Source organism: Hevea brasiliensis, unplaced genomic scaffold, assembly GCF_030052815.1.
Source record: "Hevea brasiliensis isolate MT/VB/25A 57/8 unplaced genomic scaffold, ASM3005281v1 Scaf7, whole genome shotgun sequence".
In the NCBI taxonomy this organism is placed as follows: domain Eukaryota; kingdom Viridiplantae; phylum Streptophyta; class Magnoliopsida; order Malpighiales; family Euphorbiaceae; genus Hevea; species Hevea brasiliensis.
In genome coordinates, this window is record NW_026615250.1 from 836,550 (window position 1) to 958,907 (window position 122,358).

General features: G+C 34.0%; 16 protein-coding genes, 3 non-coding genes and 1 pseudogene across 35 annotated transcripts; 10 read left to right on the forward strand and 10 right to left on the reverse strand.

The window, feature by feature from the left end:
• Positions 1-7,355: 7,355 nt before the first annotated feature.
• On the reverse strand, positions 7,356-9,869 carry LOC110660000 (F-box protein At1g55000-like; annotated as a pseudogene).
• Positions 9,870-9,932: 63 nt separating this feature from the next.
• Positions 9,933-13,076, reverse strand: LOC110659992 (protein AUXIN RESPONSE 4). Its single transcript, XM_021818125.2, has 2 exons — positions 11,826-13,076; positions 9,933-10,365 (listed from the first exon to the last, which is right to left on the reverse strand). The coding sequence occupies exons 1-2, from the start codon at positions 13,017-13,019 to the stop codon at positions 10,120-10,122; spliced, it is 1,440 nt and encodes a 479-aa protein (XP_021673817.2). The 5' UTR covers positions 13,020-13,076; the 3' UTR covers positions 9,933-10,119.
• A 155-nt stretch (positions 13,077-13,231) lies between these two features.
• LOC110660005 (aminopeptidase P2) lies at positions 13,232-19,466 on the forward strand. Its single transcript, XM_021818152.2, has 13 exons — positions 13,232-13,655; positions 14,028-14,153; positions 14,322-14,441; positions 14,807-15,082; positions 15,297-15,469; positions 15,883-16,137; positions 16,292-16,443; positions 16,563-16,753; positions 17,016-17,124; positions 17,250-17,404; positions 18,292-18,384; positions 18,610-18,690; positions 19,240-19,466. Exons 1-13 carry the CDS (start codon positions 13,338-13,340, stop codon positions 19,309-19,311), a joined length of 2,121 nt encoding a protein of 706 aa, XP_021673844.2. The 5' UTR covers positions 13,232-13,337; the 3' UTR covers positions 19,312-19,466.
• Positions 19,467-19,822: 356 nt separating this feature from the next.
• Positions 19,823-27,796, reverse strand: LOC110660028 (long chain acyl-CoA synthetase 7, peroxisomal). 2 transcript variants are annotated; one of them, XM_021818186.2, is made up of 23 exons: positions 27,505-27,796; positions 27,270-27,330; positions 27,117-27,194; positions 26,836-26,907; positions 26,658-26,739; positions 26,246-26,351; positions 26,093-26,169; positions 25,828-25,872; positions 25,642-25,728; positions 24,813-24,902; positions 24,642-24,721; positions 24,422-24,515; positions 23,892-23,980; positions 23,717-23,805; positions 23,302-23,431; positions 23,087-23,205; positions 21,901-22,045; positions 21,727-21,813; positions 21,418-21,521; positions 21,259-21,344; positions 20,744-20,830; positions 20,572-20,658; positions 19,823-20,183 (listed from the first exon to the last, which is right to left on the reverse strand). In XM_021818186.2, the coding sequence occupies exons 1-23, from the start codon at positions 27,617-27,619 to the stop codon at positions 20,097-20,099; spliced, it is 2,097 nt and encodes a 698-aa protein (XP_021673878.2). In that variant the 5' UTR covers positions 27,620-27,796; the 3' UTR covers positions 19,823-20,096. The 2 variants fall into 2 exon arrangements, with proteins under 2 accessions (XP_021673878.2, XP_021673894.2); XM_021818202.2 differs by having other exon boundaries at positions 21,901-22,024; positions 27,505-27,792.
• Positions 27,797-28,239: 443 nt separating this feature from the next.
• On the forward strand, positions 28,240-31,137 carry LOC110660056 (uncharacterized). 3 transcript variants are annotated; one of them, XM_058142778.1, is made up of 8 exons: positions 28,240-28,694; positions 28,800-28,880; positions 28,989-29,026; positions 29,184-29,266; positions 29,578-29,661; positions 29,870-29,978; positions 30,085-30,177; positions 30,295-30,431. In XM_058142778.1, the coding sequence occupies exons 1-7, from the start codon at positions 28,428-28,430 to the stop codon at positions 30,131-30,133; spliced, it is 711 nt and encodes a 236-aa protein (XP_057998761.1). In that variant the 5' UTR covers positions 28,240-28,427; the 3' UTR covers positions 30,134-30,177; positions 30,295-30,431. The 3 variants fall into 3 exon arrangements, with proteins under 3 accessions (XP_057998761.1, XP_057998758.1, XP_057998760.1); XM_058142775.1 differs by lacking the exon at positions 30,085-30,177 and adding an exon at positions 30,578-31,137 and having other exon boundaries at positions 28,244-28,694; positions 30,295-30,448; XM_058142777.1 differs by lacking the exon at positions 30,085-30,177 and having other exon boundaries at positions 28,247-28,694; positions 29,184-29,263; positions 30,295-31,137.
• LOC110660081 (U1 spliceosomal RNA) lies at positions 30,976-31,135 on the forward strand. Its single transcript, XR_009147041.1, has one exon. It is a non-coding gene; the product is annotated as a U1 spliceosomal RNA (small nuclear RNA).
• A 765-nt stretch (positions 31,138-31,902) lies between the features above and the next one.
• Positions 31,903-32,067, forward strand: LOC131177713 (U1 spliceosomal RNA). Its single transcript, XR_009147048.1, has one exon. It is a non-coding gene; the product is annotated as a U1 spliceosomal RNA (small nuclear RNA).
• A 64-nt stretch (positions 32,068-32,131) lies between these two features.
• LOC110660086 (uncharacterized) lies at positions 32,132-38,038 on the reverse strand. 3 transcript variants are annotated; one of them, XM_021818258.2, is made up of 9 exons: positions 37,693-38,031; positions 37,347-37,434; positions 34,595-34,708; positions 34,084-34,166; positions 33,797-33,911; positions 33,558-33,649; positions 32,899-32,964; positions 32,469-32,562; positions 32,132-32,385 (listed from the first exon to the last, which is right to left on the reverse strand). In XM_021818258.2, exons 1-9 carry the CDS (start codon positions 37,962-37,964, stop codon positions 32,275-32,277), a joined length of 1,035 nt encoding a protein of 344 aa, XP_021673950.2. In that variant the 5' UTR covers positions 37,965-38,031; the 3' UTR covers positions 32,132-32,274. The 3 variants fall into 3 exon arrangements, with proteins under 3 accessions (XP_021673950.2, XP_057998763.1, XP_057998762.1); XM_058142780.1 differs by lacking the exon at positions 32,132-32,385 and having other exon boundaries at positions 32,471-32,617; positions 37,693-38,037; XM_058142779.1 differs by lacking the exons at positions 32,132-32,385; positions 32,469-32,562 and adding an exon at positions 32,575-32,715 and having other exon boundaries at positions 37,693-38,038.
• Positions 38,039-38,449: 411 nt separating this feature from the next.
• On the forward strand, positions 38,450-43,346 carry LOC110660098 (kinesin-like protein KIN-14S). Of its 2 annotated transcripts, none has more exons than XM_021818279.2 (12): positions 38,450-38,610; positions 38,696-38,779; positions 39,128-39,255; positions 39,519-39,618; positions 39,710-39,973; positions 40,077-40,356; positions 40,846-41,007; positions 41,252-41,467; positions 41,581-41,618; positions 41,760-41,923; positions 42,009-42,122; positions 42,352-43,346. In XM_021818279.2, exons 1-12 carry the CDS (start codon positions 38,604-38,606, stop codon positions 43,117-43,119), a joined length of 2,325 nt encoding a protein of 774 aa, XP_021673971.2. In that variant the 5' UTR covers positions 38,450-38,603; the 3' UTR covers positions 43,120-43,346. The 2 variants fall into 2 exon arrangements, with proteins under 2 accessions (XP_021673971.2, XP_057998764.1); XM_058142781.1 differs by having other exon boundaries at positions 39,131-39,255.
• A 180-nt stretch (positions 43,347-43,526) lies between these two features.
• On the reverse strand, positions 43,527-44,448 carry LOC131177689 (putative disease resistance RPP13-like protein 1). The gene is made up of 3 exons (XM_058142796.1): positions 44,090-44,448; positions 43,793-43,977; positions 43,527-43,678 (listed from the first exon to the last, which is right to left on the reverse strand). The coding sequence occupies exons 1-3, from the start codon at positions 44,446-44,448 to the stop codon at positions 43,527-43,529; spliced, it is 696 nt and encodes a 231-aa protein (XP_057998779.1).
• LOC110660105 (40S ribosomal protein S24-1-like) lies at positions 44,344-47,571 on the forward strand. The gene is made up of 6 exons (XM_058142782.1): positions 44,344-44,480; positions 44,819-45,048; positions 45,880-45,921; positions 46,223-46,393; positions 47,133-47,219; positions 47,335-47,571. The coding sequence occupies exons 2-6, from the start codon at positions 44,977-44,979 to the stop codon at positions 47,374-47,376; spliced, it is 414 nt and encodes a 137-aa protein (XP_057998765.1). The 5' UTR covers positions 44,344-44,480; positions 44,819-44,976; the 3' UTR covers positions 47,377-47,571.
• LOC131177714 (small nucleolar RNA SNORD24) lies at positions 45,475-45,563 on the forward strand. The gene has a single exon (XR_009147049.1). It is a non-coding gene; the product is annotated as a small nucleolar RNA SNORD24 (small nucleolar RNA).
• Positions 47,572-51,219: 3,648 nt separating the features above from the next.
• Positions 51,220-53,187, forward strand: LOC110660115 (microtubule-binding protein TANGLED). The gene is made up of 4 exons (XM_021818299.2): positions 51,220-51,530; positions 51,734-51,876; positions 51,971-52,029; positions 52,187-53,187. The coding sequence occupies exons 1-4, from the start codon at positions 51,450-51,452 to the stop codon at positions 53,008-53,010; spliced, it is 1,107 nt and encodes a 368-aa protein (XP_021673991.2). The 5' UTR covers positions 51,220-51,449; the 3' UTR covers positions 53,011-53,187.
• Positions 53,188-53,446: 259 nt separating this feature from the next.
• On the reverse strand, positions 53,447-59,352 carry LOC110660122 (mitogen-activated protein kinase kinase kinase NPK1). Of its 2 annotated transcripts, none has more exons than XM_021818314.2 (17): positions 58,936-59,352; positions 58,482-58,523; positions 57,907-57,972; positions 57,708-57,818; positions 57,554-57,634; positions 57,382-57,459; positions 57,211-57,293; positions 56,443-56,524; positions 56,259-56,359; positions 56,139-56,178; positions 55,921-55,980; positions 55,780-55,829; positions 55,470-55,674; positions 55,149-55,352; positions 54,700-55,037; positions 54,527-54,594; positions 53,447-53,928 (listed from the first exon to the last, which is right to left on the reverse strand). In XM_021818314.2, exons 1-17 carry the CDS (start codon positions 59,209-59,211, stop codon positions 53,825-53,827), a joined length of 1,989 nt encoding a protein of 662 aa, XP_021674006.2. In that variant the 5' UTR covers positions 59,212-59,352; the 3' UTR covers positions 53,447-53,824. The 2 variants fall into 2 exon arrangements, with proteins under 2 accessions (XP_021674006.2, XP_021674011.2); XM_021818319.2 differs by having other exon boundaries at positions 54,504-54,594.
• Positions 59,353-60,330: 978 nt separating this feature from the next.
• On the reverse strand, positions 60,331-63,507 carry LOC110661957 (putative UDP-glucuronate:xylan alpha-glucuronosyltransferase 5). The gene is made up of 2 exons (XM_058142704.1): positions 62,684-63,507; positions 60,331-61,408 (listed from the first exon to the last, which is right to left on the reverse strand). Exons 1-2 carry the CDS (start codon positions 63,453-63,455, stop codon positions 60,480-60,482), a joined length of 1,701 nt encoding a protein of 566 aa, XP_057998687.1. The 5' UTR covers positions 63,456-63,507; the 3' UTR covers positions 60,331-60,479.
• Positions 63,508-66,353: 2,846 nt separating this feature from the next.
• Positions 66,354-74,622, reverse strand: LOC110660139 (mitochondrial Rho GTPase 1). Of its 4 annotated transcripts, none has more exons than XM_058142702.1 (15): positions 74,424-74,620; positions 73,865-74,104; positions 73,341-73,473; positions 72,869-73,018; positions 71,318-71,494; positions 70,728-70,994; positions 70,029-70,097; positions 69,808-69,863; positions 69,370-69,451; positions 68,934-69,145; positions 68,737-68,809; positions 68,319-68,431; positions 67,829-67,979; positions 67,310-67,496; positions 66,354-66,687 (listed from the first exon to the last, which is right to left on the reverse strand). In XM_058142702.1, exons 2-15 carry the CDS (start codon positions 74,080-74,082, stop codon positions 66,614-66,616), a joined length of 1,962 nt encoding a protein of 653 aa, XP_057998685.1. In that variant the 5' UTR covers positions 74,083-74,104; positions 74,424-74,620; the 3' UTR covers positions 66,354-66,613. The 4 variants fall into 4 exon arrangements, with proteins under 4 accessions (XP_057998685.1, XP_057998683.1, XP_057998684.1 ...); XM_058142700.1 differs by having other exon boundaries at positions 72,869-73,039; positions 74,424-74,619; XM_058142701.1 differs by having other exon boundaries at positions 72,869-73,039; positions 74,204-74,619.
• A 2,973-nt stretch (positions 74,623-77,595) lies between these two features.
• On the forward strand, positions 77,596-80,905 carry LOC110660163 (peroxisomal adenine nucleotide carrier 1). The gene is made up of 5 exons (XM_021818356.2): positions 77,596-77,959; positions 79,054-79,285; positions 79,825-79,971; positions 80,085-80,242; positions 80,321-80,905. The coding sequence occupies exons 1-5, from the start codon at positions 77,817-77,819 to the stop codon at positions 80,598-80,600; spliced, it is 960 nt and encodes a 319-aa protein (XP_021674048.2). The 5' UTR covers positions 77,596-77,816; the 3' UTR covers positions 80,601-80,905.
• An 898-nt stretch (positions 80,906-81,803) lies between these two features.
• LOC110660169 (uncharacterized) lies at positions 81,804-85,870 on the forward strand. 4 transcript variants are annotated; one of them, XM_021818372.2, is made up of 6 exons: positions 81,804-82,104; positions 82,190-82,214; positions 82,536-82,616; positions 83,152-83,356; positions 84,644-84,911; positions 85,604-85,870. In XM_021818372.2, the coding sequence occupies exons 1-6, from the start codon at positions 82,048-82,050 to the stop codon at positions 85,808-85,810; spliced, it is 843 nt and encodes a 280-aa protein (XP_021674064.2). In that variant the 5' UTR covers positions 81,804-82,047; the 3' UTR covers positions 85,811-85,870. The 4 variants fall into 4 exon arrangements, with proteins under 4 accessions (XP_021674064.2, XP_021674056.2, XP_021674071.2 ...); XM_021818364.2 differs by having other exon boundaries at positions 81,810-82,104; positions 82,190-82,226; XM_021818379.2 differs by having other exon boundaries at positions 81,810-82,104; positions 82,190-82,226; positions 83,170-83,356.
• Positions 85,871-107,307: 21,437 nt separating this feature from the next.
• LOC110660216 (uncharacterized) lies at positions 107,308-114,729 on the reverse strand. 4 transcript variants are annotated; one of them, XM_021818435.2, is made up of 11 exons: positions 113,587-114,726; positions 113,144-113,395; positions 112,714-112,938; positions 111,313-111,537; positions 111,179-111,241; positions 110,309-110,806; positions 110,148-110,216; positions 109,482-109,646; positions 108,625-108,841; positions 108,201-108,545; positions 107,308-107,923 (listed from the first exon to the last, which is right to left on the reverse strand). In XM_021818435.2, exons 1-11 carry the CDS (start codon positions 114,529-114,531, stop codon positions 107,808-107,810), a joined length of 3,120 nt encoding a protein of 1,039 aa, XP_021674127.2. In that variant the 5' UTR covers positions 114,532-114,726; the 3' UTR covers positions 107,308-107,807. The 4 variants fall into 4 exon arrangements, with proteins under 4 accessions (XP_021674127.2, XP_021674138.2, XP_021674147.2 ...); XM_021818446.2 differs by having other exon boundaries at positions 112,729-112,938; positions 113,587-114,725; XM_021818455.2 differs by lacking the exon at positions 113,144-113,395 and having other exon boundaries at positions 113,587-114,727.
• Positions 114,730-115,752: 1,023 nt separating this feature from the next.
• LOC110661961 (uncharacterized GPI-anchored protein At3g06035-like) lies at positions 115,753-121,433 on the reverse strand. The gene is made up of 3 exons (XM_058142797.1): positions 121,203-121,433; positions 120,930-121,070; positions 115,753-116,105 (listed from the first exon to the last, which is right to left on the reverse strand). Exons 1-3 carry the CDS (start codon positions 121,300-121,302, stop codon positions 115,753-115,755), a joined length of 594 nt encoding a protein of 197 aa, XP_057998780.1. The 5' UTR covers positions 121,303-121,433.
• Between the last annotated feature and the right edge of the window lie 925 nt (positions 121,434-122,358).

Sequence of the window (122,358 nt, forward strand, 5' to 3'; positions counted from 1 at the left end):
TAATAACTTAATAAATAAATTTTTAAAATATTTTTATAATATCATTTAAAATAATGTTTTTTAATAAATTTAAACTATAGTGCTAAATATGCTTTAAGTGAATCCCATGAAAAAATAATTCTTAAGCATATAATTCAAATTAAAAGAAATTAAACCAATAGAATTTTAATAAGTAATGCAATTTATTCTTATAAGTGGAATTAGGTTCAAGGAATTAAAAGCCTTGATTGACTCTTTCTTAACTATCAAAACTTTTATTATTATTAAAAAATTACAATATATAATATTAAATTTAAATATTTTATTATTAAAAAATTTCACCTATCAAAATAAAATTCAAGAATAATTTTAATTAGTAACATTGAAATCTTCTCCAATAATAAATAATAACAATTAAATTAAATCATAATTTCAAATCAGTTGAGTTTAATTATATAGATTATTTTTTATTATTTATCTCCGTTAAATATCAAATCTATATTAATCTTTTTTAGCACTACTTTGCTCAATATCATTTTAGATCTTTCTTTTTTTATTTTTCTGTATTTTATTTTTTATGTTATACACGATTAAATAATTTTAAACAATTTTCTTTTTATTTTATTTTTAATATGTGATATTTTTTTAATAATAAAAAATTTTAAAAATTTTCAATGGTTGAAAATCTCTAAGGTTCCAATCATAAAATTTAGAACATTAAATTTATTCATGAAGAGACAGGAGTGATGGTATCAACAGCCTTCTTCTTTCCAATCCTTAAGGGCATAGTGTTGTACAAAGTCCATTTTCATGTCACCTTCTTGGAACCCCACTTTCCACTCTTTATGCAAAGTAAAAAAATAAAAAAAAATAAAAAATAAAAAATAAAAAAAAAAAAAGAAAAGAGAGAGAGAGAATATGTGCCAATATTAGGTGTCACAGGTCTGGCACATCATTTACATTATTCTTCCACTTCCCATACAATTTCTTAATTAATCACAGCATAATATAATAACACCAATTAATTAAGAATCCTAAGAAGTGAATTTATTCTTTATTCTTTTCATTTGGTTTAATTAATATTTAAATTTAAAATCTTATAATTTTATAAACAATTTCATCAATACAAAGTTGAAACTCATTTATAAATTTATTATTTATTTTATTAATTATAATTTTTCTAAAAATTAACACTTAATCCATTAATAAATACCGTTACTATATATTTATTTTTTATATAAGAATAAATTCTACTAGTGCCAGTGTTATAATGAAAATTAAAATGAAGTGAATTGATGATGGATTTTTATTAATTATAATATTATTTTTTATAATAAAAATCAAAATAAGGGCATTAAATGTTATGTCATCGTCACTGTGGAAATCATAATGAGGGGACATTAAATTTTGCAGGAGACTTGAAGTTGACATTGCCAACAAGACCTTAAATAGTATAGCTAACAATAAATGAGACCTTAGAGTTTAGGGCTACTCGTCGACCCTTAGTTTCTCTTGTAGGGAAAAAAAATTAATATATATATATATATATTATCATTGATTAATTTTAGTAAATAATGAGATCTCCCGATGGACTACGGTAATTATATTAGAAATTTATAATAAAAAGATATTAGAATATATTAAATTATTCTAAAATCTTATAAAACAGATATTTTATAGTATTTTAAGAGATTTGTTTTATTTTACAAGGTAAAATGATACTCTTTTAATATCAATATTAATAATTATAATTTTTTGGGAGGCAGAAAAAAATAACAATCCTCATTTCTTATTCATCTATTATTTTTATCTAATAATAATAATAATAATAAATATATTTTACGTTCATGTGATATAAATAAGAATTACTTAAACGAAAGAATTAACCTTCAATATCATTAATTCCAAATAATTAGCAGCTTAATTAAGCTTGGTCAATCACGTGATTTGATATTTTACCGTGCAATTGAAAAAATTATATTTTTTTTTTTTTTTAAAGAAATGTCATTGATTCATACATTCATATTAGTTCTATTATAGCATCTCGTTACCTCTCTATAATTTTTTTTTAGAATTTCTAACTTTTAATTTAATTCAAGATTATTACTAAGATAGTTCCTATCTCACTTTTTAATTTATTTTCAATAAATTAATTAGATACATTATTAATAATTTACTTTTTGTGAAGTTTTTTTTAATTGATTTCTTATATGATTGTCTTTTTCACTTTTGTGGGTATTATTTTATAAAATGTAACACTCCAAAAATTTTAAATTTTATTATTTTATAAATAATATTGATATTTTAATTTTATTTAAATTTTAAGAAATTATTTGATATTTTTCGGATTTTAAAAATTGGATTCAATTTTTTCGAAAATATAAACTTTGATGATTTTTAAAAATTAATTTAAAGGTCACGTGGTAAAACTAAAAATATATTTGGAGTTTACGAATTTTTCTGAGTTTTTTGAAATTTTTTTAAAATTTTTGGACCTCGTTTTCGGTCCCAAGGCAGAGTGAAAATTTAAAATTTTGTATCCTGAATCGAACCGGCCTAATCGAACCAGACTGGATCAGACCGGTCGAATCAGACCGGCTTTTCTTTTTCTTCCTTCTTCTTCCCCCGCGCGTCCCGACCCTCCTCTCTTCCTCTCCCGTTTTCTCTCTCCTCCCTCCTCCCCTTGCTGCGGCGCCGCCGCCTCCTCTGCCACGCCAGCTCGCCGGCGCCCATCCCCAGTCGTCCTATCCCACCGGCCGCTGCCTACAACGCCAGAAAATGGCGCTCGAAGCGACGCGACGCGCAAGCGTGCCGCTTCGTCTTCCCGGCCGAAATCTGGTCAATCCGGCCATCAATCGGATCGGGTCTTGTGTCTAAACTCATCTACTCGTCGAGAGCTTTCCATAGACACCAAGAACATCGAAATTCATTGAGCGGTTTGTCCAATTTTTGCCCGGGAAGTTTTTAGCCCATTTTGATTTTTGAGCTAGATTTCTCGCAAACCGTGAACCCCACGAGAAAACCGAGAGTACCAGAGCGCTCCACTCGTCGAGAGCTTCGCGACGATATAAATTTCAAATTTTTCCGACATCGTTTTTCGGTGGGTCCCACGGAACTTCGCAGTGTTTTTCCGAGCATTAAATGAGCTTAGAAAATTCCGTAAAATTTATGTACTAACCCCCGTGTTGTGGGCTTCGTGTAGGTATTTTCAATTCGCGAAAATTCGACAGTTGTCCGAGTCTATGAAATTCCGGCCAGACAGACCGGTTACCGGAAAAGTCTCCGAATTGGGTTGAGGTTTTGGCTACCCTACCATTGTCAGACATTCCGAGCGCGTTACCGAAGTCGGAATCGGCAAAGGTAAACCCAAACCTCTCTTTTTCGTAATTTTCTAGTGCTTAAATAGGATTAAAAATCCATAAAATATTCGTGGTAGCTCAGAAAATTATGATTCTTTTTGCAATAGCCTAGTAATATTGCTAAGGACCGCGGGACAAAGTTTTAGAATTTTTAGAGCTTATTTGGGCAATTTTTGCAAGAATGATCAATTATAAGGACTAAATTGAAATTTTACATATTGTGATGGATGATTGATTTGATGGGCCCAGGAGGGGCTGTGTGATGTAATTGAGTTGTGGATATATGGGTTGTGAATATAGAAGTGTGTTTTGAGCCCTTTTGCAGGTTGGGTAGGTCCTAGGTATAGGGGAGACTCTGCCGGATTTTCGGCACGACTTATGACGTATTTAGTCTTTTCTTGATTTGTATTGAGTCATTTGTATTAAATAATTGTAATGTAATTGTCAGGTGAGCCGGGACAGCCTTCTTCCTCCGCCACCGCCACAAGATGACCGTTGTCAAGTCTGTGAGTAAAATATTAATTTTAATTGTAATTTCGATATTATTATATGTTCAAGCATGCCCATGCATCACTTATATGCATATATTTATGTAGTTAAACTCTAGGCACGATTTATGTTGCATTCATAACTGTTAAAGTGCCATGGATGTTGTTGTGATAATTTGGAGCAGTGTGCGTGCGTCAGCGTGCGTGTGATGTGGTGTGGACTATGGATAAGACGGGTAGTCACGGCTTGAGTTCTTTGCTGGGACCCGATCCTTCGGGAGTAGTCACGGCTTGAGTTCTTCGCTGGGACCCCGATTTGATTTATTAAGCGAAAGTCCGACTTGAGTTCTTCGCTGGCACCAGGTTGGATTTAAGAGAGCTGTATAGGGGATCAGCTCCCATATATTATGATTGATATTACAGGGTGTGTGAGTGCTCCAAATTACCTTTTTGCTGTTATGATGTGAAAATATTGTTGCTGTTGCATTTTCACTCCACATGTTGTATTAGTTATAGATAGTTATAGAGATTATGGTTAAAATTGATATTTTACTCTCTGAGTCGAACGCTCAGTCCTGTTCAATATTTTTCCAGGTCACAGGAGGATATTTTTGAGGTTAACCTGCTTTTCTCCCTCGCAGGTCATTTATTAATGTCTGTACAAACCTGTTAACTCTAGAATTTCCTCATGTGTTAGAAGTATTTATGGAATTGGGTCTGTAATATAAATTTTTACTTTGGACCTGTAAACTTATTATTGTATGCATGTTTGATGGACTGGATGAGGGAGCTGAGCTCCCATTTATTTTTATGATGATTTGTGTATGTGGAGGGTGAGCTCCCGATTGACTAAGGTAATTATATTAGAAATTTATAATAATAGAATTTCTAACTTTTAATTTAATTCAAGATTATTACTAAGATAGTTCCTATCTCACTTTTTAATTTATTTTTAATAAATTAATTAGATACATTATTAATAATTTACTTTTTGTGAAGTTTTTTTTTTAATTGATTTCTTATATGATTGTCTTTTTCACTTTTGTGGGTATTATTTTATATAATATAAGAGAAATTTTTTGTTGATTTAAAATTATTTTTGATTAATTTTGGTAAATAAATGGGATATCTTAAAAGACAATGATAATTATACTAAAAAAAAACTCTACTAAACATATATTAAAATATTGAAATAATTCGAAAATCGTATGAAATGGGTACTACATAGTATTTTAAGACGAAATGGTACTATTTGATAACAATATTAAGAAATTAACATCATTGAAAAAATCATATTTTATTTTTTTTTCTTGATAGAAAAGAATAATTCTTATTTTAACTTGGCCCACAACTACAAGTCAATATTCTCAATAAATTTAATGGGGTTAGGTTAGTGTCAATTCAAGTGAAGTATGAGACAAAACATTGAATAAGGAAATGGGATCAATTTCAAATTCTTTTTGTTTTTAATAAAGTAATCGTTTGCAAATATTAAAAATAATAAAAAAAAGGACAAGTTGTGAGTCGCAATCTCACATGCTAAGAAACATGGTACGATAGACCCAAATAGAAAAGGCTAATTTGCTAGGAGTTATGGTAGTAGGATGATCCCAGTTTTTCAAAAACAACTAGCAAACTAGCTACCAACTCAATTCAACTATAATTCAAGTCATTCTTTTCCTATCAGAAAAGCTTCATGTTACTGATAAAAATATTTTTTTAAATATATTAATTAAATGATGTTAAAAATTAATTTAAAAATAAATTTAATATATTTTAACTATAAAAACTTTAAAATAATTAAATTATTTTTTAATAAAATATATTCATAGTAGGTTCATCGAAGCCTCGGACCCTCGGGTCTTTAAATTCTTTTGAAATTATTGGACAAGCAACGCCTGCTTTTCTTTAACATAATCAGAAATGACTTAGAATCCATCTAAGTCAGTGAATTGCAAAAATAATAATAATTAACTATAACAAGTCATATTCATGCATAGAATTGGTACAAATGATGGCTACACTCTATTGAGCAATTTCCACTGCACCAGAATATAGTTCAGCTTTCTAAATCTTGACCTTAATAAGAAATTAAACAACTAAATCTACCAAACTTCACAGAAATCAAATTATTAATTGCAGTTTGCAAGAGTTCTTACCTGTTTTGCAATACAATATCAATTATATTTGCATTTCTTCGTGACAAAGAACAAGAATGTGTTGAATGTTCAAACTAAGGTCCTTAATTGAATCAATCTACAAAAATAAATTAGCTTTACAATATCATCTAATCAAATAGAGTTCATCCCTGTGAATCCAAGATCATCTCATGCTTTTGCTGGTTTCAGACGTGATTTGATGTGAAAAGTTTCAAAATCTGGAGAAAAGATCTTTTATACTTAGGTTTGATTTTTCATTCACCAAAAGTTGGGATAATGAAGTTAAATAAGAACTCAGAATGGTAATTGATTTATTTAAGAAAAAAGATAGGAAGAAGAAGAAGAAGAAGAAGAAACAATATCAAGGTTTTGTGAACTCTGGAAAGATGAGTAGCGTTGCCATAATAAGTAAATTCAGACTTCCTGTGTTCTGTTTTGGAAAGAAGAACACGGCCAACAATGTCAAACCAAAGGGGTGTGGTCCAGAATAATAGTTATTTCAATGTGCAGGTGTGTACAGTGAGTATACACAAAAATTGCAGCAAAACTAAGCATATAATAGCCCAGAGACGGAACATTCTGATCAGGATAAATTCACTTTTCACTTTATAAATATAAATTCTTACTTGCAACTGAAATTCATCCATTATGCACTTCACATATACAAGTAACAGTGTAACACATTAGCTTAAGACATTGGTAAGATAAAGCAATGGAAAATGAAGCAGTTAAAGTAGGCCAAACCAAGCGAAAAATCTATTACTTGCCCTACATTTAGGGGTGAGCATACGGTTCAAACCGAACCGAAGCGAACCGAATTAAATTATAAAAATCGAACCGTAAATTTTAGAAACTGAACCGAAATGGATGAAAAATCAAATCGAACCGAACCACTCTATTTCGGTTCGGTTCGGTTTAAACCGATCGGTTTGATTTTTTATTGATTTTTTAATTTAGACTTGATTTTCAAGTTATTTGGTATAATTTTAACTTTGGTTTGAACCTAATAACCATTAATCAATGAAATTAAACAATTAATATATACAAAATTAAATATAATTCATAAATTTTTCATAAAAATAAATCAATTCAAAAATCAATTCTGTTCGATTTAGTTTAATTTGACTATATAAATTACTATTCAGTTCAGTTCGATTTAACCGATTTTTTTCTCTTTAAAACCGAACCGAAATAACCAAAATTTTTTATAATGTAAAACCGAACCGAACCGATTTAATTTTAAAATCAAACCGATTGAACCGAATTGACTCGATTCGATTTTTCGATTTGAACCGAATTCTGCTCGGCCCTACCTACATTGCAAAAGAAAGAGACTCACAACTACTGAATCAAAGAGTAATTCCCATAGGGGACATGAATATGAATATATTAAGGCTTGCACTTTGCTTACACAACAAGATGTTCTTGAGGAGAAATGAAGTGTGAAAACTCCAAACCAGAGTGATAATTCTTTATGTTTCTCTATGTTCAATTTATCATCAACTTCAGATTTCTAACTTGCCCAACCCTGCTTGCCCCTCCCACTTAGGTCTGCAGAGAGCTCTCTGATAGCAGCCCGGGAGTCACCATTTGAATTACACTAGTATTGAGCAGTCCCATCATCAACTTGCTTGCTTCTATTTAATGAGTAAAAAACCCTTCTCTTTCCTTAATAAGAGGTTGCCCAGTTTGACAAATAACCTAGCTTTCTGTCAGGTACACCCTCAAGATACAACACTGTTACTTCCCTTTTTGCATAGGTATCCAGCTCTATGTAGCATGTGTCATTCATGAGATCGTCTGGATTGCTTATAGGGATTAGTAACCTCTCCCTTGAATACGTACCATGGTCACTCATCATAATATTAAGCTTGCCATGAATGAAATATAAAGAACTTCCATATTCTTAAAAGAAAATAAAAAAAATAAAATCGTTCAGGAAAATTAGCTTTCAGTTGAAGAAGGTTGTGGTTGGGGTGTGTGGGGAGGAAGAGAACTCTAAGATCAAACTTTCAATTTCGTCCCTGCCCAACACCCCTCATGGTAGTGCTAATTTTTCCTCTCCCAAACTCTAAATACAGCTTGGACTGGGATTTAAGCCAATCTTGAAACCTCTTTTCCTTTTTTTTTTTTTTTCAAATAACCTCTTTTCCATGTTCATCAGCTATGCAGAAAAATCTTTGAATTACTTTACAGAAAAGCAAGCAATACATCTAGAGGAGTTAATCACAAGCTACCTACTTTATGCTTCAACTGAACAAATGGTTTCAGTACTCTCACCGTAATTAGAAGGTGCGCTATAAATTCTCTGAGTCATTACACAAGCCACTATGCAGCCTAGTCCTTCCTACCCCTGGAAGCCTCATAAATCATTGAATTAACAAGGCACTAAAGCCAACAATCCAAAAGTTTAGCTAAATCTACCAAATAAGTAGCACCAAAAGGTTTCTTACCATTCTAACCTAGGTTCATCACATCTTGTTAGTTCACTGCTTCTAGAAAAAAAAAATCGACTTTGCTGCTTGATATCTATATCATCCCATTGGACACGGTTTTATCCGAACAGAGAAAACCCTGTAGAATGAGGTCCAAATTATAAATCACAATCAGTAAGGTCTCACATACCATGGACAACCTACACAACTGTTGATAGCAACTCTCATTCTGTTATTTGTGTTGGCTACCCAAGCACACCCATTAACACATTTATCCATCCTCAGCAACCCTTAGCATGGCATCCTTTGCTCTCACAAAGTATCAAAGATTTGAAGAAAAAAACAAGGTAACAGTGATGAGCTCCACCAACTAGCCAACGATTATTATCTCACCAATCACCTCTCTTAAACCAAAGCAAGAAAATGCCTTTCTAACTTCTCTTCAAGTCCTCAACTAACAGCTGTAGAAATGAGCTCCTCAAGCTTAGGGTTACTGATTTTCACATCTCACCCAACTTCACAACCCCTCATTCACCAATTTTGAGGAAGATATTAGTTTTTTCTTAACAGAAATCAATGCTTGACACCAAAGAAAATTAAAAATAAGCTAACAGCTGAAAAAACACAAATGTTAGCAATTTCAATCAACCATATGAAAGTAGCAAAAAAAGCAAAGAACTTGAAATTGTACAATGCTTGAACCGAACACTTGACTGCAAGACTAGCAACTGTATCCCCTCTTACAATCTTATGCGAAATAGCGAACTTCCAGATTCCATTATCTCTCCAGAAACTTCCAGACACGGGCTTCCCTAGTACTTCCTTCAATTTCCACGGATTCATAAACGCGCTCCTCACAATCCCACCGTCCGAAGCCACCGAGTTCCACACCCTGCAAACGCAGCTCGCCCGCGCCAAGTCTGCCACCGAAAGCTTCTCGAAGATTAGCTGGAGTGTGTCCCGGCACGTGAGCGCCGAGAAGAGATGGTGATTGCGGTCTCAACAGATATGTCGGTAGAAGATTCCGGTGGGTTGAGGTGCCGCGTGAGGATCCAGTCGTCGTCGCCAAAGCAGCCCATCGTTTTACAGAGAGAAGAGGGAGATATGGGGGATATTAAAGTAACAGGAATTGGATGGTCGTTTTAAGACTGGGCTTTATCCTTTTACCATTATATTTTGCCCATAGGGATTATTCATTTGATATCATTTCGAACTTCGCCTTCGTGATGGTGTTTGTGGCTGTGGCTATGTTAATATCAAGTGGGAAGGAGCATCCCAGTATGCCCTTGAGGCTATGAAATTATTAGGTATGTGTTGCCAGGGGAAAGTTGTAGCTTATGGGTTTTGATTTTTTTTTCTTTTCCTCTTGAGAGAGTTGAGACTTAGATGGCTCTACAAACTTAAGTGATATGCTTTTAATCCCTGAATAAACCAAATTAAGCGGCTATGGCTTTGTTAATGTTGTTTGCTTATACGCCAAAAATGTTAAAGAAAGAAATTGCACACGTAAAATCTTCAAGAGCATCTTTGGTATTATAAAATCCAGCCATAGCAAAGGAATTTGGTACAATAATGCATATTAGGGAAGTACACACAAAAGATATGGCACATAATGGGAGTAATGCCATGTTTAGATTCAACCTCTAATTGGTGACTACTAAGCACTCTCTGAGAGTCTTGGTGCAGTGAAGGCAATAGATCAAGTGCCCCATCCATGGCCAAGTCCATATGCGTCCATGTATCCCGCTGCATGAGCATGACCGTGATGGTGATCATGGCCACCATGACCATGATGATGGTGATGGTGATGGTCACCGTCTTTTGCTTCATCCAACATTTTCTGGATATGCTCTGGTATAGGTTCTTCTTCACCTTTCCTAATTGATTTTGGTAAAGAGGATACAAACTTTACAATATTCTCAGCTAGCTTATCTGCAGCATCTTCCTGAACTCATCAAGACAAGAAACATAACTGAATTGCAATTCAAATGCAGGGATTGCAATATTTCATCCATGTGGCAATCAGGAAAAACAAAGGAAACCTTATGAATAATTCAATAACATAGTTGCCTATTAAATATGCTTTAGATTTCAATTGCTGACATAAATGAATTGGTGAGAGAAGGCAGAAAATTAAGCTAAGGACAAGAGTTACTAGAATGATGCCCTCTACTTCGCTCAATGGAGAAGAAACAAATAGCCTACCTTGATCTCAAGGGGGAGGGGGCGTCAGTTTAACAAAAGATAATCTCAATTCCTTGGGAAGCTTTGATCCCCAGGAGAGCTTAATATGACCGTATATACAAACTCATGAAAAGCAACTGAGCTGATGCATGTTCTTATCTTCACACTGTTCCAGTTAAAGCAAGGCAGTTAGTTCTTTCTCTCCAACATATTGGGTCAAGTGGCTTGATTTGACTATTATTCTTCAAGATGGTTATGGTGAAGATTCAAAAGTAAAGGGGGAAAGGTGAAAGAAAACTTGTAGGTTCAGAACAAAAAGGGGCATTAAGAAGATTGGTGAGGATGAACTCCAAGAGGATAAAGAATAGGTTTCAAGGTTAGATTAGCATTTTTCTGTCATTAGTCAACAGCAAAACAGTATATGCCCCATGCACAGATACATAAACATGAATAGACTTCACTCTCTCAACCAATGACGATCTTTGACAAACAAAGCCCAGTTATATCTTTTCATGATAAATCCATTGCTTAAATCTCATGTTTCAGTTGATCCATTACATCAAGTCTATTCTTTTCATGATAAAATAGGGTAAATCTTACAGCAAGCTTTAGACCATTTTGGGACAATCTCATTATAACTCTAGAAGGTCTTCCATTGATCAAATATTTTTAGAGGCACATTCATAGTCTGCAACTGGCTATTTAGTATTGACATATAAACTGCTATGAGATCATCAACTATGGAGAAGATAATTCAAGTGAACAAGTAAATAAATAATAACACCTAGAACCTGGAACAAACTGATGCTGTCATGCATATACAACTTTTTCAATTCAGAGATAAATTTTGCCCATTAGAAGATATCAAGTAGTTTTGTCATTGAAGTTGACTTCAAATATAGGAGGTGCCATAATCCCAATACCAAACACTCTATTCCCACTTACTAATTAGTCACAGCTGATTCAAGAATCAGTTGCGCTCAACAGTTAAAATTTATGATCACAGGGTTATATGGTACATGTGCAAGTTTACAATCTGTCAAACCAGTCAAAGATCTAATTATGATCTACACTCAATCAAAATCAATTTATAAAGCATCATTCGAGAGAATCCGTAAAACAAATCCAAATGCAGCTCAGAGTTTGGAATTTGTAATCAACATACGCATTTAAAAGAAAAATTGAAAAAAGGGAGTATATATGATTATGATAAATCCTCACCTGAGGCCACCGCCCACTGGAGTGAGAAACAAATATTGCATGTGGAAGTGCCTCAGCTACCCTGCGCCCCTCCTCACTCCACTCGTTGGACCAACTGTTAGACCACATCACCTGCATTGGCATTTCCTTTATCCCGTCCAAACCACCCCATTCTGCTATACTAAAGCTAGAATTCAACTTCTTTCCCGTATCCACAACTGCTCTCCTCCCATCCCTTCCTTTCAGAATCACTCTATGTGCCTCCAAATCCAAACCACCAATCCCCCTAGAACAACACAAGTGAATCAATCTCTCATATGCAAAATTTGATCCCAAAACAATCTCTCTAATTACTGGCATTTTCAAAACCCACAAAGGCAAAGCTGGTCTTGACCCAATATCTACAAGAGTGATGCTTCTAACCAAATTTGAGTTCTCCAAAACCCAATTTGCCACCATTCCTAAGCTTGAATCATGCAAAACCAAATGCACAGGGGCTAACCCCATTGTTTCAATCACTTGTTCCAAAATTCTGCCCATTTCTTCACTGCCCAATGCAATAGGCTTAACCACACTCTTTAATTTATTATAATGAGCCACAATTTCCTGATGAGGAACCTCACCTGTTTCAACCATGTTATCAAAAACCCAAAACAGACCCTTCTCTTTAATCAAACCATACGCATCCAATAACCTCTCCAAAATCCCATTTCCTCTCTCCTCAGACACCTCTACTGACTTATCAGAGAATCCATTCCCAGGCAAATCAAACACAACTCCATGAATCTCTTTTGAGCCCAAAAAGTCAATCACTTTCCTAAACGAAAAAGAACTGAGACCCAAGCCATGAATAATCAGTACCTTCTCAGTCACATAACCCTTGCTCCTGCTTTCCACTGCGAAAATCTCGGTAGGTGGTAGGTTCTGGGCTAGCTGGACTTTAATGGTACGTCCTTTAGAGTAGTGTTGGCGCAGAGGGGTCGGAAGGGAAAGGAAAAAGGATCTGGGGTCTGAAGAGGAAGAGGCAGAAGAGAGAATGACAGTTGCGAGAGTGATTAGAGAGACTGAAAGAGTGAAGTAAAACCAGAAAATGAATGGATTATTTCGTGCTTGTGTGTGGGGTTCTGGTTTGGGTTTTGGATTTTTGGGCGGCAAAGTTGGTTCCTTTTTAACTTTTCGAGGCTGTGGCTCTGGTTCTTCAGTGATTATTGCCATTGGAGCGGAGGAACTGCAAAATACTGGGAAGATTTTCGAACAAAAGATCTATGTACTAAAAGATCTCAGTCCGCAGAGAGATGGATGACGTGTCGAAAACTTTTCAAGAGTTTCAAAACGACATCGTATGATTAAAAAAAATCCTCCTTGTCCTTGAAACGCCGTCGTTTGGAACACTTGTTTCTTTAAAAGTAGTGAACTTCATTGCTCTAGGACAGGCCTTATCACCTTCTTCTTCTTCTTCTTTTTCGTCTTCTTCTTCTTCTTGTCTCTGATATCTCTGTGGAATTCGCTGCTATACACTCGCTGGAATCGCCAATGATGCAGCCGCTCTCCTTCTCAGCGTCCCTTACTCAATCTTCTCGATCTCTCTACTATCGATTCCTCTCTAGCTCACTTCCTACGTCCTTTTTCCCGAATATCAGAACTCAACCCAAATTCTACTCTAATTTCTCCAAATGCCCTCTTTTAATAAAAGGTTGTAGTTCTATCACAGCCAAGCCTTCTTCGCAAATTCGCAGGAATATCACCCATAAATCCGAACCGGACGAGAAGCTCCGTGCCCTCCGTGAGCTGTTCTCCAAGCCTGGGGTTGGCATCGACGCGTATATTATACCTTCTCAGGATGCTCACCAGGTTCATTTCTCAGCTGGGTTTTCGCCTATTTGGTGCAATTTTGCCTGATAATGACTTGTCTGCTCCTTTGTGTGTGATAATTTGGTGCATCTTGTAGCGTTTGCTTTGGAACTATGAGCTTTATTGGTTTCTAATCCTTTAAATTTTATTTTGTTTGGTCTATCCTTATTTGAATTGAAATGGTTGGCGTTGTTTTCAAGCATTTGTTTAGAGGTTTTTTTTTTTAATTTTTTTTTATTGATGGGTTCTGAGTCGTTAATCATTGGATTGTTAGCCAATTTCATGATCTTTGCAAATGAATTTTCGTATTTAAGATTATTGGTTGGGTTTATATAGAGTTTTCAGATGTGTATTTTCCATTGTGGTTGATAGAGTGAATTCATTGCTGAGTGTTACATGCGAAGAGCCTATATATCAGGGTTTACTGGTAGCGCTGGCACTGTCGTTGTTACTAAGGAGCAGGCAGCTCTTTGGACGGATGGTCGATATTTTCTTCAGGTTCGACAAAATATACCATATCCCTCCTTTTTATGGTGTTACACTCAGGGGTCTTAGCTCTGTACTTGTTGCATAGTCAAAAATCTCTCTTCAGGGCTAAGTTCTCTTATGTTAATTGAAAGTGGGAATTGTGTTTTACTTATAATATTTCTTTATATTTGTGATTAGGCTGAGAAGCAGTTGAACTCCAGTTGGATTCTCATGCGGGCTGGTAATCTTGGAGTCCCAAATACAATTGAATGGCTGAATGATGTTTTGCCACCTGGGGCCAAAGTTGGCATTGATCCTGTGAGGAATTTCTCAATTCTCTGAATTGCTGCAGCTACCATATATTTTTCTTAGGTTTCTTGATGGAGCAGCATTTTTCATTTCCATAATAATCTTCACTACCTGAAAATGTTTTGGACTTTTACTTTGCTTTCTCTCTCTCTCTCTCTCTCTCTCTCTCTCTCTCTCTATCTATCTATCTATCCATCTATGTGTGTGTGTGTGTGTGTTTTTGAGGTGGTTTTAAATTGTTGCCAATTTTTTTACTAAAAATTTTTTTTTGTTGCATCTGAATAACAATTTATTTTTACATAAGCATTTTCGTTGTCATTCTTCATACTTCCAAGTGTATGATGCCTCTGTCTTTGACTTCCTGAAGGGAGCAGTTTCTTTTTTCTTTTGATGTTGCTGAGGAGTTGAAGGAGGCTATTGCTAAGAAGAATCACAAGTTGATTTACTTGTATGATACAAACCTTGTGGATGAAATATGGAAGGAATCAAGGCCAAAGCCTCCAAACAAACCAATTAGAGTACATGACATAAAATATGCAGGTGTGGATGCAGCATCAAAGTTGTCTTACCTCAGATCTCAGCTTCTTGATGCTGGTTCATCTGCAATTGTTATTTCCATGCTTGATGAAATTGCCTGGCTGCTGAACTTGGTAATACTTCCAGACCAAAATTTTTGGACAATTTCAGTTAATCTTTCATAAATATGAAGATAATGCTTGGAGATCTTATCAGGAGTTGGTCAATATTTTTGGAATTTTTGCTACAACAGAAGTAACTACAACAACAGGAATGCTATTGTTTCCTGGAATGTTATATAATTTACCTAACTTGTACAAGTCAGTAATATACATATATTTTTTACAGAGAGGAAGTGATGCACCTCATTCACCTGTCATGTATGCATACTTAACTGTGGAGATTGATGGAGCCAAATTATTTGTGGACAATTCTAAAGTCACACCTGAGGTGTTGAATCATTTGAAGAATGCAGGTGTTGAGTTGAGGCCTTACGATGCCATCCTTTCTGAGATAGAAAGGTAAGTTAAGTTTCACAGTATCTGTGCTTTAGTAGTGGCGGCATTTTCTAAAATTGCTGCATACTCTTAGGATATAGGAAGAGCATACAGTTCCCTTTTTCAATCATTATGAAAGGAGCATATTCTTTTGTTGTCTAGTTTCACAAGTGCACATAAACGGATGCAGCATTTTGCAATAGAGTAGTGGCTTTGGTGTCAATTTTTTTTTCATGGATAAGATATGTGAAATTGGTGCAAGTGAGAAAAATGAACTATGTCATATTTTTCAACATGCAAATTGTACAGATGTGTGGCTTGGTCTAACACAATTATATTTTGTTTCTGGAGTGGCCTTAGGCTTGTTGCTTTTCACTTCATTTGGTAAACTTGCTTTTTGTAATAATTTTACTCTAGAAGATGGTTTCATCTTTCAGTTTGGCTGCACGAGGGGTTGAACTCTGGTTGGACCCATCATCTGTTAATGCTGCTATAGTCAACACCTACAAGTCTGCCTGTGATAGACATCTTGAGAATCTTGGAAGTAAAAATGATAGTATGACTAAGATATATGATGGCTCCAATGGTCAGTCATGGGGACCATCTGGAGTTTACAAGGCATCACCTATCTCTTTGGCAAAAGCATTGAAAAATCCAGCTGAGTTACAAGGCATGCGAGATTCACATTTAAGGTATTTGCTTCCTTTCTTGGAACATGATTTTATGCGAATAATCATGTTACATTTTCATGTTTTGGTGTGTTCAAGAATATGATGATAATATTGAATAACATGATGATAATATTAAAATGTAGGATGTATGCTTATTAAGATATTTACCATGCAGGGATGCTGCTGCTCTAGCACAGTTTTGGGCCTGGCTGGAAGAGGAAATTCACAAAGATGTGAAACTAACAGAAGTGGATGTTGCAGATAAACTCCTTGAATTCCGTTCAAAGCAGGCTGGTTTCCTGGATACTAGCTTTGATTCAATAAGTGGTATATTTAGCTTCAATACTCTCTTGCTAATGGTTACTTGCTCACAACAATCACTATGAACAAGCACTATTAGTATCTGTTCTCCAACTTCAGTGTTCACTATTATGATAATCTTACAGGTTCTGGTGCAAATGGTGCTATCATACACTACAAACCTGAACCAAAAAGTTGTAGTATTGTGGATTCAAAAAAATTGTTTCTATTAGACAGTGGAGCCCAATATGTTGATGGAACAACTGACATAACCAGGACAGTGCACTTTGGTGAACCTACCGCATATGAGAAAGAATGTTTCACTCGAGTTCTACAGGTGTTGAATCTTTTTGGATCTGTCTTGTTCATAATAGGTGTCCAATGAGTCATAATATACGAAGGATTTTTGTGGAGAATGTCTTTTATGGCCTTATAGGCCATTTAATTACTTGTTCTAGACATTTATGTTTAAAAATCCCCTTTCTCATTTTGCATTTATGTGCTATTACATCTCCAATGTTTCTGCTTTTCATTATGGCCAATATTGGCATTTGAAGACAAGATTATGTTGTTTTTTCTGATGGAGTTGTGAAATGCAGGGTCATATAGCCCTGGATCAGGCTGTATTCCCTGAAAATACACCTGGTTTTGTGTTGGATGCTTTTGCCCGTTCTTTTCTGTGGAAGATAGGGCTTGACTACCGACATGGTACTTATCCTCCCTTTATGTTGACTATCACTGATTGGAAAGTTTTTCATGGACACAAAATGATGCTTTAGTGAAAGGGCAAAATGAAATTCTGACTCTGTCTTCTTTCTCCTTCAATCTTTCAGGGACTGGACATGGTGTAGGAGCTGCGTTAAATGTTCATGAAGGCCCTCAAAGTATTAGCTTTCGATTTGGAAATATGACTCCCTTGCAGAAAGGCATGATAGTGAGCAATGAACCAGGGTATTATGAAGACCATGCTTTTGGTATTCGAATTGAGGTACTGTAGTGATTTAGCTACATTGATGCACTTTTAAAAGTTTATATTAGCTATTTAGTTGAAACATTTCTGGATGCTTAATTCTGAGGATGAATTTAATTAATTGCTTCTAGTTTGGTGTTTCCAGCTTTCTTGGTTTGGACCTTAATGCAATGTTTCAAGGGCCAGGCATTTTGTAAAATTGAAGAAAATGGTGATCAAAAAGAGAGAATTTGTTTGTTTTGTGGTTGTTGATGCACGACTAAATTAATGTTTTAAGGTTGAAGGAAGCATAGTTTCTGTTGACGGCCAAACCTTGGAGATGTTATTTAGATACACAGACAGTAGTAGTTTACTTTTAATTTTCTTATTCCTTTCTTCCGTCCCACATACTTTCTTAGATAAGTAAAACGTTTTCTTAGATATAATCTGTAGTTAATGTTTGAGAAACTTGTCTCAATTCTGTTGTATTCCTTGCAATCATTGCATTGCTAGGCTCTAGGGTTATCAGTTATTGTAAAAGGGAAAAAGTTCTTGTTCTTTCTCTTTCGCTCTTTAATCCTTGCTTGGCACACTTCTGTGAAGAGGATTCATGCATCCTATCTCAACCAGTGTAGAGTTCAGACTTAATTGAGTTCTATCTATTAGCTGACATGCTTTGTATTCCACATTTCTCTGTGTGTCTAGTGTGCAGATGAGCACATGTGTGTACTTCTCTTCTTGACCATTTGTTGAGCAAATAATTTGGATCATATCAATGGTTGGCTGATCTTGCTCTGTTTATGTTCACCATTCTGCAAATGATCGAAATACGAACTTTTCCCTTTGTTATTTTAAATTGTGGCAAATGTTTCCTTTTTGACTTCTCAGATAAAGCAATTGTAGCTAATTTTCATTCTCTTGTGCAGAATCTACTTCATGTGAAAGAGATCAACACTCCAAATCGCTTTGGAGGGATGGAGTATCTGGGATTTGAAAAACTCACGTTTTTCCCCATTCAGGTAATTGATGATTGCCTGGTAAAACTAACCTTCTTTTTGTGGATTTTGATGTTGTTCAGGAAACCAAATTCTTATTCATGTATTTTGGTTTCAGTTTTTGTACTATTTTGACATCATCTTGGTTTTCGCATTTAATTTGTCATTATATTTTAGTACGTACTGTCTTCTGCCAGTCCAAATATTTACTGCTTACAAGTCAAAAACCTCTTTGTGGTTGCACTGCAGGCTAAAATGGTAGACGTATCCTTACTGTCTGCTAGTGAAGTTAATTGGCTTAATGATTACCATTCACAAGTTTGGGAGAAGGTAAGAACATAAGAAGAAATGTTACAAACATGGGTAATTTTGTGGTGTTGCAAAATGTTCATGTTCACTTCCTCTGGTTCACTTATTAGAGAGAGAGAGAGAGAGAGAGAGAGAGAGAGAGAATAGAATCATTCTGACATTCTTCTTAACAATTCAGGCACTTTTTAAATTAGAAGTTCAATGTCAATCTTTTCTCATGCTAGGAAATTTTATACAAAAAGGAAAAGCATTTTCTCATACTAGGAAATTTTATACGAAAAGTAAAAGCAACGTTTGTAACTAACTTGGGTGTTATATAAACTTTCTGGCCAAATATAAAAGTTTGCAGTGTCTTATGTGGCGACTCTTTCTATTTTGTTGCCTTTACCATTAAATGAGCCATTGGTAACATTCAATGGTTTTTTTTTTTTTTTAATTAGAAGTTGGATTCACTCTGTTTAAAATAAAGTAACCATTGGGGAAGTTCTACATTGCATCTTTAACCTCTATTTCAACCTGTTGCAGCCTCACATATTGCATCCCTGTGCATACTAACATAAGATCTCACAGGTTTCACCATTGTTGGATGGTCCTACTCATGAATGGCTTTGGAGCAACACTCGACCACTTGTGAAACAGTGATTTCCATCTCATCTTTCTATGATTGTCTCAACATTCTTAATAGTTTGCTATTTGTACATGTAAAATAGATATTCAATTTATACCCCTTAACAAAATTGTATTTTATTCAGAAATATTGATTTTTCTGAAATATGTTAATAATTTTTCTTCTAAAAGTTGTGGTTTGGCTTGTTTTAAAAATTTTTTCAACCTGACTTTTGGGAAAAACAATCCCCTGATGCTGGAATAGGAAGTAGCAATTATAACTTGCTGCTGCCTAATGTGAGGTTCTTGGCCTGAACTGATACTTTGCTTGAAGAAAGCTAGCCTTTTGCCTAGAGAAGTTGAATTTCTCACCCGTGGACAAAACTCGCAATCGGGTTGTGAAGAATTTAATTCAACATTCTCTCTTGGGGGCTAGGCAAAATTACGCTAGAATTTATTATAAAGTTATATATAAAAGAAAATTTTGTATTAAATATATTTTGATTTTTATTATTTTAAAGCCGGATTAAATGATAGGCAACACCAATTAGCAGGCAAGCATCAGCTTCTGAAATATATGTTTTAACTGTTGATCATAGTGGGGTTCACTATGATCAATAGTCATAATACAATCATCAAAACATTAAACATGTAGTGTTTATTCTCAAAATGTGCATATGAATGTAATCCAACAACAAATAGAGCCTAAAATCTTGTTCTCTAACAAGTAATTAGAAACAACAAAGAAGCACCTGTGAGCCACAACCTATGAATGAAATGGATAATGCTCTTACTGCTATAAATATAGCTGAACATTAAATCTACGATCTTGGATCCGAAGTGGAAAGCGCAGCATACATGTCTGATATGGCTTTGGCAAAGTATTCTTTTGCTTGGGGCCTCTTAATCTGCAAGATGATGAAATTAAATGCAAGTAAATGTTCCATTTTCAGTTAGTGCCCAAAGATTTGGTGCAGTTTGCTAAGACGAAATATGTCCGTCATAGTTTTGAAAACCAGACTGGCGTCTGCCTGAAAAACCATGAAACAGTCCATGACCCAGCTCAATTCATCTTCAACCCACTGTGAACTGCTCAAACTGGCCACAAAATAGTTGAACTGGTTGAGCTGGTTGAGCAGGATAAGTGGGCTGAACCAAAGGAATGTCAACTTATTAAAAAATTCCACCATTTTTTTTTTTCAGATCAGAGTCAAGCCAGAGTCCAAAGAGGTTCTTTAAGGCTGCTAAAAACATGACGAGAAATGGGGATGCGACTAATGAAACAAATAGCTTTACCTTGAATGTTGGAGTGAGCAGGCCATTCTCCAGTGTGAATGGTTCAGGCACCAAGGTTACAGCTTTTGCAAATTCAAAACCTCTCAGCTGCACGATTGTAAGCAAGCAAAGATAAATTACAAGTATCAAACCAGAGTGATAGGTTGGAGAGCACAATTCTTGAAAAAATTACCTGCGCTTCCTTTCCAACTTCATCCAGGTCAGTAAGAACTGCTGCCCTTGCTCTTGGATCATTGCACAATTGTCCTAAATCATCATACTGAAAGATGGAATTCAGAACAAACCATTCAAAATCACCTTTGTTGGTTAATGATGATCTCAAAAGAGTATGAACATAGAAAACAATTTTGGTGCAGTTTCAAAATAGAATGAGTGGAGGAAAAAAAACTTCCTGCCACATTAAGCACTCACAAGTCACAACTCACAAGAAACTTCGAATAATGACTCATTGAAACTGTGAAACCAAGGTACTGAATCTAATAGGCATATATAAGTGACATCACGTCCAAAAATTGCAGCATGACACAGGAAAAATATCTGTCATGTTAAGTTGAATTGGCAGAGAATAAGAGCATCCTGATTCCCAACTACAAAATTTACTGCAATAATAGGGCCTAAAAACATTCCCTGGACTTAAGAAGTTTCCTTAAGTCAATCCATCACCAAACTAAAAATAAATAACCTCACCTTGATCCCCTCCGATGCAGCCCAATCTCTCAACACATCTGGGTCCACTGCAACTACAGCTACTAAACAGGAGTTGAAGCTGTCACCTATTAACAAATTTAGCAGTCCATGAATAAATCACAGCTGGAACATCAGTATTGAACATAAACACGGTCTTACCATATATGAAACACTGGGAAACAAATCTGCATTTGGTATATACGTTCTCAATCTTCTCAGGTGCTATATATTCACCTTGTGCCAACTTGAAAATGTTTTTCTTCCTGCCAGAAGTTGACTATAAAGCATCAATGAGGTGCTATCATAGTACTTCAAGACTTGAAATAATATCACTGGCTTCGTCAAGGGATAGGACTTCCAGGATTAAGATATCAGAGTCAGTCAGATTGGCAAGCATTAAAAATTTGAAACCATAGTGTTAATTACTTCATATATACTTCCAAAACTTATCAAGGTAAATAGTCTGACCTATCAATAATCTTGAGGCGTCCTCCAGGTAACCACAACCCAATGTCTCCAGTATGCAGCCAACCATCATCATCCAATGCTTCTCTCCTGCCCAGTTATGCAAGTAGTTAGGAAGACTAGACATTTAAATAAATATTCAGCAACAAGATCTTGCAGTACATGAAAGTTAATTACGTTTGGACAACATCTTTGTAGTAGCCATGGAAGATGGTGGGACCCCTAACACAGATTTCTCCACGTGGATATGGCTGATCCTCAGAGGTGTAGTTCATTTCAGGAACATCTATTAGCTTTATTTCTGAGATAGGAAAACATAGATCTAAACTATCATGTCGAGACTCCCAGAAACAAGGCACACACAATAGAAAGCACTTAAAAACCAAACTCAACTATCTTATTAATATATTCCACATTTGACGAGTAACTGACCATGAATATTCATGGTTCAAGAGGTATTCTGCAACTAATATGTAATTATAATATGGAAGACTTAAAGCTGTTTAACTCGTTATTATATCCATTAGACATGGAGTGAAAAGAAAGGGCCAGAGCCAAGGCCTAACAGTTGTTTACTCTAAAAATACTTGACAGAATAATCACAATTCAAAGCTCAACAAGTATGCAAATTGTTCACTGGGACAAATGAATCAACAAAGCCTTCAGCTTCAGAATGACTAGTGACTGCTCATTGTCAGTCTCACAAATCCTACTCCCAAGTCTACTCAAAATCAAATGGTCCTATACTTACCTCAAAAAATTATCAGAAGAATTGATGTTTACATAAGCCATCATCAATTCTTCTGTTAAAGGTTCTGATAAAGCCTTTCCCTTCCCCAGTGTTCTAGGTCATTTTAACTCTCCTCAATCAAGAGGTCATTTTTTTTTAATCCACGCTAGGTTTCAGTCAGTAAAGTATAGTTCAATTGTAAGCAATCTCCAATTACACTTGCTTTCCTTTTGCTCCATAGGCAGCTCCCTTTCTTTATGCCCTTAACTACATTTATAATTGCTTACTCACTTTACCCTAAAAACTTGTGATTGATAAGAATACTCAGAAAGGTATGACACTTTTACACAACAGATTAGTGAGAAATCTACAAACATCATGGAAAATAGGCGAGTCCAAGCGCCAGGCATATTCCCCCTAGTTATTCATCGTCAAAGAACACGGTTATTTATCAGTCTAGGTGTAGAAATTCATATACTAACAAAACTACATTTACATGTTTACTACTATTTTTTATCATTGCCATAATTTGATATGCCAGCACATGCAGAAGACTAAATAATTAATTATACTATACAAACTAACAGTGCACTAAGAGATTTAATATATTCCCAAGCAAAAGTCAACACCAACCACAAGCAGAATTGGGAGACCCAACATGACCAGATGAATTGTCACTCTCATCCATGATGCTTATCACACAAGAAGTCTCAGTCATTCCATATCCCTCAACTACTGGACAGCCAAAACACCTGCAATTAAAGATATATCATATAAATCACAAATGACACAAGACACAAGCACATGACAGATTCAAATATTATGCATTAGGATAAAAATCAACTTACACCCTTAGAAAGTCCACTATCTCAGGTGATAAAGGTGAAGCACCTGATACCAAGAAACGAACTCGTCCCCCTAACTTTGCTCTTATTTTATTAAATACCAATTTGTCCCACATTGGTGATGGATTGCGGCCTGAAACAGTCAACTTGAACATAAACAACAAAGCACTAAACAGGAACGAGCATGCATTCACATATTCTTACCAACTATTTTGAGTAAACCTAGCAGTTGATGCAAGGACCTCCTTTCAAAAATTTTATAATAGATAATTAGGAATAATGTACTATAAGACTTCAATAAAAAAATAAATTGTATGTACATATTATCATTTCTGCATTCTACTGGCATTCTGAATGAGGTCCCAGTAAGAAGATTTTCATGATGTAATGCTAAGAGTCTAGTCATTGGCATGCATACCACTCATTATGGCATGCATCTTTGAGTTGTAGGCAGCTCTAAATAGCCTCTCCCTTAAAACCCCAGAAGTCTTCACAGCATTTGTAATTCTGTAATGATCAATTTAATTCAACATGCTTGAGTGGAGCATATAATTATAACCAAATAATCATGAAGCTCTTAATGGCAATCTTACCCATCATATATACGGTAATACAACCGAGGAACACTACAAAATATTGTTGGCCTTAGAGCAGCCAAATCATCCATCAATTTCAGATTGTCCTGGGACAGAGAGAAACTCAGCTTTTAAAAAAGTGCTTGTATGAAGACAATTCCCCATGATCAAACTTGTCGAGCAATTGCAAAATCAATACATGTTTTGACAGTGGACCAATCTTATTCTCCTCTCTCTCTCTCTCTCTCTCTCTCTCTCTCTCTATCTATCTATCTATCTATCTTCTTGTTTTCTCTCTCCCCCACAACAGTCTAGATTAAGCAATAGCCTCAAAAAATCATCAGTTGCTATATAGAAAGGTACCAACTGATATAATGGTAAAACCAATCAAGCATACCATGTACTTTTGATTGTTTCAGCATAATGGATTATATGGCACTGTCCTTAAAAATACTAATATCACAGCACATTCATATATTGAAGCTAACATATTGAAGATCCTCACACATAAAGAGCAACTGAAGTTCATATTAAATTGAGTAACTTACCCCTTGATAGAAGCCAATAGCAACACCATAGTATGCTGATATAATTTGGTTTGATCGTTCATAGATATGTGCCAAAGGAAGATAGGATATGTAACTGCAAAAGGCAACTATGACTCATCCTATAAAAGAACAGAAATTTCTTCTGGAGAATAACTTAATTTAAACTTCAATGAGATTTGATTTCCATTACATTGTGTGTTAAACTATATACAGAACTTACATATCTGAGGGATTGAATTTGATTGCGAGACTTAAACCAGCAACACTTGCAATCAAGTTTCCATGAGTCAGGACTACTCCCTTTTCCACAGAAGAGGAAGATCATTATGGACATAATGCTTCAGCTGCAGAAGCCAAGAAAAGTGTAATTCAAATGCTATACGAGTCGTACCTTTGGTGTCCCAGTAGTACCACTGGTGTAACATATGGTTGCAACATCCTCTGTTTTAGGAGGAATAAAAGGTTGCCGGTTGCTGTGGCCCTAAAACAAAACAATTTACAAGGTGTTGCAAAGATTCAGTTTATAACGCCTTCCTTATAAAATAGATAGTGATAAGTTTGACTGCAGTTCCCCTTTGAGAATTGACTAGTCTTGACAATGCCTTTTTAATAAAGCAAGAAGGCTTATCAATCAAATTACTGGTAACTTCAGTAATTATTGCTAAAATGTATTTGATGTGATAAGAATTTGAAAAGCACAACAAATATGAAGAAAAAAAGACTAGATTTTGCATCGAATCAATCAAGCCAGTCACTTTCTTTTTCCTTTTGAGCATAAAAGAAAATTTTATCAGTAAGAGAAAGGGAGGAATAATTACATGTGGCAAATACAGTATCCTACTGTTAAGAGAAACAAAAGACCAAGGAAAATTTTTACAAAGTCCTCCAATCTTTCAAATGGCAGCAAGAGATATGAAGCCTTTTGTCATTCAAATTATCATTTGATACACCTTTAAACTGATGATTGAGTGTGAACTTTAATTCTGACTTTTATACAATGTGAATAATTTGTCTCATTAGCTGTCCAAGCAAAAACCGTGCAAGTCCTTATCAACCATCCTTGAGAAGTCTCAAGAATTAGAAAATATAAATGCATACAAACTTAAAACAAGCATTGCATTTATATCATGCTAAACATTTTCAATTTGCTCAAATAAAATTTTTTCAACAATTTGCTATAAATCCAAATAAGATTACATAAGCTTTAGAAGAAAAATCACCTCACTAAGCAGTTTTAGATATGATATGAGCTTCACTCCAGATATTGAAGGAAGAGCTTGTAAGTGTCCATCATCACCTCCCACTACCTGTCAGGAGTAGAACAAAATTAATATGAAACCGGGAATAGAAACAAACTCTATACCTAGTTAATTAAGAATTCTTGAAACAAATTAACAAGAACAGACCACTATAAGTCGCACAGATGGCATCTTATATAGGAAGCTCAACAACTGCAAATTCACAAGAGAACATAAGATATACCAGAAAATTTGAAAAAAAAAAATATCACATAAAATATGAAATATACATATTCCATGGGATTCCAGGCTCAACTAACAATAATTTTTATTAAAGAGTTTCTGGTGACTATACTAGTAGAGAAAACATATTCCCTAGCTGACACATTATAAGTGTAAAAGGAAGCATTAAAGATGCAAAGATAACACTGACAGTGTTCAAAGTCTCTGGGACACAAAAGATTGCCTGCACACCAGCATGATTCACAACATACTCAACTGCATCAGGACCTGCGTATAAGATCAAATACTGTAAGAACAAGCCAGAATCTGGCTAGAAAGAAGCATGAACAAGTCAAATACACACCAAGAGTGTCATACAATGGAACTGAAATATACGAATATGCTGCACAAGCATGATCCACAATCAGCCACTCTGGTCTATTTATAAAATAGATTCCAATGGAAGCTCCCTGTTACACAAGAAACCAATTGAACTAACTATATATAGAAGATGAAGAAGTACACTATCATATTCAAGTAGACCCGTTCACTGGGCAAGGTGGAGGAAGTTCAGGCTGGGACATTTTACACCTGCACCCAGCACCAGCCCTGCCCGAGTGATAGGCCTATTTGGTTGCCCAAGTCTGGCCCGATTGAATAAAATTATTTTAAAAACGTAGAAAGCACATGTAATTTTTACGGGAACTATGTAGAGCTATTGTACATGCCACACATCAGAAAGGGAAAGAATCCAAATAATCTAAAAAGTGACTCACATTTTGTATCCCATGATGATAAAGCCCAGACCCTATTGCCTCTCTAGCAGTTCCTACTTCTCCATATGTCATCCATGTGTACCTTTCATTTGAACATATGGAGCAATCTCAATTTAACAATGACGTAAATTGCAAAACAAACCAGGAAAAACAAACTTGCTTAATATAAATAACTCACCCTCCAACTGTTCCATCCGGTCTAATTCGTGTGCCCAAGTACTTGTAATCTTGAAAAGTTTCAACAGCATGCCTATATATACAGAAGTTGAAGCAACAACTTTAACTCTTCTACCTCCGATAATAAAAGCAAATACACATAATCCACGCTTCATTTACCTTTCATAGACTAACCAAGCATATACATTCCTAAGTCCTAAGTAATGAGTATTCCAGTTAAAACAACAAAAACAATATCAAACAATCTTATAACCAAAAGAGTCGGAGAGAATTTTTCCTTACACAAAGTTATCGTGCAATGTCGCAATTGCAGGATGATTGGGGAACCTGGTTATAAGCTTCATCGGAGATCGCACAGACCTGCCCATAAGAGAAATAATAGAAGAAAAACTTATACGATCACAATTCATAGCCAAGTGAATGAAGCACTAATACCTGTAGACATTCCACTTCCCTGTCTGCAATTTCTCTGGAAGAACTACGCTGTACCCTTGACCTAAAATTCATCATCAAAAAAAAAATCATCGAACTCAATTTAACTCAGAGTAGCCTAAATATGATTATTGATTAGTCCAGTTTTTTTGCAGCTAAACAGTTACTAGGAACCATAAATCATGTATATGTGAGGTGTGAACTGTAGATTCTACATATAAGCATAACAAGAGATTACCGTTGAAAAACTGCGAAGCAGTGAGGTTAGCTTGGAGAGGTGAGTGATCGTTGGTGCTGGAGGATAGGAAATGGCCCTGAATAGCTTTGAGGCGTCGCTGAGCTGCTAATTCCATTGAATTTTTCTCGGGAAAATTGGTGTTAGCAAAATTTTCTAAGGAAAATGGTAGGGAAAGAAAAATAGAGAATGATTGCTTCTATCAGTAGGCACAGATGACAGAACCGCGTAAGCACAAAAGCGACTTTCTTCTTTGATTTTTCTTTTCCCATTTTCACATTTAATGGATAAAAAATGAATTGAAAATGCAATTAAAAAACTAATGAGATGATTTAATTACGAAAAATATTTATTGAACTCTTTAATTAACACTCAATTTCTTATGTTTGATACAATAAAATTTAAAATATATGATTTAATTAAATTTTACATTATTATGATTTATATTTGATACTTTATTTTTTTAAAAATACTTCAATATTAAAAAAAAATTACTTACTAAATATTATATTAACTAAAGCTTATTTTTATTTTGTAATTTAAAATTAAATAATTATTATTTTTAAAAATTATCAATATAATATTTTTTAAATGAATATCTTATTTTAACTATGTATAAATTATATTTAATGTTAAAAATATTTTTTTGACGTTGTGTGTGGAGTGGAGAATGAGAAAAAGATGAGAAGGGAGGGGAAGAAAGAAATTATGTGACAAAGATATGATATGTTTATTTTAATTTAAAAAAATATAATTATCTTCATTTAACAAACTCATTTAAAATTTTAATTTTTTTTTTTTAATAAAACTCAACGAGGTAGAGTAATAAAAAAATCCATCCGATGGCTCTAATTCTGGCAATGAGTTCGTTAAAGTAGGTACCCGACAGCAGCCACTCCTGCGACTGCGAGAGGAAAGAAAAAATAATGGAGAGCTTGTGTTTCCACAGTTATATCCCTTCAATTCTTCCATTTCAAAAGTTCGTTACTAATCCCTACAGTCACAATTCCTTCTCCAACTCCAATTCCAGAAACCCACTCCGTTTTCCTTCCAGTTCAAATTCAAAATTCACGGTTCATTGTACGGAGAGAACCAGAGAGGATACTCCTCTTTCCAGTTCTTCTGCTTACACGGTGCTCGGCGTTGATCCCGGCTGCTCAGCCGCTGAGCTTAAGGCCGCTTTCCGAGCCAAAGTACAAAAGAATCGTTCCCTTAATATACAAAAAAGTTAGTCTTTTAATGCCTGTTTCCTATGTTTTGTCCCTTTTTAGTTGATTTTTCGCTCTGTGGTTATGAAGGTGAAGCAGTTCCATCCTGATGTGAATAGAGATGGGGATGATTCTGATACCATGATTCGCCGCGTAATTCAAGCATATCAGGTACCCTTTTCTGCTTTATTCATTTTCGATTCAAAATTTTCATGTTTTAATTTCTGATTTTTAGTGAGGGAGTTAGTTGAAAATGGTGTTTGTCAACAATTTTTGTAGATGATATCTAACTGCAGCCGATTAGAGATCATCGAAAGGTGAACTTTTTGTTTCCAGTACGTTCAGAATTCAGTACCATGAAAATTGAAAAATCCTTTTCGAAATTCATTATCCTTCATCACTTAGTTCTTGATCCTCATCTGTTTGATCTGCTTGCTCTTCTTTACTTTTTCCCCATTTCCCTATAATTTGCAGGGAATGTTTAGATCCCTTTGATAAGCCAGAGTGTGAAGCATTTGACATCTTTGTTAATGAAGTTCTTTGTGTTGGCAAAGGTAGTAGTGTATTGGTTTTCTATCATGTTCCACCTCTTATACAAGAAATCCTATGTAGAGTAGGTATTTGGAGATGTAACTGCAAATTTTTTGAAATATAATGAATTAGTGTATTCTGTTGGTGGCTGAAATTCTGTTCCTGCATGCCTCAATATCATCATCTGATCCATATGTGCTGAACCTGTTATGATATTGAATGATGGTATCAGTATATCTCATGATCTTCCAAACCCCTCCATTTTGAGTCATTTGAACCAAATTAGACCGAAAACTCCATCAAATAGCAAATGAGTGTGCTTTTTCGCCTTTTGCAGGATGTCCTTATTCATGTGTACAAAGAGCTCCTCATGCCTTTGCTTATGCTTGTTTAACTGGAACTGCAAGGGCGATATCTCAAGGTTGGTCTACTTGCCCGTGAGTTCTTTGTTATCTTCTGTACTCCCTGGCGAGCTTGTGTTTGTAAGCGCTGGCAACGCAAAAAAGATGAAGTATAATTTTACAATTATCTGTCCACAAAGCATTTAAATACTGGCAAATGATTCTGGTCCAATGAAGAGGACATACTCTAATATTTTCCATTTTAAAATTGGTGATTGTTTTGATCAGGGCATGGTGAAGATTACCAAGTTCAGCTTGCCGTTGGTCAGTGCCCAAGAAGTTGTATTCATTACGTGACACCTTCGCAGAGAATCATTCTAGAGGAGTTGCTTGACAGGTATCTGTATCTCACATTTTACCTGGAGAATTTTGCTATTGCACTATATGGTCTGTGAATTGATCCAAAAAAGTAAAATGAAAAACCACTTTAACGGTAACTGCAGCTACATAATTATGAAGAAAACCACTTTAACCGTAACTGCAGCTACATAATTATGATGCTTCTGTTTCCTGCTTCTTTCTGTTTATATGTCAAGGTTCGTGACTGGCCATTCTTCCTCCATTTTCTTCTATCCCACTGCTCCTATTTTTCTCTGCCTTACAACCATATTTTTCTTCTTAATAGTTTACCATTAACTTCTACTTGCTTGCAGTATCTTGAATGCTCCGTATGATTGTTCAGCAGAGGCAGACTTGCTATATTCTCTTATAGTTAAAGCTAGATTTGAGAACAATCGGTTCCAGAAGCCGAAGAAGCAACCAAAGACTTCAACTCAACACGTGGATTGGTTTACATGAGTACTGCTGGTAAGCGGATTCATGTTCAATCACCAATAGTACCAATTTACAGAACCCGCAAAATAGCAAAGAAAGTAGAAGAAAATTCTAATTGTAGATATCAAGGGAATGATGACTTTGAATATTACTTCATCGAAGGAGCTGATGCTAGAAGCATGTAGCGAAGAGAGAAACATATTGGCTTTGCTAGGCGACATGTGATTCAAGAGAAGGCTGGGAAATTTGTATTCTGCTGAAGGCATGTGTAGTCATACACATCGTCATATTTATTCTTTTATATGGAGCAATGCCGCCGATGAAAAATCTTGTCACCAATGGATTTGAGTTCAATTAATTTATGCTTTATAAATCTTTTTTATTGTTAATGAAGTAAACATTATGAGCATTGGTTCATGATGGAAGGGAATAAGAAAAATATGTAGTTGTGGTTGTGGAGACTAGAAATGGTATTTGAAACTAATCCCACATAGGATATTTAAGAGCGGAGTTGGAAAGAGTAGTGGCTATAAATGATAAGCGGAATGCAACGGGCTTCCATACTTACCTGGACGGGGTCAATGGGTGATCTAGAAGGCCCATGGCCTAGGTCAGTGACTTCCATTGCACGTGGGAGGGGTGCTGTCCTAAGGTCTCCCTAAGCGGGAGAGCCTACGTCATAATTTGTGGTAGTGGGGGCCTGCGTTCGCGCGGCCTCTGGCTTGACCAGTTAAAACCTTGGGTCCAATTAAATTAAATAATTGTGTTTTATATTATAATTTCTATTAATGTATGAAATATGGAAGATTAAAGTACTAGGTTTTATTGTTGCACCATAAATAGAAATTTTTTTGTAGAAAATAAAATGTAAAGAAATTAATACATAAATTACTTTCATTTCTGTATTAATATACATGTATGCTATTATTATTATTATTTGGATATTTACTATCTGCCCAATTACCAATTTTTCACTAATAGTTAGTTTCAGTTATTTCTTTCATCAAAGTAGGGCATTATTTTATCCTAATATTAATAATTTTAATATTATAAATTTTAAATTATTTATAAATATCTCAAATTCAATTATTATTATTCTTTAAATACTATTTAAATCTATTAATTTTATATATTTTAATTAATAATTTACATAAACATTTTACTAATAATTTCTTTTAAAATTTATTAATCTGATAAAATATATAAATTCTATTTATTTGAGTTACAATATCTTAGAATATATATATATATATATATATATTATTTTTTTTTTCAAGTAAGTAATTATTTGCATAAACAAATTCAAATAGTAGATGCTCAATGCTATAAAATTCAGACTCAATAAACTCATTCTGTTATCATGATTAAACCAAATTGAGTGTTCAATCCGTTGCCTAGGTACAGGCAAAACATGGCTAGTGAAAGCGCCATCCTCCGATGTTAGGAGCGTCAGGCCTTAAATAACAAGTGTATTGCTACGTAACTCCATACTTTCCTCGATAGGGTCAATGGGCGATCAGGAAGGCCTATGGCCTAGGTCAGTGACCTCCATTGCACATTAGGAGGGGTGGTGGCCTAAGGTCTCCCCAAGCAGGAGAGCCTATGTCATAATTTGTGGTAGTAGTGGAAGCCTGGGTGCACGCGGCTCCTTCCAAGTTAATCTCTGAAATTTTATTTAACTTGGTAATTATGTGAAACTGGTAAAAAGTGTACATGTACTGCATAATCTGTGAACTAATTTGCTCAAGAAAAATTCAAATATTGTATGCTGAATAATGAGTTAGATATCATGGCATTGATGTCAACAAGGGAAAAAAAAAACTTGAGCAGGATGAAGGCTACTTTGAATTATAGAATAACTACTTTGATATGGCTTTCATGAATCGGTTTAGCGAAGAGAAAATGCCTGCTGCTTTGTTGAAAATAGATGGTCCCTGTTCTGATTTCTCTTCCCCATTTCCGAATATTATCTGTAGAAGATCAAACCCAAATTACCAACACTAATAAATACCACATTAATATTCTCTCTCTCACTAATATGAGGACAACTAACCTCGAGTTCTTCAGCATCTGGACGCCTTATGAATTCTTTGGCAAGAAGATACCTGTTCGGTCTATCTTTATCGTCATAAAATACCTTCCACATACTGATCAAAATCAGAATGAAAAGAGAAAAGGAATGAAGTTATCAAATAGAATCAGCTGCATCAAAAGAACAGAACAGAACATTAATTGGCTGTGTAGAGAGTTCTCAAGGTAGACTAGATTGCATTTTGCACTGTGGTAAGGGTCTCCATAGTCTGCAATAAACATGTGTGTGCATTTCTCAATCATCTGGCATAGGGTAACCCAAAATTGGGTAACAGGAGTAGTTCATATTTTAATCATAAAAGGGGTAACTGTAAGTTCAGAGCAATTAAAAGTAGATTCAAATGAGAACAAAGATGCCTAAAACTGTATGATAAATGCAGGAGGGCACTCACCCTGGATAACACCTAAAGAGAGCACCAGATGGCAGAGGTCTCATTGAGTAAACTGTGGTGAAAGTGCTGCAAAACAAATTACATATAATTCATTAGTCAGATAAACATGAGGACACCGTTATTGTTGTTAACAGAAGTGGACATAAGAAACATCGTTACCAAAATACAAATTTAGAAAACAGTAAATTGCCCAAGTAAATCAATGTTACACGACACAAACATTAACCTACAAATTTAATGAAAATGCATTATGTGCATATAAATAGAATAAATATGGAATGAGGAATGTTTGAAATTCACTAGAACACATTTTATTTCACGTCATGAGGCACAAAACATTATGAAATCATAGAAGTTGCCATACACAGATCCATGGAATATATCATTAGAAAATTAAGACACCCAAGTTTAATGGAGGAGACAAACAAATGATCAGCAAAGATAAAACATGGCCAGATTTTTAGAAAAGGGATATGCATAGGCAGTTCAGATGGAGTAGGCAAGTTTAAGTTGAATAACTTCAAAAGACTTGTTGACAAAACCCGAAACATGGCAAATAATTTATTGAGTGAGTTGAAAAGTTTGTAAGTTGATGCGTGTTGAAGAAAAGAAATAGTTAAAAAAAATTTACCCACATGCCAAAAGGAAGAAAACTTTACCTCAAAAAGAATCGCCTTAAATTGCGAACATTAATCCCAACACCAACATCTTCACTGATGAGACGAGGGTTCCACATGATGAGCGGCCTTGGCTAGCAAAATTTGGGAACTATCATCAGCACTACATTTTTATGTTTCAAGTGATTTGCATGAAAGAAGAAATTATAACTGGTTCTAAAGTCGAAGTGCGTATGATGATCATTGCCTGTTTTTAAGGAGTGACAGAGTTAGTTTAGTACCGGATCATCAGACAGACTGGACGCAATTTTCTGTACATATCCCAACATCTGGTAATCAGGAACAACCATAACCACAATCTCATCTTCACTCCCAACAGGCTTCCGGTCACTTAAGCTGGACAAAAGTGAAGCACATAGTTTCACATGTACTTGCAAGCCAAAGCACCATCAAGTAATTAAAAAGGCATACAGCCTATTCAAATAAAATACAGAATGGTGATGGCGATCTTTAACTAAAAAAATTCACCTGAAAAATTAGAAGATTTTATTAATTTGGAGGAAAATACCTTGCAAATCCAAAAGCTGCATCTTTCCACTGATATTTTAGCAGTGCAGCAGCACCAGCATCTGGAAATATGGCTTTAATTCTCTGCAGATTAAATTTCCCACTTTAGCAAAGCAAAGTTCAGAATTGAATGTGTATAAGCTAAAGTTGTAAATTGGAAGAAGCCGTATACCTTTGGCAATCAGTAAAATTTTAATCCTCTTGCAGTAGACAGCCTTTAAATCTACTTCTTACAGGGGAGGTAGAAATACAGAAATTTTATTGTTTTCATGTCTCTAAGTTACAATATTGGTGAAGACAGGAATTACGACCAGCCCATGCCAATTCCCCAGCATTTACCCAGCACACAGACACTATGATTTTGTCATTTTTTTTGGCTTCTTTAAAACAAAAAAATGGTTGCCCACTGGCATAAAACAAAATCGAGTAATGCTCAACTTTGATTAAGAACCTTATATACCTAAGGCTTTATCTTCTAATCCTGCGCATTTAAGTTCATTAAAAGTACAAACCTGACATCCTGTTTCTTCAATAAGTTTATCCAAGAAAATCCTTGAAAGTTCCCAGAGCGCAGCTTGTGCACCTTCATCATCTAGAAACTGCAACTGAGGAATTAAGAGCTCAACCTGCAGAGAGTCAGCTAATTAAAAAAACAAGAAATGCAAAAAACAAAGGAGAAATTGAAATTGAGAAACAAATTGTAAATTGAAATTTTGTAATTTACACAACATTTCTTCTCCAACAAGACAACTCAACTCAACTAAGTTTTTATCCCAAAAATTTGGGGTCGGCTATATGGATTCGCTTTCTCCACTCCAAACGATTTTTGGTTAAATCCTAAAAAATGTGTAATGCTTCTAGGTCATGTTGTACTACTCTCCTCCAAGTCAATTTAGGTCTATCCCTTTTTTTCTTTCTATCCTCTAACCTAATGTGCTCTACTTGTCTAACTGGAACCTCCATATGTCTACGCTTCACATGACCAAACCACCTCAATCTCCCTTCTCTGAACTTATCCTCAATTGGCACCACTCCTACCTTTTCTCTAATACTCTCATTACGGACTTTATCTAGTCTAGTATGGCCACTCATCCACCTTAACATTCTCATCTCTGCAACTCTTATTTTAGACGCATACGACTCCTTCAGTGCTCAACACTCACTACCATAAAACAAAGCCGGTCATATGGCTGTACGGTAAAATTTTTCTTTCAACTTATTGGAAATCTTGCGATCACATAAAACTCCCGTGGCACGACTCCACTTCAACCATCCGGCTTTAATCATATGACTAACATCCTCTTCACATTCCCCATCTAGTTGAAGGACTGAACTGAGATATTCAAAGTGATTACTTTGGGACAATACCACTCCATCCAAACTAACTCCTTCCCTATTACCAGTTTGGCCTTCACTAAACTTGCAATGCATGTATTCTGTCTTCGTTCTACTTAACTTAAAGCCCTTTGACTCTAGAGTACTTCTCCAAAGCTCTAACTTTCTATTGACTCCTTCTCGCGTCTCATCTATCAGAACAATATCATCCACAAACATCATGCACCAAGGAATACTCTCTTGTATATGTTTCGTCAATTCATCTAAAACTAATGTAAAAAAGTGAGGGCTTATAGCTGATCCTTGGTGTAATCCAATTGAGATCGGAAAATCTCTTGTGTCCTCTTCCACTGTGCGCACAATAGTAGTTGTTCCTTCATACATATCTTTCAATACTTGTATGTACCTAATAGATACCATTTTTTGTTCTAACACACTCCATAAGACATCTCTTGGAACACTATCATAAGCCTTCTCTAAATCAATAAAAACCATGTGTAGATCTTTCTTCACATCTCTATATTTCTCCATCAAACTTCTAATGAGAAAAAGATCGCTTCCATAGTTGAATGACTGGGCATGAAGCCAAATTGATTGATAGAGATAGAAGTATCATGACGTAGTCGATGCTCCACAATTCTCTTCCACAACTTCATAGTATGGCTTATGAGTTTAATTCCCCTATAGTTTGAGCAACTCTGTATGTCTCCCTTATTTTTAAAAATAAGTACTAAAATACTCCTCCTCCGTTCATCAGGCATTTTCTTTGAGTTTAGAATCTTATTAAATAATTTAGTTAACCATGCCACTCCCATATCTCCCAAACACTTCCACACTTCAATTGGTATTCCATCGGGTCCACAGGCTTTAACCACTTTCATTCTCTTAAATGCTTCCTTTACTTCTAAACATCTAATCCTTCTAGTATAATTCACATTCTTTTCTATTGTTCTATAATCTATATTCACGCTATTACCATTTTGACTATTATTAAGGAGATCATTAAAGTAATTTCTCCATCTTTCTTTAATGTCTCCATCTTTCTTTAATGTCCTCATCTTTCACCAACACTTTTCCTTCTTTATCCTTAATGCACCTAACTTACTTGAGATCTTGACATTTCCTTTCTCCCATCCTTGCTAATCTATAAATATCTTTCTCCCCTTCTTTAATTCCAAGTTTCTCATATAACTTTTCAAAGGCATGTGCTCTTGCTTGACTAACTGCCTTTTTTGCTTCTTTCTTTGCTATCTTGTACTGTTCATATGCCTCATTATTATCATCACATTTAGGTAATTTCTTATACCATTCCCTTTTTCTCTTCACTGCCTTTTGTACTTTCTCATTCCAACATCATCTTTCTTTTGAGGGTGGTCCATGTCCTTTAGACTCTCCAAGTACTTTTCTAGCTATTTCTCTAATCTTTGATGCCATCTGTATCCACATATCATTGGCCTCCATAAATATCCCAAAATTAAATGTTTCACTTCGATGAGATGAAACATCATAGAATCAATGAAGTATTAAGAGGACACATGAAGTATTTACATAAATGTACATTTCAACAATAAAGCTAGACATTTATATTCCTTTACGAAAGATATTAGGAATATTACTTTTTTTCAACCGTAATTCTTTCAAGGCCATTGTTACCTGGTCATGAACAATAAAGCATACGACAGCAACTTAGCTGACATCAAATTGCAGTGCAAAGGAAAAAGAAGAAAAAAAAAAAAGAAGGTTTCTTCTTTCCTTCTCTTTCTTTCTTTATCTATTTATTTATTTAATTTATGATGGTAAAATTTCTTCTTTGTTAATCACAATAGAACATAGGAGTGGATATTTTCCCCAGAGCAAATCAAACTGGTATAAGCACAAAATGTGATTCCAGTTTCTATTGAAGAGATTACAATTCAGTCTGGCACATACTATGGCTCTCATGCCTCCTGAAGATACAAACAAGGCACTTGCTTGGCTGGATTGCCAGACTGCACCCTCCAAGTCAGAAGGCAAGCAGCTGAAACACAAATTGAACACTATCAAGAGCTTTGCTTCCACACATTTTTAAAGGGAAATAAGACATTATGATTAATTAAGTGAAATTGACTCGTATCATAAATTTAAAATAAAGTGAGTTCAGATGTGAAATTGATTCATATCATACATTAATTAGATGATCAACAAATTGGAACGATTCAATTTCCATGAAACACCAAAAACCCTACAAATTCAGAGTGCTCCACGAAAAAAGGGTATAATTATGTGGAGAGAGAACCTGTCATCTTCTTCCTTTTCTTCTAGTGGCTGCGCCTGTAACTGGGTAGTCTCTTCAAGATTGTCCTGCAGGGGAGATTCACCTTGGAATTTCTCAAACTTACCACAGATTCTTGAGCTAGAATAACTACTACTTAGTGAAATCCCATCAAGGCCATTAAAGATAGGATTTGGGAAGGGTAAAGCAAAACGAGTGGCTGACTTTGTATTGTTTGACATCAGTGATGGAGAGTAGGGGTAGAAGAAGGAGCAACTCGGGATTGAAGCAGCCATGAAAATTAACTACCAACTACCAAACTGCCCTTGAAATATGAACCGTATATTATCGTTTTATTTATCAAAATTTGCAGAGAAATATTAGCATTCTGGAAGTGGATTTTATTATATTTTAATTTCTTCCAAAATTTTTTTTAAAATATTAAAAATCGATGAATTTTAATTTCATAAATTTAATATTATAAAATTATAATTTATAAATTTAAGATATTGCTGGTATAAGCTTAAATTTTTTTTATTAAATATTGATTTTGAGATTTTTATATAATTAATTAAAGTGCATACATGATTAAAATAATAAATTATTAATTTTATGTAAATTTTATAAAATTATTTGATTTTGTAAAATTTTATAATGGACGTAAAACCACACCTTTTTAATGGGCCACAATCTGGGCCCAATGGTTTCGAACTGAAATTTCTGATGCGCTCCAAAGATTACATAGCCGTTAGAAACAGCTAAATCCCCTAATTTGTCACTCGCAATCAAACGGCTCGTAATTTTTCAATTCAAACTTGAATCTGATCAAAACCCTACACTTCCTCTGTCTGCTCGTCTCTTTCTTTCTCTCTTTCTTTACTCTTTCGCTCTCTGTCTGTGCAATTCTGGGTAGTAATCTTCTGATTTTAGAGGCCATGGATGGTATGCTCTCTCTCTCTATATCTCTTGTGCAATTTCTTGATATGGAAATTGTCTGATTTATGATGAAATTGACAATTTTTCTCAGATCTAAAAGTGGAACTGCTACTGGGAAACTGCCATCACACTGTTCCTAATTGCGATTCAAAGCCTACTTTATCTTCTTTCTCAGGTTTTGTTTCCTGTTTTCTCTTTTCTTTTTTTCTTTTTAATTTCAAGAAAATATTCAGTTTTGCGACGACCTATCTGTTCTCAATTTCTTTAATTTCTAAAAGTTTTTCTTTGAAATTGAGGGTTTTTTTTTTCTCAGTTCAAACTCTCGAAGATACAAATTGCGAGACAAGTTTGTGTTTTATTTAATGCTGTTTCATTTATTTTCAGTATCGTGTTCAAAAATTAGAGTTTATGGTGTCTTTCAATTGCTTCAGTTCAAATCCTAGAAATTAGTTAAGATGGAATATAATCAAGTAGACATTTAGCGCCTTATATAAGTTAAATGAGGTTTTGGTTGATTATTTAGAAGAAGTGGAAGAAACCGCAAATTCTATGAGTGAGGATATTGCATTGAGCAGAAACAAAGAGACTTCACCTCAGGGGCCCACACTGCCAATATTGAAGAAAATTATCAGTTTGAGCTATCAAATTCAGGTGAGGTTCTCTGGCCTTGTATTGGTTGATAGCTAAGTTGGGAATGAGAAAAGAAAAAAAAGGATAAATCAATGATATATTCATTTCCTTCTCAGAAAAAAAAAAATGTAATGGCTTCCATAACTAAGCCAAGTGGTTCAGTTGAAGTTCATGATTAATGATATGAACCAAAAAAGCCAAAGAAAACCTTCTTTAAGTGTTTAGACTTCTGCTTTCATTTTGTTGATTGGTTTTCTGATCGACTTCAATTCTTTCTGCTTTAGAATTTGAAGAAAGAACATGCAATTCTCTCCCATCAAGTGAAGAATGGCAATACAGATGCATTTCCTGGCCCCGAAGTCTTAGAAACTCTTCATCTTCTCAGTGAGTACCCAATTTGTGGCAGTTGGCTTTGGTTTCTCTTTTGCCTTTTATTGGTTTTAATATGTTTGTTGTTACTCTGTATTGGTATCAGACAATGCATATGAACTTTTAAAGAAGAAGTACCGAGAAGAGTCATCTGAGCGCAGGCGACTTTACAATGAAGTGATTGAGCTGAAAGGCAATATTAGGGTCTTTTGCAGATGTAGACCACTAAACCAAGCTGAAATTGCCAATGGTTCTAATTATGTGGTTGAATTTGACCCTTCCCTAGATAATGAGCTGCATATTATTTCCTCTGATTCTTCCAAAAAGCAATTCAAGTTTGACCATGTGTTTAAGCCTGAAGATAATCAAGGTAACCTGAGACCTTATTCCCAACATTTTCATGCAGAAAATTTGTGTTGTTAATGTTTGTCCCATTTGAGAGTCTTAATCCTGAATCTTTTTGCAACATGCAGAGGCTGTTTTTGCACAAACTAAACCCATAGTGACATCTGTGCTGGATGGCTATAATGTATGCATATTTGCCTATGGGCAAACTGGAACAGGGAAGACATTTACAATGGAGGGGACCCCTGAAAGTAGGGGAGTGAACTATAGAACTCTGGAGGAGTTGTTTCGCATTTCTCAAGAGAGAAGTGGAATTATGAGATATGAGCTATTTGTTAGCATGTTGGAGGTTTACAATGAGAAGATAAGGGACCTGTTAGTGGAAAACTCCAACCAGCCCCCTAAAAAGTAGGTTTCTATATTGCTATTATTTGGTAGTCACCTCTAACGATTTTGAATCCAACTGTTCAGTACTTCAGTTGCATATAGGTTTTTTTGGTAGTGTGGTAGTGCTAGAGCATTGATCTATCTTTCTACTGCCTAATGGAGAAAATTAAGTATGCATATATGAACAATTAACTGCACAGATGTGGAAAACTTGCCATTCTTTTGGGTAATCCATAATGATTGGAATACGGAAATTACTGTTGGAAGAGTTTGCAAGAATTTTCATTTTACTACTTTCTTAACAAATGTTTGTTGCCATACCTTGATCTAGCACAGTTAAAAGTATTTTACTCATGGCATCTAGTTGGGATGCATTCAATAAAATATAACAAACTTGATAAAAGGGATGTTCATTTTCGTGGGTCAACTCATATTCATATTATTATAAGATGAAACTGAAGTTGACCAGAATCTTTTTTTTTTTTTTTTTGAAACATGCATGAATTGAAGGTTGGAGATAAAGCAAGCAGCAGAAGGGACACAAGAAGTTCCAGGACTTGTTGAAGCTCGAGTTTATGGCACAGAGGAAGTATGGGAGCTACTCAAGTCTGGAAGCCAAGCCAGATCAGTTGGTTCTACCAGTGCTAATGAGCTCAGCAGCCGTTCTCACTGGTATTATTAAATCCTCCATTTCCTGTTTCTGGTTCATTTCTTCCTCCGGATGTATATATTATGGGATCTCACCAAGTAGTAAACAAGTCTAGTTTTTAATGAAGTTTGGTTTTCAAAAAGTCAAGATAGCTCCGTGAGCCTGGGAATAAAAACAGATGTATAAGAATTATATTGATCAATTAAAGAGTTGGCCTAAAACAAGAATATATATCTACGATAATGACCAAATATTGCTTCTATGTAGTTTATTGCGAGTAACTGTAAAAGGGGAGAGTTTAATAGATGGGCAAAAGACAAGGAGTCATCTCTGGCTGGTTGATTTGGCTGGTAGTGAGCGTGTGGGGAAGATAGAAGTTGAAGGAGAGAGGTTGAAGGAATCTCAATTTATAAATAAATCTCTCTCAGCACTTGGTGATGTTGTCTCTGCCCTTGCATCAAAAACAGGCCACATTCCTTACAGGTCTCTCTCTCTCTCTCCCTCTCTTACTCTCTCTCTCTCCAGCAATTACAAAAAATACATACCTTACAAAATTTTGTTATATTTTATCAACATTTTTGTTTTGTGTAAATCAGGAACTCAAAGCTCACTCATATGTTGCAGAGCTCTCTTGGTAAGCATTTTTCTTTATCAAGCAATTTAGTTGCTTGTAAATATTGAATTTGTAAATGTACAACTATTGCTAGGTGGCAGGGTGTAGAATTTTAGGCCCTTTCTCTTTCAATGAAGATGCTAACTGAAACCTGAAATTTAGGAGGAGATTGCAAGACGTTGATGTTTGTCCAGATAAGCCCAAGTGCTGCTGACCTTGGGGAGTCTCTGTGTTCATTGAATTTTGCCGCTCGAGTTCGGGGAATTGAAAGTGGCCCTGCTCGCAAGCAGGCAGATTTCACTGAGCTTTTCAAGTATAAGCAAATGGTGGGTATTCCTGTTGAAACTAAACTTTTTAATATTGCTTCAAATGATTAAACTGAGTTTTTTTTTTTAAATGGAAACTTAACAGGCAGAAAAGCTACAACATGATGAGAAGGAAACAAAGAAGTTGCAGGAGAATTTGCAGTCCTTGCAGTTGAAGATTGCTGCCAGGGAACATAAGTGCAGAGGCCTTCAAGAAAAGGTAACTTGTCATTTGAAGCTTTCTCTTGAGCAAGTGTTAAACTAGTTGAAGCAGTTGTACTTAACACAATTTTGTATGAATCTCATTTGTAAATCACCAGAAATCAAATTATTGATTTGCAGTTGACTCTTCTTAAATCTTTTAATTGCAACCATTAACATTTAAAATTAAGTGTTTTATGTATATTTGATTATTTTAAAATAGAACAAGTTATTGAATTTGGTAATAGGTCCGAGAACTTGAGAATCAGTTAGTAGAGGAAAGGAAGACCAGACTAAAGCAGGAAACGAGAGCACTTGCTGCTTCTTCACAGTCTTCATTGCCCTCCCCAAAACAAGGAGAGAAGACCAAGGTAGAGAGGAAACCGCCTTTGGGTCCTTCAAAACTGAGGCTACCACTGCGAAGAATCACCAATTTCATACCTCCTCCATCTCCTCTCCATACAATGAAAATCAAAACTACTGCTTCCATGGTCCAATCTTCAATGCAGGACAAAGAAAATATTGCTAGAACTTCAATGACAGGAAGGGAAACAAAAAGCCTTCTACAACCAAGACGTATTTCTATGGCTGCCAGACCAACTACTGCAACATCAGCTCAGGTTCGTCAGCCTAAGAGACGAGTATCTATTGCCACTTTCCACCCAGAGCCCAACTCAAACTTGACAACCCCACTCCACACTTCTGCCTCAAGATTAAAGAACAAGGGTGCCGTGGGCCGGCAGTCATTTGTGAAGGACCCAAGAAAGGCCAGATATTCAAGATTGTTCTCTCCATTGCCAGAATTCCGGTCAGCATCAGAGACAACACCAACTGTCATGAGGAGCAGTAGTAAATTCATGGGGAGTCCTCCAACTCAAGCAGGCTCTTGGAAGCCAAGGCATCCAACAGTAGTTGCATTGCAAAAAAAATCATTGGTGTGGAGTCCCCTCAAGTCGAGAGGAGTGAAATACAGGAAGTCATTGTTGCCTTCTCGACCCTCAACTGAGATGCAATGAAGCTTGTTTTCATGATAGTGACCATTTTTCCTTGGGGTATTACTGCACGAATGTATACTTTTTTTGCTTACTAATTAATCTGTCAATTCTCAGTGACATTATTCCCCATTTCTGTTGCATATCCCATGACTTTTTTAACCTTTTAGCCTCCTTTGTGATAATATCCTGCGTTTTGCATTATCTTGGTAGAATGAAAACTAAAAATAAAGCTTTTGGTTAGTTCTTAATCCGCTGTTTTCTATTGTGTGATTAGATGTCTAGAAAGTTTCTGCTAAGTTCTAAATGCAAGGCTTTGAGTAAGGATTACATAACTGAATAAATTATCATACTTTATGCTAGACTCATTCTCAAATGCATGTTGCCTAAGCAACCAGCAATCTTCATACGACAACTGCTCAACATAGTGGTCAGGGACAATTGCGCATGATTGATGAAACACCCGCATTCCTTTTAGTTATCAAAATCTTGAAAACTTGCGAACCAGTTGTAAAAGGCCTTCGAAAGGCAATCCATTGATCATCATCTAGAGTGAGTAAGAACTTTTTGCAGACAATTTCTCCTGCAGATTTACTTGTAGACTATTCAAATCATTGGCTACACGAGTTTCCGGGCTACTAGACTCAAGAATAGCCTTAGTTAGCTTTTTGACATCAAATTGATCAGATACACAAACCCATACATTCAAGTCGAAATGCTCCGCAGACCCATAGCTTCACTGTATAGTCATTGCAGACTAATCGAGCAAGGGTTGTCTTGCCAACCCCTCCCATTCCAACGATGGGTATTCCGCAGAAACCATTAGAGCTAACATTTTCATCAGATATCAACATTCGAATGATCTTCTCCCTATCATCATTTCTACCATACACACCAGGCTCAGTCAATAAGGAAGTTGTCTCTAGTTTTTGTCTTGCTCTAGATGAACTTCCTCAACAGTGTCACTCAAACCAATAACATCTTTTTGACTTACAACGTATCAGAAATAATCTTGCGACATTTAGAGAAGACATCCCATACCTTTCTATTGATTTGAGACTGGGGTTCCTGCTGATCTTCCATTGCTTTGAATGCAATCTCATCCAACACATCCTCTGCATCGTAAACCGCATGTTTGAGCTGCTTCAGCCAAGCTCCGATAACGGGCTTCTCAAATCGCTTTTCCTCTGCATCATTCCCAACTGTAGCAACAGAGGGTAATGTTAACTTCAACTTCTCCAGGGGCTTATTGAGTTCCTCACTCCGTATAGGGTTCAAGAAGTCCATAGAAAGCAACTTATCCAACACACCCTCTACAAAAGTAGAAAGAACGATCTCCCCAACAACATTCATGCCCTGAAAATGGAGGAGAAGATTGGAATCTGGTGAGATCACCTACTCTTATATATAACTACACAACTGAGACTCGAAGTGGAAAGTCGATGAAATCGAATGGATAGTTGAAAAAAATTTACTTATTTTATCAGCGAATTTTGAACTTTAGTAATAGATAATAACGATTAAAACAATATTAGAATTATAATTATAAAATAACACTAAAAGAAAGTAAATGTCTCACTGTTCATACATCTAATTAATTTCAAACTCTAATCGTGTTTAACTCTTTATATAAGATTAGGACACTCGATGGTTTGAAAGAAAGAGAAAAGTTTATTAAGGGCCAGCTAAATAATTATATTTTACTATTAAGTCCTTAATTCAGGTCAATAGTCATTTATAAACCCGCAACAACTGTGGGAAGGGGCAACTTCCCTTGTTAATACTATAAAAGAAAGGGCATTGCTCTCTGCTGCTGCCACTTGTTCTCTCTGCCTTGAAGGAATCCCTGCTAGCATTTAGCCATCTTCTTTATCTGAAACCATGGCGGACAAGGCAGTTACGATTCGTACCAGGAAGTTCATGACTAACCGCCTCCTATCGAGGAAGCAATTCGTAAGCTCTCTCCTTTTTTTAAGGCCTGTTTCATTCACTTTTTTGGTTGCCAAACATCTTTTTAGCACGCCTATTCAATTCTATGGTTCCTATTGTATTACAGATCTTAAATTAATAGTAATGAAGAGATTATTTTTAGATTTTGTCTATTATGAATGTGAATTAGCTTGCATTCTTTTTTTTAGATTTCTCGGTAGAGAGATTGCTAATTGATGTTAGAGTTCAAATGAATGTCAGCTCTTAGCTCTTAGATGGAAAGATCGAGTGCCTGTGTATGGGATTTGAAATAATGATGGTGTGAGGTATAATTGTTTTGAGTATACGGGCTCTGAATTTTTGTCTATTTGTTTATTTGTTTCCCTTTGTTTTTGCATTAGATTTTTTTTTTTCTCCTTTCCTCCAAAGAGAGGTAGGTTCTAATGCTTGCGCCCAGTGATGTGAGAAAATATTTGCTACACTTGATGGATTTTAAAGAATCCACTTGATGATTCCTATCTACCAAGATCTCTGAGGCAATCTTTTAATTTTATTCCTTGATTTTGTTAATCAGTGACTCGTTTAACCTTTTAACCTTGGATTTTTTCAATCTATGCACAATTTTGGAGATAGTTCTTGCCTTTGTTCAATTGAGCTTTGAATAGCTTCTAGTGGGGTAGTGATATGCTTAATGTTATTTTTGGGATGATGATAGTTTATTTGAAGAGAACTCAGAATTCTGATGCTTATGGGATTTCAGATAGAAATTTCTGTTGACATATTATTGGTTCACAGCTTGTTTTGATCCTGGGTTGCTTTATTGATTTTATTTTTTTTTTCTTTTGATTAATGCAGATAGTTGATGTTCTTCACCCTGGGAGACCCAATGTTTCCAAGGTATATCTTGATAATTTAGACTTCTCTCTCCTCATTATCCATCTAATTTTTTAAGAATAATTACTCATTAGGAATAATGTAGTTGGTCTTATTTTGTCTATGTAGTTCCAGAGGGTTGAAGCAACTATGCCATTACCTGGAGCATAGTTATGCTATTATCCCAGTGAATGGGAAAAATATTACCTTCTAAACTTCTAAGTAGACCATCTGGTTGTTAGTTGACAATTGTTAATGCATTTACCTGTTCCATAGTTTATTCAGCTTTTTTGGCTATTTCATTTACATTCTTCCTATTATGAAGGTGGAGCTGAAGGAGAAGCTAGCAAGCTTATATGAGGTGAAGGATCCCAATACAATTTTTGTGTTTAAGTTCAGGACTCACTTTGGAGGCGGTAAATCCACTGGGTTTGGGTTGATTTATGATTCAGTTGAGAATGCAAAGAAGTACGAGCCCAAGTACAGACTCATCAGGGTAGGCTTTACATATATAGTTTTCTTCAGAATAGAAACTTTAATCATTAATTTCTTAGATTTTGTTTGGTTAACTTCTTTTTTTTTTTATGCTGTTGTATTTTACAATAGCAGAAGGCATGCAAAAGCAAACTAATGAGAAAGCAAACTAACTCAGTCAGTGACCAATATATTTCATATTGGCACAAACTCTAAGAGGCCAAAATGGCACTTAAAGAGGATAAAAGACCAAGATTTCTCTCCTAGCTGCATTTTGGTGTCTTGGCTTTTGTTCGCATCACTGCTAAAGTGCTAAGCCAGCTTATTGTGTATGGAAGCTTTATTTATAGATAATAGAATGTTCACACATCCATGTGATGATGTCATCTGATCGGTCCCGTTGATTCCCTTTTCCTTTTTTTTTTCCCTTTTAAATAAAAATATTTAGTTTTTGGGTGATATGGAGATTTTATATGTAAATGTGTATTGTAGTAAAACTGGAAGTAATCACTCAATTCAGATCATGGTATCGATTGTGTTATTGATATTTAATAAAATTGTGTTTTTAGGTTCTATAATATTTTGATATATCTAATGCATACCTTGTTCATCTGATGGTTGGAGTGAGTAATTAATCTTGTACTTGTATGCAATCTGCTTTCTTATTTTTTCTTCTGTTTGATTGATTTGTAGATGCATATAGTAAATTTTCTTGTCCTTGTTATGTTGTTTGCTTGAAGTTTTGTGTCCTTTTTGTGCAGAATGGACTTGACACTAACGTAGAGAAGTCAAGGAAGCAACTGAAGGAGAGAAAGAACAGGGCCAAGAAGGTTCGCGGAGTAAAGAAGGTGAGATCATTGGTTTCGTTTGTAATGGTTTCTTGATGTTGGTCTAATACCTCTATAGCTTCTAAAATTTTCAGTGATAGAAATTCATTGCTTACCATTGATCTATGTTATGCAGACGAAGGCTAGTGATGCTGCCAAGGGAGGAAAAAAGAAGTGATATATATATATGCATATATAAGATTTGGTTGCTTCATTATATCATGTGTTGCAACTCTGCTAAAATTCAAATGTCATTAGAGAAATGATATCTTGTCAATTCTCAGGATTTCTTCTTATTGTAACAGTTTTACTTTATTAATGAATTTTATTTGTTGATATAACACAATTTCAAATGAGAATTAAATTGATTGCACAGTCCTAATATAATGCACTCTTGAATTATATGACAGTAATGTCAAATCCTCAAAGAAAATTAAAGAATAACAATAATAAATAAAATTTAGGGATGATAAGTACAAATTATATGTATTTATCACAATTCCTGTTTCAATTTCTCATATTATAAAGGAAGTGTTTCCATCCATTCAGCATTGATTCATGTGTGTTTCTCACTATTATTTGTGTTCCCAAACGAGAATGTATGAATGCTTCTCTGGTTAGCTAGTATCATTAAACTTTGATGCTAGGAAGCTAATATCCTATTATCATTCATGAATATTATCTATTTAAAAATAATTTCAGTATTTGAATTTATTTCAAACTTTATTAAAATTCATCTTAAAATATTTACATTTATCTCTCGATCCTGATTATATATATTTTACAGAAAAACATTAAAAAAATAAAACTCAAGCCACCACCAGGCAAAAAAAAAAAAGCGAGAGATCAGGAGGAGGATTGGAGTTTCTCATATTACCGAGTGTGCTAAATTTGGATTTTCTCTTGAATTTTGCTCTTCTATTCTATGCTTAAGCTAGCAAGGCCGCAGATATATATAGTGGTGACGAAGTCGACGACGATAGCATGGATGATAGATCAAACATGATGGTTGATTCCCCCAAATTTCAGTCAAAAACAAATCAAGTGAACATGCAGGAAAAACCAGAGTAAAGGGAATCAAATTAAACATCCTTAAATCAAATATGTAGCCTACTTCTTTTTTTGACTCTTTCTCTTCCCCTTCTCAATCCTCTAATATAATGTGTTTCTATGGCATTCACCACACTTTTATACACTATGTGTTTGTTTGGTATTGAGTTTAGTGACCAAAATCACACACACATATATAAAGAGGAATGACATTATCAAGGAGATGACACATGACACTTTCCTTAAAAAACTTGTCGCGTGTCACCTTAAATACTCTTTTTATATTGATTTTTATTTAATATTTTTTATTTTTTTTTAATTATTATTATTATTTACGATACTACCTTAACATTTATGATTTAAATTATTATTTTGTTTAGAATTTAATTTTTTAAAATTAAGATATTTTGTATTTAATTAAATACATTATTTAAAATTTATTTATATTATTTTTTTTATAAATTCATTTATGAAAAAATATTATTTGCCACATGTTAATAATAATAGTAATAATAGTTTAAAATAAAAAATAATTTAAAAGATAATAATAATAATAATAATAATAATAATAATAATAATAATAATAATAGGCCATTGATGACCATTAGTTTAAAGAAAATTGATCATTATTTTGTGATCTCATAATCAACTATCATATAATTTAATCAATATTAAATTATTTTATATATTTAATAAATAATTTTATTATATTATTATATTTTCTATTATTTTTATTATGAAATCTTTATTAAAAAAATTTAGAGATAAAAAATGTAATTTACATAAAGTTATAAAAATAAAATATAGATATTTGACTTATTTAAAATTAGTATGTATTATTTTTTATGTTAATAATTTAATATTCTTTTTATTTCATTTTCTTAAAATTAATTAATGCTTATTATTATTATCTTTATGGTCAATTTATGGCCATTTAATTGAAACAACTAAGTAAATAAAAAACATTTTACTGTTATAAAAATTAAATTAAATACTTTTGTTATTGTTTTTTAATTAAATAATATTTAATTATTAATTAATTTTTTATTTAAGTAGTTTTTATTTATTTATCTGTATATAGAGTATATCATATTAGGCATTTTATACACATTAAAAACTCTTCTCTCGTCAAATATTTTACATTTTACTTAAATGCTCTTAAACTTTTTTTTTATTTGTACTATTTTTTTATTATTTCTTTCAAAAATTATTAATTATCATTCTTAAAATTTATTTATTTAAATATGTTTAATTAATATTTATTTAATTATTAATTTTTTAAAAAATTTCTTGTTTAATATTTTTTAAACTTTTGAATATTTTATTTCATTATAATTATATATCGAATGCAATTATAACTAATATTTTGATTATCTATATTTTATTATCATTAATTTGTAATAGAATTATTTTTAAATTTTAATTTAATATCTATTTTTTTATGTATAAATTATCTCTCAACTATATTTTTATGTAGAAGTAGAATTTCAAAGATAAATTACAAATATGATTGCATAGAAAATTTAACTACAAATAAAGATGATTAAAAAAAATTAAAATTACAATATTAAAATTATAGAATTTATATTTTGAAAAATAATATGTATTTTTAATATTTATTATATTAATAGAAAATAATGATATTTTAAAATTTTAATATTTATGAAATGTATTTAATTTATATTATAAATTTAGGTAAATTGATAACATTTTTTCCAAAGAATTATTTTATAAAAAATATATCAAATTAATAAAAAAAATTTACACTTAGATATGGTATGTTTAAAAAAAATAATATAATAGAATGTTATTTTTAACTAATAATAATGTTATATGTTTTCACTATTATTAAAATTAAATAATTCAATTCATTATTAGTAATTTAATATTTTTATTATATTAATAACAAAAAATATTCTATATTTATATTTTTAAAATAATATTATTTTCTCATTAATATAATATATTTTCTGTAATTTATAAAAAATAAATATTAATTTATATAAATTATGAAACATAAATATTTTATGAAATTTAAATTATTTTTAAATAAAGTATTTTTGTTACATTTTAAATGAAATAATCATGGAAACTTCTATTAATATATGTATAAAAGAAATTAAATATGTATTTCATTAATTATATCATAAATTAATTAAAATTTTATTATTATCATATGTAAAAATTTATTCAAATTAAATTAAATAAGAAAAGAATTTTAATTTAAAATTTATGTAATAATAATAATTTATCTTATTTAAAATAAAATTTAAATTTAAATTAAAAAATAAAAATGATAAATTACCATGCACACGTTATATTAATTTCAGAATAAAAAAATTATTTTTGATATTAAAAAAATATTTTTAAAAAAATATTTTATTATTTTAATATTTTTATAATTAAAATTTATTAAATTTAATTTTAAATTATTTTTTAATATTTTATATTTTAAAAAAAATATTTTATTAATAGTAATTTCAATATAATATCAAATAGACCCTAAAATTATAATTTTTTTGATCAAAATATTTTTTTAATCATAACTTATATATATTTAAAATAATCTTATTACTCGTAAAAAATTATACTAAGAACAATAAATATTGGGCCTAATTGATAAAGCTCATTACATTTCTAAAAGAAGAACTCACTGTTTAATCTGTGGAGAATGTATTATTGAAAATAACAGCGACCAACCTCAAAGGAATTATGATTCATATTACACCACGGATCACAATAATTAGTATCTAAATAAGTGAGTTCGTGAATCGTGAAGGAATTATGGACCGTTGATTTATGCACATTCAACGGTTCTCCACTCAATGTTCCAAAATTAAATGAAAAAAAAAAGTATTTTGCTATAATACTATAATTATTTTAAGTTTAAAATAAAAGTAGCCGTTTGAACTTTCCAGATACGTATCGATAGTTAGATGTGACCGTTGGGGACAAAAAGATCCGTTACTAAAGTTCAATCTTCCAAAAGGCATTTGGATTTGACTTTTCAGTTTTGGCTTCAAAGACAAAACTGAGAGAGTGCAAAAGAGATGCGAACGCAGGGAAGTAGAACTGAAGGGGGTGACCCATTGTCTCGACTGGGACTCATTTTCTAGTCTCTCTCTGGTTATTTAGAGAGAAAAAGATAGAGAGCTTTCAGACCCACTTGGAGTTTTTTAGTCGCTATTGTGGTTTGCAATCATGGTAGCCAGAACCCCACCAAAGCTGAGGAGAATTGCGGCACCTCTCAATCCTGTTCTGATTAGAGAAACCGTAAAGAAGGTAATTGTCCCCTTCATGGTTGTTGGGTTGCTTAGAATAGAAAGCTGTAGAAATTTTTCCTACAAAAGAAGAAAAAAATTAAAACTTGGAATCTACCATTCAAAATGTTCATGCTTTTTTCCTCTTGCTAGTTCATGGGTTTTGATTTTTTTTGTTTTTGTATGCAATAATGGGTTTGTTTACTTTTGCATGGAATTGTGAAGGTGGATAAATGCATGGCTAGATTGCAAGAGCTCCAATACACAGTGGCAGGTGGGCATAAGGTGATATCTGGGGTTAGTCTCAGTCCTAGAAGTACCAGAGGTTATCTAAGAACTAGTCTCAGGTGCAAGCAAGAATCTTTGAGGTAAAATCGAATTTGGGTTTTGGTTTTTGTTCAGGTTTGTGTTAAAAGATTTATCATTTTTACACTAATAATTATTTTACTTTCTAATTTCAAGGATCAAGAGTGCTACGCCTAGGAAATCTCCGGTGGGCAAGTTTCCGGCAAGTGTAGTAGGTATCTCTCTTTCTCATCATATTGAACAATTTTGTTCTGTGTTTGGCTGTAATAAGGAAATTTCTTTTCTGGGTTCTGAAAGAATGTAAATAAACAATGCTAATATGTTTGTCATGAACCAGTTTCAACCTAACAGTTAAAATGTTTTATTATGCAGGGGAATGGCAGCGAATGTCATTACCAGCTATGCTAGTAGGAGAAACTGTGGGAGAAATTCTACAAGCAAGCCAATTTGCAAGAGAAATTGTCGCAGCAGTTGCCTGCAAAACCAAGAAAACCCCCCCAGAAGACCCTAAAACCCCAATGACCCAAGACAGGAAACAGAGGCCAAACCATGAAAACACTGAACTCAAGTCCAAGAGGAAGAAGGAAAAGCAAAATAAACTGCAATCCATTCGATCAGAAACCACTTCTCCATCTCTTCAAAGAGCTCGATCACGCATTAACTTTAAGGTTTCACCCCCAAAGAAGAGAGAAATGGAGAAAGAAAACTCTGCTAAATATTTGGCAAATAGAGTTTCTCCCAGGAATAGGCCATGGGCTAAAAAGACTATACTGTTTCCAAACCCTTTGTTCCTTTCTACAGATTCTAATCAGCAGCAGAAGTTCTGCAGAACAAGGTCTCCTGTGATTTCTAGAAATAAACAGACTACTCCACATAAGTTCTTGATAAAGTCCCCACCTTCGGCTTCCAAGCTTCAAGTGAAGATCAAGAGCCCACCATTGGTTTCCCTGTCACCTACTGGAGCTGCAAACTTGAGCAAGAAATCACCTACTAGAGCTGCAAACTCGAGCAAGAAATCTCCAAAGGTGTCCACTGCTTCAAAATTGCGTAGGTCATTTTCTCCTTCAAGATTGGCTAACAGATTGGTATCTCCATTGAAGAGCAGGAAAAGTGTACAGAAGAATGATGGTTTAATGGGTGGATTTAAACAGCGTCCGGTTTCAATGCCAAGACGGTTCTCATTGGGAAGAATTTAAGTTCTTTTGGTTTTACTTGAGGCTTTTGTTTGAAAAGCGAGGGATTCTGTTAATCAATGTGCATAGTTGATGATTCTTTTTAAGTTCCTTTGTGGGTGGTGTGGGTGTGAATGTTTCTACATCATATTTGGCTGGCTTCATCAAGAAAATAATGCATGTTCATTCCACGTTTTGTAATGGATTCCCAATTGTTTAAATGAAGTTACTGCAAACTTCTGAGTCTTCAAGAACAGAAGCTTTTACTTGCAACACTTGTATATAAAATGTACTTTGAATTCTCCTTGATTATAACAAAGAACCACCATAATCAACCATCAAAATATACGGAGATTGCACTTAATAATTTCCCCACAACAGAGCAAATCTGAATAGTCCATAATTTCTGCATTCTTGAATAATAATGCTGCTCAATGAAAATCTTGTAAAAAAATGAACAAGCCATAGACTGGAATAAAATTTCATAAGCTTATCAATCATATTCATTCCTGATCATGATTATTGTACATTGATCCACTGGTGACAAACTTGAGAAACATGTACCCGCCCCCTCAAAAATGAAAGATAAAAAAAAAAAAGAAAAAAGAACAAACTCTCCAAACATAACCTTTCTCTCAAACAATGCTTTATATGGTGCAACAAGGTGCTTTATATGGTGCAACAAGGGCACCACTTAGGCTGAACAATGCAATGGGCACGAAAATTACCCAGTATTCACGCAGACCTAGAACACTGTCCAAACTCTATGCAATACTTTTACCACTCTCAACAAAACTGTAATTCTGATGTTTTAGCAGCTCATAATAGAAATAACCATTTATTTGCTTGGAGATGCAAATCTTGTCCGCTCTCTCTGCCGGTTCAAAGCTCGATCTTTTGGGGATGATGTTTTACTTCCCACACTTGCTTGGCGCATCATCTCTGCAAAAACAATATTCAGAATCATACATTATTCTTGTCAGAATAACAATCAGCACTGCACACCACGGTCATTTTTTTTGCCTTTGTATAAATATAACCCAAAAGAACTTAATAGGATGAACTCAGTCGAGAGACAGAAAATTCTACTTCTGCAATCTTGTTGAAGTACTAGTATCATAATCCGACTTCCACTTTCTTAAGTGGAGCATTTAATTTTTCAATACTTTGTAATTTGTATGCATAGTAAAATGATTAAGTCAATTATTTCAAGCTGGAAAAAAGGATTAATCTACAATTTCCACAAGAATTTTTGTCAATATAGCATCAAAATAATTTCTAGTATGCATATCACGTTAAGTTCATTGCACAGCTAAGCTATCTAAATAGATTTAAAGCAGAGAATGGTAAACTGCATTTCAGATAAAACATACCAAAAAAACCCCATGGAAAGAATGCAATTGATAATTTCCCAAACAGTATCACTCGAAAGAATCACACGGTAAAACATAGAATAATTGACGTTTAAAGCAGAGAATGGTACAAAAACACAATCTAGTTGGCACTAAGAAATATACAAGGAGAAGCAAGATTTCCATGCCTCTCTTTCTCTCAAGCTCTTGGTCAAGTTCTTCTTTCCACTTCTTCTGTATCTCAGAAAAGTTCACACTGTGAATAACAAAACATACCATTTCAGATTACTCCCAAGTCCCAACTTAATAATAAAAAAAAATGTCATCATGAACTAAAAGATACAACAACTTATGGACTAACCTTGGGCTACTTGATTCTGGCTGATCATCAACTACAAGCCCTTTTCGATCATTGTTCTGAGGTGATGAACTGTCCTCTGAAGATTGATCATTTGCATTACCAACATTTGATACACGCCTAGTATTACTCCCAGGGCTTCCGGCACTAACAGCATTAGTTGCTGCAGATGGGGTTCCAACGGGGGCTCGACTTGGAGACCTGCTTTTGGGAGGTAATTTCAAGTAATTTGGAAGAGTTTCGTTGTGTGAACTCCCTGCAAAGCTTGGAGAGCCAGCTGCATTCAAACTGTTGTAGAACTCTTCATATAAAGGTGTTTGCAACTTCTTCAGTTCTAAAGCCTGGCACAATAATTACGAATTCAACATCACAACAGTCTATAGTAGACCCAGATCTACAACATTACTAAAAATGTAATTGGCTAATTTAATTTTATCAAAAACAAATAATACCTTCTCATCCAGAAAGGCTGTAATTTTAGACTCAGTAAGTTCATCATCATCCTCAGAGAGGGATGCCCCACAAGGAAATGAAATATTACTGTCCTTTTGAGCTGGTTGATCAATGTCTAATCTTGCTTCTGCTTGTTCTGAATCTACACTCTTGTCAAATTTGCACCTCCAATCTCCATTGAGCTTATGTTTGGAATCACGACTCTAATTAAGCAAAATTACCAATCCATTGGGGCTAAATTGTTAGTGCACAGAATTTACAAGCAATAACACAAGCGACTTTAGCTTACTTATGAGAAAGAGATGAAAGTAGCTGCTCACTTTGATAAAGTCATCAGCAATCAAAACAGGACTAAACTTGACTTCACTAGTAGTAAAATCATCTCCATCAATTTGACACATATCATCATCACTATTATTTGTTCTCCATAAATCCTTGCTTTCCAGCAGTTTCTTAGGATCAACTGAGCCACTCAGACTGCCCAAGTTACAGGAATCAATAGTGCCAGAGACAGATGGCATTCGACTGTCAACAAATGGACAGTATTGTCAAAAGATTGTAAAAGCATCATTCAGGCAATAGTAATGTATCATCGCAGAAGGTCAAAGCATACCAAATTGTAAAACTTACATGGTTTCAAGCTCTTTGCTGCATGACTGCTGAGGAATTTCAGAAATTTCCTAATGGTAATGGAAATTCCGCCATGAAAAACATGACCCAAGATAAAGTATGAAAAACCAACAAGCATGGCTCCAGCCAAAGTATACTAACCATGAAAGGAGTGCGAATAACAGGGTCAGATGCTTCACGCTGGCCGGTTACAAAAGGATGCTGCGTTTAAATGAAAATTTGGGATTATCTAACATTGTTAAAAACTTAAAACCAAATTTGTATGGCCATGCCCCAAGTCATCACCAGTATTTTAAGAAGTTAGCAGAACCAAAAGGTTTCCATAGAAAACAATGTCCCTAAAATCAAACTAGAATCACCTGCAACAATTTAGACGCATCTGGCCTCATATTTGGTTCCCTGTCAACGGAAATTACATACATCAAAGATCCAAAAAGAGATGAAATGGAGATTTTGTCAGATGGAAATTAAATCACTACTTTTGCAAGCACTTGAGGAGAAAATCTTTTGTTTCAGCAGAGAGATGCTCTGGGATCTCTGGATGTGACTTTGTCGATCCTATATAAAAGAGGGCAGCAACCTGTTGAAACCATTCTTAGTATGATATTTTGGAAGCAACTTAAATTAAATAAAAGATATCATAATAGCTAGCAGATTAGGTACCTCTTGGTATTGTTGGCTCCAAGGAGGCTTTCCAGTGGCCATCTCTATTACTGTACATCCGACGCTCCATATATCAGCAGAGCTAGGAAATTTTGATGTAAGATATTGATAAGGTTCAATTCATCAATCTAAACCATCAAAAATAAAACTATTTAACTTTACATTATAGATAGAGCAGAATGGACCTTTCAACCACACCAACTGAAATGGAAGATCATATTAAGAAAGAATACTAGATTATGCACAAAGCCACCAAAGAATACTAGATTATGCACAAAGCCACCATGTCTAGAGCAAAATTAAACAAAATGCATTCCCTTGAAATTAATTCCCTAAGCCCTCATATTTCTTTTAGATTTCTTGATAGTTGAAACACACTTCAATTGTGCAAGGAATGTTAGTAAAAACAAGCTTTAGAAGTTTCTGGACAAACAGATAAAGAAATGATCCAAAAGACCTCTCAGCAGCTCTCATACCATTTTAGATTTCTTGAAACGCACATGGATTGTGCAAGGCACTTTTGTGAGAAAGGAAGTGACAAAAGGCATATCTCTATAAATTTATGGATTGGCAAAAAGCAAGCAATTTTGGATTCCTCCTACCTTTTAGGTACATTATCTTACAATCAACAAACTTTCGTTTATATAGAAATTTAGAAAAAGAAAAGTAAAAAGGATCTTGCAGGAACAAATTCAAATGACATCATGTTCAAAAAATAATTAGTATGCATGTAACATATAAATACTTAGAGGAACCAATTATCCTTACAAGCTATGCCCAGTCTGCAGAATGACTTCTGGAGCCATCCAATATGGAGTGCCCTTCATTGACTTTGCCCCGGAAACAGTGGCCTATAGAAATGAGCACATATGTAGATATTACTTCTACAAAATACAAATACAGTAGATGTGGATAGAAAGTGAAGAGAAAGGTGCATACCAGCTCAACAACTTGTTTTGATGCACCAAAATCTGCAAGTTTAATGCATCCTTTATTATCAACAAGGATGTTGGCGCCCTGAAAGCAGATAAAGAAGGCAAATTACTACTTATATCAAGAAGATAAGAAAAGGATAAAGAACTTTTCTCAAAGAATGGGGATTTAAAGGCACCTTAATGTCCCTGTGCATGATTCCATTATTGTGTAAATACTCCAATCCGAGAAGCAATTGCTTTGTGTATGTTCTTATAACCTACTCATCAAATTAGTACACAATAGTAGTGCCAAGTTACCTAATATGCGTGAGTTCAGTTGGCAAGACTTACTGCCTCAGGGAACGGTCCAAATTTCCCCAAAAGTGATGATATTGATCCCCCAGGAACAAATTCAAGCAAAATATTTAAGGCTTCCTCCTCCCGATCTGTGCCCAAATATCTCTGAAGATTACAAATGGCATATATAGTTAGAATAGTGGTATGCATCATTGATTCAATGGATAAACAAAAAATAGTACACGTTACTCACAACAATATTGGGATGAGAAAGATTCTTCAAAAGCTTCACTTCTTCCTCAAGCTCTCTGATTTGAGCCTACTCTTATCAATAATATAAATAAGTGAACTCAATCATATTTCTTAAATCAACACAAAGAGAAACACTATTATAACAATTATCACCAACACAAAAATTTGCATGTTTCTAGGACCATAAAATTTGCGAGAACGGAAAGAACATTTCCTACATTCCATTTGATTAATGAGAAAACAGGCAAAATTAAGTCAAACTAAACCTCAAAATCTTGAAATTTCTAGATGCATGAGAATTGAGCAAAGCAAAAGGCCTCACTTTATCTGGTACAAGAAGACTATTTATACTGGTTGAGCTTGTTCTACAAAAGCTAGTAATCACCAATATGTAGACAAGACAACCATGTTTCAGTATATTAGAAAGAACAAAATTAATGACTAAAATAATGAATTTTACCAGGCCACTTAGATGAGAACCAAATATTTCTCTTCAACAAAAAGCAAATTTTCATCCTCTGGGAAACAGAATATGCACAAAATTCACCAGTGATTCAAATGGCACTGATATAATACCTGCGCTCTATCTCTTGAAGCACCATTAGCTGCCATCAATACCTAGAAAGATAAAAACAGAAAATGCAACGTCAAACTCAAACCCACAAAAGCACAAAAATAAACAGCGAAAAATAAATTCTGGGAGTGAAATTAAGCAGAACACAAAAGGGTAAATTAAGTTAAAACAAATATATCAAGCAGAAAGGAGAAAGCCGACTTTAGCCTATAAGTAATTAATTAAGTAAATGTTTCAAAATCCCAGTTAAACCCCAAACACACAATTACCAAAAATCGAAACAGAATCAACAAGAAAGAACAAGGAAAATCACAATCCAAAGCCAAAACCAGATCAACCAAATCCCACTTTAAGCATCACGCAACAAACCCAAAAAGCCAAAGAGAATCATAAAGCAACAAATGCAATAAATAACTTCCAAAAAAATAATAATTAAGAAAAAAAAAAAAAGATAACCTGCTTCACCGCCAAGAGCTCTCCAGAATCAAGATTCATGCCCATGTAAACATGGCCAAACGCACCGCAACCAATCAACTGCCCTTTGCGATATCGGATGGGAGTCGCCATTGGAAGTGATGGAGAAGAGGGTTTGGAGAAGATTCTGGATTTGCGAATGCTAGAATTTAACTTTTCCACTAGGTTTCCTGTCAGTGGATTAAAGCCGTATTCTTGATTATCTGGGGGTGGACGGAATACTATTGATCGCCTCACTGATCCCAGCAAGTCTTGCATTATTGACGATGGGCAGCGTGAGAGAGAAAAAGAAATTGGTGATCGATTTTGGTCTGCAAAAGAGTGAGAAAATGGAGTTCGAGAGATAGGAGGGAAAAGTGGGAGAGATTCTTTTTTGAAAAATGTAGAAATTGAAAAATAAAAGCAAAATACAGTTATTTACTTGCCTAAATCTTCCACCTTAGGACATCTCATCTTGCCAACTTTAAGTTTCCTTAAAATTTTTTTGGTTTGATTAGCATAATTCTTTACTTTTTGAGAAATACTCTCAATTCCTTCATTAATTAAATTATTTTCTGAAAAATAAACTTCCTACTAAATAGCTATTTAAATCAAACAATGCCTTAATTAAATATTAATCATTCACTTTAAATATGATATTATTTTTAATTTAATTTTAAAAAATAAAGTAAATATTTTTGAAAAAAAAACTATATTTAAGAGAAAAAAATTTTAACCATCAAGCTCAATAAAAAACTATTATAACTATCAACGTGATTGATATGAGTAGTAAAAAAACTCTATATATCTTAAATAAAATTAAGTGTTTAATCATTATAAGCAGAAAAAATCTATGCTGGAGCGCTTCACTCATAATGAGCTTCCCAACACGAATAGTGAATTAAGAGATATATGTGATTTACTAAAAAAATAATTATATTTAAAAAATTAATTTGACTCTTTTTAATTTAATTTTTTAATTTTTAAAAAATGACTAATTCCATTTTTTTCTTGAAAATTTTGATTAATCACATACTTGTTTTTAATGTGAAAAAATGATTACGAACTCTTATATCAATACTTGGTTAACTCATAAATTATATTTTTTTAATTAATCTTTTCTTTTTACAAAAATTCATCCAATAAAATTATTATATATGTATAAAGTTTATAAAATGTTTAATGTGCAAGCATCTACAATGCTTAATATCAATAAATTTTGAAAATTCAAATTTATTCATAAAAGTTGGAGACAGGCCGCATACAACAGCAAAGAAAAGGGGGGAAAATCCAATTAAATGAGGTCCATTCGCTCAAGAAACAAATGGCATTATTCGCAAAGGAAAATCAAGATCATTCTTTCCAGGAAATCATCCCAAAACATAAAGCTTCGAACAAAATGTATAATCATAGTGGTTAGTTAGATTATGCAATCATACTCAACATACAAAATATATAATTAAATCAATTTATTTTGCATGTTGATTTCATATATTTAAGTTTTGGTTCATAGTAAATGGAGTTTAGAGAGGAAGAGTTAATCTAATTCAAGAAATTAAATGATGTCGTCTAGGGTCTGTAGCCTTGATCTTCCAATGTCCATCAGGCAAACCTTCTTTCTTAGCTATACTTCTCCACTTCCTCATCCTCTCATCCATCTGCCTAGTTAGCCCACAAAATTTCTGCAATTTCTTTGGCATAGCATCATATATCTGCCACCACCTTCTGTGAGCTGAGTCACTGGCAAAAATGTGACGAACCACCATGTCCCAGTTGCAGTCATAGTCCCTATAACACATCCATGGCTTCCACCCCAACAAATGAATAGCATAAAGGTCTTCTGGGATTTCATGATTTGGGTCTCCTTTTCTTTGGAAGACCTTAAGATGATTTAACTTTGAAGGCAACCGATGCCACCAAGTGAAAGCTTCATTGAGAAACCCTTGATCACCTCCATTATAAGAAGCTAACTTAGTAGTCTTCGACATGAGATCTTCGAATGTGCACATCGATGGCTCTACAACCATGATTCCAGAGTTGAATAACACCTTATCATTTGCAGAAGCTGACAATTGAGGGTAAAGAAAGAATTTATCCAAGTTTCTAAGAACTATAACATCTGCATCTATGAAAATAACTTTGTCATAATCTATCAATTGCCAAATTCTAAGCTTGCTATAGTTCCACTCATTGTATGAGCCCTTTCTAGCAGAGGGGCTTCTTATGGGTTCTATCAACCTGGCTTTCCACCCAGCAGCTCTTAAACCTTGAAGAGACTTTGCAGTTATGGAGGAATCATGGAGGAGGACAAGCTCTTTTGTAGATTTGGTTTGAATTATACTTTGAGCCAAAGCTATAGCACCACAGACATAAGCTTCCGAGGAATGGAGGACTGTTACATAGGCAACCCTTTGGAATGTGATGTGGTTGAGCCTGCTCGTTTGTTTTGATAGTATTTGTTTCCATATTTCTTGACCTGCATATATATATATGAACAAACTTATATTTATAGAATTGTTATTATGTTTTATAATTATTACTATAAAAATAAAGAAATTTTTTTTGGTACAGAAAATAAAGAAAATTTTGTTAAGTAGTTGGATTAATTGATTATTGTTATTTGAATATTTTGTTTCTATATAAAATATATTTACCAAATATTTTTAATACAGTGATTTTGGGATAAATATATAAATGAAGATATTAATATATATTTATATTATAAATGAAAAGGTATTTTTTTTTTATGTATATGGAAAAATAAGGGGTAGACCTAAACTGACTTACTTGGAGGAGAGTAGTACAATATGACCATTACACATTTCCGAGGATTTAGTCCAAAATAGTTTAGAGTAGAGAAAGAGAATCCATATAGCCAACCCTAAATTTTTTGGATAAATGTTTAGTTGAGTTGAATTTTTTTATATGAAAAAATAAATGCGAGCTGCATAAATATAGAAATTGAATTTTATCACAAATAAAAAATTCATATATAAATCAAACACAGAAATGTAACATTCATAATCACTTTTTTGATAAATTCTACCTACCAAACGTCCCTTAAAAATAAATAGGTATAGGAGATGAATCTCTATTGCATATATATATATATATTAAGCAGTGTGAGTTTAAATTAATTAGCTCATATTTATACATGAAAGCTGAGATTTACATATACACACGTCTTTCCATTCTAATGGATCTTTGAAGAGCATTGATTGAAATATGAAAATCATGGCAAATTATCAGGTACATTCAAGATATGTGTAGCTTCACTTATAAAGCAGTAGATCCCATCTTGATATATTACTTTTTAATGTATTAAGCGCATTTTATATTTTGCCCAAAATTATAATTGAGAGATTTTTTATTTTCATGCCATATGAGAATTTTTTTTTATAATAAATTTTTATCTAAATTTGATACACATTAAATACAAAATAAAACGTTATGTTGTATTTTAAATTTACAGTAAATTAATTTAGGCAAGAAAAATATTTGATTTGTAGACAAAAAATTTGAATTTTTTAATATATGGGATCATACTTAAAAAAGGCAAATCAAACCCACTTAATACCATGGCATATACTTACTAACTCAAAGTGTCAGGCAAATGTTATTTTGATCATAGAAGGAGAGCAACCCAAGTTTTTCCATATGTGGTTTGAAGAATCCCAAGAAATCAAAAAATTAATTTCTTGCCATTAACAGAAAGAAATTGTGGTTAAACTAAAGCAGCATTATTAATTACCTTTCTCTGCATATGGTGGAGCAATCTGGCATGATCCAACCGGCATTAGTACCTTTTGCTTCAGCTTCCTCAGTTCAGGCTTGTACACCCAATAATCACCTACGTGAGTTAATAGATCATCACATCTGAAAATCTCTTGCATGGCTCCACAGGACCCCATGAACACAACATACATAGTCCGTTCAGTGTATTCTGCAGCTGGGTTCTGCACCCACCCATTCGCCACCGCAAGATTAGCCACCACCAAATTCACTTGCAACCTCCATACATCCCTAATTCCTTTCTTCTTCTTCCCTTCTTCACCACCACCACCACAAGGAACCCTAGCCACGATGACATCCAAGCCGACGTAATCCTCTAGTCTCGGCATGGGAATCTCCGGGCACCGTGGTATACCCCACTTGTGGTCTTCATCTATCCACTCTGGGAAAAAATCCTCCCATATTTTGTCCTTGGAAACAGGTTCGAAATCCACAAAAACAGTCTCTGCTAATGATCCATAATACGTATCATAATAAATACTCTTTATATCATCATCATCTACGTTAACCAGACCAATCTTAACTTTCTGGGTATCGACCATTTTGGAAACAAGATCGAACCAGGTGCTGCCATGGGAATTAGGGTTAGCCTGAGCCTGGAGTAGTCTAGTGTAATAATGGGTGGGTTTTGGCCTGAAAGACAAAGCTAGAAAAGTGAGGGCCGCACATAGAAAGAAGAGAGAGACAGTGAAGAGTCTTTGAAATGATCTTAGGGGCCAATGAGAGGCCATCTCGTTGCTGAGGTCTCCACGTCCTGTTACTGGTTTTGATTATTTATATAGAAGAAAAAGTTTTGAAGCCAAATGGACATTAAAATCAGAATAGACAGAAGAGAATGAAGAGTTTTCCCGAAGGGGATGTGCAAGGTCCCAAGTTGCTTGCTGTTGACCTCACGCGCATTTTATTTAATTATGAAGCACGTGAATCAAATTATGTTGCTAAATATTAATATTTTGGGCCTTAATTATTTAAAAAAAATGAAAATGAGATGAGAACATCAATGTAAGTGGAATTTTGTTTTTATAATTCTAAAACTTATTATTTAAAGATAATAAAAAATATTAAAATTTAAATAATAATTTTTTATGAAATTTTTTATTTAAATTTGATATCTAAAAAATGAAGTATATGGTAGATTCACTTATATATAATATATTTCGGATCAAATTAGAAAAAATTTTCCATTTTTTACATTATGATTCTCTTATATTATTTGTGGTGTTTCTTATCTTATATCATCATAGATTTAAAAATTCTTACAAAATTTATATTTGACTTTTCTTCTAAATATAAAGTCTCGTCATTTTTTTATATATTTTGATTATTTAAAATATTTTAAATTTATTAGTATCTAATTTAGTTTGATCTAATAATTAAACACATATTTATATCACTCAATTATAGGTATCAGATTCGAGTTTTCACTTTCTCAATCTCTAATAAAAAAAATTTAATGGGCTCATAAATTTTTTAAATAATAATTAACAATTGTGTTTAATAAAAAATAAAATTTTCCTTACTTAATTCTGATTTATCATAAATATAAAATATATGGTGAAACTCATAGAAATATATAGACTTAATAAATTTATATCTTAAATTTATAATACAATAGATTTAAATAAAAATTTTTCTTAAAAAAAATGCATGTAATTGATAGGTTTGAAATTTATATGACGTGCCATGGTAGAGGATGTAGTTGAATGAGATTTTTTTTTCTTTACTAGTGTGCTCATTTGGTGCCTAAAAATGGCTAAACCATTGTAATTTAATTATCTCCCTTTATTAAAAAAATGTTTTAATTATTTTAAAGATATCAAATAAAATGGTACTTTAGGTGAGACATATTTTAAAATGGAGATCAAAACTTAATCTCGCTGATATTATAATTTTTTTAAAAAATATATTAAGAATACGAAGAACTTATCAATAAGAAGACTTTCCCATTCATCCTCAACCTCCATCTAATTAGTATGTCACATCAACACTGTATTATTAATAATAATAAAATCGTAAAATTGCATAATATTAGAAGAATATTAATAATATAAAAAGTAGATTTAATAATATAATTGTATTTCCTTTTTTTTTTAATTATAAGATATAATGACATTGCTACCACTACTCAAGATGGCATATTGCGTCATCCACATTAGAATGTTTCCAAGTCAACTATGGACCAGATTGCCGTGAAAAGAATATATATATATATATATATATATCGAGTGGCGGGCTACCTCATGCCCGGCAACCGAGCATGGTTTGGCTTGACATGGCTTACCCAATGAAAGCTGAGCACACCTCGCCTCAGCATTCTATTACTCGGATGTGAAGGCGTTTCAATGGCTTGGCTTAAGAGATCCACGATTTAATATCTATTCATGATAACACTCGAGACACTCTTAGCGTGAATCATGAGATCACTTATCCCATTAAATCTTGGCATCTCTGGAACTCAGGAACGTTCTACAATTGCCTACAACAGCTCTACGATTGGTCTAAAGGTCGCTTAATTATGTTCCAAACTTTACCCGAAAGAAAAGAAAAAATTTCAGAAAGCAACTTTCTATTTCTATACCTGCAAAGATATGGCCACCTAATAAGTCCATAGTCATGGCTGAAGAAGAAAACTTTTGAACTTTAGGATTATATGAATCTGGTGGAATAGTTTCAGGAAATCCCCAGTTGTTACTGGTTCTTGCAACCGCTCTTGAGAAGTCTATTCAAAAGAGTGCAAGGTTTTTAGACGGATCAAGAAAGAAAGATGTTGTGACAGTGTTCCATGGATCACGATCACCTTCCTTGAGCATTACACAATACATTGAACGCAACTTTAAGAACTGCAAGCGCAGCACCAGTTGCTTTGGTGTTGCATATATATTGAGAGATTTCGTCATCAGATGGATGCATATCTAACTTACCTCAACGTGCACCGTCTTTTCATAACAAGTATCATGGTAGCTGCAGAATTTTTGGATGATGTGTAAGTACTTGCCATCATTAAATCAAGAAAAAATAATCAAATCTAGACAGTTTTTTTTAATCGGTTTGCTCAAGAAATTTGTTATTTTCTCTGTTTTGAACTATGCTCATCGTTATCCATGAAAGTTCATGGGGAGAGATGAATCAGGTTTTGTCTCATAATTAAACTTTGATGATGGGCCCTAAAGATGATTAAGCAAGCCTAATAGCCATCTTGTTCAATGATAAATCACAAAGCAGACTCAGTTTCTTGATAAGATGTTCAATGAGAAAATCCCACATCAGAGGAACAGAGAAATGTTTGACCAATAAACATAATGAAACAGCTTTTTACAAGGACAGAACTTCTACAGGACCCCAATTTAAGAAATAGAATGTTTTAAGGATTTGTTAGAGAAGAATTTGCTGTTTACTAAAGTACCCTTATTAAACATAATGAAACAGCAATTTTTTTTTTGCGCGGCGGGGGGTTAACAACCATAATTCCTCCCCACTTCTTCCTATCTAGACTCAGAATGCTGGTTTCCTTTTCTAGGGTTTCTCATAAAGACTAGTAGTTGAACAAGGATACTAACAAAAGAAGATACAAAGGAAGTGCATTTAGAGAATACAAAGAGCACTATTATCAAAATTGCCAACACGAAAAGTTTGCAGCAAAATTTTTTTTATTATTCCACAAGCCCTGCCCAATAACTAATTTCATCATACATATGTCAGCAGTACATTCAACTGGTGAAACTCTCCCATTCAAAATGTTAAAATCCTCCTGATGCCATAAAAGTTGGAAGGTTAGAAAACTAATTGGCATCAGGATAAAATGCATTTTCTCTACAAGTACGACACCTCGAGTGACAACCAAGTTCAAGCCAATAAGTCATACACTTGTTGATGGGTAAATTTCCATCCTTCAGCCAGATGTATTTTTCCTTGTAGCATAGACTCGGTAAGCTGCCAGCCCAACGATTGCCACTGCAGCTCCAACTACAACAGTGAAACATAACCATTAACACAGCAGATAATTTTTGTTAACAAAAGTTAACATCAATAATTTAGTTATTCATTCAATCGAGGATCAATCGACAGAGAAGACTCTGAAATTTCATCAAAAGTGATTTAATGCACAATGGTATAAAATGTCTACCAGCACAATAATCCTGCTTTTAAAGAAATGAATATGACTTCATAATTCCAAACCAGTTGCATTTTAATCCTTCAAAAAATTCCATTTATAGAACAAACTTGACCCAATTATAGAATTAAGTCACGTCACCAAAAGCCAAAGATGACCATTGAGCTTTGCAAGAACACAAAGGCTAGTTTTAACCAGACAAACTCCTAGAATACAATAAATTTTTTCAGCAGTACTATAATAAAAAGGTTAAAAAAAAAACTTCAAATCATGTAGACGGTTAAACACTACCACACTCGAGGGACTGGCAACATTCAATCATAGTTCTGACAACAACTAACTGATAGGAGAATAGAAATAGACCGAGTCCAATTTCAAAGTGACCAAGAGCAAATCTATCAAAGCCCAGTGAAATTCCAAAACTCAAGTGCTTTAGGAACTTGGTAGTACTAGGAGCTCGGGAGATTAGCATACCTGAAACAAACATAAGAGATCGATTGATTAGTCGATGGTATTGCTTGCGACTTCTCCCTGCTTCAGTTTCAGGAATGCTCAAATGAGGGTGTTCTGCTGCATTAACAATCCTGCGGAAAATATTATTGGTATCACCCATCTTAGAACTGATGGGAATAGGAGCCTCAATTCCCATATCCTGACTAACCTACAAAAGCCAAATATTGCAATGAAGATGGCTATTACAATGTCTGCTTCAGCCCTCCTCACATAGTTTTAAGAAAACTAATAAAGAAGCATTCATGCTAAAAAGAACAAGGACAAAGACATGATTAGTGTAGATGATCAAACAATCTAGACAAATCCCTAGAATTGGAGACATGAAATTTGCGCACTTCTTGCAGCAGCAACATACTACAAGGAAACCATGTTGTCAAGAAGTTTTATCATGCAAAAGCTTCACAACAGAAACATAGACGACAAAAACCAACTTAGTCAACTTGATTCCATGAAATAATGGTCAATGAAGAAAGTCCATACCCTTGTAGATTCTTGTATGGCCATTGGAAAAGAATTTAGATCATCTTTAGCAGCAACAATTAGGCAAGGCACCTCATAGCCAGTATCCTCACCATGACTAGCAACTTCCACAAGCAATTCAGTCGCTCTCCTCCATGAGGACTCATCAGAGCTGCAAAAGTTCTTGATCTTTAAACAGGTTGAAATTATACTCACCAATGCTGCTGCTATTAACATTAATAATACCTACTAAAGCTAAGGTCACAGACGATCTAACACTAGTTATAGGCATCTCTCTCTGCCTATCTTATGTAAGCATATGTGCTGTATTCACACGCATACACAGGGAGATCCATTTAATTATTGTTTCTCCACAGAGAAATCAGGATGTTTCACCTTTAGGGTGCCTCAAGATGTCTCTTAAATTAAATAACATATCCAAACAGGCAAATGCTATGACTACAACCACCATTAATTAGATGACTAATTTTAACAGGTGCCGAATATTAACCTATCATGAACAAACACTGCTATATCACACGGTGCCAGAGACTCCTTATTGGACAGCAGCTTCTTCACTCCGTCCTCAGGAATTTCTCTCAAAATAAGGGTTTTCTTAATTCCCTGCAAACAAAACAATCATATAACTTCAGTACGACCATAAAATGGGAAGTGCAATAAAACTTGAATGGCATGTCATGACAACACAAAATTTGTACTCTTTTACCCCACCCCTTCTAATATTTCCTAACAGGTATTTATTTGAGAACTATAACACTAAAAGATGTTCCATTCTCTAGGGACTTTTGTAGAACCCCACCATTCAACCACAGTATGTGGTATTTGTGCCACACTCTACCCCTTAATAAAAATCCAAACTAGGGATATGAAGCATACTCTACTCAATAATATTCATGGTGAACACTTACCAACCCAGGTAGATCAACAACATTCACTGCATAATTCTCCCCAGTAGTTGAAGGAGAAGTATCAACAAATCGCCTGCATTCACAATAACCAAAAACAAAGTTACTAAATTTAATTAATCAAAACCAGTTATCAGAAAGAATGTGAACTAACTGACCAAATATTTTTGGGTTGTCAGATATGGATTAAGAAAATTAACCTTCCAGTAAAAGAATTCAATAATGCAGACTTCCCAGCATTCTCAGGTCCAAAGACAAAACACTGGAAAACATTTCTTTCTGATTGTTGTTTCTTACGATCTAGACGCCGTCTCCTTGTTATACGGACAGCAGCAGAAGGATCACCAGGATATCCAATGTAGATCAGATTCTCCAAAGCACGAGATGGATCTAGAAGCGTCATAAGGGCCCACTGGAATACATATATTTTTATTAAGCATAACAGCTCAAGTATACTGGCTGGGCATAACATTTTACAAAATTGCATAAAATGACATTAAAAACAGAACAGTGGAGCAGGTAAAAGGGAAGGCAAGTAAACAAATTAGCACAAGCAAACATCTTGAGGGCGGAGAGAGAGAGAGAGAGAGAGAGAGAGAGAGAGAGAGAGAGAGAGAGAGCATACTATATTAATACCTCACACAAAAATGCACTAACTGATAGCCCTCCCAATGCTGTTTTCTCTGCAGCATCCTTGTATGGAGCTTCATCCCAGGGGCTGAAGTTGAAAAGACAAGTGTAAAAAGTATTATAGCGACAATGTCACATTGACAGAACAAAATAAAAGCATATGATTATCATAATAGCCAGCTTATCATAATCGCCATCAGAGATTCAAAAATTCAAATCAATGATTATTCATACAGGCAGCTTCATCATGTTTATCAGAATTAATATGAACAATTTTCACAAAATATCTCAAAAATTTCATCATAATCAACGAAGTTCAAATTAGGACAACGTGCTAAACCATTAGACTAAAACAATTGAATTCTCATAGTTGAAATGCTGCACATTTCAAAATGAAGAGAATTAAAATAATGACAATGACAACTCAACAGATAGCTAGAGTACCTTTCTGGTGCAGTAGAAAAAATATCCTCAAGTTCTACTGGTCGCAGGTTATTATCCTGTTAAAACAATAACATGTGAAAAATTTGAAAACTCAGAACTACTCTGCTTGTTGGAACTCTTGCAGACTAATCTACGTGAAGAATGTACGTGCACAAAACAAAACGAAAAATGAAATGCAGTTTACGTAGTTACTTCTCATCAAAGAACGGATAGAAACATACGTAATCACTATCGAACAATTCGTAGATTCCCTTCAAAAACTCGATAGTTTCATTTGTAAGCTCCACACTCTACAACAAATGAAAACTAAATGTAAGCAATTTAAGCAAACACATCATGAAGGAAACAATACACAGAAAGACTGATACTACAGCCAAATAAATGATAAAGTGTCCAAACAGAAGCAAATAGAAAGCCATTGCGAAAGATCTCACACACACACATACACATATATAACTGAAGATCCCATGAATATGAACAATAAGAATGGCAATTCAGGGGCCCTCACATCTCGAGCTGCAGCCAAGCACAAATTATAGGCCCATTGGCCTAGGCCAAGCCAAACCAGACATAAGGAGGCATTGCATATCTTGCAAATATGGGCAAAAGTTGTCATTTGTTGATCAAGTTTTAATATCAAGATAACTATTTATTCAATAGATAGCACAAAAAATTGCCCTAGATGCAACACATCCATTATTCCAACTAGTTAAGTTTGTCAAAGTTAGGAATTGCACTAGTGAATACCTCCCTGTCTCCATTCAATTCAAGAATTGAGACAATCTAATGTATTGAAGCCCAATGATGATCAAGGTTAGAAAGCAAATACAGTAGCATAGTAGCATGTGTCATCGTGATGTGAATTCTATGGTACAATATGGCCAGTGTGATAATTGCAGTTGACCTTAGTGAAATATTACCTGATCAGGAGCTCGTTTGAAGGTTGGAATTAGCTCATCAGCAAGTTTGATATCATTATTGTATCCAAATTTTCTAAGGACAGTCCAAGTTGTCTCAAGACGTCCTTTTTCTATGAACAACGCATGGAGAAACAGGAATCCAGTTAGAGTAAGACCTCGTTCATTGACTCCTCTATCAGTGGCTCCTCCACCAGGCAACTTTTCTTCCACAACCCTCTTAACACCAACTATTTCAGAAGGCTGTAATGGAGCATTGAAACATTTGACCTGATAACAAGTATACATTAGATAATTGACAAACCTCAAGAACAAAACACTTTCAGAGCTGTAACTTTATCAATATCCAACCAGAACCCATTGCTAGATGCCAAGCCCATTAGTCCAGGCTTGATCTTTACTCCCTGCCCATGCAAGAAGGATATGTCACTAGTCATAAGACCAGTGGCAAGACATTTTAACCTCACAAACTCTTAAGATTGTTTTCAGATGTCTTAAGGTTAATTTATGCCAGAAATAAAATGTCTAGGAAGTTGAGAAACATTAATAGGAAAAGAAACAATAAGAAAGGACCGAGAAATAAAGAAACATACCTGAAAATCGTTTAATTCTGCATCACTGAGGGCACCATCCCTGTCATGATCACAAAGGATAAAAATACGCTTCAAGGCTCTCACACACCTAGGCTTCAAAGTTTGTGACTCCTGATCAAATAGGGGACCAGTTGGGTGAAGCACAGCTTTTTGTGCATAGTAGAAAACCTCCGGGATCTGCAAAGACGGAAACCAACAGATGATCGCAAAATTAATCGCAGAACCCCAAAGCACTACCTCAAGATCCCCAAAGAAGAGACATCTGCTAGCTAAATATAGACACCAACTCAACTCAACTCAACTAAGCCTTTATCCCAAAAATTTTGGGTCGGCTATATGGATTCGCTTTCTCCACTCTAAACGGTTTTGGGTTAAATCCTCAGAAATTTGTAATGTTTCTAAGTCATGTTGTACTACTCTCCTCCAAGTCAATTTAGGTCTACCCTTTTTTTTCTTTCTATCCTCTAACCTAATGTGCTCTACTTGTCTAACTGGAGCCTCCGTATGTCTACGCTTTACATGACCAAACCACCTCAATCTCCTCTCTCTCAACTTATCCTCAATTGGTACTACTCCTATTTTTTCTCTAATACTCTCATTACGGACTTTATCTAGTCTAGTATGGCCACTCATCCACCTTAGCATTCTCATCTCTGCAACTCTTATCTTAGACACATATGACTCCTTCAATGCCCAACACTCACTACCATATAACATAGTCGGTATACGACTGTACGGTAAAATTTTCCTTTCAACTTACTAGGAATCTTGCGATCACATAAAACTCCCATGGCACGTCTCCACTTCAACCATCCGGCTTTAATCCTATGACTAACATCCTCCTCACATCCCCCATCTACTTGAAGGATTGAGCCAAGATATTTAAAGTGATTACTTTGGGACAGTACCACTCAATCCAAACTAACTCCTTCCCTATCACCACTTTAGCCTTCACTGAACTTGCAATACATGTATTCTGTCTTCGTTTTACTTAACTTAAAGCCCTTTGACTCTAGAGTACTTCTCCAAAGCTCTAACTTTCTATTGACTCCTTCTCGCGTCTCATCTATCAGAACAATATCATCCGCAGACACCAAGAAATTAAAATCACATCCTCATCATCACTAGTCAGATACTGAATCTATCTGACATCAGAACTCAGAAGTAAATAGATAATAGCAATATAAGGAGCAAACTTGAAAGCACAGCCGGTAAACAAACAAGGAAGAGTGAATTAAAAGGGGCTCCTAAAACAGTGATATGCCATAAAGGCAATGTTAAATTTGGAGAGAATACTGACAAATTAAATATTAGTTCATTTTTAATTTGGGCTTATATAAGTGATTGAGTTGCTTTACACATCAAAATGACTAGCCAATTTAATTTTGCAACCCAACCATTTATATTTACCTTTTCTTTTTCATATTTTTCTGATGTGGGACATTCTCAACCGGCAAGATTAAGTTGCTCTAAAGATTCATACATCAGTATTCAGTATCTTAAAAAACAATTGAAGATAAATAGCAGCCACAGGAAGGCATCAAAACGTACCTGAATATGTTTAAAGGCTGAACACTCAATGCAAGTCTCAATTTCCCGAAACTGTTGCATTATCGGTGACATCACTTGCTCCAAGCTCACCTGCTGGCTCTCATCCCTTAAATCCAACTTACAACCCACCACTATAACTGGCACCTTCACCTGCTCATTTTTCATACATACCTATTAGAAACAAACAAAATATGCACTCCTTCAGTGCATGTGCACATAAGTGTTCTGAGACTCAACTGTTCCTTGAAAATAGATACAGTATCAAGAAACATTCCCAGGAAAAAAGTCCACAAAGTTCCATTTGGCACAAATTATTTTTCTGTTATATACTTATATTAGATAGAAATTTACAACCATAAACTATTTTAGACAGGTTTAACAAAAACATGTGTCTATTTACTATCATACATATGGATAAAATCTCCAGTACCAATCATACATAGATTTCCAAATGAAAATAAAGTATAAAAACCTCCAATCGTCTGAGCTCTGGAAGCCAGAATGTACTCAATCGATCAAGAGTCTCTGGCTTGTCACATGCATAAGTAAGAACAACAGCATCAGCTCGCTTCAGTTCTTCAGCTACTTTACCAGAATCCTCCACTCTGAATTACATGTACAAATAAATGAAATATTCAGTACTTAAGAGAATGTTTCCATACAAAAGATGCCAACTTTGAATAGTAAAATATTATATGCCATAATATTTAATATTTTCACTCCAAATTGAAAGTCACACCCCATTTCATCCAAGTAGGTTCTTTAAATTACAATGAGCACGCTTCTTTCACTGGGCAACAAAGAACAAAAATAAATAAATAAATAAAAATCCTTGCGGCAGTTTCTTGTGTCCCAGATAAAACTTCAACAGAAACACAATACGTTCACACGCAACAACCGATCTTTAATAGTTGGTTTTAAGCTCTCCTGAGCTGCTGGCTTCCAAGCAAAAAAAATGCTCCACTGTAGATATCCAAAGGGAGAATGAGTAAATACCTGGAGGAAGTATCGATGATAGTAACAGGGATTCGATCAGGATAGAAATCCTCAGGCAGCCTGGTGGGCGGGAGAACCGGCGGAACATTAACCGGAAAATTGTCAGTGGCGGCTGTGACCATCAAGCTCGACTTCCCGGTGCCACGGTCTCCAGCTACCACGATACGGACTCCACTCTTACTGCCCAGGCTAGTAGTTCCAGTTGCAACTTTCGCCATATATAAATTATAAATAAAAACACTGCAAATCGAAATCAAGAACCCTCACCGATCAAAACCAATATATACAGAAGCTCACACGCATAGATGCAAAGAAGAGTGGCAAAAAGGCGTAAATAACCTGGGGAAGGAGGGTTAATACTGTGATTTTGAGGGATAAATTGAGAGGTATGAAACTGGAATAATAACAATCACAGAAAAAAAATCTCTAACCAGATGAAGAGGTTGACATTAGGGATTAGGTGCAGTGGCAAAAACGTAAAATACCCACTACTTGTTCTCAGTAGAAGTTTCTAGATTGGGGCCATTGGAAAAAAAATAGTGAATATGGAGATTTGTACCTTGTAGATAGCAGTTCAGAAAAGGATTTAGAGAGAGGCCACCAAAAACCCTAGTTTGCGGCGTTAGTGGCGGTGGTGGTGGCAGTGGTGGTGGCTATGGAGTCTTGGACAAGAAGAATATGAGCAGCTATGCAGGTTCAGGAGAAAACTAAAAAAATATAACAATAAAATCGAAATTCTTGCGTGGATTTTCTCTCGTAATATGGTTGTATGATTTTATCAATAATAGACTTTAGTTAAAATTATTAATATTATAGCTTTTTTTTTAAATTATAGCTTTTTATAACAATATTAGTTATTTGTAAATATAAAATATACAAATATATCTTATTATATGTATGCTATTGATTCTATCATTTCATAAAAATAATTTTTTTTTATTTATTTAAAATTATAAATCACTTTTTTTAAGATAATAGTTTATTAACTAATTAAATACATTCAAAATGTAAAACTATAAAAAGTTTGAATTTATATAAAAATAAATTTAATAATTATTAAATTAAATATTTATATATAAATTTATGATTTTATTATATATATTTTAATTATTTTATATAAATTTCTATATAAATAAATCTCGTAAATAATATTCTTACAAGGCAATATTTATCTAATAAAATGACTTAAATAGATGGACTCATAATATCAATACACATCATGATTTTAATAATAATTCAATTTAATCTTAATTATTTTTTATTTTGCTCAACTAATGGTTGGTCTCTCTCTAGACAAAATGTTGACTAGGGTGAGCAATCGGTCCAAATAGAATCGAAGATTATTTTAAAAAAAAAAAATCAATATTTTATTTTTTTAAAAAAAATGATTTTGAAAAAATGAAAAAAAAATCGAAAATTATTTTTGTTTTTTTTTTTGATTTTTTTATTTTTGATTTTTTTTTTTAATTTTTTTTTTTTTTTTTTTTTTTTTTTTTTTTTTTTATTTTTTTTTTTTTTTAAATAAAATAAAAAAAATAAAATAAAAAAAATAAATATATATAAAATATAATAATAAAATTAATTTTTTAAAAAAAAAAAAAAAAAAAAAAAATTTAAATTCTTTTTGACTATATTATGACTATATAAATTCTTTTTTTCGTTTTTTTTTTTTTTTTTTTTTTCAAAATCGAAATAAATAAAATTTTAATTTTAATAACCGAAAAAAACCCGATTAAATTTTAAAATAAAAAATTGATTTGAAATTTTTTTTTTTTTTTTTTTTTTTTTTTTTTTTTTAATATTGAGCCTGGTGTGTCATATAATAAATGTTTTTATTTCGCATTGAGTTTAGGGAATAAAATTTATTTTTTTAAATAAAAATATTATTTTAAATATTATTAAAAAAATAATTTAAAAAAATTCTTTTTATTATTTTAATATTATTATAATTAAAAATTATTAAATTTAATTTTAAATTATTTTTTAATTAATAATTTGAAAATAAAATAATTTTTTTAACAATAATACTAAAAAGGAAATGACGACGAATGAGTTCAATTTCGAGTTCACATTTGTAGTTTGAAGGAATCTTCTTCAATCACGTAAAATGAATCACTTGTTTGAACGAAGCTTCTTTTGTGCTAATTAAAATGGGTCTTCATGGCGTGTGTAGAACGAAGACCTCACATTGAAAGCGAAGCACTTGCCATCAATATCATATCGCAGCCAGCCGTCCAATTTTGGGCCGACACAAAAATTGGATTGATTGTCTTGATTTTAAAAGTTGGCAATTCAAAACTAAATTGAAGAGTTTCTCCCGATTCTAAAGTCATTTTTAATTTGATTTTATTTAATTTACTTCATTTATATTTATTTAAATTTAATAGCATTCTTTAAAAGTAAATACAAAATCCGTTTTTAATTCATAATCATATTAAATTGATAATCTAATTTAAGATAATTATAATTAAATTGATAATTTAGAACCCAAACTCGAACTCTTGCCATTGTCTGCACTATAATGATGAAAGAAATTTAATTAAATTATCCATAATTAATTAGTAATTTTAAAAATTTAATTGAGTTCAAATTAAAATTATTATTTTAATTATATGTAAAATATAAAAATAAATGTATAATTTTATGTAATCTTAATTAAGTTCATAATTTAAGTATTATAATATTCAAACTTGATTTGATAATTTTTTTTATAGGTAAGGAAGATATTTCATTAATTGAAAATAAAAGAAGCTACAAATTAATATATTATATTTATGTATAATTTAAATTAATTATTTATATAAAAAATAATATAAATAATTCAAAAACCTGATTATTTTGGCAGGGTATGTTTGTTGGTGAATAAGTAAGCTAGTTGCTCTGCTTTTCAATTTTATACTCTTTTTATGAGATTTATCAAATAATTTTAAAATTTGGATCTCACATGGAAGAAATGATATGGAGCATTGTTTTCCAAAAAGCAAAATAACACATAAACAAAAACACGTATTAATTTTATGAAATGAGAAAAATAATATAAATAATACACTCAAAATCTACTAAAAATGATAAATTTAATAATTTATTTACACAATATTTATCAATAACTATATACCGAAAATATAAATTCAAAATTCATTCAAAATTGATGCAAACATTAACGTTGTTCTCTTCTTTCATGGATAACATCCAAAAATTGAATCTGCAAATTAATTAATCACTGCTTTGATACTTAAGTAGAAATTAAATTAAAATAAACTAGACCTTTATATATACTTTCGGTGTAGATTTCAATCATAATGGACTAGAATTAAGAGTTTATTTCATTAATTGAGTCCAATCTAGATGTGATTAAGTAGAATTAAAAAATTTAGTATTTTTTTATAAATAGAATTTTAATTATAACAAATACATAAAAATTTTTATTCTCTAAAGTAATTCGAGTATCACTAGCATAATAAATAAATTAAAGTATTAAAAATAATAATTAAATTTAAATTTAAATATAATACTTTTCAGGAATGTTACTCATAATCTAAATTAAGACGTAAAAATAGTTTTCTTTCCATATATTTTCATTTTTCCCCAAACATAGTGCAGGGCATTAGCTCCAAAAAACAAGAGCTTAGTACCATCCGTCAACTCCCACCGTCCAGTTGCCGTTAATTAACGGGAAGGAGAGGGACCAAACGTCCCAGGTCATAACACCACGTTTTTTCAACTCCCAAGAATGCGCCAAAGAATCCATTACTCTGTTTTCCGTAATTTTCCAATGCTTTTCTGTTCATTTTCTCTTTTCCAGCCACCTTCGTGTCTCTCTCCCTGTCTCTCTAAGTCTCGCTCCAATATATAAATGAAACAACTCCATATTAATTTTATTTTTTAAATGATCCCTATCTCAATCTCAGATTTAGAGAAGGCCTAAGCTTTGTTTATTATAATATTTGGAGGTATGGGTGTTGATCTTGAATCTCTTTCAGAGGCAACCTCCGGTGCCATTGGCTCCTTACTCAGTACAACGATCTTGTACCCTCTTGATACCTGTAAGACCAAGTATCAAGCCGAAGTTCGTGCTCATGGCCAGCGAAAATACAGGTTAAAACTTAAAACCCATAAAATTCTTTTCCATCGTTTTTGCTTGTTTGTCTTGTCGTGCCTTTGTTTTTCTTTCTTTTCTTGATCTGGGTATGGCGTTATTATGTCTCCTGATCATGATCCAGTGATCATATCAATTGGGTAGATTGGAATTCTATGATTTTTTTTCGATTTGCAATATAGGCTGGCTGCTTTAACCTATGGAGTTCTGTTGTGTACGTACTTCTGGATTGAATCCGTTTTGCATATGGTGAGGTTCTGGGTGTGTTTAATAAGTTATTGATATAATTCCAGGACTCTATTGACATAAGCTAAGACTATTGTTGTTCAATCAACATGGTCGGGAAATTAATTTTCAAAAAAAAAAATTCTTCAAGGATGAATTGTTTTCTGATTGGTTGCAGCAATGGCCTTTTGATTTTTAGTGGGCTAAATATATAATGATTCAAGGTGTTCTTTTAGCTTTGGGCACTATAGGTCATGCTAAAACTTCTTGCAGAGTTAGTTATCATGAAATTTAATGAACTAAAATGAAGTAAATATTTTCACTTTTCATTAGGATGTTTTTGGATTTACCAATTTTCTCCCTCTTCTTTTGATTGACTTTTGTAGAACTGCGTAAAGGTTTTAGATGAAATGTAATGCTGGATATGTCTTCATAAGATATCTGCTTTCAAACTCACCTTGTGATGAATTGAGTTGAACTAGTTTTACATCATCAGATGAAGTCTTATTCTTTATCTTTGAGATGTCTGTACCATTGAAAGTTTTCTTTCTATTATTTTTTTCCCCCATTTTGGTATGGTTGAAACCATGTTATTCTTCTCGTTTCTCTTTATTGTTTTAATCTATGATTCATTGATGGGATGGTTAGGAAAATGATGCTTGTGAGCTGTGAGTTTTGATGTTTGTTGTATGGCCTTTTACCTTATTGTTGTGGATCTTTCATTACTTCTACAACTACCTAGGTGGTTTGTAGCTTAAAGTTTAGGCCAAGTGCAATGCTTAAGAGCAGATTTTAAGTCGGTGAACAGCTTATTGTAAGACTTATAGTTTAATAGTTTGTTTATTGTTTTGTTTTGTCGCTCATGCAGGCACCTTTCTGATGTTTTATGGGAAGCACTATCCAATGGACAAATTCTTTCACTATATCAAGGCTTAGGGACAAAAAATCTACAGTCTTTCATTTCACAGTTTGTCTACTTCTATGGGTACAGCTACTTTAAAAGGCTATATCTGGAAAAAAGTGGTTTCAAAAGAATTGGAACGAAAGCTAACTTGATTATTGCTGCTGCTGCTGGTGCTTGCACTGCCGTTGTGACCCAGGTGAGTCATCAATTACCATTTTCCAAGTCATGCTTGAGCAAAATCCAATATGTTAAATGCTGCAACTTGTGTCTTAAAAAAATTATTCCTGTTCAATGCTAGGAATGAATTTTAGAATTACTGATTCCAAGATATGTAAGTAAATTTTAACTTGTCTTTAAGGGACATGCAATAGCAAAGAAGTGCCATTTCAAATCTTACAGCATTTTAACCATTTAGAATATGATATCCTTGGCATGTGAAGCATGAAACTTGCACTTGCAATTATCATTAATTTTATGTAAACAAAGTGTCATATATGCTTTTATATGGTTGTTATTTGTAAATTGCATATCTGGCAAATTGTTTCTTTTATGATCTATAATGTTGGTAGCAAAGAGCCAAGACCACTAAATTCTTTAATTTTACTAATTGTTAACTAGAATTTTTTTTTCTTTTTCATCTTTCTGTTCAGAGTCATTTTTGTTGATGTCCTCTTCTTCAATTATTTTTACTTTCTTTCCATGCATATTGAATGTTAAAAGTTTAATATCGTGTAGCCCCTAGATACGGCCTCCTCAAGGATGCAAACAAGTGCTTTTGGCAAATCAAAAGGACTTTGGCAGACATTGACAGAGGGCACTTGGAGTGATGCGTTTGATGGCCTTGGCATCTCTCTTTTGCTGACCTCAAATCCTGCAATTCAGGTACTGTTCTTTGACTTGTTCTAAACAAAAATTGCTTCAAAATCTCCATTTTGAGGTAAATGTTTGATTTAAGAGATGAACCAAGATGAGGTCAGATTTATTACTTTATGCAGTATACAGTGTTTGATCAACTCAAACAAAGACATCTCAAGGGAAAAGAAAATGCAGCAGACAAGGGTTCCTCTGTAGAAGCCCTTTCTGCCCTCTCAGCATTTGTTTTGGGTGCAGTTTCAAAGAGTGCTGCAACCTTTATAACATATCCTGCAATTAGGTGTGTGGCTGTCATCTTAAACTGTGCTTTAAGCTTCTTTTTAGAGCCAAATTGAGATGTGTTGTGTGGTCCATACAGGTGTAAGGTGATGATTCAAGCTGCAGATTCAAATGATGATGGAAGTAAGAAAGGAGAACCTAAATCCCGTAAAACGGTGCCTGCAGTTGTGCGTGTGATATGGAGAAGAGAAGGACTTTTGGGCTTTTTCAAGGGATTGCAAGCCCAGATATTGAAGACCGTACTGAGCTCAGCATTGCTTTTGATGATCAAAGAGAAAATTTCCAGAAGTACCTGGGTTCTGATGCTTGCAATAAGAAGGTATCTATTGCTTACAAGGGGCCGGCTAAAAAGTGCCTGATAGCAATAAATCATTGATAATATGCTTTAGTTCTTTGTAAATACTGGATATCAAGAAATAGATGGATTTTATGAGTCATGTTCAATTCCGCAAATAGGAAGGTCAACAGTGAAAAATAAATACTCGAAATCGAAGGGTAAGTGTTACTACATCAGGGCCACATTTTATTCATGGGGTAAGATGTAGTCTGCGAGAAATAATCTGATGCTGAGAATTCTTAGCCTGCAGAGAGACTGGTTAGTACCTATCTAAACAGTGACTTGTATTGTTTTTAAAGCAGTTTAAATTTCAATTTCTTCTTGTCATTTCCAGTTGTAAATTCAAGTGAAAATATATTTGTGCCTTTTCTGGCAAATTGCCTTCAATGGCAAATTGCCTTTTCTTGAATGTTGCAGCTTCTGATGAATTAGTTTCCAGAAGTGGACAACCACCAGAAGCTTCATGAATTACTTATGCGATCTTTGATCAGGTACTTTTGCCATTAGCATTACGGATCAATTACAGCTCGAATTCGAGACTTGTAGGGATAAAAAAAAAAAAAAAAAAAAAATACCCATCCATGATTTTGCTTCCCTGCCAGCCCGTCCTAAAGAAGATGTTAAACAATTCCCGGAGTTTAATGAAATAGAAAAGGATTTAGAGTTTCTTAAAAAAATAATAATAATAATTTTTTATTGGATAAAAAAGGTAAAAAGTTTTTTCATATTTATGAGTTTTTGTGACATTTTTAACAAAAAAATAAAAAGGTTGAAAGGATTAGAAATATATATATATTTTTTCCAATTTCATTCACTTTAAAAATCTGTTTGAACATTATTTTAAAAATATTAATGAAAAAACTTTAAATTTAAATTTAAATTTTATTATAATATAATTAAATATTTAAAAACATTTTTTATTTGGAGAGGTTTTTTAAGGTAAAAAAAGGTTTTATTTTTTTTGTAAAGATTTTGAAATCATGAATTTATATTTAAGACAACTCTTTTTTTTTAAGTAAAATCTTGTGAAATTTTTTTAAAAAATTTATTTTTTAATTCACCAAATTGTGAATTGAGAATAATTTTTAAATACTTTTCAAAATTTTATTATTTAAAAAAAAAAACTTATAAAGGTTGAAAAACTATAAAAAAAAATCTTATTTTAGAAAAAAATCTTTTGAATAATCTATCTGACTTCTCTAATTTTTATCTCACGTAAACAGAAGAAACTGAGTAAAATTGGGCCATTTCAAGCCCGTGTTTTATTTTATGCTGTAGGCTCTTATGGCAGGATCATTCAATCTGTCCATCCAGCCTCATTTCCTGACACAGGCAGACCTCCCGGTTGGATGTATTGACAAATAATAAAATTATATAAATAAATAAATACATAAATAAATCAATAAACTCAGCGCAAGCTTGCCGGCCAGTGTCCCGCGAGCAGAGAAAGAAACAGAAGTCTTGTAAAGATGATGTCAGGCAATTACACTAGTATTGATAATCAAAAGGTCTCGGGATCCGTACCTGTAAGTCTTACTTTTTCTCTTCATATTTCATAATTATATAAGATTTTCTTGAGATCTGATTGGTTTCTTTGGTTTTACATTGCAGTCTGTTCCAGATCCAGGCCTCTCTGGTAAATTCTCAGGTGCTATCCTTTTTCTGCTGAATTCTGTTTTTGCTTACATTTTTTTTTTCAATTTTGGTGCAAAATTTGTTGCTGTTTGGTAGCTGAGAAAATGCTGGGATTTGAAATAGAAAATTTACAATAATAATGTCGTCTGGTGAATTGAATGGTATGTCTAGTTTAAGGCGAGCTTGGAAATTGAACCTGCATGAAGTATAGGTATTATAGGATGGTGATGTGGCTAATGCTAATTAGTGCAATTTTTGTTTTATTTTTCAGTTTTGTTAAGCTTCGTGTTTGTGATATGATTGCTTGGATATGCCGTTGCAGATTCGAATCTGCAGACGTTTCCTCCACCAAATGCGCATGGGAAAATCTCCGGTGGATCTCACCCTCCTCGCGATGCTGATGGTATACATTGATATTTCATTTTTAATCTGATTTAATTTCGTTTTGGAATAGCTAACAATTGGAAAGTGACAATGGAGCTGCAAAGTGTCTGATGAACCAAATCAAAATATAGTGAGATGTTGTGTAGTTGCAATCATAGTTACTAAAGGCTCAAGGTGTACAACCTAGGGGCAAGGCGCAAAGCTCAGGCGCTCCCTGAGTGAGGTGAGGCGCAAAAGTAAAAAGTTTAAAAGATCTATAAAAGTCAAATAAATGTGATATTTTTCTCTTTTTTTCTTTGGCATATATCTTGAATTGAGTTCGCTGGTTTGAGTTTAAGTGGTAGTCTTTTTTGCCAATGAGAGTGCTTGCTAAAGATAGAAATAAATAAGGCATGCCTTTCTAGAACCTTGTGCCTAGAACAAAGGCACACACTTAGGCGTATAAGGCGCTAGGGTTCGAGCCTGGTGAGTCTTGAGCCTCAGGCACGCCTTTAATAACTATGGTTGCAATGTCAATTGAAGGAGGTAGTATTGTGTTAGTGCTTAATGGCCAGTTTTTTGTATTGGTGCAGATACATTTTCAAAACCTTCTTCTGGTTCTGATGAACCCCAGCAAAGTGGTTGGTTGCGGACATTCACAATTGCTGCATATAAGCCATACTTTGATATAGACACTACAGATGTTTTGGAGAGAATCAAAGATTCGCTTTTCCCTTTCAGAGGAACGTTTTCTGAGAAAACTGCTGGCAACCCAGATTTGTGAGTTCACTCTGCCTAACTCATTTTATCTGTTTGATATTATTTGATTTAAGTAAACATTGAATATATCAGAAACCTTTTGTTCTTTATATTGAAAATTTCTTTTATTTTAAATTGTTCATTGATGCTTTGCTAAGAAAACAAATAAACAGAGAAAAAAAAGAAATTGACAATAGACAATGTGTTCTAGTGGGAAATTAGAAATAAACATGTACTAGAGGTGCTATACTATGAAATCAAGGACACATCAATATTCTTATTGTGCCATTCTGTGGTCTGTTATGATATTGTCAACATATTTATGCAAAATTTTATGGGCTTCCCCTACAACAATATGATGATGTAAAGTTGATATCTAAAGTTGTTATGATGTCATTTACAAATGAATATTATGGTTTTGGCATGTGTGGATGCTAGTGTTTCTAAAGAGGAACCTTGTCAAATGTGCCAAGGAACTAACTGTAGGACTTGGTATTTAGTAATGATGCTTAATTTATTGTTTGCATACACTTTTTCAGTATGGCCATATGCTTTTATAATTGAAGATTGATGTATTTTTTGTGCTTTATTGTCAGTTCTGAATAAGTGGGTTGTATATTCATGGTGGATTAACATTAGAAACAACCTGCAATTGGACTTTGGTTGAAGTGAAAAAGACATAAAAAATTTTACAATTTATTTTTGGAAGGTTTGTTTATATTACTTTCTTTTATGCATGATTGTGTGTAATGCAACTTATTGTGTACTGTTAACCACCTATCACTGCATGACAAAGCTAGTTAGTTGGATGGTTTAGCTGCTGTTACAAATAAACATTGGATGAAAAGCAAATTTCTAAGGCTTTAAAATGATTAGGAGTTTTACTTGGATGGGTATATTTGTGCAAAGTGGATGCCATGAAAAAAATGCAAATGCATTGGCAAGATTATAGGCACAGTATAAATTGAAGAATTTCCTGATAAATTTTCTGTATCTGAGTACCTTCTCCCTCAGAAGTGGCAACCCTTTCTAGATCCAAATGCTATAAATTTCTGTTAACTAGTGCATGCTAAGACAATGAAGAGAATTTTATGCTTTTACTGACCTTTTCTGGTACAAAACAATGGTAGTTCCAGACTTGAACCACTAGTAACTAACCTAGTAGACCCACTATATATGATGGATCTTAAATGTGTCTTAAATGAGAATGAGGTACGAAACAACCTCATTCTCATTTTTCTCTACCCTTCTTCTCCCGTTCGTTTCCTTTAAGTAATGAATGTGTCTTAAATTTCAATATCTGTCCAGGTATGGACCATTCTGGATATGCACTACCCTAATCTTTGTGGCAGCTTCAATTGGCACTTTTGTTACCTATATAGCACACAAGCTGCAGAAGAAAGAATGGGATTATGACATAAATCTGGTGACTTGGTCTGCTGGTGTTTTTTATGGCTATGTCACCATTGTTCCTCTTGGTTTGTATGTGATCCTTAAGTACTTCTCAGCACCATCAGGCCTTGTCCAGCTGTTTTGTCTATATGGTTACTCCCTATTCATCTTTATTCCTGCACTGGTAAGTTTTCTGTTTGCTGTAAATTCTTGTTATTTCTTCAGCGTACATTATTTTGACAAAAATGTTTACACCAAGCAAAAATAGAAAAATTTATTTCAGGAAAGTTTTATTTTCAATTAAATGTCCATAAAGAGATTTGACACCTTAGAGAACAGTTGGAAAATAGATTGGAAGAAGACACTTGTGCCAGAAAATTTCATAGAGACATTTTTTGCTAAACAGTCTTACATAAAAATTAATAGTTAGATGTCCTCTTCTGAAAACATTGCACTCAATTTTATGCATCATCTTTGTAATAGTTCTAGTGATCCTTAATAAATGGGTCATATTAACAGTTTGGTTCAGGCTGTAATCTGTTGGCAAAGTATTAATTTAAAAGCAAATATACTTGAATTTTTGAAGGATGGGCTTCTTGTTGGAAAAAGACAAATGTTACAGCAGGATAGGATTGTCCTAAGTACACTGGAGAAAATTCTGGTTATTGAATTAGTTCTTTAGCAGGAACTTGCGATAATTTAGCATGTTTGTCTTTCTTGTTTAAATATACACCACACATTTGGAAAATACACCACGCACTTGTGTCAATAAGGTATGAGAATAATGAGATTATCCTGCTTCTATTTGGCAATTGAAGATCTCATGAATGTTGCAGCAGGCATTAGTGTGAACTGAAATTTTGTGTTTGGTTGCAGTGTCTCTCCATTATTCCCTTGGAAATTTTCAGGTGGGTGATTGCAGGTGTGGCAGGCTTTATGTCAGCATCCTTTGTGGCACTTAATCTACGAGCTCATATCATGTCAGCAGGTGAAAGGTGGTTTTTGATTGTTGCTAGCATCTTTTTGTTGCAGCTGGCTCTGTCTGTGGTTTTGAAGCTTTATTTGTTCACTGTTACAGTATAAGAATAAACTATCATGAAAAATTTGTAGATCACAATGAAAGTTTTACTTCTTTTTTGGTAATTTGGCTTTACATTCTTACACTATTTTGCCTGTATGCATATAACCGCATTTATTCATTTCATTTGTGGCAATATAATTCAAATGATTGTCGTCTTCTCTAAAATTGTGACTTTGTATTTGCGAGTTATGGTAGCGTCTGATAACATTGATTGGTTACGTTATTCAAAAACAGGGCTCCAGGGTTGTGCGTGCGTGCGTGCCTGCATTTAACATGAGAAAAAGGGTTAGGTTATATGGGATGTGATAGAGAATGATCCTGGTGATTCCCAGGGGGGGAATCTAGGTGCAAGGCGTGCCCCCCAAAATTTTTAGTATATATATTTCTTAAAAAAATTACTGTCCTTTCAAATTTTTAAAATTAAAATTTTATCTATCAATTTTAGTATATTTTTTTAAAAAATTATTATTTGCCCTTCAAGATAATTCGATTTCATTCAAATTTTTTTATATGATCTAATTTTAATATCTTAATATTTTATATTTTATTTATATTTTTATATTTTATTAAAATTTTATTTATTTCTTTAATTTTTTTTTCTCCCCTAAGTCGAATTTTTAAAATGCAATGTAAACGTTATTCTCAAGTTTCAACATCGGGAAGGCTTAGTCTAAAAGGGGGATTAATTAATAAAAAAAAAAACAATTTATAATTGTAGTATAAATTTGAAATTATTTATAAATGTTTACTTAAAAAAATGTCATTGGGAAGAGAGGTTTTAAAGAAAAGTTTATAACAAAAAGAACATCATTTCTAATAGAATTTTCAAGCACGTCAAAACTTGTATCAGTGACTTGAGAATATTTTTTTCTCTTAAAAATATCATTACAAATAGAATTTTTTTTGACAAGTCAAATCATTAATTTTTTGACAAAATGTGAGGTTAATATTTTTGAAAACACTAGTGCAAGTAACATTTTCAGAATTACGTCACATCATTTTCTACAACTTTTACACGCCTAGTATGATATAATCATTGGAGAGTGACTTAGTACAACACAATCATTGGATAGTGGTTTGAGAGAGAGTGACTTGTGAAAATGCATTGGTAGTGACATTTTCATAAGCATCAAATGGTGTTTTTAATGGCTCTTTTAATTCATAAAAGACTAGCTGAGTTTTATTATTTTCTTTGATTACATTCATTTATTTCTTCGATTAGTTCTCTTCTCTTGGGTTTTTTTTTTTCTAATATTATTTAGTAGCATTCTTAATAATTTTATTATTTTCAAGTCAGTTAGCTCTCCAAATATTGATATCCATGTTTATATTTTAATATATTTTCTTAATAAATTTTAATGTTATTGTAAAATATTTATAAGTTTAATTTTAGTAATTACAAGAGGTCTCCTTGTAAAAAAAATACTAACTTATAAATATTTCACAATAATATTAAAATTTATTGAGAAAATATATTAAAATATAAACTTAAATATCAGTATTCTTCTATTAATGAAGAGCCAAATAACTTAAAAATAATAAAATTGTTACGAGCACTATTACATAATATTAGCAATAAAAAAGGAGAAGAAGAACTAACTAAAAAAAATGAATGAATATAATAAAAAAAATAATAAAACTCGGTTAATCTTTTATAAATGGAAAGAGCCATTGAAAATACCATTAGGAGTGGCATTTTCATATGTTTATGAAAACATCACTCCTAATGGCGTTTTCATGAGCCATTATGTGCTATACTAGAAATGTAGAAGTTGCAAGGAGTGATGTGATATGACGTGACTTGACTTTAAAAACGCTACTCTTAATGACATTTTCAAGAACATTAACCTAATATTCTATCAAAAAGTTAATTATTTGACTTATCAAATAAAATTTTATTGATATTAACATTTTTACGAGCAAATAATATTTTTTGCATAGCCTTTAACAGAAGCTTTGACGCACTTGAAAATTCTATTAAGAATGACGTTTTCTTTGAAACTTTTTTTCCCAATAAGTTTTTTCTCAAGCAAACATTATTTTTGTAAAGAGTTTTAAATTCACACTATAATTGTAAATAATTTTTTTTTCACATTTTTTTAACAATTAATCCCTAAATGGGCACCTGAGAAGTTACTAATTGTAATTAATTAGTGTCTTGGGGCCTAGAATCAGACCTGAATTGGTCTTAAATCAGATTGAAATCGTTCAATTTGATTTTACATTATTTTTTTTACTTAAAAAAATAAAATAAAATAAAAGGATTTTATAGTCCAATTATCACTGAATTGAAATTATCGATTTCATTTCAGAATCGGAAAGTGACCAGCTCTATTATGAGTAATGTTTCATGCGTTGGCATCCATGTCAAAGGATAGAGCTCAGTGTCCCTTTCTCTGGGGCCTTAAAACTTGGATTTAGCAATGGTGTGTATCTTAATCATTGCATTATGTTTGACTTGTTGATTAAAAAAAACAAAGGAAAGAAACGACTTGTAAATGTGACTTCCCACTTCCCAACTACAACCTGGTTAGGCTATCCATTTAGAATCCCAAGCCAGTTTGGTATTGTTTTCTTAATCTTCAAAATTGATACTTAAATTATTTTAGAAATTTTTATAATTAAAATATACTAAATTTTCTTTAAAAATAATCTTTAATAACAAGTAATTAAAATATTTGTAATGTTGGTTATTATCAAACTGGCGTCAAATAACTTTAGCGTTTACCTGACATGAGCTGCCCAGCAGTGTGCAATTCCACAAGATTATATACATTTTTAAAGATATTTAAAAGAGTTGAAAGCAAAATCACTTTACCAGGGGGAGCTGATGGGAGCTTGTTTCCCTTTTTAGTGTGAGAGAGTTCTCTTCCTTCTCTCTCAAAGGTTTTTCTTAATTTGGCCGGTTACTATTTTCTGCCTTTTGGGCAAGGGAGAGTCCTTCTACCTAGCTGAAGGCGGTTCTCCTTCTCCCCATTGATGGATATGTATAGTTTTGATCTGATGTTTGTGTTGCTGGTTTGCGCATGCACGAATTTATTTATTATTTTAATAATATAAATTTAAATATATTTTTATATTTTATATTTTTATAATTAAATTATAAAATTTTATTAATGGTAAAATTTTTAATTAATTATAATTTCATTTTAAATGTAAATAAATTAATAAATTTATTAATATATTATTTTTAAATTATGAATAGAAGTTAGTTATCATCTTTATAATTTCTAGAAATTAAATAATTTCAAAATCTAAATTTTTTATGGGAAATAGAAGCATTTATTTTTTATGCACAATACATACTTATATAAACAAATAGATGAGATTCGACAAATAATTTATTAAATATAAATATCAAGATTTTGAAAAAAAAGTAGTTAAAAATATAACAATTTTTAACAAGTACTATATTTAATATCTAATAGGAATGAGAAATGAATTTTTTTTAATATTAATAAATTTTATTAAATTTTAAAATATAACATTTAATAAATAATAAATTATTTATAATTTTTTAATTAATTCATATATATATATATATATTATCAAATAAAAAAAACAGAATTAATATCTAATATCTTTTTTTTTTAATTTAAATTATAAAAATTAAAAAAAAATAAAATAAATTTTAAATAATCATTATTTTTATATTTTCATTTATATATCAATTAATAAATATCTTTTATCAAGTGACATATTAATTAGCCAATGTTTTCTATTAAGTGACATTCTTTATCATTTAATTTATACAAATCATCAGAAAATAATTATAATTGAATAATAAATATTATATTTTTTAATTATTTATTTAAACAAGTAATATTTATTTATAAAGTTATATATATGTACACGCCACGGTGGTTGCTGACTTCATTTTCGCTAAGGCTGTACGATATTGCTGGCATCGGTTCTTATTCCTAGGCATTCGTGGGTTGTCGTGTGGCTCTCCTTATCCTGTTAACTCTAGGGAGAAAGTTACTTTGGGTAGATTGGCTGGTTTGAGTAGGAGGGTGTTGTTCTTATCATGATGCTCTTAGAGTTCATGTGCTCCAACATTTATTTATGCAACTCCTTTTGGAGCTGGTGTTCTCTGCTTACGAAGGAGGAACTGTCTCTGCCAGGGCGGCGGAAGATGAGGTATCGGGTCATATCCGGTTAGTTCTAGAGCCCTATTTGTGGGTGGTTATAGGTCCTTCTATACTGGGTTGGGCTTGAGTCTTTTGAATTATATGTCTTATGGTCTTCCAATGGCCTTGTATCCATATTCTCTAAATGAAATACGCTTTTTCTCATTGAAAAATAAAAATTTTAAAAAGAGAAAATTATTTTCTATTTTCTAAATTTTTATAATTTTACTGTAATATGAAAATACTTTATATATATATATATATAAATATATTAAAATTATAAAAAATTATTTTTTATAAAATAAATGAAATTTATTTTTTTTTTAAAAAAGATTTTAAAGGACCAATGCATATACCATTTAAAATCCATGAGTTAAGGATATGATTATCATGTATCTAGTTTGTAAAAGGACATAAAATAAGAGGAATAAATAAATTAAGTGGAGTAAAAATACAATACTATGTAAGTTATGATATTTTTTTTTTATTATAAATAGAAAATGGAGCCATGTAAGAGACATTAGAATAATAACAAAAATTGGACTGGGAATCTCATCCACTGAAATAGATGTTTCTTTTGACCTATTTACTGGTTAGGTTTATATAGATATGGTCTTTCCACTACTAATTTTTTTTAAACCCTACTTTGAAAAGAATTAAAAAAAATTAAATAATTTATTTTAATATAAAAATAATAAAATTTTTAAATAATATGTTAACCTAATAAAAAAAATAAAAATATTTATCACCCAAAGTTTAAAATTTAAAATTAAAAGAATTGTTTTTTTTTTGCATTTTAAATATAAGAATTAAAAAAATAATTAAATTTAATTTTTATAATTGGAAAATAATATTTGATATTTTGATTAGAGAAGGGTTTTTTTTAATTATTTTGTTGTTTCCATTTCATTTAAAAAGAAAAGATTATATTATTGATGAGTGTATGTTAGGGTTTGAACTGTGCTGATTGTAATACATATTCTCTCCCAATATTTAGAAAAAAAAATATAAATAATTTATATTCATGTGATTATATAATTAAAATAATATGTTTTCAAGTGATAGTGTAAGATATTTATTTAAAAATAATTTTTAAAATATAAAAGATTATAATAAAAATTAAGGAAGATAATCATATATATATATATATATATATATATATATATATATAATGAAGATTCAAAATCATAAAAGTATGATTGATCACTAAGGTGTGCATCAGCAGATCTACGTGGTCATTATGAGTTGTGATGAATGTGATTTCGATGACTTAATTTTATTGGCTTCAACTTGTCCAAACCCATTATTTTTCTAATCATTTTTATCATTAACATTTTTTATTTTTATTATTTTAGTTTCAAAGATCAAACATACAAATTAATGGAGGATGGATGTCAATGCGAAACTCTCAATCTTAGATAATCATTTGCAATGATATTTGACCACTTAAATCTTAATTTTTATAATGTATATATTATATATACCCTAATCTTTATTTAAAAAACTTATTAATTCTTTATATTTTTTATTTAAACCTATTAAATTTTTATTTATATGTGGGCATGGATTAATCTTATTTATAAATATGTAGAGATTAATAAAAAAAAATTGTTTATAAACAAATTCAAGATTTTTTTTATGCCATATACTATTAAAAATAAAGAAACACCAGCCATACCTTTGATTCTCAAACTTTTGATCTTATAATTGAAATACATACACAATGAAGGTGTAACACCCCAAAATTTTATTATTTATGAGTATTTTTGATATTTTAATTTTATTTAAATTTTAGGAATTTTTTTGAGATTTTTCGGATTTTAAAAATCGGGTTCGATTTTCCGAAAATATAAACTTTAATTATTTTTAAAAATTAATTTAAAGACCACGTGGCAAAACTAAAAATATATTTGGAGTCTACGTATTTTTCTGAGTTTTCTGAAATTTTTTCGAAATTTTTGGACCTCGTTTTCGGTCCCGAGGCAGAGTAAAAATTCAAAATTTTGTATCCTGAATCGAACCGGCCGAATCGAACCGGACCGGATCGGACCGGTCGAATCGGACCGGCCTTTTCCTTCTTCCCTTTTTCTTTCCCCGCGCGCGTCGTCCCTCTCCCTTCTCTCTCTCGTTTCTCTCTCCTCTCCACCCCCTGAGCGGCCACGCCAGCCAGCCAGGTGCGCGCCGCCTTGACCAAATGTAGTAAACGGCCAATGGAAAAAACGCTGAACGCCCCGCCCCTGCCGCTTCTCAGCCTCGGCCAAATCGGCCGTCCGGCCACCAATTGGCCGGGTCTTGTGTCCAAAATCATCTACTCGTGAGAGCTTTCCATAGACACCAAGAACGCCGAAATCCATCGAGCGGATTGTCCGATTTTTGCTCGGGAAGATTTTAGCCCATTTCGACTTTTGGGCTAGATTTCTCGAAAACCGTGAATCCCACGAGGAAACCGAGGCTACCAGCACGCTCCACTCGTCGAGAGCTTCGCAACGACATAAATTTCGAATTTTTCCGACACCGTTTTTCGGTGGGTCCCACGGAACTTCGCAGTGTATTTTCGAGCATTAAATGAGCTTAGAAAATTCTGAAAAATTTATGTACTAACCCCCGTGTTATGGGCTTCGTGTAGGTATCCTCGATTCGCGGAAATTCAACGATTGGCCGGTGCGTGAAATTAGGCGACGGACCGTTCTGGAAAAGTCTCCGAATTGGATCGAGGTTTTGGCTAGCCCCCCATTGTCAGACGTCCCGAGCGCGTTTCCGAAGTCGGAATCGGCAAAGGTAAACCCGAACCTTGCTTTTTCGTAATTTTCTAGTGCTTAAATAGGATTAAAAATCCATAAAATATTCGTGGTAGCTTAGAAAATTACGATTCTTTTTGCAATAGTTTAGTAATATTGCTAAGGACCGCGGGGCAAAGTTTTATAATTTTTAGAGCTTGTTTGGGCAGTTTTTGCAAAAATGATCAATAATAAGGACTAAATTGAAATTTTGCGTATTGTGATGGATGACTGATTTGATGGGCCCAGGAGGGGCTGTGTGATATGATTGAACTGTTGATATATGGATTGTGAATATAGAAGTGCGTTTTTAGCCCTTTTTCAGGTTGGGTAGGTCCTAGGTATAGGGGAGACTCTGCCGGATTTTCGGCACGACTTAGGACGTATTGGTCTTTTTCTTTGTTTGTATTAAGTCAAATTTATTAAATGATTGTAATAAAATTGTCAGGTGAGCCGGGACAGCCTTCTTCCTCCGCCCAGCCGCCTCAGTGACCACCGTCAAGTCTGTGAGTAAAATATTAATTTTAATTGTAATTTCGATATTATTATATGTTCAGCATGCCCATGCATCACTTATATGCATATATTTATGTAGTTAAACTCTAGGCACGATTTATGATGCATTGATAAATGTTAAAGTGCCATGTATGTTGTTGTGGTAATTTGGAGCAGTGTGCGTGCGTTGGCGTGCGTGTGATGTGGTGTGGACTATGGATAGGACGGGTAGACACGGCTTGAGTTCTTCGCTGGGACCCGGTCCTTCGGGGTAGACACGGCTTGAGTTCTTCGCTGGGACCCCGATTTGGTATTTAAGTGGAAGTCCGAGCTGAGTTCTTCGCTGGCACCAGGTTGGATTTAAGAGAGTCAGATAGGGATCACCCCATATATTATGATTGATGTTACAGGGTGCGTGAGTGCTCCAAATTACCTTTTTGATGTTATGGTGTGAAAATGATGTGGATGTTGCATTTCACTCTACAGGGTGCATTAGATTTAGATAGTTATAGAGATTATGGTTAAAATTGATATTTTACTCTCTGAGTCGAACGCTCACTCCTGTTCAATATTTTTTTCAGGCTACAGGAGGATTTTATTTTGGTTAACCTGCTTTTCTCCCTCGCAGGTCAATTATTACTGTTTGTATAAACTTGTTAAATCTTAGAATTTCCGCATGTGTTAGAAATGTTATTTGATTTGGGTCTGTAAACTAAATTATTATTTTGGGACCTGTAAACTTAATATGCTATGCATGTTTGATGGATTGGATGAGGGAGCTGAGCTCCCATTTATTATTATGTTGATGAGTATGTGGAGGGTGAGCTGAGCTCCCCAATTGACTATATATTGTGTTTACAGGTCGGGTGAGTCGAAAACTCCCCGTTGGTAAGTCCATTTTATGGCCGGACTCTGTCCGTTTGTTTTCTTGATATTGGGCCCAAATGGGCCTTAGAGTTGGGTTAATGAACAGTTAGGCTTACTACGGGCCTCGGGGGCTTTGGGCTGGCCTGTGTCCTAGTCTTGGTCCGCCCATAGGTTGGGTCGTGACAAATGTGGTATCAGAGCTTAGGCTCCAGATTCTTAGGGAATGTTTGTCTAAAGTGTTGGGAAGAGTCTACTAGGAGTCACATGCGGAAAAATAGGGTCCACATTCGTCTTGCATTGTCGTCTTTGCTTCTAGTTTCTGCTTCATATATTGTGTGAAAATATGAGTCTATAGAGCTGTGTAATGTGCAGTTTTGAATTTTGTGGGCTAATGCTGCTGAATTTCAGGAAAATGCATAGAAGCAGGAGAGCTACCACTGCACCAGAACCAGATGTGCCTGACGAGGTGTCGGCACAGAATGAGGCGCCTGCCCCGAGGAGGCGGGGTAGGAGGCCTAGAGCTGCTCAAGTAGAAGAGCAGCTACCCACAGTTCAGGAACAGTCTTTCATGGCACAGGGTCCCATGGACCCCATGGCGCCTACTCTGCAGAGGACCATAGATATGATAGCGCAGTATATGGTCCACCCTCCACAGCAGCAGCAGTCCACCGCACCAAGAGAGGAATCTTACAAACAGATCATAAATTTCAAGAAGTTGGTGCCTGGTACTTATGATGTGTCAGACGATGCATATCGGTTTTTAGATTCCTGCAGACAGGCAGAAATGCACTGATTGATGATAGAAGACCGATAGAGTGTGTGCGAGATGTCATGGGGCCTATGCCTAGACAATGGATTAATCACTACGTGTTACCGGATGGAGGGATTGACATGGGCTCGGTTGTGGAACTTTTATCAATCGATTTGTGCGAAAGCTCAGAGATCGAAGTGGGCCTTTGAGGCCTTAAGACAGAATGGCAGGTCTGTAGATGAATATGCTACAGAATTTCTGGAATTGAGCAGATATGCCCCTACAGCAGTATCTACAGAGACTATGAAGGTGAAAAGATTCCTAAAGGGGCTTGACAGGAGGTATGCGAACCTGGCCATGATGTCTGATCAGTCTTTTGATGTGGTAGTTGATCGAGCCAGACAGATTGAGATTAGCTATACTGTGGATGATAGCGGTAGAGCAAAGAAAAACAGAGCGGAGGGTTCTTCAGGTGTTCCCCACATGGGTACTACGGATAGTGGTGGCCAAACTACTTACAGAGGAAGAAGTAGGAATAAGAGGAGTGGTTTTAGACACAAATCCCGAGGGTTGCACTGAGTGCGGATCCAGCAGTGGTAACAGCTCGAGTACGCAGCGATCGGCTCGTTCAGATCCTCCTTGGCACCTTGTGCACAGTGTGGAAGAGGACATTCAGGACCTTGTTTGATGGGATCAGGAGTATGCTTCAGGTGTGGCCAACCCAGTCACTTTGCTAGAGAATGCCCGTTTTGATGAGCCACGAGATGGGGTCACAGGTTCATTGCAAATGTTCCTCGCCGATTGTATCCGGTACTTCCAACATGGCAGCAATCGATTGATGGCCAACAGGCCGAGGACAAGGGGGCGTGGATTTGGAGGCGGTCGAGAGGTAGAAGTCGATGTCGTGGTTACGCCACTCGGGGTAGGGTCAAGCTCGAGTTTTCACCCCGACCCACCGGATGCTCAAGCTTCAAATGCGGTTGTGGCGGTATTCTTCCTGTGCATTCTTATGAGGCTCGTGTTTTGATAGATCCGGGTGCTACGCACTCATTTGTCTCCCCTGTGTTTGCCATGAGGATGGGTAGAAACCCTACAACCTTAGAATGCCCTTTGTCGGTAGCTACCCCACTTAGTGACAACATAGATGTAGATATGATTTTCCGGGTAGCCCAGTAGTAGTGGATGGAAAGATCCTCCCAGCAGACTTGGTTCCTTTACCAGTAATGGATTTTGATGTAATCCTGGGGATGGATTGGCTGTCAACTCACTATGCCACTTTAGACTGCAGGAACAAAAAGGTGTATTTCCACATACCTGGTGTGGAAGAGTTTAGCTTTGATGGTGACAGGAGCGTGGCTCCATATAATTTGGTGTCAGCAATTAGTGCTAGAAAAATGTTGAGGCGGGGATGCCAAGGGTATTTGGCATTGGTGAGAGATACATCTGTAGAAGGTGTCAGCATGGAAAATGTTCCTGTTGTCAGAGAATTCATGGATGTCTTCCCTGAGGAGCTTCGGGGTTGCCACGGGAAGGGAAATAGAGTTTTGCATTGATGTTGTCTGGGTACAAACCCCATATCGATGCCACCTTACGAGGATGGCACCAGTGAATTGAAAGAGTGAAGAAGCAACTACAGGAGCTTTTGGACAAGGGTTTTATACGTCCGAGCACTTCACCTTGGGGCGCTCCTGTTTTATTTGTGAGAAAGAAGGATGGGTCATTGAGGTTGTGTATCGACTACAGACAGCTGAACAAGGCCACTGTGAAGAACAAGTATCCACTTCCTCGGATCGATGATTTGTTTGATCAGCTCCAAGGAGCTAGATTCTTTTCCAAGATAGACCTGCGATCAGGCTACCATCAGTTGAGAATCAGGAATGAGGACGTGTCCAAAAGCGGCTTCGTGACAATATATGGTCATTATGAGTTCTAGGTGATGTCTATAGCACACACTAATGCACCACCAGCCGTCATGGACTAGATGAACAGGGTGTTCAACCCATTTTTGGACCGTTATGTCATCGTATTCATCGAAGACATACTCGTATACTCTCGGACCGAGGAAGAACACGTGTGGCACTTGAGGATGGTGTTGCAGACGTTGAGGGAGCACCAGCTATATGCCAAATTTTCAAAATGTGAATTTTGGCTAGAAAGCATCTCATTCTTGGGACACGTGGTTTCTAGTGATGGCATTCAAGTGGATCCCAAGAAAATTGAAGCTGTAACTGATTGGCTTAGGCCTACAACAGTCACTGAGGTGCGAAGTTTTCTGGGTTTAGCTGGCTACTATAGGCGTTTTGTACAAGATTTCTCCAGGATAGCGGCTCCCCTAACTAAGTTGACCAGGAAGAATGTTCCATTCATTTGGACAGATGACTGTGAGGTGAGTTTCCAGAAGCTTAAGGAGTGTCTAACCACTGCCCCTGTGTTGACACTACCTGTGAGTGGTGAAGGATACACCGTGTATTGTGACGCCTCCAGAGTTGGCCTAGGGTGTGTTTTGATGCAGAATGGAAAGGTAGTGGCTTATGCTTCAAGGCAGCTGAAGAGGCATGAGCAGAACTACCCCACCCATGATTTGGAAATGGCGGCTGTAGTCTTTGCACTAAAAATCTGGAGACACTACCTGTATGGTGAAGTGTGCGAGATATACACCGACCATAAGAGTTTGAAGTACATCTTCCAACAGAGGGACTTGAACTTGAGACAGAGGAGATGGATGGAGCTTCTGAAAGACTATGATTGCACCATCCAGTACCACCCTGGAAAGGCCAATGTTGTGGCAGATGCCTTGAGCAGAAAATCTTCTGGCAGTTTGGCGCACATTTCAGTAGAGAAGAGACCATTGATTCAGGAGGTACATGAGTTGATGGATCAAGGTTTAATCCTAGATCTTTCAGATGAGGGGGTATTGTTGGCTCACTTTTCAGTGAGGCCAGACTTGAGGGACAGAGTTAGAGTTTCCCAGCACAGAGACCAACAACTGATGAAGATCATAGAAAGAGTACAGCAAGGTGAAGGTGGTGAGTTTGGATTTGCCAATGATGGCGCCCTAGTGCAAGGTTCTAGGATATGTGTGCCCGATGTGGACAACCTCAGGAATGAAATCATGCGAGAGGCACACTATACACTGTACAGTGTCCACCCAGGTTCCACCAAGATGTACCATGATGTGAAAGATAGCTACTGGTGGAATGGTATGAAGAGAGACATAGCAGACTTTGTGTCCAAGTGCTTGACTTGTCAGAAGGTGAAGTTTGAACACCAGAGACCGTCAGGGAAGCTGCAAGAGCTCCCTATCCCATAATGGAAGTGGGAAATGATCACTATGGATTTTGTGACTGGGTTGCCTCGTACCACGCGAGGATATGATTCGATATGGGTAATTGTAGACCGCTTGACCAAATCAGCTCACTTCTTGCCTGTAAAGACTACATACTCTGTGGCACAGTATGCCCGGCTCTACATTCGAGAAATAGTCAGATTGCATGGAGTTCCGGCTTCCATAATATCTGATAGAGGGCCCCAGTTCACTTCTCGATTTTGGAGAAAGTTGCAGGAGGCACTTGGCACACAGTTGAACTTCAGTACGGCTTTCCACCCTCAGACAGATGGACAGTCCGAAAGGACAATCCAAACACTGGAAGACATGCTTCGCATGAGTGTCTTGGATTTTGGAGGTCAATGGGATGAGCAGCTAGCTTTGGTGGAGTTTGCCTACAACAACAGTTACCACTCCAGCATAGGGATGGCACCCTATGAGGCATTATATGGAAGAAAGTGTAGGTCTCCTCTGTGTTGGACAGAAATGGGGGAAGCGAAGGTGCATGATGTAGACACAGTGCAAGACACTTGAGAGATGGTTCCCTTAATCGAGGAACGATCAAAACTTTCAAGAGGCGTAAGAGTTATGCAGACCCAGACGGAGGGATGTGGAGTTTGCGATGGCGACTATGTATTCCTGAAGGTTTCTCCAATGAAGGGAGTCATGAGATTTGGAAAGAAGGGCAAGTTGGCACCTCGGTATATCGGACCTTTTGAGGTTACTGATAGAGTTGGAGCAGTTGCCTACCGGTTGAAGCTACCACCCAACCTTTCTCACGTTCATCCCGTGTTTCACATCTCCATGCTCCGGAAATACATTCCAGATCCTTCTCATGTGCTGTAGCCATAGTGGACTACCAAGTAAGACAGCTAAGATCCAAATAGATCCCTATGGTTAAGGTTTTGTGGAGGAGCCAGTCAGTGGAAGAGTGCACCTGGGAGTCAGAACGGGACATGCGTAGCAAGTACCCCTATTTGTTCAATGTATAGTCATGTACTTTATTCTGCCTTGTGTAAAATTCGAGGACGAATTTTCTGTAAGGGGGGAAGAATGTAACACCCCAAAATTTTATTATTTATGAGTATTTTTGATATTTTAATTTTATTTAAATTTTAGGAATTTTTTTGAGATTTTTCGAATTTTAAAAATCGGGTTCGATTTTCCGAAAATATAAACTTTAATTATTTTTAAAAATTAATTTAAAGACCACGTGGCAAAACTAAAAATATATTTGGAGTCTACGTATTTTTCTGAGTTTTCTGAAATTTTTTCAGAATTTTTGGACCTCGTTTTCGGTCCCGAGGCAGAGTAAAAATTCAAAATTTTGTATCCTGAATCGAACCGGCCGAATCGAACCGGACCGGATCGGACCGGCCTTTTCCTTCTTCCCTTTTTCTTTCCCCGCGCGCGTCGTCCCTCTCCCTTCTCTCTCTCGTTTCTCTCTCCTTTCCACCCCACCCTTGACTGACCAGCCCGTATGCGCTACGACCACGTGCTAGCCCGCCGGAAAAACACGCGCGAAAAACGGCGGCGAACGCTCGCTTCGCCTTCGGCCGATCACTAACGCCACCGATCCAGTCCAAAATCATCTACTCGGCGAGAGCTTTCCATAGACACCAAGAACGCAGAAATCCATCGAGCGGATTGTCCGATTTTTGCTCGGGAAGATTTTAGCCAATTTCGACTTTTGGGCTAGATTTCTTGAAAACCGTGAATCCCACGAGAAAACCGAGGCTACCAGCACGCTCCACTCGTCGAGAGCTTCGCAACGACATAAATTTCGAATTTTTCCGACACCGTTTTTCGGTGGGTCCCACGGAACTTCGCAGTGTATTTTCGAGCATTAAATGAGCTTAGAAAATTCTGAAAAATTTATGTACTAACCCCCGTGTTATGGGCTTCGTGTAGGTATCCTCGATTCGCGGAAATTCAACAGTTGACCGGTGCAGAAATTAGGCGAATGCACCGTTCTGGAAAAGTCTCCGAATTGGGACCGAGGTTTTGGCTAGCCCCCATTGTCGACGGCGTCGAAGCGTTTCAAGTCGGAATCGGCAAAGGTAAACCCGAACCTTGCTTTTTCGTAATTTTCTAGTGCTTAAATAGGATTAAAAATCCATAAAATATTCGTGGTAGCTTAGAAAATTACGATTCTTTTTGCAATAGCTTAGTAATATTGCTAAGGACCGCGGGGCAAAGTTTTATAATTTTTAGAGCTTGTTTGGGCAGTTTTTGCAAAAATGATCAATAATAAGGACTAAATTGAAATTTTGCGTATTGTGATGGATGACTGATTTGATGGGCCCAGGAGGGGCTGTGTGATATGATTGAACTGTTGATATATGGATTGTGAATATAGAAGTGCGTTTTTAGCCCTTTTTCAGGTTGGGTAGGTCCTAGGTATAGGGGAGACTCTGCCGGATTTTCGGCACGACTTAGGACGTATTGGTCTTTTTCTTTGTTTGTATTGAGTCAAATTTATTAAATGATTGTAATAAAATTGTCGTGAGCCGACGACCTTCTTCCTCCGCCCACTCGGTGACCACCACAAGTCTGTGAGTAAAATATTAATTTTAATTGTAATTTCGATATTATTATATGTTCAGCATGCCCATGCATCACTTATATGCATATATTTATGTAGTTAAACTCTAGGCACGATTTATGATGCATTGATAAATGTTAAAGTGCCATGTATGTTGTTGTGGTAATTTGGAGCAGTGTGCGTGCGTTGGCGTGCGTGTGATGTGGTGTGGACTATGGATAGGACGGGTAGACACGGCTTGAGTTCTTCGCTGGGACCCGGTCCTTCGGGGTAGACACGGCTTGAGTTCTTCGCTGGGACCCCGATTTGGTATTTAAGTGGAAGTCCGAGCTGAGTTCTTCGCTGGCACCAGGTTGGATTTAAGAGAGCTGTATAGGGGATCAGCTCCCATATATTATGATTGATGTTACAGGGTGCGTGAGTGCTCCAAATTACCTTTTTGATGTTATGGTGTGAAAATGATGTGGATGTTGCATTTCACTCTACAGGGTGCATTAGATTTAGATAGTTATAGAGATTATGGTTAAAATTGATATTTTACTCTCTGAGTCGAACGCTCACTCCTGTTCAATATTTTTTTCAGGCTACAGGAGGATTTTATTTTGGTTAACCTGCTTTTCTCCCTCGCAGGTCAATTATTACTGTTTGTATAAACTTGTTAAATCTTAGAATTTCCGCATGTGTTAGAAATGTTATTTGATTTGGGTCTGTAAACTAAATTATTATTTTGGGACCTGTAAACTTAATATGCTATGCATGTTTGATGGATTGGATGAGGGAGCTGAGCTCCCATTTATTATTATGTTGATGAGTATGTGGAGGGTGAGCTGAGCTCCCCAATTGACTATATATTGTGTTTACAGGTCGGGTGAGTCGAAAACTCCCCGTTGGTAAGTCCATTTTATGGCCGGACTCTGTCCGTTTGTTTTCTTGATATTGGGCCCAAATGGGCCTTAGAGTTGGGTAAATGAACAGTTAGGCTTACTACGGGCCTCGGGGGCTTTAGGCTGGCCCAGGTCCTAGTGCCGGTCCGGCCCATAGGTTGGGTCGTGACAGAAGGTCTCTAGATTCTTTATTAAGAATACTGAATAATATTACATGTTTTTCATTTTATATTTGGGAAAATATTAAATTATCAAGAAAAATAATTATTGGGATAGAGACTCTTAGATAATTTTTTTTTTTTTTTTATATATATTGAGTAATGCAAGTCACAACAATCACTAACATATTATAAAAGTTTTAGAAAATGCATGAAACATGGAGAGAGAAAGAGAGAGTTTTGTCATGATATAGTTCAAAATTAAAAACAAGACATTGTAAAAATACTGAAATATACATGGCTTTCAGTCTAAACCTAACAAAACATAAGAGATCAAAGGTGCCTGTTTTCTTTCTTTTTCTCCTAAAGGCAAACACCCTAGATTTTAATGTATGTGTATATATATAGAGAGAGAGACAGAGAGAGAGAGAGAGAGAAAAGCACACAGCTTGTTGCCCTAGAAAGCTGCATTAACATGGACGCTGGCATTTTAGACTATAGGAGAGGAAAATGGAGAAAGCAAAATCAGCCCAAGAAAGAGTCAAAGATAAGATCCTGAATGACTATAGGAGAGGAAAATGGAGAAAGCAAAAACAGCCCAAGAAAGAGTCAAAGCTAAGATCCTGAAATTGAGGTGCTTTTAGAGAGAACATTATTTGAGAGATTCATTTATATTTTGACTCAATTTGTGTATTAATATACCTATCAACCTCATTAAGGATATAAAACTATTCTTAAATCTTTCATTATCAAGTTTAACTTAGATTAATTAATTTCTTACCGAGACTTTTTAGGTCAAAAGGTTAAAAGTTTATATTCTCGTCACCTCATTTATTAATTAAATATTTCAATATAAAATTAAGTAAGTTTATATTTATTCACACTTTAAATCTAATAAACATTCACATTTGGGAGCATATTAGAGATATAAAATTATTATTGAAACCCTTACATACACGATTAAATTTTTAAGTTCAGTAATTTACAGACAAACTGAATCTCTAGATAAAAAATTTTTTATTATTTGAAGCGTGAAAGGCATGGAAAATTTTTTTTATCTACTGGTATAGATGACTTATTGAGTTTCAGCATCATAATTAAATATAATTAATTAGCTGGAATAGTTTGGAAAATACTTGTCGGTGGTGATGACTAATGCAATTTCTTCCTCAAATTTTCACAGTATATATATATTTTGAAATCTTAAAAAATATACCCTTCAATTGGGATCACATATTAAAATTGAAGCTAATAAGCTATGCACTATCATTGTTTTATTTTCTAAGCATCATGTAAATATGATGTGAGATTAACAGTTCATTTGCTATTAATTATGATTAAAATTTTTATATTTTTAATATATTAATAGAAATTATTAACAAAATTATATATTTTAGATATAAAAAATAAAAATTTTTGAGAGCTTTATTATGTATAGTGACATAATTCAGTAAACTACACCGTAATAAATCACTTTTTTTTATTGCAAATAATTTCTATAATTATATTTTATTTATTTACTTTATATAATTATATTTTTAATATTATATTCACTTTCTGTATTTATTGTTCATTGTAATGACTATTAAAGATTTTAAAATTCTTAAATAGCCAAAAAATAGTTTCAGATCTTTTTTTAATATAATACTTAAAAGATTAACCTAGTTTCCCCACCTCTCTAAACTACTTTTTTTTTTTTTTTCTCTCTTTCTCCCCCTTGTGAGTTCTTTGAATTGACCATTAATAAGTGTTTTCATTGGTGGTTACCCATCTATTTTTCTTTACTGTGTTCTTTTTTTAATATCTGTTTTGTATTTTTTCCAATAATCTCTATTTCTTTTTAGAATAAATCTATTTTTTTTCTTAAATTTATTATTATTAATAGATCTTGAGTTTTTTTCTTTTTATTCGTAAGGATTTATTGTCTCTTTCTTTTTGAGGATTGGATATTTTCTCTATTGTAAAGATTTATTATTATTATTATTTTTCTTTTTTTGTAGGTAGGAGTGCAATAATAAAAAATATAGATTTTCTTTGTAAGAGGATATCAAAGTTTTATAATTTCCATATTGATTAGGTTTATAGAAATACTTTGAAATCAAACAGTAATAGATTATCACTAAGTAAAGTGTACTTTTCCATCGAATGATCAACTTAAATACTCTATCAACATTATCAGGTAATTCAAATTAAGGTAATTATTATTATATTTTATAAAGTAGTTTATCTTAAATTTTCTTATGCAAAATTGTACTATTATGAAAATTTATACTTAAAATTTATATTCTATCTCTATTTATTTAAAGCCCTTTTACTTTCTAAAAACAATATTTAAAAAATTACTTTTGTGAGAAAAAAAAAATTCAGTTTTCAATCTCTCAATTGTTTAGAAATGGTTTGTGAACTATTTAAACTAGGTAAGGTCTAATCATCAAAAGCTATTCACTTATCCTTATATATACTTAGCTTATTAGTTGTTTTAGCATACACCCAATATTATAAACACTCATTCAATTTTATATATTATTTTAAATAAGATGATTTTTATTCATAAATATGACAAGTTCTACATAAAATTATATATGATATCTTAATTTTTATTAATTGAATCAAGTTAACAAATAAGAATTTTCCTACAATTAAAAATTGAAAGCATATGGAACACAACAACACACAGCAATAGTTGGTAGCCATTCATGTGTAAAATGGCACAATGTAATTTTGACCAAAAAAGCCTTTCTTCTTTGTATACACAAAAACCCCACTGGACTGGTCTTGCATTAAGGCCCTTTAAATTCCACCAATCTGCATACCAACTACTTCAATCTTTTCTCTCTCTCTCTTTCTCTCTCTCTAATCTTGAAACTGCTTTCCACCTTCAAATTCCCTCAAGAAGAAGAAGAAGAAGAAGAAGAAGAAGAAGAAGAAACCATGTTTCTTTCAAAGGGCAAACTGGGGTGTCTCTTGCTGATACTGGTGAGCTTATCAGCTGTTCAGAATGGAGATTTAGTGGAAGCAAGCAGGTTTCTGAAAGAGAAGCTAACCCAGAATCAAGAACAAGCTTCTAATAATACTAATAATGAAGGTAATGGCCCTGCTGCAACAGTGGATAGAGCAGTACCTTCTTGCCCAGACCCCCTGCACAACAAGTAGGTTTTCAAGCAAATGCATACAAATCATCTTTTGATGGCAGGTTTTCAAGAAAATGCATACAAATCATCTTCTGATGAAGAGATGTGTATACTTACATATATATAAATTATACATATGCTGCATATGTAGGTCCTGTATATATATATATATATTTGCAGGCTTCTGCAAATTGAATGTAATGGGCTCAAGTATCTCAGACGTTTTTTTTTTTTTTTTTTAAATTTTTAAAGCTCAACACATGCAAGGATTTAATGCAAATTTGTTATATATATATATATATATATATATATATGAGTTGTGTTAGGCCCTATTGTTTTTGCAGAATATTTATAACTTTTGTTTTGCTTTCTTGATTTTGCTCATTTCCACTCTCCCTTTCCCGAGAAGAAGAAGAAGAAAGGTTAATTAAAATATAATTTTTTTATATCATTTGTTGGATTTAAATTAAATTTCATCATATAATGAATTTTAGATTCTTGTTTATTTATTGAATTTTTTTAAAAAAATTTGATAAATTTTTTGATGAGAAAATTATTGCAAATTTTAACTTACAAATAAAATTGAATAATAATTTTAATAATTCAAGTTTAATTTATTCCAAGTCAAAACTTAAGTAAAATTAATTTAGGGATTCAAACATAATCAAGAAAAAAAGAAGTTAATTAATTTTTTATTTAAACTAAGCAAAATTTCATGAGAAAATTTTGGTTTTCCTATCTATATGATTTAATATATAGTTGTTTTCTTAATCGGAGTGAAAAAAATAAAAATAAAAATAAAAATAAGTTATTTTTTCAATTATTATGACTGATATATATATATATATATATATATATATATATATATATATATATATATATATATATATATATATATATATATATATTGTTAGCTAATAAATCTTACAATATCAACTAATGCATGTGAAATAATAATTTGGTTATAAAAAATCTTAATTATAAAATAAGATATTACCATAAGAAAAGAATGTGGAAATTGTTAGGCTTAGAGTCGATGAATCAGAATGCTCATACCTACCAGAAAATACTAATATTTTATGATATAATCCAAAACTTTATAGCTTAAATCCTTGATATTGTTAATGGATTTTTTTATTTTAATTTAATTTATTATAAATTTTAAAATAAAATATATAATAAAATTTATATATTAAATACATAAATTATATATATTTATATTTAAATTTGGTAAAAACTTTTTACTATTAATTAACTTTTCAAGAAATTATTGCTTTACATTAATTAGATTATTTACCATGTTGATTTTCTTTACGTGATACACGTGCAATGATTAATTAGCGTCTCTATCACTCACAGATGCACACACGTCAGTAAATTAAACAAAATTGCAGTTGAATTTGTCAAAAATAAAAAAAATCTTATTGCTTCATGTGAAATTGTCAGCCACAATTTTTTATTTTGTTTCATTAGAATTATTAAAATTAAAATTTTATAAACTGTAAAGTCTACTTCAATTTTATATTTTAATGCTTATATTAAAAAAGAGAAGAAATGGGAACATTAATTTTTGTTGGATTGAAAAAGAAAAAACCCTAATTACATAAGAAGAGTGAAAATGTTAAAAAAGCTCTTTTCATTAACTTTGTGAGGGAGCACATAATCCCCAAAGTTTAGGTAAAAAATGGTTGTTTTGAAAAGATTGAAGATAATGGAGGAGAGAATAACACCCAAAACAAAATAAAAGAATGCAAAAGCATAAATACAATTATGCATAGGAAATGTTTTGACAATGGAATCATTGTGGACCCTTAATTGGGTAAAACAAGAAAACACATAATCAAATGTCATTTATTCTTGACTCTTCAACACAATAATTCAACATAAAAGCTTTCTAATATGTATGGTTAAAAGTTATGTTAAAGTCTTTAATGCTATAGACATATATTTTCAAAAAACCTTTACAACTGATAATAAGTTTTTATTTAATCATTATAGGCCTTTTTGCTGTTTAATCATTAATTTTTTAACATATAACAATACCCTTGTTACATTTATATATATATATATATATATACACACTTGTTCAATGGTTGAGTCAAATCAAACTAGATTAATTTTTATAAATATAATTTTTATAAAATTTTCAAAATAATTGTACAATTTTTCATTTTTTTTTTCGTGTAAAAATTGATAATTTTTTTAAAACCACATTTTTCAGCTCAGCTTCGATTTTCTCAGCTGCTGCTTTCCTTCTTTTTATTTGTGGGGGAACTTGTCGTGGGATTGGGTATTGGATTCTCTTTGCCAACAATTTGAGAGAAGTATTAGCTGGCACATACTTGGAGCTATCTGATTAAAATTTTCCTCTGCAACTTTTCTTTGATCATTGCAAACAAAAATACATTTCTCTAAAACAAGATTGATACCCAGAAATTTTGCATTCTCTAAATAATGTGGTAAATTGATAGTAGAATTCTTTACAACTTCACGTACAATTCAAACATGAGATGAAAGAAGAAAGAATCGAACGTGGATGGATTCTGGAAAGAAGCAATCGTATGCATGTCATGATCCTATCCATTTCTAGGTATATGGATGGTATTTGACATACCCATTTCACAACATAACTCTACATCCAATTGCTATGTCACATATCTCATGTAATGAATGGCAACCAGTAAACATTTAAAAAAAAAATGTTAGCCTGGATTCTTTTTGCCTGGTCAGCCATTTACATCTTCAGTTTTCATACTGTAATTCTAAAATCCCCGAGTGCCATCTGTGGCGGTGCACCTGGTGGTTTATGCCCAGGAAGGCTATCACAAATGGTTTATGCTCCACAGGGCTTGTTACAAATGGTTTAGTTCATTCAGCTTGTGCTCTTTTGACAGTTAAGTAGCTGCTAAAAAGACACCCGACTTATCCCAACATTCTCAGCAGCCAACATGTATGCATGGCAAATTTGGAGGATCGCTGCTAACTAAATTTGCCCATAAATTGGCAAGTGTAAGAAAGCAATTCTCTCCATTCCAGACTACAGTTTTCATCCCTGGTTCAAAGAAATCAATACAAAAATACATTAATTCGTTCAACCTAGATTATAAGCTCTACGTGTGCATGCCAGCATCTTGTAACGTGTAAAATGACTCCAAAAGTGGCAAAAAATCAGCAACTAGTAAATGTCGCAATAAATAACTCAACATTAATATCTCGCTTCGTTTGGATTATGCCGACAAAAATTTCAACCACGCACAATCCATAACCAACTTGGAGGAAAAGACTGGCCTATCCTAATCCTATGCCTACAGAATACATATCCTGCTTACCTGGCAAAGTTCCAGCTGTTAAAGCTGACAGGTGACAGGTAGGGCCTTGTCCAGAGAAAACATGATTATAAAGTCTGTGGGCATCAAGATCATGGATATACTTGATAGATTCTAGTAATGTCTTGAGGCTTTCATCATATTCAAAGTCAGGTGAATTCAAAATACTATGCAGAGCTTCTTCAAGTCCTGAACTTGACCATTGGGAAGAACACTCGCTTAGAAGAGTAAATATGTCCATGGGATCTGTTGAACTTGCTAATATCCATGGCTTATAAAGTTTTGATGAGGATCCAAGAATTTCAACAACTCTGTAAATTTCCCCAAGGGCAAGGACATACTTCTTGCCTGCAGTCAGCCAAGACATCAGGAAGGTTACATGCCATCATCGTCAAATTTACTGTATATGCATGATGCTAACAGGTACCTTGAGGTTTAGATAATATTTGTTCATGAACATTCTCTTGCAATGACCTTTTCCAGATGAAGGCACCATGCCTCAGTTCTTGAGCACAAACAGACAGCATTTTTGACCAAGCAGAAATATAACTGGATTGCTTCTCGCTTGGTACTGATGTTAAAATCTTTAGTGTTAAGGCCACATATCTGAGGAGCTCAATTGCTGATCTCAAATCACTCTCTGCCTATCAATACATAATTTCAAAATTCCGAGTAGAATAAAATCAAACCACCCAACAAGCAAAATAGTTCACACAAGAATTGAAAACAGAAAATAGGAAATGGAAACTTAATCCTATATTCATTTTATGAGTTTTGAAAGGATGAATGACTTTCAGCACTAGAAGACATTTACTGGTACATGTGAAAAAGCAGGCAAGCGAATGCAAAAGAGAGCTCCGTAAGACATTGGTTGTTAGCCATGTCTATAAACATGTTTCTTTTCAATGATCAACAACCACCTACTCATTTTCTGGATCCTAGATGAGCCATAGGCACAAGAACTCACCATGTGCAGTGCATGTTCTCTACTGCAGTAGATCTTTTAAGAAATATATAACATCTTGATTTGCTACAAGGTTTTTACTTTATATGAAATACAGGTGTAGTGAAATTGTTCTAGTAAGCTAAAGAATGGCCTTCTACAATAGAAAGAAAGACAACTTGTAAACTGTGGAGAAACACAATCTCAGCTAATTGTAGATTACAATATTTAGAATTTGAATAGAAAACTTATTGCATTACTGAGACAAGAAAAATGATGACTAGAAAATTCATGAATCAAATGATAAATGTTTTCATAATAAATTAAAGCACAACACGTACTAGTGACAATTTCTTTGTTAAATGACATTCTGACTCAAAACCTTGGAACTTTGGCTCCTGCAAAACTTCAACAAACATATCGAGGCATACATTTCCTAGTGAGCAATTATCTGAGTCGACTTCACCAGAGAAAGTACTATCTTGGTGCAGTTCATTATTAAAATCCTGTAACAGGAAACAAGAAGCAAACGCTAAAGTCCAAATATTTTTTTTTCATTCGGTAACTGCACAAGAAATCAATCACTAGATTTCTAAGAAAGACAGCAACACAAGCAAGCATCAGAATATAGAATTCAGATGGAAATGGGACATGGACTCAGTTCTTATTCAGCACTGTCAAATCTATTTAGGTGGCACAAATCCAGATGAACAGATGTGAAGTGACAAAGAAAATTTAAATATGGAAGGAGGAAATTAGATGCAGAAACGATAGCAGTATGAACCGGTTGTCGAGTTCTGGAGGGTCATGCAAATATTTTCTCATGAAGATAAGCATGCAAATATTTTCTCATGAAGATAAGCAATCACATTACAATGCTTTTCTAACAATTAATTCTTGATTTTTTTTGCCACAATGCCTCAAGAAATATAAAATGAATGAGAGCTTGTCAACACAATAAAATGAGGATGGCAAAAAGACAAAAGAAACCAAACATAAGAATGAACCTGTATTTCTTTATCAAGAGCTTGCACTTTTGCATCTTCACCAATAAGAGCAGCAGAACTTTGAGTTTTCTATCAAAAAGCAGATTTCAAAATTTAATGCCATTAATGATTCAACTTTGAATTGGGGAGGGAGAAAAGGAGAGGTTGGGCAGTCTACTGACCTTTAGATTTTCCAGATGGCACATCACAATATAGTGCAATTCTTTCTTCAATTTGGAAAAGAATTCCACATAATCATCTAGCTCTGTTTTGGTAGAATATTTTGTATGAGACTCTCCAAGACCAATAACAGCGGTCTGGTATTCAGCTCTGGCTCCTGTAGAGACATCTTGAAATTCCCAGGAATCAACATCAAAATCATGATTAGCATTTGCCAAATTAGAGGTCATCACACTTTTGGTGAAATCCAATCCATTTTCTCTCAGACTTTGTTCATCATTAACTGAAGTACTCTGCTCAGCTCGACTATATAAACTTGATATTAGATCATTGATAGAAATATTTAAATGGGGACCCTTAATGTCAACCCTTTGATCAGACGTGGACTTCTGAGTTGAAATGTCTTGATGGATCATGGGATCATCTGCTTCTGTTTCTTCATCACCAAAAAGGGACAGAGGCAAGGCTCCCTCGTGGTTTTCTGTCTTAACCTTGTTCCCCTGAGCATAAAGAAGGAAATACATCAGTGAAAGAGCAAAACTTTGTGTGTGAAAGCATGTTCCACCAACGACCTTCACTTTGTCATTGTCATGCATTGAATCAAACATAATAAGTTGGTAAATAAGAATAGAAGTCCAGTTAAAGAAATTAAAACTACCAAGCAATCGAAAAATGGAGAAACATTGCATTCGATAAATAAAACAGACAGTGGGAAATACTTAGTAGCTTCTCATGTTTTTAGATGGTTAAGATGCATTTTTTAGAGCAGAATGATATGCATGCGATTTGCACTTAAATGCAAGGGACAATTTACTGAATTTCATTGGATAGAATTCCATCGAAATACTAAGCATATGAAATGAATCATCCACCTGGACCTCATCACCAAATACCAATGGTTCCACAGCAAGAGCAAGTTCAGCAACCTTGGGCTCCTACAACAAAAATAAACACTTAGTTGAAAATTCTAAACAAAGTCAATGTTGATAAAGAAAACAAGTTATACCTTTGATCCAGCTTCAGAAAATGCATCCTTAAATGCCCAGGAGTGTTCATCAGAACCAGCTTTTGCATCAACTTGGGGATAATGCAACTTGTTTTCAATATCATTCCGCTTATTTTTATAGCTTGAGTTGAAATCAAATCCAAAGTCTGATTGACCATGTACACCATTGCCAAAACCAAATGTGTATAGAGCTCCCTCAAAATTTTCTGGCATTCTCTCATCATCCTAAAAATTACAAAATGTCAGAACCATAACCAAATGAATATTCTGAACAGGTATGCATATGGATGTTAAAATGGTCCTCATCAAGCAACAATATATCAAACAGAAATAAGGGAAGTGAACTATTTCAAAGGCATGCACCCACTCAGACAGAGGAAAAAGTTAAGCACCCCATGGTGCAGAGATTGATAAATACAATCTAATTATACAGCTTAAAAAGTTTAATTTGAAATGCAAATACAATTTAAATATGTGTACATGTATACACACATAAATATTCATTATATTCAGAAAGTAAAATATCCACCTGAATGTCCAGGATATTACCAGCTTTTTACTCAATCTTTATAATACAGAAGACTCTAGTCCTTCATAATTTGCAAATCAGTGAGAGAACAGTATAAGCTCACACTACAGTTGGCTGTTCAGAAAATGGTGAAATTCATATTACAAAAAAAACCAATCATTGATGTTTCATTGTTAATTTATGTCTCAGAAAAACCAGAGAACAAAACTATATCATTTTAAGATAAAAGATTCCTCTGAATTTTATGTTTTTAGGAAACCAAACAGAAAGCAAAATAAAGGATTGAAAATCTAACAAATCACAAGACTGTACTTGTGCCTTAATATTCTCATCTCCAGGCCTGGATCCTGGTTCTGCAGTCTTGAATTCCCATCCATCATTGCCCCCAAGATCATCATTTTCATCAAATAAATCCATATTCATTTGCTTTGTGTCCAAATTCACTCCATTTAAATTTGAATATAAACCTTAATCCAAACTCAATGTTCAATGTGTTCCAGCTAGATTTGTTCCCATTAAAATTCAATATCGGTCCACTTTCAGTCCTAATCTGAAGAAAATGGATACATATTGTTCTAAATAGACTGCAGATTAGAAACCAATAGCTCCCTGCACCTTTCAGATTGTTTACAAGATCATAAATTACATATGAAGCAGGAATGAAAAACAAAATCAAAATTCTAAATTTAGGTACATTCTTTGCCAGATGAATAAACAAAGGCTTCCACTAAACTAACACTAAAACATGGTTAGTTTTATTAAGTATCAAAAAGTTCAATTTATTTCTATTTCCTCAGTTTTCTCAGCAATCAAAAAGAAGGTACAAATAACAAACTCAAAGGTCAACTGAATCACAAGAATCAAGCAGTTACTTTAGGATCTCTGACCTGCAATTCTGGTTCTGCACCCTTGAAGGCCCATCCATCAGCATTCCCAGAATCCTTCTTTTCAGCAATTAAGTTCACGGTAAAATGTTTCTCATCTGATTTCACCTCATTTGGATTCAACCCACTGGAATCTGAACTTAACACATCCCAGCTTAAACCAGTCCCATTAAAATTCGGGATTGGCATAGGTTCAGTCTTGATCTGGCCATCCTAACATTTCCAATGATGTCATCAAATAAACACTCAGAACCAAGAAGCATAACAATCCTACTTATACAGAGACATAAAAGAAAGTGAGGAAATTTAGAATCCTAATTTATCCCTTGTTTACTAAGAATGTAAAGTTTTCTGATCTAAAGATCAATTGAACAGCATAAGTTGTTGTTGTTATTATTATTATTATTATTATTTTTACCTTATCATCTCCAACCTGAGGCTTGGAATCTGCAACCATGAACTCCCACCCATCATCTTCATCATCCCCATCACCATCATCAACGACTTCTCTATTTTCACCAACCAGACCAGGATTCATAGAATTTGTACTTGAATTAACACTATTAAAATTAGAGTTCCACCCATTAAATTCCAAGCTCAATTCATTCCAATTTGAACTGGATCCATTAAGATTAGGTACTGGCCCGTTGTTACTCTTGAAATGGTTCGTCTGGATCAATAAATTTGCAAAAAATGAATCATTAAACCTATGCCCACAATTGCATTCAAATTTCCATAAAAAGCAGGTGAGAAAAGCACAAACAGTTTTTTTAATTCTAAATACAGTTAAATTAAGAAACAGCGTCAAATAAACTTCACTACTAGCCGACTTGATATCAATGTTAAAAATCATAATTTTACCTTAGAAATCTCATCACCCACGGGAGTTTTGGGTTCTGCATCCTTGAATTCCCACCCATCATCATCATCACCATTATCAAATCCCCCATTGTCAGCAACCAAAAGGGAATTACCTCCGTTTGAGCCCCATTTTACCTCTTTTGAAACCGAATTCGTCCCATCTTTGTTTGAATTCATTACGTTTGTATTCAAATTCAATGGATCCCAATCCAAATTTGACCAATGTGAATTCAATTTTATCTCATCTTTACCATTTGCGTTCAAGTCATTCGCATTCGGAAATACCCAATTCCAACTCGAATCCGGTGGATGTGCATTCTGATTAGGTTCGACTACACCTAAATTCAGTAAACTCAAATTCAAATCCGAATTTGTGTCGTACTTATTCGTTTCGTCTACAGAATTCGACCCGCTCAAATCTGGTGTAAACCCATTTTTAGGATCACTCTGTTTGTACAAATTAGCAACCAAGTCATTCACATTTACACCAGATCTATTCTCTACAGAATCAACATTTTTACCAGAGAACAAGCGCGCACCACCATTGCCAAAAGATGGATCCCCCGCCGCACCTGATTCTTCTTCCTGTTCCTCTAGGTCTCCGAAGATCGAAAGAGGCAAAGCTCCCTTTGGCTTTTCCCACTGAGCCATGTCCGAGTTAACCCGACCAGGAGCTGAACCAGGTTGGTTCAATTCAGATTCGTTGTTTTTCATTTTTTGTTCCGTAGAGAAATCGAACAGGTCAAGGGGCTTCGAGATTTTGGGGCGAGACAGGGTGTGGGATAGCCCACCGGAGTTAACAAAATCTCCCCAGTCGTCATCATCGTTGGCAGCAGCTACAGCTGAATCTCGCCCGTCGATCACAGTGGGATTAGAATGGACTGTAGGATTCAACGACGAGAACTTGAACTCGCCGAAGCCCACGTCATCGTCGTCCACCATCATTGAGAGCTGGAGAACACTCTCCCTCCCCGAGGCTTCCAAGTGCGCACGTTAAATTTGTGCGCGCATGTGGCTTACTTTAGATTTCGATGTAAAAAAAGGCTGCATCTGCGTTGGCCTGGACCCGGCCTATAGTTGACGACGAGAGATTGTTAAGCATACCCAAGCTCGAGCACAATTAATGACTCCACCAACCCTGCCAAAACCAAACTCAATATTGTTACCGTTATTTTAATTTTAATAGGTATGTACATGCCGAACGATTAAATTTTTTATATAAATTCTTAATCATATATATATATATATATAAATTAATTTTATACATATTTTAATATTAATTTAACAAACGAGTTTATATTAGGGGTGAGCAGATTTTGATTCAAATCGAAAAATTAATTAGAATCGAGTTAATTTGGTTCAATCGGTTCGGTTTTAAAATTTAATCTTTTCGATTCGGTTCGATTTTACATTATATAAATTTCAGTTATTTTAGTTTGGTTCGATTTTAAAGAGAAAAAATCTATTAAACCGAACTGAATATTAATTTATATGTTCAAATCGAACCAAATCGAACAGAATTGATTTTTTAATTGATTTATTTTTATGGAAAATTTATGAATTATATTTAATTATATATATATTAATTGTTTAATTTTATTGATTAATGGTTATTAGGTTCAAACTAAAGTCAAAATTAGATCAAATAATTTGAAAATTAAGTCTAAATTAAAAATCAATTAAAAATCAAAACCGATCAGTTTAAACCAAACCGAACCGCAATAGTGGGGTTCGGTTCGATTCTATTTTTCACATATTTCGATTCGGTTCTGTTTCTAAAATACATAATTCAATTTTTATAATTTAATTTAGTTCGATTCGAACCGAATGCTCACCCCTAATTTATATTAAATGTATCAATTTTAATAATAATGAATCAAATCCAATTAAATATTAAATTTTACTCCTTTAATTTGTACTCTAATCTCAAAGCAAACTCACTCTTACTATCAATAAATGATCACCATAATTAATTAATTAATAAACTAATAAATTTGCTCTGGCCACCTCGCTTCAACCTTATTTTAAAAAGATTTTTCAAACCAATCATGAAATGGGCATTTCATGAGTAATCCACCATCACATTACAGTAGAGAAATAAAAAAGAGGAGAATGTAGAAATATTGAAGCTGATAAAGCCTATTACAAAAGATCGAACCACTTCAATCAATACACTCGCATATATACATAAACAAGCGTCCCAACTAACTCAGATGCCAAACAATGAGCAAAACCAACCTTAGACACATTGCTGATCGCTCCGGCGGCAAAGTTACCCCCTGCGGTGTCGGTGCTCAAAACAACCACCATCCAATCATCCTCTGACCCGAGACCTGCCCCTGTAAACCTCGAGTCATTTAAGTCCTTGGCATACTGGGTACGTGTATAATTGGTAAGCGCCAGCGTTGGAACTAATTTGGGCACGCAAACAGGCAAGACTGCACCATTTCTAGTGTTATTAATGTCAATGTCACACTTTGATAGTAGCTCACAGTAATTGTCTATTTGAATAGAGGTGGCTCTGTATTGCCATATAGCAAGCTTTTAGTTTGTACAGTCTATATATTTTACATTCATATTATCCTTCCGTAATTAGTTTGTGCAGCTGTAAATTAAATTATGGTAAATCACATAAATTTAGCCATTGACTATTATATATTCATCATCTATTTATTCAATGAAATGAGAGCAGCAAATCATTGAGCCATTCAATCAAAAGTCTTTCAAATCAAAGTTATAATGATATCAGAGTACTGATCTTAGAATTTTAGAATTTCTGGTTGTTCTTCGTTTCATTGGAATTTTGGGCCATTGCAGAATACAAGTCTTCTTCTGCTTGATTTTTCTCGTGAACATCAAAGCAATTTTTTTTTGCTCAAGGTTGCAGATCAAGTGCGAGTGGGAGAGGAAGCTCACATATTTTGGTAATTTTTTTTTTCAGTCATATTGCGTTGTTTATCTCTCTATATTTGGGTTGACTGTGAATTTTTTTGAACTGAAAATGGCTAGTATAAATTTGAATTTTGTGTTAAATTTATGGAAAAGAATTATTCAACATGGGAATTTCAATTTCGATTGTATGTTACTGAAAAAGAGTTGTTGGGACATATTGATTGCACTAATCCAGAGCCAACAGATGCTACAAAATTGGTAGAATGGAAGATCAAGGATGCTAGGGTGATGTTTTGGATCATTGGGTCATATAAATCTCAAATTGTTCTCAATTTACGTCCCTATAAAACTGCTCAAACAATGTGCGAGTATTTGAAGAAGCTTTACAATCAAACGAATTCAGCTCGGAGATTTCACTTGGAGTGTGAGATTGCAAACTACTCTCAAGGGAGTCTATCTATTCAGGAATACTTTTCTGGTTTTCAAAATTTATGGGCTAAATTTTCTGATATAGTTTGTATTGCAGTGCCTCAAGATTCTCTTGCTGATATATTGGTTGTCCATGAGATTAGCAAGAGTGATCAGTTTTTAATGAAGTTATGATCATATTTTGAAAATGCTCATTCTAATCTAATGAATCGTCATCCTTCTCCTACTTTGGATGTCTGTTTCGGTGAACTAATTCGTGAGGGACAACGTCTTCTTACACACACCACTTTTGAACAGGAGAAAATGACTACAACACACATGGCATTTTCAGCTCAGGGAAAAGGCAAGGGTAGAGATCTGAATAAAGTTCAGTGTTTTAATTACAAAAATTATGGGCATATTGCTGCCAATTGTAATAAAAAATTTTGCAACTATTGTAAAAAGCAAGGGCACATCATCAAAAAATGTTTTATTCGCCCTCAGAATCGCCAGACAACTACTTATCAAGCAACTATTGGTAGTTCCTCAATTGATCAAACTCAAACTGGATCCTTGAATACATCAGCAGTCAATCAAAATGCTATTCTTACTCCTGAAATGGTGCAACAAATGATAGTTTCAGCATTATCAGCCCTGGGGAGTCAAGGAAATGGTAATTCTTTATCTAAATCTTGGCTTGTTGATTCTGCTCCATCAAATCACATGATTGGTTCAGCAAATTTGCTACAAAATGTTCGTCCTTATCAAGGATCAGAACATATTCAAGTTGCTAATGGAAACAATCTTTCCATTACTGCAGTTGGTGATGTTACTCCGATTTTCAACAATGCTTATTTATCACCTGGCGTTTTCTGATAATTTTATTTCAGTTGGTTAATTAGTGAATGATAACTATGATGTACATTTCTCTCATGATGGTTGTTGTGTGCAGGATCAGGTATCGGGGACAGTGATCGCGAAGGAGCCTAAAGTTGGACGTTTGTTTCCTTTGCATATTTCCATTCCTAGTAGTGTTTCCTTAACTTGTTCTGCTATTGTTAATAAAAGTGAGGTGTGGCATAAACGTTTAGGACACCCTAATTTTGCTATAATGTCTTGTTTACTCAATTCTGGTTTATTAAGCAGTAAAGATCAATTCTCAAGTCTTCCTTTTGATTGTGGAACTTGTAAATTGGGAAAAAGTAAAATTCTTCCTTTTCCTCTTATCGTTAGTCGTGCAGATAAATGCTTTGAAATTATTCATAGTGATGTATGGGGAATCACACTTGTTACTTCTCATGCCAATTATAAGTATTTTGTGACATTTATCGATGACTATAGTCAATTTACTTGGATTTATTTTACCCATTCCAAATATGAGGTTCTTTCAATCTTTAAGTCTTTTTTTGCATTTGTTAAAACTCAATTTTCAGCTCTTATTAAAGTTCTTCGATCTGATTCTGGCAAAGAATACATGTCTAATGCACTTCTTGAATTTTTGAATGAAAAAGGTATTCTCTCACAACGCTCTTGTCCATACACACCTCAACAAAATGGTGTAGCAGAGCGGAAAAATCGTCATCGCTTAAAAGTTACTCGTACTTTATTACTTGAATCTTCTATTCCACCTCAATTTTGGGTAGAAGCTTTATCTATAGCAGTTTATCTTATTAATAGACTGCCTTCTCAAACTCTAAACTTTGAATCTCCTTATTTTCGTCTTTTTCAACATCATCCTTACTATGGGCATTTGCATATTTTTGGTTATGTATGTTTTGTTCATTTGCCTTCTTATGAACGTCATAAACTTTCTGCTCAATTTGTCAGATGTGCTTTTATGGGATATAGTACAAATCACAAAGGTTTTGTTTGCTATGATCCTTTTTCTAAAAAGCTTCGTGTTTCTCGTAATGTTGTTTTCTTTGAAAATCAGTTTTTTTTTTTTTCCATCTTGCAATTAGTCCTTTTCTGATGTTATTATTCTTCCTAGTTTTGATGATTTATCTTCCTCTCTCTCATAATCGATTCAAGCCTGGGTATGTGTATGAACGACATCCTTCCACACCTGCTCCAGATTCGCCATCTGATCCTGCTTTACCGACCTTGAGACGCTCTACTAGAGTCTCCCGTCCTCCTAATTGGCATGGCTCTTATCATACATCATTTAGTGCTGCTTTATCCTCTATTTCAATTCCATCTTCTTACTCACAAGCCATTAAGCATGAGTGTTGGCAGCAAGCAATGCAAGAGGAACTTCAGGCCCTTCAAGATAATCATACTTGGGACATTGTTCCATGTCCACCATCAGTCAAACCTATTAGGTGTAAGTGGGTCTACTCACTGAAACTTCGCTCTGATGGGACTCTCGAGCGCTATAAGGCTCGGTTGGTTACTCTTGGTAATTGACAAAAGTATGGGGTGGACTATAAAGAGACATATGCTCCTGTGGCTAAAATGACTACTGTGCGAACAATTATTGCCATCGCTGCTTCGCAGGGTTGGGTACTTAAACAAATGGATGTAAAAAATGCCTTTTTGCATGGGGATCTCAAAGAGGATATTTACATAACACCTCCTCTTGGTTTGTTTTCTTCTTCTACTTCTGAAGTTTACAAGTTAAACCGCTCATTGTATGGTTTAAAACAAGCTCCCCATGTATGGTTTGAGAAGTTTCTATCTACCTTGCTTAAATTCAAGTTTGTGCAAAGTCAATATGATTCTTCTTTATTTCTTCATAAAACTTCAATTGGAATTGTTCTTCTTTTGGTCTAGGTTGATAATATTATTATAATGGGGACAGATTCGTTATTGATTTCTCAACTTCAGTAGCAACTTCGCGATTCATTTCATATGAAGGATCTTGGCCAACTTACATACTTCTTGGGGTTGGAGGTTCACTCTAACTCTTCTGGAATCTTCTTACATCAACATAAATATACTCAGGATTTAATTTCTTTGGCTGGTCTTCAGGATTCTGTGTCTGTTGATACTCCTCTCAAAATGAATGCTAAATACCACACTGATGAGGGAGAGCTACTTTTTGATCCATCTTTGTATCGACAATTAGTGGGGAGCCTAAACTACTTGACTATTACTAGACCTGACATCTCCTTTGCTGTCCAGCAGGTTAGTCAGTTTCTACATTCTCCACGCCATCTTCACTTAGCTGCAGTTCATCATATTATAAGATATCTTCGGGGTATTCCATGTTGTGGTTTATTCTTTCCTGCTGGATCTTCTATGCAACTTACCACTTTTAGCGATGCGAATTGGGCTGGTTGTCCAAATACTCATTGCTCTATCACAGGTTGGTGTATGTTTCTTGGGGATTCTTTGATATAATGGAAGAGTAAGAAACAAGATTGGGTCTCCAAATCTTCCACTGAATCTGAATATCGTGCCATGTTTGCTACATGCTCTGAGATTACATGGCTTAGGGGTGTTAGCATAATTATAGCAATTAGCATAATTATAGCAATTAGCATAATTACAGTAATTAATATGATTATAGGAGATTACACAGACAAATACACAATCCTTTTCTTCATTACTTGTATTCTTTATTCTAACATGGTATCATAAAGCATATTTAAGTAGATTGTCACTCTTCTCTCTACAACATGTCGATTCATTCTTTTATTTCTCTTCCACATGTTTCCACAGCTATGCAGATTGCTGATGTGTTTACAAAGTCACTTACTCAACAGCGTCATCAATTTCTTGTTGGCAAATTGATGCTTCTTGATCGACCAGCATCAATTTGAGGAAATTGTGCTATAAATCTCCTATAATCATATTAATTACTGTAATTATGCTAATTGCTATAATTATGCTAATTGCTATAATTATGCTAACATTATCCTTCCGTAATTAGTTTGTGCAGCTGCAAATAGAGAGAGATATGAGTCCTAGATCATGGTAAATCACATAAATTAGCCATTCACTATTGTATATTCATCATCTATTTATTCAATGAAATGAGAGCAGAAAATCATTGAGCGATTCAATCAAAAGTCTTTCAAATCAAGTTATCACTCTGGAACTTCCATAACATGGTTGTTTCTCTAGTTTGTTAGCTAGTTCGTCTGCTAGACATCCTGCGTTTTCATTCTTGGTCAGTGCCGGTAGCCGTAAGGATGTTCTGTAACTGTTTAGACCTTGAAGAACATTGTCTTCGTCCTTGTCTGGTGCAATACACAAATTAAATAAAAACCCCAACAAGAAAAAGCTCAATAATACTAGAATTGACTCGTCTCAAGAACTCAAAGAGCACAGGTGAAGAAATTTTCAAAAGTGAGAGTAATTTAAGTACGTACCATCAGAGAGAACAGGTGAAGAAAGCAAGAAAATGGCATGAAGCAGAACAAAGAGGAGAAGCCTGAAGTGTTTCAGAGAGGCCATAGCTGTAGCTGGCATATCTGACAATATTCTTTAGATGCCAAAAGAAATTGTCTTATAAAATTGATGAACAAGATGGGTTCTTGGAATTGGATACTTGTTCTTCCTCCTTCGTTTTGTGAATTTGCCTGGAACTTGAAGGTTGCTTCGTGGTTCCAGGTGCCTATTATGTTTTTGCAACGCATTCCAACAATAAACTGATTCGATCCGCACGTGGTAGCCATGCAAGTTTTGGTGCATCTTGTTTCATGCTTATTTGGCATTATAATTAGAAGGTCTAGATATTTTATTAATTTAATATTTTTATGACTAATATAATATCAAAGTTAAAGTTTTGAATATTTAATTTAATTTTTTTAAATGCTTATTAGGAATGCATTTTCTATCGTGATAAGACTTTGTTTATATACTTCAATGGAAACTCAAAGTAATGCTGATATGCATTGTTGCAATTTTTTTTTAAGTAAAAATTACTTTAGTGGCACTTGCTCGTTTGATGTTGGCGTGGCCGTAAATTTCAAATGTCAAGCTAATTAGTATAAGTGAAATTAATTTTAAACATCGTTTTAAACACATTTAGTGACAGTGATATACGCACAAATGAAATTTTACGTCGCTAAAAACACATTATTATAGTTATTATCTTAATTAGTCACAGAAAAATGTTAAAATTCAAAAAGATAATATTCTTTTATTATAAAAATTATATTTTCAAAAATAACAAATTTTTATACTTTTCAATTAAACAAAATAATTAAATCATATATAAAAAAACATATCATATATATCACAATAATTGTTATAAAAATATAAAACATGAAATGATTTCCAATAAGTTGAAAGAAAGATAGTGCTATTTACTAGTCGGAAGATTTCTTTTTTTTTTTTTTTTTTAATTACTAATAAACATTATTTTAATAATATTGTATTAAATTTCTTACATTGATGATGAGCATTCATTTTATTTAATTAAATAAACTGAAAATAATTTATTTATAATTTTATTCTTTTTTTTAAAGAAATAATGAATAATTCTATTAAACTCTCTAAATGAATAGAATAATCACAATTTGA

Coding starts and splice junctions, on each gene's coding strand:
- LOC110660098 (XM_021818279.2), top strand. Junction 39,256..39,518: donor GTTTGAGCTATCAAATTCAG/GTGAGGTTCTCT, acceptor TTTCTGCTTTAG/AATTTGAAGAAAGAACATGC. Junction 41,619..41,759: donor TATGTTGCAGAGCTCTCTTG/GTAAGCATTTTT, acceptor CCTGAAATTTAG/GAGGAGATTGCAAGACGTTG.
- LOC110660028 (XM_021818186.2), bottom strand. CDS start 27,619: ATGGAATTAGCAGCTCAGCGACGCCTCAAAGCTATTCAGGGCCATTTC. Junction 21,814..21,900: donor TACAAAGATGTTGTCCAAAC/GTAATTAACTTT, acceptor ATAACTGGGCAG/GAGAGAAGCATTGGATGATG. Junction 21,345..21,417: donor TTCCCAGTGTTTCATATATG/GTAAGACCGTGT, acceptor ATTTGTTAATAG/GTGACAGCTTCAACTCCTGT.
- LOC110660005 (XM_021818152.2), top strand. CDS start 13,338: ATGATGCAGCCGCTCTCCTTCTCAGCGTCCCTTACTCAATCTTCTCGA. Junction 16,138..16,291: donor ATGCGAGATTCACATTTAAG/GTATTTGCTTCC, acceptor TTTACCATGCAG/GGATGCTGCTGCTCTAGCAC. Junction 16,754..17,015: donor GTTTCACTCGAGTTCTACAG/GTGTTGAATCTT, acceptor TGTGAAATGCAG/GGTCATATAGCCCTGGATCA.
- LOC110660216 (XM_021818435.2), bottom strand. CDS start 114,531: ATGATGGTGGACGACGATGACGTGGGCTTCGGCGAGTTCAAGTTCTCG. Junction 111,538..112,713: donor TGCAGGTCAGAGATCCTAAA/GTAACTGCTTGA, acceptor TGTAATTTTTAG/GATGATGAGAGAATGCCAGA. Junction 111,242..111,312: donor TTTCTGAAGCTGGATCAAAG/GTATAACTTGTT, acceptor TTTTTGTTGTAG/GAGCCCAAGGTTGCTGAACT.
- LOC110659992 (XM_021818125.2), bottom strand. CDS start 13,019: ATGGCAATAATCACTGAAGAACCAGAGCCACAGCCTCGAAAAGTTAAA. Junction 10,366..11,825: donor CCAGTGGGCGGTGGCCTCAG/GTGAGGATTTAT, acceptor TGATGAGTTCAG/GAAGATGCTGCAGATAAGCT.
- LOC131177689 (XM_058142796.1), bottom strand. CDS start 44,448: ATGAATGTTGTTGGGGAGATCGTTCTTTCTACTTTTGTAGAGGGTGTG. Junction 43,978..44,089: donor AAGATTATTTCTGATACGTT/GTAAGTCAAAAA, acceptor TGTGTATGGTAG/AAATGATGATAGGGAGAAGA. Junction 43,679..43,792: donor ATTTCGACTTGAATGTATGG/GTTTGTGTATCT, acceptor GTAAATCTGCAG/GAGAAATTGTCTGCAAAAAG.
- LOC110661961 (XM_058142797.1), bottom strand. CDS start 121,302: ATGCCAGCTACAGCTATGGCCTCTCTGAAACACTTCAGGCTTCTCCTC. Junction 121,071..121,202: donor TTCACCTGTTCTCTCTGATG/GTACGTACTTAA, acceptor GTATTGCACCAG/ACAAGGACGAAGACAATGTT. Junction 116,106..120,929: donor GAAACAACCATGTTATGGAA/GTTCCAGAGTGA, acceptor GGCAATACAGAG/CCACCTCTATTCAAATAGAC.
- LOC110660105 (XM_058142782.1), top strand. CDS start 44,977: ATGGCGGACAAGGCAGTTACGATTCGTACCAGGAAGTTCATGACTAAC. Junction 45,922..46,222: donor GGAGACCCAATGTTTCCAAG/GTATATCTTGAT, acceptor CCTATTATGAAG/GTGGAGCTGAAGGAGAAGCT. Junction 46,394..47,132: donor CCAAGTACAGACTCATCAGG/GTAGGCTTTACA, acceptor CTTTTTGTGCAG/AATGGACTTGACACTAACGT.
- LOC110660056 (XM_058142775.1), top strand. CDS start 28,428: ATGGAGAGCTTGTGTTTCCACAGTTATATCCCTTCAATTCTTCCATTT. Junction 29,027..29,183: donor CGATTAGAGATCATCGAAAG/GTGAACTTTTTG, acceptor TATAATTTGCAG/GGAATGTTTAGATCCCTTTG. Junction 29,662..29,869: donor TGCAAGGGCGATATCTCAAG/GTTGGTCTACTT, acceptor TGTTTTGATCAG/GGCATGGTGAAGATTACCAA.
- LOC110661957 (XM_058142704.1), bottom strand. CDS start 63,455: ATGGCCTCTCATTGGCCCCTAAGATCATTTCAAAGACTCTTCACTGTC. Junction 61,409..62,683: donor TCCACCATATGCAGAGAAAG/GTAATTAATAAT, acceptor ATATATATGCAG/GTCAAGAAATATGGAAACAA.
- LOC110660122 (XM_021818314.2), bottom strand. CDS start 59,211: ATGCAAGACTTGCTGGGATCAGTGAGGCGATCAATAGTATTCCGTCCA. Junction 56,179..56,258: donor CTCCTCAAGTGCTTGCAAAA/GTAGTGATTTAA, acceptor TTCCGTTGACAG/GGAACCAAATATGAGGCCAG. Junction 55,675..55,779: donor AGCAAAGAGCTTGAAACCAT/GTAAGTTTTACA, acceptor ATTTGTTGACAG/TCGAATGCCATCTGTCTCTG.
- LOC110660163 (XM_021818356.2), top strand. CDS start 77,817: ATGGGTGTTGATCTTGAATCTCTTTCAGAGGCAACCTCCGGTGCCATT. Junction 79,286..79,824: donor GCACTGCCGTTGTGACCCAG/GTGAGTCATCAA, acceptor AATATCGTGTAG/CCCCTAGATACGGCCTCCTC. Junction 79,972..80,084: donor CCTCAAATCCTGCAATTCAG/GTACTGTTCTTT, acceptor TACTTTATGCAG/TATACAGTGTTTGATCAACT.
- LOC110660169 (XM_021818364.2), top strand. CDS start 82,048: ATGATGTCAGGCAATTACACTAGTATTGATAATCAAAAGGTCTCGGGA. Junction 82,105..82,189: donor AGGTCTCGGGATCCGTACCT/GTAAGTCTTACT, acceptor TTTACATTGCAG/TCTGTTCCAGATCCAGGCCT. Junction 83,357..84,643: donor ACTGCTGGCAACCCAGATTT/GTGAGTTCACTC, acceptor ATATCTGTCCAG/GTATGGACCATTCTGGATAT.
- LOC110660086 (XM_021818258.2), bottom strand. CDS start 37,964: ATGGCTGCTTCAATCCCGAGTTGCTCCTTCTTCTACCCCTACTCTCCA. Junction 32,965..33,557: donor TTAAGGCGATTCTTTTTGAG/GTAAAGTTTTCT, acceptor TTTGTTTTGCAG/CACTTTCACCACAGTTTACT. Junction 32,563..32,898: donor CTCTTTAGGTGTTATCCAGG/GTGAGTGCCCTC, acceptor GATTTTGATCAG/TATGTGGAAGGTATTTTATG.
- LOC110660139 (XM_058142700.1), bottom strand. CDS start 74,082: ATGGCGAAAGTTGCAACTGGAACTACTAGCCTGGGCAGTAAGAGTGGA. Junction 70,995..71,317: donor CAGAATTAAACGATTTTCAG/GTATGTTTCTTT, acceptor ACTTGTTATCAG/GTCAAATGTTTCAATGCTCC. Junction 69,452..69,807: donor TTTTCTACTGCACCAGAAAG/GTACTCTAGCTA, acceptor TTTCAACTTCAG/CCCCTGGGATGAAGCTCCAT.
- LOC110660115 (XM_021818299.2), top strand. CDS start 51,450: ATGGTAGCCAGAACCCCACCAAAGCTGAGGAGAATTGCGGCACCTCTC. Junction 51,531..51,733: donor TTAGAGAAACCGTAAAGAAG/GTAATTGTCCCC, acceptor GGAATTGTGAAG/GTGGATAAATGCATGGCTAG. Junction 51,877..51,970: donor TGCAAGCAAGAATCTTTGAG/GTAAAATCGAAT, acceptor TCTAATTTCAAG/GATCAAGAGTGCTACGCCTA.